General features: G+C 46.9%; 2 protein-coding genes across 3 annotated transcripts; both read right to left on the bottom strand.

Moving 5' to 3' along the window:
- Nucleotides 1-77640: 77640 nt before the first annotated feature.
- Nucleotides 77641-126955, bottom strand: LOC138266665 (peptidyl-prolyl cis-trans isomerase F, mitochondrial-like). Of its 2 annotated transcripts, XM_069215469.1 has the most exons (5): nucleotides 126862-126955; nucleotides 86851-86881; nucleotides 82569-82657; nucleotides 80554-80726; nucleotides 77641-78083 (listed from the first exon to the last, which is right to left on the bottom strand). In XM_069215469.1, the coding sequence occupies exons 1-5, from the start codon at nucleotides 126928-126930 to the stop codon at nucleotides 77948-77950; spliced, it is 498 nt and encodes a 165-aa protein (XP_069071570.1). In that variant the 5' UTR covers nucleotides 126931-126955; the 3' UTR covers nucleotides 77641-77947. The 2 variants fall into 2 exon arrangements, with proteins under 2 accessions (XP_069071570.1, XP_069071571.1); XM_069215470.1 differs by lacking the exon at nucleotides 86851-86881 and having other exon boundaries at nucleotides 126862-126952.
- A 5146-nt stretch (nucleotides 126956-132101) lies between these two features.
- On the bottom strand, nucleotides 132102-136046 carry LOC138266007 (peptidyl-prolyl cis-trans isomerase-like). The gene is made up of 5 exons (XM_069214284.1): nucleotides 135875-136046; nucleotides 134379-134409; nucleotides 134034-134122; nucleotides 133521-133693; nucleotides 132102-132443 (listed from the first exon to the last, which is right to left on the bottom strand). The coding sequence occupies exons 1-5, from the start codon at nucleotides 135938-135940 to the stop codon at nucleotides 132311-132313; spliced, it is 492 nt and encodes a 163-aa protein (XP_069070385.1). The 5' UTR covers nucleotides 135941-136046; the 3' UTR covers nucleotides 132102-132310.
- Between the last annotated feature and the right edge of the window lie 8133 nt (nucleotides 136047-144179).

Below are 144179 nucleotides of genomic sequence, written 5' to 3'. Positions count from 1 at the left end.
AATTAGGATCAGCCAATCTTGTGTACATTTCCAGGCAATCATGGACCAATCCTTTCTGAACTCCCGGTCTTCAAAGAAGATCTCGGGTTCCGTAGTGACGATCAATCCATTAGGTGCTGTGTTGTTACGCAAATATTCTGTTAGGACTGCTCCATGAAGGATTGTTTTGACCTGTGTCCTTTTTAATTCCACTAAAGTGTCCCAATCACCTAATTGGGCCATTGTTTTTGATAGTGTGGAGGCTCCTAAGAGGGAAGGTGCTGCTAAAATTGCCAGGACTTCCTCCTCGCCATAAGCAATTCTTTCTGCCATGATTCTGAACCAAGTCTTACTACAGTAGTACTTGTTCTTACTGTTAGCCGAATGTGCCTCTGTAAATAGGTTTCTTATAAAACTTACTCTCACAGCTTACTGCTGTCACACAAGAAGAGAGTACTGGGAGTATATCAACCCCACACAATCTCCCGTACCCATGAAACTATAACACAACGAGTGTGGGGGATATTTCAGGCAGGTCGATCTGGCCTGTTCCAGAAGTAAGTGGGTCACTGGTTGGGCGGTCTACTTCAAGGACATGGAAAGTGGTAGTGACAAATGAGTGTTTGAGGTGCGACTGGGAGAGTTCCGGACTAGGTGGTCTCACACACATTATAGTGCCATGCTTCATCATTTGACTACCTAGCCCCACCCAAGTAAGATGATACCACCTGGGCGGACTCAACCTTGTTGTTAAATGAACTCTGAGGGAGTGCTGAGATTTTATCTTTCTGGATAAAACGGCTGGAGGGGTAAGTTAAATTTGAAAATGTTCATATGTTTTTTCATAGTAATGAGATACTTGAGGGGTGGGGTATTGTGGGTGTGACAGTAGGGGTGGGAGTAGGACATTGGTTAGTTAATTGGATGTTTAGCGAGGTGGTTGTTTTGTAAGGCAGTTTGCCCAGGATTAAAATGCTAATGTGCACCTTTCTCAATAAAGCAGCCTTTTCCACACTTTACAGAAAGCTCAGTGATATGTCTGCTCCTCTAACTCCCAATGAACCAATAAAGATCACTCAACTTCTTTACAAGAATGGATGTTGAATTGTGTTTTTCCAGGTTATTTACCTTTGACTGGCAGATGGGTGTAGCTTGAGACACACTGGGGTCTCGCCAATGTGCAGTCAAATTTGCATCTGTTTTGTCACTTAATCCCATGCAAGTGTTTGTTGTGCATGTTTGTGTATGTGACTGTTGTAATATGTACATTGTACATGAGAGAGATCACGTTTTATAAAATAATTTGTGGCATAGACCCAGCTAATAAATCTGCAGTTTCAAAGCCTAACAGAGAAAATAATGTAGAAATGAAAATGTACAAGTTTAAATTGTGGGGGACATTTGTGTCTGTTAGTCGTATTTCTGAAACCACATTTAACATGAAAATATTTTACACTTATTTTTTAGTACATTATTAATAAATATTAAAATTAAAGCATTATTTCCAAGTAGAAACAGAAGAAATGAGATGTATTTTGAGGATTTAATGAATTCCAATTAAATTAATTTATGATGCTTAGAAAATAAATGCACACTTAAAAACTGCTTTGACACAACATGAAAAATGTTTAGTGAAATAAATTGCTTTGCATATTTGATTTGAATTAAAGGGTTCACAAGAGGTTTTATTAATGTATTGTATTAATGTACATTAGGCTTTCTTAACATGACTAGGCCTAGCAGGTTCATTCTGCAAGCAGTCATGGAACATTGTATTAATTTTCATCTTTCCCTCTAACTTAAATTATTTTCTCAAGGCAGTAAATGTACTATTGAATGTTCTATTGTAGAAGAGCATGTGTCAAGTTTAGCTAATATAACAATATTTGTATAGCTGCTGAATTGCACAGGAAGATTCATGAAGCTTATTTGGAAGAATATTAGCTTTGTTTACTGTGTGCCACGAGAAAGGAAATGCATGTTGCAGATCGTTAGAAAATTTAATAATTTAGTAGAATCATATGTAGTCACAGTAAGAAAACAATGGACATTTGCTGAGTGAATTTCAAAAGAATCAAAACTTAGTGGTGCCATCTACAATGACTGGATGCTAAAATCAATCCCCATAGTGTGCCCACTGCAAGGACCAATCTAATGGATTTCGGCTATTTTAATTAGTGAAGAACGTTGGAACAGAAGTCAGTCCCCTTTTGATCCTGCTTGAAGTCAGTTCTCTTCTTGCCTCTATGCTGTCCAGAACCATGCTTAAGTCTGCTATTTCTGTTCTGAGTTTTCTAATGAGTTTTCTCATCATAGTCTTAACTGCCCTACTCTTTTATGTGGTTCAGTCCTAATAAGGCCGACTAATTCTGACCTGCTGATTTGTCCTATGTGCAGCTCGTGTTCTGTACTGTCCTGGTGCTGCTGTCAACTGACGCTGGAAGAAGGTGATCGTTCCTATGGAATCACACTGTATGCTGTCTCATGAGGAGAGGTATAACAAAATGTGGTTCCTTGTTTCCTTTTAGCTTAGTCAATAACATCAGCATATTTTTATAGTTAGTGGCCCTAGCTAGATGCTTTCCACATTATTTTTGCCTTCTTTTATTTTTCGCTTTTGCCCACGTGTTAGCCCGTTCCCACACATGCAAGTCTCAATTCTGGTTAGTGTTAGAAATGGCCCAGCTCTGAAATTGATTATTAAAACTGTATTTTGATAAATTTTCTGATGTAATCATCATCTGCTTTGAAATCTGACAATAATGTGCATATTGTGTTGTTGCTAACATTTAGCATTCTTTTGGAGTGTCTAACAGTTTTGATGTACTCTAGGTTGAATCGCTTCAGATGTTTGGGCCAGCCTATGGTATTCATGTATGTGCATAATTTAATTTTGCGCACCATTTATGTCACATTGATTTTGGGATTGTAATAAATCTTCGAAACTTTATTCGGTTAGGAGTTTGAATTAGTGTTGAATCATTCATAGTGTTTAAACTTGTTCATGATACAATTTCATTGGTTTGTGGGTGTAAGGAAATGCCTCCTTGGCATGGTTACCCCCTGACTTTTTGCCTTTGCTGATGCCAAGTTATGATTTGAAAGTGTGCTGAGGCCTGCTAACCAGGCCCCAGCAACAGTGTTCTTTCCCTAACCTGTACCTTTGTCTCCACAATTGGCACACCCTGGCATCCAGGTAAGTCCTTTGTAACTGGTACCTCTGGTACCAAGGGCCCTGATGCCAGGGAAGGTCTCTAAGGGCTGCAGCAAGTCGTATGCCACCCTAGGGACCCCTCACTCAGCACAGACACACTGCTTGCCCGATTGTGTTTGCTGGTGGGGAGAAAATGACTAAGTCGACATGGCATTCCCCTCAGGGTGCCATGCCAACCTCCCACTGCCCAAGGCATAGATAAGTCACCCCTCTAGCAGGCCTTACAGCCCTAACGCAGGGTGCACTATACCATAGGTGAGGGCATAAGTGCATGAGCACTATGCCCCTACAGTGTCTAAGCAAAACCTTAGACATTGTAAGTGCAGGGTAGCCATAAGAGTATATGGTCTGGGAGTCTGTCATACACGAACTCCACAGCACCATAATGGCTACACTGAAAACTGGGAAGTTTGGTATCAAACTTCTCAGCACAATAAATGCACACTGATGCAAGTGTACATTTTATTGTGAAATACACCCCAGAGGGCATCTTAGAAATGCCCCCTGAAAACATGCCCGACTTCCAGCGTGGGCTGACTATTTTTGCCAGCCTGCCACACACCAGACATGTTGCTGGCCACATGGGGAGAGTGCCTTTGTCACTCTGTGACTAGTAACAAAGCCTGTACTGGGTGGAGGTGCTTCTCACCTCCCCCTGCAGGAGCTGTAACACCTGGTGGTGATCCTCAAAGGCTCACCCCCTTTGTTATAGTGCCACAGGGCATTCCAGCTAGTGGAGATGCCCGCCCCCTCCGGCCACTGCCCCATTTTTGGCGGCAAGGCCGGAGGAGATAATGAGAAAAACAAGGAGGAGTCACTGGCCAGTCAGGACAACCCCTGAGGTGCCCTGAGCTGATGTGACTCTGACTTTTAGAAATCCTCCATCTTGCATATGGAGGATACCCCCAATAGGATTAGGGATGTGCCCCCCTCCCCTCAGGGAGGAGGCACAAAGAGGGTGTAGCCACCCTCAGGGCTAGTAGCCATTGGCTACTAACCCCCCAGACCTAAACACACCCCTAAATTGAGTATTTAGGGGCCCCCAGAACCTAGGATACTAGATTCCTGCAACCTAAGACGAAGAAGGACTGCTGACCTGAAGCCCTGCAGAGAAGACGGAGACACCAACTGCTTTGGCCCCAGCCCTACCGGCCTGTCTCCCCACTTCAAGAGAAACTGCAACAGCGACGCGCTCCCCATGGTCCAGCGACCTCTGAAGCCTCAGAGGACTACCCTGCAAATAAAAGGACCAAGAACTCCAGAGGACAGTGGCCCTGTTCCAAAGAAACCAAAACTTGCAACAAAGAAACAACTTTAAAAGGACTCCACGTTTCCCACCGGAAGCATGACACTTTCCACTCTGCACCCGACGCCACTGGCTCGACCTGCGGAGAAACAACACTACTGGGAGGACTCCCCGGCGACTGCGACCCTGTGAGTAGCCAGAGTTGACCCCCCTGAGCCCCCCCCAGCGATGCCTGCAGACGGAATCCAGAGGCTCCCCCTGACCGCGACTGCTTGCTTCCATGAACCCGACGCCTGGTAAAGACACTGCACCCGCAGCCCCCAGGACCTGAAGGATCCGACCTCCAGTGCAGGAGCGACCCCCAGGTGGCCCTCTCCCTTGCCCAGGTGGTGGCTACCCCGAGGAGCCCCCCCCTTGCCTCCCTGCTTTGCTGAAGAGACCCCTGGGTCTCCCATTGAAACCTATTGCAAACCCGATGCCTATTTGCACTCTGCACCCGGCCGCCCCCGTGCCGCTGAGGGTGTATTTTTTGTGCTGACTTGTGTCCCCTCCGGTGCCCTACAAAACCCCCCTGGTCTGCCCTCCGAAGACACGGGTACTTACCTGCTGGCAGACTGGAACCGGGGCACCCCCTTCTCCATTGAAGCCTATGCGTTTTGGGCACCACTTTGACCTCTGCACCTGACCGGCCCTGAGCAGCTGGTGTGGTAACTTTGGGGTTGCCCTGAACCCCCAACGGTGGGCTACCTTGGACCCAACTTTGAACCCTGTAGGTGGTTTACTTACCTACAAAACTAACAAATACTTACCTCCCCCAGGAACTGTTGAAATTTGCACTGTCTAGTTTTAAAATAGCTTATTGCCATTTGTGCCAAAACTGTACGTGCTATTTTGCTGATTCAAAGTTCCTATGATACCTGAGTGAAATATCTTTCATTTAAAGTATTGATTGTAAATCTTGAACCTATGGTTCTTAAAATAAACTAAGAAAATATATTTTTCTATATAAAAACCTATTGGCCTGGAATTGTCTTTGAGTGAGTGTTCCTCATTTATTGCCTGTGTGTGTACAGCAAATGCTTAACACTACCCTCTGATAAGCCTACTGCTCGACCACACTACCACAAAATAGAGCATTAGAATTATCTCTTTTTGCCACTATCTTACCTCTAAGGGGAACCCTTGGACTCTGTGCATGCTACTTCTTACTTTGAAATAGTACATACAGAGCCAACTTCCTACAGTGGGTTTATACGATTCTGACTATTGACTCCGTCACCAAGTCCAAAGGTGCAAATCAACCTATGAGGGTGAGAAATTGGGATGGTGTCTCACCTGAGCGCTTGCGGTTTCTAAACCCAAGGTGGGAAGAAGACCTCCGCAAGTGCTCCTACATACATATAAGCAAAGCAGAGTGATGGTTCTATTTTGGAAGTCCCGGGCTTGTTCCTTTGCACAAGATGGGGGTGGTGTTGTGAGATGGGGTGGTGTTGTTTTCCCAGACAGTGGGAGTGTATCACAAGAGATGCAGGAGGGAAGAGACCTAGATAGTGAAATGAGGACAAAGGAGACAAAGCTTCGATAGAAATTCGATTAGGTATTTCCTGTAGCACTGCCACTTAGTAGATGGTGAGGGCAAAGGGGGCTGTAGTCTCTATTGTTCAGAGTGCGAAGGGTCTTTTAGGTAAAACCACCCTTTTGTCTCTTTCATGATCACTGTCTTTGTGGCTGTTCATGGCCAGGTGCTGATCACACTTCTTTGTCCCTCTGTTGTGAGACTACCCTGCTGTAGTGAGCATCACCCCACACAAAGACTGTGTCAGCAAAACTCCATAGAAAGGCACTAGAAAAAGGAAGCCACCCCAAGCCAGTTCTCCTCCTTGGAGAGTTCTCAAAAATACTAAGCACTTCCCAGTTTTCAGAGAGGTTTGACAGGAAAGCAGAGGAGGCACGTTTTCCTGTGTTTCCAGGCAGGACTATCTGGCAGCTCTTATCGAACGCAATTTATGTATGGTTCTGAGCCGTGGTGTTATGGGGGATTTAGCACAGTAGTTCCTTCACCGCCTTTGTCTTTGTCTTGTGTACCAGTTTGTTCAAAAGCTGATGCCTATGCAGTGCATCAGTCCATGGGTGCACTGCTAGTGCGTCTAGACAAAAATGGTCCAATTTTAGTCATTTTTACCCCATACTCATCCAAGTTTTAAACTATATTTTATTAGAAACATGATGATCCAATTTTTTACTTCACATAAGCCATAGGAAATGTTGCCCCAACGTCTAATATCCCTGAGTTGTTTGGTACAAGAGCTGCAGAGGCCAAGGAACACACCATCTACTTTCTGTCTGAAAGAGAATGCCAGCTGCTGCCTGTTTCATTTTGTCAATCATGTGGCTTTTAATTAGTCCTTCCTAAAAGGAAAAATATGTCAGCAACAAACTCGAGAAGGCACGCGGGCCCTCCAGACTTCTAGGGCATAAATAGTGCCCAGATACGTTAGACCGAGGCTGTGTTCACCTCTGCCCTGGACAGCTGATTATTTAATAATCAACAATTAAAGTCATAAAACACACGTGCCTTGGACCCTGGCCCAGGGGCACCTTGTAGAATATGTCCTCATATTTTCAATATAGCTTATAATACGCAACTTCGAGCATTATATAAACACACACACACACACACACCCAAACACACCACTCGTAGGCCCAGATTCTGGTAGGTGTCACGCAGCGCAGTGCAGAATCCAAAAAAGCTGCACTGAATGGCATGGAGAGAGCAGGAGAGAGCCATATTCACATAGAAATGGCACTCTCTTCCCCTCTCCCAAGTGCCACTGCTGATTTCTGCTGATGTGTGCCATGCACACACCTTAGGGCCATAGTGCTAGAGTGTGTGCGTGAGTCTAGCACAGCTTTTGTACAGGAAGCATATCCTTCCTGTAGGAAGCATATCCTTCCTGTACAAAATACTATGCCTAGACAAGTGCAAATGCTTTTCCCACTTTGTATGTGTGCTGTACAGTGCAGCACACATGCAAACTCGGAAAAGCAGGGAGAAATGAAAACATTTCTCAGTTTTGTGCCTGCTTTTAAAAGGTATTAATTTTCGGAGCTAAACCCTTTCTTCCGATCTTTCGAAGAGGGTTTAGTGTCAAAAAACATGGATGGTTGCACTGATACGCCCAGGTACGACCCATGTAATGCCCCCTAGACGCAAAGTAATGCAAAGCAGCATTTCGTGCTGCTTTGCATCACTTTGCCACACAAACCAATGCAAATACTTATATGCGTTGGTTTGTGAATGTCAAGAACAGTTTAGAGTCCGTTTAGCGTTAAAAATCTAAGACCTTTGAGAATCTGAGCCGTTGTGTTCAGCTGCAAGATCCAGGGAAGTTTGCGGAACAAAGCAACAGACATATATATATGTGTAAGTGACTCCTACTCATGTTGACCGCAACACAAGCAATGTTTCAGTAAATTGTGAAAACGTGTGGTGATTACATGGTTGCTTTCAAGCCCTCTGCAGACAGACAACAGAAATGTATTATGGGATCCTGAGGCTAGCAAGGTTTGGGGGGCACATACGGCGAACGTGCTCTTGGGAGAAATGCTGTCTGAACTGCAGAGTTGTGTGGCCTCCGGCAGAACCCCCGTTCCCTGCAGGCGTAGCTAAGAAGAAGGGAAAATATTTTTCCAAATGCAGATCGCAAATTTGCTAGCTGTGTTTGCGGAGGTGAGTGGGGAGGGTGACTGGAGTGTAGGGTTGAAGTGCAGGCACTGGGAGAGCTAAAAGTGCCCAAAAGAGTGCTGGTCGATCCCACCCGCACCCAATGACTCAAATCAAGTAATGAAACTAGCCCACAGTCTACAAGCAGACCCACAAATAGCCACAAAACCAGCCCATACACTGACCTGTCAGACCAGCCCGTCAGGCACTGCCATATTGCCCTATAGGCAAGTCCAACCCTAGCCACGTGGGCGAAAACCTAAGTAAGTCTCATAAATACATAAAATGCAAAACATAAAATTACCTGTTCTCATTTCCGCAGTAGTCTTTGCAGTTACCATAAAATGCCATTAAGTGGTGGAGTAACATTTGTAACATTGAAACAGACATGAAAGTATGTAAGTAAATGCTAAAGAAAAAACAATTATGCCTCCACTAAAATATTAATTGACATACATTCTTTCAACTTGAAAACAACAAAACAACAAATGCTATACAAAAGCAACATGAAAGGAGAGAATGTTCCCAGTCTGGTGAAGCACTATCTAAAAGTAAACAGTTTATGTAACACCGCTGCAGGTATTCCAAAGTCTGCTGATGAAATTAAACGACATTACTTAAAGTCTTACACAACAGCCTCTGAAAATACTTACCCACCTGATCCAAAAACGAAATGCTGGGAGCAGCACAAGCAGCACAAAGCATTCAAGGGGTGGCGGGAATGGAATGGGGGAGGAGCTGGGGGGGTTCAAAACAACATGGACACGGGAGGGAAGGGGGCTAAGGCTGCATGAAAAACATAAGTGGGGAGAAAAACAACAGGACAAGAACAACAAAGAAAAAGAAAAATTGTACCTCAATCATGGCACGATCAGCGAAAGGACAGCAATCAAGATGAACCAATCAGTACTTGGTCCATGGTCCAGCCAGAAGAAGAGGAAGTGAAGCCAGAATGCTAGCAAAATAGATGGCAGGAATTAAAAGTGACAACCTAGCCAATGAATGGTAAGCAACAGGCCGGCTTTGAGCACTTTGTTGTATACAATAACCCTTGTGAGCGTGAGAACATACAGTGCACACGCTGTTGGAAGTGAGACCTAAATTTGACTAACCAAGCTCTGTTTCCACCAAATGAATGAGGAAACAGCCCTCAGATGAGGGAAAACAGAGGTGAGGGATAGAAGGAATGAGCATCCACATACTACCAAACTCAGTGACAGCAATTTAATAAACTACGAGATGGGTGTTTAAATTATATACTATGATTTCAGAAGTTGGGGCAGGGCTAGTCGCACATCATAAGCAGGCATGGGAAGCTGATGTTGTTCCCAGAACGGTGGAAGTGATATAGAGATTTTGCGGTGCACAAACGAAAGTGATATCCCTGATTACAGACATTTACTACCGCTTTTTTAATTTTTTCACCAAGCCTACTTTACGACAGATAAGCAACATAGGATAGTCAACAAGGCCACATCATTGCCTCCGCTACTTCACGGGACACACAGGTTTCCTCCACATGGCTTGGATGTACCCTTTTATCCTGAATTAATGGCATGGGGGTTTTGAAACTATTTCAGATAAGACGGGTGAAAGAGTAGAGGTGAAGCCCGTTGTGGCCCTACTGGGCTATGTCAAATTAGTTCTGAGTGCAGTGAGACGGCTTGTAGCAATGGCACTGTTATTAGCTAAGCATAGGATTGCTATGAAATAGTGTGGAACAAATGTCCCCACAAAAGATAAATGGATAAAAGATGTGATAGCTTGTAATGGCCAGGTAGAAATGTACACTATATTGTAACACTTGACCTCCAGGCCTAGAGAAATATTTGGGACCACTTAGAGCGTTCCTAATCCAAGTCACTGTTGCGCAAACAGATGATAGAGTGAATGCCCCAGACATGGATAATGGAGCCAATGACATTAACACTGGCATTGGTATATAGTTGATGCAGGGTGGCCCTATGTTGAGATAGCTCCCTTATTTCAATGAAGCAACAGCTTTGACTGAACATATTTTATGCTTTGATAGTATGTGAACAGCGATACTGCTTGACATTGAGGTGGCTGATATACCCCATGAAGTCAACTATGTTAAACCAAGGGACCTGTTTTGTCTATACATGCAATAATGTGTACCATTCAGATATATCTTCTGCTGTTAAACACATGTATGGTGCATGACTGATAACTGATATTAATAATTTGTAATGCTTATGTTAAAACAATTTTGAAAAAAATATTATAAAATAAGGATCAAGTTAATGTCTGCACTTCTTTATATATATGTCTTGCAGGTTTCACGCAGTCACTTGCAGTAAGTGAATAATGCTATCAGTTGTTTCACTGGGTGCTTGTAAGCACCATGTTAAATAAAGATCCCTGCAACAAATGCATTAACCCACTGATCTATATTATTGTTGAATATAAGGATGATTGTTGAATGTGGTGCTCTGCAGCAGGCATCCTCTGTACTGTTTTATGATTAAATGTTGTCAACATAAATTACACACTCATCCAGGCGCGGCCCGTCCTTTCGGGGGAGGGGCCACGCTCCCCCACCTTTTGCCCCTCATGAAGAGGGTCTGTAAGGCTGAACAAAGGTCAGCCTGACAGACCCTCTTCATGTACTGGTCAGGCAGCCAGGAGCAGACATGCGCGATTTGCACAGAATCCTGGCTGCCTGAGCTGAACTTTGCTGGGCTGAGGAGGTCACAGCTCCTCTGGGCGTGACCTCCTCGGCTCAGCAAAGGTGCCCCGAGGCCCTTCCCTGGGTGACGAGAAAAGCATCACCCATTGACTTCAACCTGGGCGATTCAGGTTTAAGCCCTGAAGCGCCCAGGGCGAGTGTCAATCAGTGACACTTCGTCACAGAGTGGGGTGGGGTTAGCAGTCTCACTGACCCCATCTCACTCTGTGACGAGGCTGGGACTGCTGCCTTCCCTCATTGAGGGAAGGCAGCACTCCCAACCCTCCTGGGACGTCCGAGGTTGAAGGTAAGTGTGTGTGGAGGGGTCTGTGATGTCTTAAAATGAATGTTTGGTGCGTACGCGCATGTTTAAATGTTATGAGTGTTGTTAATGGATGTGCGTGCGTGCGTGCGTGCATGCATGTGTGAAAGATTGACTGTGTGATCTTTTAAAATGAATGTTTGGTGCATGCGTGCATGTTTGAATGTTATGAGTGTTAATGGATGTGCGTGCGTGAGTTCATGTGTGAAAGATTGAGTGTGTGTGATGGTTTAAAATTAATGTTTGGTGCATGCGTGCATGTTTGAATGTTATGAGTGTTGTTAATGTATGTGCGTGCGTGTGTGTGTGAAAGAAAGAGTGTGTGAACTTTTAAAATGAATGTTTGGCGCGTACATGCATGTTTGAATGTTATGAGTGTTGTTAATGGATATGCGTGTGTGCGTGTCTGTGTGTGAAAGAATGAGTGTGTGTGAGTGTGTGATTCCTGCCCGCCCCCGCCCTCCAAAAGCTGCCGCCCACCACTGCACTCATCTCTTTAACAAGTATATTTACCACTTGAACTATTTTACCAGTGCTATTCAAAGAGATGCTGGTTGCACGTAGACATCTAGAGAAGGTGCCTCAGACCCAGAGATATCGTAAAATGCAGGCTCTTAACAGTAAAGTAAGCCAGAGCAGCTCCACAATCACATTGCTTCTCTCTGTTTCTTTGAAAGTAGACTTTGTAAAATTCGTGCACATATACTGAAAATGTAGTAACATACCATGGGCACTCCGTCATTAAATGCTTAATATAATTAGGGCTCGCAGTTTTATGCTACTTGTATTTCTGACATTTCTGTCTGTATTTATCTATATTTATTTCTTGCTCATTTTATCTGTATTTGTCCATATTTATTTTTTGCTTAGTGTAAAAAATGAAGCTGCAATAGATATATTTCCACTCCTATTTAACCAATAAATGTTTACTCATGTTAGAATGTTTAATTAATTTTAGCAATATACAGTACCTCATAGTCATTTAAAACCACTTGATAGTAAAACAGCTTAAACAGTGGTACTGCTGCAGATATTTAAGCTTTATTAGGTAATCTGTTTAATTATCCACTCCCCTACCTAGTAATCTGTACAGCAATTGGCCTAGCTCTCTTGATTGACAGTAGTGGGAATCATGCAAAGGAAACCCTATTTTCTAATTTAAGGGTCATGCAAAGTGTACACTTAGTCTAAGTGAATGGCTGCTGTCCTCAACCCAGTCTATATGACAGTGACAGTGGTGGCAACGTGTTTTTATCCCAGGGCACAAGCCGTTTTACCTGCACCCCACTGAGTGTATTCCCATTGTCCTTCTCCCTCCCCTCTAAAAGATCAATTGTGTACCACTGGACTCCACATGTGTGTTTGACCCCGAATGGTTGTCTCCTTTGTGCTTAGCTAACAATTTCTAACTCAGACATTGTGACAAGCACATATGCATTTCCTTTGCTCCTCCCGAAAACTAGGTGTACGTAGTAGGAGGGGAGATAGCCAGCCAAGAAACTTTGTGCAGGCGACGTTTCTTTTACTACAGTGACACCCCTGTCCCAATCCCAATTATCTGTGTTGTGGCCATCTTCCCAGGCAACAGGAACCTTCAAGACAACTTAAATCACATTCCAACCTGAATTAGCCCGAAATTGCTCCAGAGTAGCCACCAAGGCAGGGGGCCCATGAAATCTGGCAGCATCTTACCTTCTGCTGTCAGATTTCATTGAAAATGACTAGAGAATGGCTTGTGCCTTTGAAAACTATTTGGCTCAAGGTATGTTGTCTTTGTTGCCAGAGAAATAAAAATATTGCCCCCCTCAGCCAGTATATTATTGAATAATTGACTCATTACCACAGAGGTCTGTGCACCAGCATCAAGAGATAAGAAGCAGATCTAAGAGTGGAACACATGAGTGGTTGCCATTCTCCCTTTGAGTAGCATCCAAGGCCAGGAAAGCACTTGGAGATACCTTGCTGTTGAGCCTAAGAAGAGAGAAAGGCCAACCTACCTGTGACAAGGAGCTGGACTTCCCCTACAAGGAAGAGTGACTCGGTTCATAAAGGAGCACCAAGGCCCAGCTGGACATACTCTGTGGAGTACTTCAGCAAAGGGCTGTTATTCCTGTGATGAACAGTGACATCTTTTTGAAAAAAACAGTCCTGTTTTAACAGGACAGTTTCAGATGTTGCCTGGAGCATGCCACTTATAGGTTTGAGTTTGTCCTCTCTCTTGAACAAGTGTGAACAAGCTCCATTTGCCAGCATCTCTGAGCAGCTATTCCTCTTGTCTTCAGCTGCTGTGACGGTGTTCTCTTGTCCTCTACTTCTGTTGTAAATTCTCCGTTGGACTGCAGAGTGAGATCTTTAATTAGGCTGATTTTTTATAAAGCACAGACTTCGCTCTAATGGACTCCAGACAGCTTTACAAGCACAGGTGAAGTGGTTAGTGAATATGCATACACGGCATGCACAAGTATATGGTGGAGGTTCATTAACAGATCAGTATGGCTGCAAGAGTAATGTTTATAGGAGATGTAAACATGGTGGAGAGGATTCGTTGATGTGTGCACGCAACAAAATTGTAATTATTAATTGCTATCTACACAATAATGCAATTTACCCCATATTTGATTGTATGCTGCATCACTCCCAAGCGCAGACGCCGCCACGTCTGTAGAGTGCCTCCCGGCCTCTACAATACTAATTATGCGAATGCCAACGAGGGCCGGGCTTGGCCCGAAGGGACAAATAAACGCTGGCGCGGCTTCTCGAGGCACTTAGGCTACACCCATACTCAGTGTAGGCGTCGTCTCTAGTATGCTGCTCACGGTGTCGCAGGCTCCCTGCACCACTGAGCCACAGCGGCTGTACACTGACGACAAGGCAGGTCATGACCACGCTGGCGCCATCAACACCAGTGCTTAAAATGGTAAAATAGAAGTGCCGGTACTCTGCGATTACAAGTATTGCATTTTTCTTGAGAAGTGCAGGTACTCTCCCTCTCAGAATAAAAAAGTTGCGGTACTTAATATCGGACAGTACCGGCCCACTTAGGCCCCTTTAAAGCACTGATCAACACTGCCCCATTCGTGGTTGGAGTAGAGCATACTGCACCGCTCGTAGCGCCACGCGGGGCGTTCCTCTTCTGTCCTGCGATTACCCCTCTCCCTCGAGTCGTTCCACCGACCCTCTTGGGTTTACAGGCGTGGCCCCTCCCCTGCTGCGGCCCTGGCGTATCCGGCGATGTCCGGGCCTCGTCTACCGCGAGAGAGGGCAGGAGGCTGGAGGCCAGCGGTGTGTGCAGTGCCACCTGCTGTTGTGTTGTGAGCACCGCGCTGCTTGGATGGTTTCAGGTTTGTGTGTTTGTGTGTGTCCTGGTGGTTCACTAAGGACTGAACCCTCGCGGGCAGTCCCTGAGTTGGGGACAGGATATATTTTGGGGTACAAGAGGAGCACTCTTGCTTGCCTTTGCCTGCCTTGGAGTATTTTCTGGCCTTCACCCCTGTCTGCCCAGAGGTCAGGGGAATAGCAGCCCGCACATCCCACATGTGGGGCAGCCAGCGACCAGCATTACACACTTCTGTCCCCATCAAGGATGCGCTCAGTTGGAGGGAACAATCACGGGAGTCACTGGTGTTTATGACTAAGTGCAGGTTCAACCAGCCCAAAAAGTGGTTGGATGCCCTGTGTCCACAGGGTGTGGCTCATGCAATATCCAAGCAGCAACAAGCTCCACCTCTGCCGCCACACACCCCTTATGCCCAGAAGTCTGCCATGACATTGCCACCGTTGAGCAAGCTAGTGAACCTAGTGTTGGCTATACACCAATGGCGCTCAAGGGCCAGGAGACTGCAGCAATACTTCTGCGCCACACATGACACGGATAGGTCGGTGAAGAGATTGTTGTTGCTTCATTTTGGAGGGCAGACTGTATGAATTGTTCAAAAACCTGCCCAACACAGGTGATGATGCGGACTTTGATACCACCGTTGCAGCTTTTACCCAGCACTTTGACAATCTGCTAAACCTAGAAAATGAGCGATTTAAGCTTCAAAAGGCGAGACAAACAGGATGTCTGTCGATGTCTTCTACGCACTCCTCAGAAAACTGGTGAGCACACGCGTCAACACAGACCAACACAAGAAGATCAAGGAGCAGCTGATGCAGGTCGGCAGTCCTACGAAGGCTCATACTATGCCAGCCGGAATCACCCTGGATGCCATTCTGGTTCTGTCAAGGTCGCATAAGCTGGCAAACAGTCGAGCTGATGACATAAAGGTGGCTCTGGCGAGAGGGGTGGCTCCCCTGAATGCACCTCATGCTATGAAAGTGAAAGCAGAGCAGGTGGATGCAATCCAGAGACGACCCGCTCATCTGCGCTCCCCCAACACTCCATGACACCCAGAAGGGAGATGCAGCTACTGCTACCTTGAGCACCAGACGCCGTATGTCTGCCCAGCTTCAAGGCACTCGCACTCTCACTGTGGGTGGCCGAACCACTTTGCCAAGGTGTGTCAAAGCAAAGGGATAGGGCAGAGTACAGTTAATAGGGGCAAGACGAGGGCAGCCCTGTGGCAGTTGTCGATCAATGAGAAGAAACCGAGGGCCAGCCATCATGGAGCAGATTGAGAGCCTGTCCTGTGCTCAATGAAGACAATAACAGTAGGTGTTCACCATCTCTTTTGCAGGCAAAGAAGGCGGAAATGCCCACTGCCCATGTGAACCATGGAGATCGGAGGCACGTTTATGAAGGCTCAAATTGACATGGGAGCCTCGGTCAACATCATGGACACCATCCGGCTCAACAGGATGGCCCGATGCCCTTAGCTGGCTCCCACCAATGCAAGGATATACACCTTCAGAGGCACAGAACCGTTGCCACTGGTAGGAGTAGTGGAAGTGGTGGTGGTAAGCGAAGGGAAGTCAACAAGGGCTGCTTCCATTTCATGGAAGGTGACACTGGCAACCTCCAGACTGCCACACGGCTGATGACCTGGGGCTTGTTTTCTTTGCATGGCAAATCCATGATCATGCAAGAGTTCCTGCAGCTGTTTGAAGGGTTGGGACAGCTCAAGAACACCTACGTACAGCTGCACATTGATGACAATGTGAGGCTCACAGCGCTTCGCCACAGGAGCGTGCCCTTCCACCTGTGACCATTAGTGGAGGAGTAACTGTGGAACCTGGAACAGCAAGGGGTGAACAAAAAGTCACAGGGCCCACACCCTTGGTCTCTCCCCTCGTAATTGCACCCAATCCAAAGCAACCTGGGGCTATTCCGCTCTGTGTGGACATGTGCCTCCCCACTAGGGCCAATCGACATTGGCAGCATATCACCCCTACGATGGATGACACTGTGGCGGACATGAATGGCGCACAGTGTTTTTCAAAACTTGACCTCAATGGCAGTTAACACAAGCGGGAGCTGGATCCAGCTAGTTGTAATATCACAACATTCTTGACACACATGGGCCTGAGGAGATACCGGTGGCTAAATTTTGGCATATCCTTGGCTGCAGAGGTGTTTCAAAACACCACCCGTGAGACAGTCTTGGGCCTTGGAGGTGATGACATCCTTATCTTGTCTTAGGCACTGGAAGAACATCACAAACTGTTCAAAGCAACCCTGGAGAGGTTGGCAGACTGTGGCCTGAAACTCGAAAGAAGAAGTATTCATTCTATGAGAACTGAATTGATTTGTTTGGGTATGTGTTCAGGAGAAAGAGGGGCTGAGGGTGGACACTAGGAAGGTAGAACCAATACAGAAGGTGTAAATTCCCCGAAACACCACATAGGTGAGGAGATTCCTTAGGATGGCCACATACTGTGCCCAGTTAATTTTTGACTGCCCATTTTGTCCAAATCCTTGAGAGTGCTGACAAAATCGGATGCCACCTGGGAGTGGACGGAATGCACGGACACAGCATTTCACCGGGTGACGGATGCACTGCTGGCAGACGCCACCATGGCCTACTTTGACCCAAGATGCAAGACGGAACGTGATATGGATGCAAGCCCTGTTAGGCTGGGGCTTTCCTGTTGCAGGAGAAGAGTCATGGGTCTCAACTGCATATGCCAGCAGAACGCAGTCGGTCACTGAGGCTTCAAATGCTCAGATCGAGCAAGAGGCGCTGGTGATCTGGTGGGCGTGTCGCCATTTCCGTCTGTACTTGAGCTGACAGCAATTCAGAGTCATCACGGATCACACGCCACTTGTCCCGTTCTTCTAACGAATGTCTCAACGTGCCTCTCCCAGATCGAGATGTGAGTATTGCAGCTGCAGCCCTATTCCTCCGAGGTAGTGTACTGCCCTGGATTGAACAACCTGGCTGACTACCTGTCTTTTCACCCCTAGGAGCAGCCTGGCAATGGCTGGAGTGAGGGAGACATAGGTGCAGAAGGTTTTGTATGGATGGTCGTGCATGAGGCATGCCCCCAAGTCCTTTCAGTCAAAGAGGTTATGGAGGTCACCATCACAGACGCAAGTTTGTCCAAAGCCAAAGAGGGGCTCCTCCAGAAGCAATGGCAGAATATCCGAGATGGTGCTGGGTCACTAACTCCCATTGAGTAAAAGACAATGACCCAGATCTAGAGGGTGAGGGATAAACTGAGCACCAGTAGTGAAAGACCGCTGTTGTAGGGTTAGATACATTGTGGTGCCCCAATGCCTGTGGCTCAGGGTCATTGACTTGCCTCACCAAGGTCACCAAGGAGTGCTGAAGACCAAGGCACAACTGCGAGCAAAAGTCTGGTTCCCAGTCATAAACACCATGATAGACGAAAAAGTTGCAGGGTTCCCGCTCCTGCACAATCACTTGTGGAAAACCATGGCCTGGCCCAGTAATCAATGAGGAACCTTGCCTAAGACCCTGGTCCTGAGTCAGCATGGACTTCGGAAGATTTCCTGATCGGTGGCTTACTGCGGTGATAGTGGATAGTTATACAAAGTATCTGATGGTAGAGCTGGCACAGTCCACCACCTTCTCAAAGGCAAAGCCAGTTCTAGAGAAAGTCTTTGTCATACTGGGGCTCCCAGATGAAGTAAAGACCAACACCGGCCCCCACGTTCCAAAGGCAGGGCTTCTAGAAGTACCTATTATCGTTTAAAATGAGGCATCAAAAGGTGACCCCACAGTGGCCCCAGGCAAAAAAGAAAGTGGAGTGCTTTATGCATACATTGAATCAAGCACTCTCCACAGGGATGGAGCAAAGTGAGGTCGCAGTGATGCCTCCACCGATTCCTGCAGGTATATCTTCAGACTCCACATAGCACCACAAACTGTGCCCCCATAGATCTGCTGCTAAGTAGATATACCAGAGACAGCATCCCAACAGGGCCCACCTGGCAGCCAGCACCCTTAATGTGCAAGCAACTCTGGAGAAAGGGAGGGACAACAACAACCATGCCAGCCAGGTCCACAGGGCGGCCGCCCCCCTGGGTGGAACTTCCATATGCCTTTTGTGAAGGAAATCTGGTAGACTGTGAACACCCAGAGGACTATAGTCACTGTCCAGCTAGGCGGTCCCACGGTAGCCAGGAATGTGCCCTGTTTCTGACCAAGGACCAGACAGTCACTGAGTGGCTCAAGTGAAGTCTGTACTTCAGGACTGTCTCACTCAGACCTCGTAGCTGAGGTCAGAACATTGGAACACATATGAAGGAACATGAAGACCCCTGTGATATTTTTAAAGAATCACAAACTATTAGGATCCAAACAGCAATGATACGTGAATAACTACCTTTGTCAAAATCATAATTTATGTCATTTGTCTAAATCCCCAGATTATTTTACACAATCACCTCACTTTTGTGTTTAATTTCTAAGACAGTCTTGTTTGATTTTTTTTTCCTTTATGTCAAACCTGTTGGCGTGGTTTTCCTGTACTTTTTGCTTCTGACCTCCTGTGTTTGGATCCTGTGCTGTAATTCGTTTTGGCTGGTTTTTATACTCTGGGCACCTTACCACTGCAAACCAGTGCTAAAGTGCAAGTGCTCTCTGTCTAAATCATATTGGTTATCCCTGATTGGCATATGTGATTTACAAGTAAGTCCCCAGTAAAGTGCACTAGAGGTGCCCAGGGCCTGTAAACCAGCACTGACGCCACCGCAGCCTCGCTGAAGTTCCACGACTCTGTGAGTCCCGAAGTGCTGTGTCACTGATGTCCGTGACACCTGACTCCGCCGTGTCACTAGCAGCCCTGTGGCATGACCCTGGGATCTTGATCCACCGGATTCATTGACTCTGACGCCACATCACCTCCCGTGCTCCGCAGTAAGGAACCGACACCGCACTAGATCAAGTGACGCCTCACCTCCACAACACTGTGCACCAGCTTGTTTCTTCGTTACCAAAGGTACTGTATGTGGGGGTCCGTGCGACTCCATGACCGGTGCCATTGGCGTCAGATTATTGGGAATGACTCTGTCACAACACCTTGATAACACCAAATTGAAGCATTTGTGTTTCTAACCACTATATTGAAGTCTAATCTTTGAAAATGTATAATAATGTATTGAGATGTTATGATCTGAAGACATAGCAAAACTTGTTTGAAGTAATATGTATGTAGAAGTTTTAACTTCCAACAGAACAATTGTAGCATTATAGTAATTACAAACCCAGGTTCTGAGGGACACCATGTCAACCCTTTTGTAATCAATGGTCTTACAAGTTGGCAAAGCACAACGTCACAGGCTGGCCAGATGGCTGGCTCAATCTGACTGGTTTGCAGAGCCGGCCATCCTGCTTTCCCCTAGATGCTGAAAAGGCGTCTGATTCAATGGTGTGGCGTAGCGCCTGAGCTGCTGCCTTTGGAGCTGGGGGAACCAGGCTTGAATCTCGGCGTCGGCTCAACATCCTGTGATTTTGGGCAAATCGCGTAATCTCCCTGTGCCCACAATTCAGCATCTTGAGATCTTCCCGGGTTATTTGCTGTGCTTTACAAATCCTGGATTTTATTTTATTGAATGGAATGGCCCTACCTAATGACGAGACTGCATTAAATGGGGATCAGCCCGGACATCACCTGGGTGAAATTGTTATACAAAGCCCCCATAGCCAGGGTCAGAGGGAACAGGACCTTCACAAGGGAGTTTAGCCTGGGCAGCGGAACCTGACAGGGATGCACACGGTACACCTTACTCTTCACAATTGTAATTGAATCACTGGCCAGCTGGCTGAGGAGAGATGCGCTGACCAGGAACTTAAGATGGAACCCAAAACGGGAGGACGTAGTCTCCTAGTATGCATATGACATACTGTTGTACCTAGTGGACCCAAACCACTCTGTTCAAAGGTTTCTGGAAATGCTAGAAGTGTTTAGTTCTGTCTCGGGTATTAAGATCAATTGGCATAAGTTAAGTGCATTCCCTTTGTTGGTGGAAGAGGAAAAAGGGTCTTGGAACTACCCCCAAAAGTGGCAACCTCAAGGCTTCCGGTATCTTGGGATTTTTATCACGAAAGATCATAACCTATTCATCAAAGAAAATCTAATGAAAAACCTTAATTGGGGAGGGCGTTGTCAGTACCCTCGGAAGTAGCCATTACAGCGGGATTCCAACTAACCCAATTGAAAACACTCCATAGCGCCTGCATCACAAAGACTAGGTTGTTTCATATGGGGAGGGCCGCTATAGACCTCTGTTAAATCCTGAGCTGTTACACCCTCCTCTTTTATAGCGCCGTCTTTATAAGAGTGAGACCAGATGTGATTAGACTATGGGAGCGGGAGGAAGTCCTGCCTGGGAGTCCAATCTGGATTGGTGCATGAGGGCTAAAAACTAGTGTATCAGGCATAGGGCTGCCCGCGGATGTTTGAGAAAATATGGGGCCGCAGGAAGAACGTCAAAGAGATTGAGTCCTAATGGAATTCTGGGGTGGGAGGCCTGGGTTGGAGGAAGAAAAAAGGGTACTATACTTTTGTCAGGAGAACTGTCTTTTGCATATGTAAAGATGTGTCAAGGGCTGAGCTATATGCCCTCTTGGGCCGATGGTCTGTGATTTTGCTAACATGAATAAAGTAACTTGGTTGGGAGGCTGACATTTTGTTAGTGGTTGGTGTGGTAGTGCCCCCAGTTTGAATTAAAAAGTAAATAAAAACTTTAAAAAAAAAAATCAACATGCACCTGCAGAGCATGTACCTTTTGTTCTACAAGGTTCATGCCCCAAAACAATCACTCTGGAAGACATAAAAGGTTAAGCAAGTAAAGTTGAGTGCTTACAAGCCACCAGTGCTGCTGCCTGACAAGACACATGTAAATCTTTCCTGGAGGGACACCATCATCATTATATCATTGCGCAAACGACTCTATAAGCTAAGTAGATAGTACGTCATGACATATGTTCCACTGCACATGGTGTGCTCTTGAGGGAAGATCATAAAATCATTCCTAGCTCGCTAGTCAACAGAACCCCACAGCTGCAATATCAAGGGCACCGGAGAAATGATGAAGATGCCCTCAATGGCCTTTAAATGACTAGGTAGACTGCTGCTGTTTGTGTCAAGCAACAGGGGTTTCCTGAGCTGCAGGTGGTTGTAATTAAGTGAAGTGAAATGCAGGACACCTTGCACAAAATTAAGCAGTGATTTTTGCTCAGCAACTAACTGGTAGTAATTCCTGGTACTGGTGATGCCTGCAACAGTCCAGCAGTGGAGATTGTGTAAGAATTGTTTTTTTAGGATGATGCTCATTATTAATTTTATTATTCCATAAACAACAACCACAGTTAAAACAATACCAATGAATATTTCAAATATTTTCATTATATGTGCCCAAATATTCTACCCAGCCATGTCCAAATGTCACTGGGATTGAAATCTAGTCTATTCCGAAGCTTGTGTAGAAGGCTGGGGAGACAGGACCCCCCTCCCACTCTTTGCTGATAAAATGTAATCTAGTTCCCTCCTAATATGCATCAGAATTTTGGCATGTACATCTAACTGAAAGCCAATGCAGTGGAGTTAACAATCTCTTCCATTATTTCAGCATTTCATCTTCCTCAATGTAAAGCAACAGGTATGCCACAGGTTGGGATTAAGACAGACAATAATCTGGTTGTACTTGAAGCAGCTTGCCTGTCCCACTTTCGCTGTAAAGGGGGTTACCACAGTGTCTCATTGCATGTATGACTTGTCCAGGATAACAGATCCCAGTCGAAAGGGAGTCATGGATAGGCTTGGGATCCAAAAATTAAATGTGCTTATCCCATGCTTACGTCAGTGAAATTTGGATGTTTATTTTAGAAAAGTGTCCTCTTTCTTGGCATGGTTACCCCCATTTTCTGCCTGTTGTCGGTGTGCTTGACTGTGTTCACTGGGATCCTGCTAACCAGGTCCCCAGTGATGATGCTGTCTCCTCTAAAGTTGGTTGCTAGTAACCTTTTCTTCCCACAATTGGCATACTGGTCCCTCCATATAAGTCCCTAATATATGGTACCTAGGTACCCAGGGCACTGGGGTTACAGGGGATCTCTGTGGGCTGCAGCAGTTATTCTGCCACCCATAGGGAGCCCATGCAAAGGGTTCTTCGGGCCTGCTATTGCAGTCTGTTTGAACCGGATGCACACACCCAGTTTTACCACAGGTCACTGCACCAGGTCACTGTAAGTCATACCTATGGTAGGCCCTCTCAGCCCAGAGGGCAGGATGCAGGTACCTGTGTATGAGGGCACTCCTGCACTAGCAGAGGAGCCCCCATGAACTCCAGCCCCATTTTACTGGACTTCGTGAGTGAAGGGACACCATTTTTTATGTGTACTGCACATAGGTCACTACCTATGCCCAGCTCCATAATGGTAACTCCGAACCTGGGGTGGTACACAGAGCTCCTCCACAGGATCCCTGGGTTCTGCCATCTTAATTCCAAGGTTGGCAGGGAACTCTGGGAGCATCTGAGTGGCCAGGTCAGGCAGTTGATGTCAGAGACACCCTCTGATAGGTAGTTACCTGGTTTGGTGACCAAGCCCCCTCTTTGGGCTATATAGGGTATTCCTCTGGGGTGGGTCCTTTAGTCGGCTTGAAAGATTCCAGAGGACTCCTCTACAACCTCTGCTTTGACTTCTGGACCCGGAACCACGACTGGACCCTCCCGGAACCTACAAGCAGCAGATCCACGAGGAAGACGCTTCTGCAACATTGTATCCAGAATTCCTGCCAGCTTTGCAACATTTCCCCGGCCGTGCATCCTCAGAAGGCTGCGACCCTTCAGCCTACACAAGAAGAAGGAATCTCCCTTGGGTTGAAGCCCTCATTCCCCTGCATCCGCAGGTACCTGGCTGCATCGACGACCGGCTGCGTGGATCATCCCCCCTCCTGAGTGGCATAGATCCTGCATCACGGGTGATGGTCCGGAGAGTTCCCCTTGGCCTTCTCTACCAGCTGTTGCACTTTGGTGGTGGTAAGTCCTTTCCACTCCAGGCAAGACAGCACCCGCATGCACCATGTCCTTTGCAGCTGCCAAGGCTTGTTTGCTTCACCTTCAAGGGGGACTTCAGGCAACGTGTAGCTCCAGCCCCCAGCACTCCGTCCTGCAACTCCTGGGCCACTGCGTGGTCCTCTGGCAATGTCGGAGCAACTTCTGCATGTTGGCTGCTTCAGCGACTTCTCTGCCCCTCTCCTGTGGGACACCTGTGGGTGGTGCCTCTGCTTCTGTGGACCTTCCGCAACACGGAGGGTCCCCTGTGACTCCCCCTCCTGGGTAGAGTCCTCCTGGACCTTGCTGGTCCCTGGAAGCACCTCTTTTCCTCCAACTCCAAATTTGCCTTTGCCAAGGCATGTTGGTGGAAATCCTTCTCCAACACCCATCTGCAATCCATCTTCCAGTGTAGGACACCTTTTGCATGCATCAGGCACTCTTCTCCAGCTTCTGTGCCTCAGTGCTGATCCGTCTTCCTTCTTCAGCGACCAACTCCAAAAGGTGCCTCTGGGTTTTAGAAGACTTACAGTCTTGAACAAACAAAGAAAAGAAAAATAATGCAATTTGCTACCATCACTTCAGCCAATCAATGCAGATGTCAATTATAGTATACACTATATCACATTACACATCAGAGGTTTGTATGAACATACAGGGTGGATGTAGCTGCCTATGTCATGGTGGCTGACAATAACAAATATGTAGTGCAGGGGCCCCATATATCTCCGGACCTCGATGTTCGTGGAAGTTCTTCCGCATAATAGTCCAGTTGATCCCTACAGTATGCCAGGTCTTTTAAGCATATATCGAATTTAGGTGAAAATCCCCCACCCCCAATAAATGGCTACTCTTCTTTTGGCTAACAATAGTGCTACTGCCATAAATGTCCGATTAGCCATTTGGAGCAACCTAACAAGGCCAAGGAGACACATTTGAGGGGTGCAAGGTACAGTTTGCACTACTGTACTAGTGATAAGGCTTGGGTCACCTATACCCAATAGTGACATACAGGGCTGCAGTTCCATGCCAAATATAGAAGGTCTGCTGTCGGTGTATGGTAGCGAACGCAGCGATCATCCGCCCGCAGTCTGAATCCACATGAGAAGGGGAGTAGTACATTTGCTTCAGATATTTAAAGTGGATAATCCACAAATTACAGTTCAATGTCAGACTGCTCATCACGGCACAGCAAAACTCCTAGGCCCATATCTATACTCTGTTTGCACTGAATTAGCATTATTTTTTTTAATGCTAATTCAGCACAAACTTAACTCCATATTTATAATTTGGCGCTAAAGTTATGGAGTTTACATCATTTTCTGGACGTCAAAACCTACCTTGCATCAATGAGATGAAAGGTAGGCGTTCCCGTCCAGAAAATGACGGTATGGCCCTTGCGCCATATTTATCCCCGTGCTAAAATCTAGCACTGGGGATGGTGGCCTTAAATAATGGCGCTAAGCTTGCTGAGCACCATTATTTAACGCCTGGGTCAGGGCAGGCGTTAGGCGACATGTGGACCTTTTTCCATGGTCATAGACCATGGAAAGAGCCCACAGGTGCCCTTCCTTGGCCCCAGGGACTCCCTTGCCCCCCCACACCAGGAAGACACCTAAGGATGGAGGGACCCCATCCCAGGTAGGTAGAGGTGAGGTTTTTTTTCTTCTTCGAAGTGCCATGGGGGGGCCTAACTTGGGCTCCCCCTACATGGCACTGTGCCCAATGGCCATGCCCAGGGGACATAGGTCCCCTGGGCATGGCAATTGTGCTGGGGACATGACTCCTGCCTTAACTGAGACAAGAGTCATGTCCATGGGGTTTTAACGTAAAAAGATTATGCTAGTATGGGCAGAGGCATTTTTTTGCCTCTGCCCGTACTAGCCTCATTCTCTGACGCTAAACCCCCTGTTACCCCTACACCTCCCCCACCCGGCTAGTGTCCTTTTCTATGATGGTAGCCGAGCCTTAACGCTGGCTAGCTTCATACCATAAATATGACGCCTGGCCGGCATCTTGTTATGGTGCTAACCAGCAGTAAACTTTCTGATGCTGAACTACATGTCTCGTGATTGTGTTGGGTGCACCCTTATGGGGTAGCAAGAGGCCGGTATTCCCCCGATGAACGGAGGTGGCCAGGAACACAGCACAGGCAATTATTGTAAGCGAGAACTCTATGTGGGGCAACATGTCAAGCTTTAGCAGTGTAATCTGGACCTTACAAGGTCAGGGATCCCAAAGGTCTTCTTCAAGTGTTCTCAGTGGCCAAATTGGATCTTGGTGAGCCCTGTCGTACTTGGGAGATCGATTTGGCAAAGTAAATGAATATTTTCTGCACCCCCTCATATTCCACCTGAAGATGGACAGGGTGGAGCATGGCATAGGGGATTTGTGCAGCCTGTAGTTTCCTTTTTACCTGGAGAAATTCACACCTCCCCGCCTGCACTGCCATTGTAAAATCCAGGTAAAGTGCAATTTCATAACCATGGTAATTTATTAATCTTTTCTCTCTGGTGAGACGCAGGACAGCATCGTGGTAATTATGCAGTCTAGCGATAATTGGTCTCAGGGCCGCCAGCGACTTGTGCGCTCTTTCCAATATTAAGACTGCTGAGAGCTGCTCGCTTCCAAAGATTTCCCTCAACATACCATCCACGTAGTGCTCTAGGCGACCAGTGTTAGTGGATTCCAGAATGTCTGTGAATGCGGTGCGCCCAGGCCTCTAAGTCCTCACTTTTAGCTTGTATCAGTGCTAAAATGTTTTATATGTTGAGGCATTTGGTTGTAACTGTCTGTAGATTGTCTTTCGCTGTTGATATTCTTTGCTTCGCAGTCATGAGCCGAGATGCTTGTTTGTTGAGTTTTATCGCCATGGAGTCCATTCTCGTGTTGAGGGTGTCTATTTTCCCACCTATGGATTGCAGGCTTTGTTGCATGGCTAGGAGCGTGGTCTCTGGAAGTGGTATACTTTGGGGCTGCAGTTCCTATTCAGTGGCAGGTGACATGTGCTTCTGGGGCCTGGTCATGCGCCTGGCATCAAAGGTGAGCTTGGGATGGTGCCTGTCCATTTCCCCATGGTGGCAAAGGCAGCACAGAAGTGCAGGTGAATGGTGGTGGTGCAGGTGGCCACTTCCCTATTGTGCAGCAGTGACTGTGGGTTTTTTAGACCGAGGAGTGGTCACACCTACTGCCTCTGCACATGTGGGAACACTGGATTTACACCCAGTTCAGGATAATTAGGTGTGCCTTAATACTGTCGCTATACAGGAGCCAGCCGTCTAGCAAAGGCGCACAGCAAGAGCAGCCCACAATAGGTCCCCTGGTTACAGGACCATGGGCCAGTCCTCCACACAGGAGTGAAGCAAAGGAAGAGCAGTCTTTGGGCAGCAGCATAGCACGCACTCACCACTCCCTATCTGGAGGAAGGCATCAGGTCTCGCCAGGTCAGGCAAGCATCCAAAGGGCCGGCACCACAGCACAAAGGTGACGTAAGGTCATAGCAGGTCTCCTCTCACTTCCCCAGTGTGCTGCTCCTCGAGCGTCCCCGTAGCAGCCCCACAGTACTGCCCTGCAGGGGCCGGCATGCAGACCAGCTCCTCAGCCAGTCACCCGTCCAGGGTAGCCACCACCAGCAGTCGACTGCTTCCACAGCCAATCACATGCCACACCATCGCAGGCCGCACCAGCAGCTCCTCTCCCCAGCAGTGCACACCGGTGACATGGCTCACAGGGGGCCAGGATAAGTAATAGCAGGGCTAGCCCCAACCCCCAAAGTCCATAGGGTCTTCCGCGACAGTCAAGGGCACTAGTCTGCACCTCCAACCGCACCACAGGACCACCGGAGCACCACCGCTCTCACTCTGCCCAAGCCAGGCAGGCAGGCCGCCATTTTTCCAGTTGAGAAGTTAGGCCACACTAGTGAGCTGCCGCAGTTCAGCTGCAATGAGAGGCTTATCACTGGAGTTGGCTGCATATAAGTAGTGTAGGGAGCAACACCAGTAACATGCCCCCGTTTTGTTCAGCAGATGGCAGATAATGAGGCGGATTAATGATGGATTTAGAGTCCCGGCCAGCAGAGCTACACTACTGTGTGGCCATCTTGCCATGGCTTTTGAAGTATGATTCTCTAAGCAGAAAAGAAGATAACAGTATATGGCATCCTAAAAGTAGTTAGGGCAGACAGTAAGCCACTATCCAAGCCTCTGAATAATATGAGTATTTCCAGCAACTGAATGTTGAAAACCAGAAAATGTATCTGTGCTGACCCCAGAACAATGAGGCAGTGATACAGTTTATGAGCACAATAAAAAACATGTGGATTTGGGCAGAGCAGCAAGAGTATCTAGAATGGGCCATCAATAACTTCATGCAAATGCACCACAACACACCACGTTCTGCAATAAATGCACCCCTGCTTTCATTTTGTTTAGTAGGGTGACCTGAAACATCTTGACTGCACTTCTGGGACACAATCTACTGCCACTTCCACTGCTACTGAAAATAGGCACAGGTTGAACAATAACTGTATGAACAGGAGACAAGGTGCCCATAACGAGGGAGAGGGCCTTTAACAACTGGTATGGCATGAGGCAAAAGGGCTATAAGGCTTTTAGAATATTCCACCCACTAAAGATAAAATATTCTTAATCATAAAGGAAGAAGCATGAGGACAAACATTGGAATGTTGGAGCTCCGTAATAATTCCAGCCTTATAAGCCTGGAGCTACTCCATTGTCTTCAATTGAGTTTTCTACATTCCAGTGTTCTAATAAATAATCATAGTGTGGAAAATACGAGCTCTTGTGTGCTTGTAAAGATTTCGAGATATTGTGCAGGGCACTATATATCATCTGATGATGAGGTTCTCTGGTAGTTTTTGACTGACTCCTAACACTCTCACCTATCTTGAGCATAACTCAGTAGAAAAGTAATGAGCGACACAAGCCTGTTTTCCTTTTCTCTGAAAAGGTAGGTCATAGTTATCCTTTGGAGCTCAAGAAATCTACCTAATAAAAGGATTGAAGTGCTCACAAGCAGGCAGACCTGGTACATGTGTCTATTATTTGTACTTGGTGGTTCGCATTTTCCTGCCAAGACCAGAACATATCTGATGGCAGAACATGGACCTATCAAAGGCGATACCATAATTACCAATGTACTCAGTTCTCATGGCTGCCTATTTCCAACTGCTTTGCTTGCACTAGTTATATTGTGCATTAGTTTTTTATAACATTATCCAAGCTTTATTTTTTTACTTGATTTTAAACGTGCCATTTACTTCCACTCTGTGTAGGATCAGAAAGCTTTGTTGCCTGGGAAACATACTTTAATAATAGCACAATGAACTCGGGTCACTCATATTTGAAGATTTGTCTTTTCAAAGTTCAAGGCTACTGGCCATGCCCCTAGATTAACAATAATATTAGATTATAGCCTGCTAAGGGGTGCCGCTCCAAAGTAACAGGTGAGGGCTTATAACTGGGGGCCAGGGTCTTTAACAACCTTTTAGCCAGATGCAGAAGGACTATATGGCTATTAGAACATTCCACAAACATCGATTAAAAGAAAGACAAGCATTGGAATGCTGAGCACAAGGTCCAAGCCAGCCATTACTGGACCAGAGCCACTTTATTGTCTTCAAAAGAGCTTTCAACATTCCAGTGTTCTATTGCTCATTGTCTAATTGTCTGACTTAACTTACTCCAATAAACATGGAATCCAGAAAAGGGGATTTTGCTTTGAATACAGAATTATAGGTTTTGCCACCTAATTCCAAATTGTGTTTTTAAATGATCAATTAGAAGAACTCAGTTTTGAAATTAGAAGTGCACAATGCATTTCATAACAAGTTAAAAAATGAGTACAGCAGAGTGATAGAACTAGTGTTGGAATGAAAGTCCTAAACAAAAGTTTATAATATATCTTTAGAATAACTAGTTGCAGTGCAGCGGAAAATTAAACTACAAAACACATACATAGAGTTTTATAGAACAGATGACTGCAAAACAGATGGCTAGTGGAGGAAAAGTACTTTGGTTAATTGATGCCTATGCAACACACAGTACACGGTAATAGGGAACAGATATACATTTTCACAATGGGGGGTGGGGGGGCAGACAATAAAGTTATTTATTTTCCCAACTAACGCCAGTTCATTTGGGTTCATCTACATAGAGCCCCATAACTCATTTTTTAGTCTTGCACCCCTGACAGTAAAAAGCATTGTGTGAGTGTGCGTGTGATACTGTTCTGTTGCATATATAAATAAATCTATTGCTGTATCATTTTGCTGCTTACAAGAGAAGCTAACACAAAATAATCTACACCCTCAGAAGCTACAGCAGCATATTCAAGCAACTTTTAAGTCCTTTCTTGATCCTCAACAAAGCTGACTCCCTATGAAGAAAGTGCAGAAGAAAGGTACAAGGTCTGACTAGTCACAGCAAATTCTTTATCCTCCATCCTGACTATTTGTAAGTCCTGTGTACACCTTGACAATACCAATACTTACAGCAAACCCTAAGTCAGTCCATTGTTTGTCATTGGTTGGCTTTCTTGTCAATTCCATTTACTTGCTTCTTATTCTATGGCTTTCCTTCCTCTTCTTGTGTTTGACCCTTCTCCGGAGCACAGTTTGTTTACCAGTCTGTTGATTGGATGACAGGTATTCTTCCACTGCTTCCATTCAGCAAACTACTGTTTTATTTTCATTGCAGCACTTCAGGGAGTGTATTTGTTTCCTTGCTCTCTCCCTCCTAAGCTGCTTCTCTCCTCAAATCCCCAACCCGCTCTTTCCATGTTGTTCCGTCCCAACTTGTCCATTACTACGCCCCTCACCAGCCAGCTTTAAAAAAATGAGTTTTAACCCTCCATCCACCCCAAGCTACTCCGTCTTCCCACACGTCTTCCATTGTCTGTTCACCCTCACCCTCCACCTGCCCCTCCATTGATTCCCTACCCCTTTTTGTTGCATTCTTTTCTTACGGTTTTAGATGGCCTAGAACAGTGGTTCCCAACCTGTGGTCCAGGGACCCCTGGGGGTCCGCAAACCCCGACTGCTTAGAAAATTAAATAATATTAACAGATTAGGTCCCCAGCGTTCAGTAATGACTAAGTAGGGGGTCCCCTATGATTTGGTGGGGGGCCGGGTTTCAGTAATGATGAAATGGGGGTCCACAGATGTCAAAAGTTTGGGAACCACTGGCCTAGAATCTGCAACTTCCTTCCAAGGAGATCCATTCTGAAAAAAACTTGTGCTTCGGCACACTTTTAAAAAATATTTTAATTTGGCACTCCAAGATCGGCAGCGCCCATCTTCTAAGGGTAAATAAACAATGTGTACTGGCACTGGGGCCTCCGTAGTGTCATGGCACATGCTTGCTTATGCGTAATCATGCTTCCTTTTTTTAATTATTTCTGTCGGTGCTTTTCAGCATTGACAATACTGCAATAATAAATTTTTGTTTTTGCCAATGATGAACAACACCAGCAAAAAACATTACCAAAGCCAATAGGTCTGCATTATGGAAAAAAGGGGAGAGCTATTGGCATTGCCAATCATTGTTCTAATGGGACTGATGCCAAGTTAACTGGTTCAAGACTTAAGACCCTATTTAAGGGTGTGCCACTTGAACGTTTCAGCGAGGAATTCCGAGGACTGTTGGTATAAGGCAAAGGTCTTCAAACTAGGAGGCGGGTCCCCCTAGGGGGTCCTCAAGTGGTCTCAGGGGGTGGGGTGGGTCGCCAGACTCTCGCCAAAAGAAGTATTCTACAGATAACAGTCCATTGTTTTAAGCAGAAGCATGTCATTGCATTTTTAAAAAGGTAGTGGTACTTTACTGCAATGTTTAAATAGGTCTAGACATATATTCAAACATTGACAACTTTATAAAATAATTGTGAAAACATTATGAAGGGGGGGCCCAATGATATTTATTTTTCAACCGGGAGGGTGCAGCATTAAAAAGTTTGGAGACCACTGGTATAAGGCCTTGTGTACTTCCATTAATGCTATAAATACAAATGTTTTGTGTATTGGCTGCAAAAGCAGGGGCAGTGCTAATTTGAGCCAGTGGGGGCACTCATGTTTGCGGCCAGGCACTTATTTTTCTTCATTAGACACTTCCTGAGAGCAAGAGAGGGAAAAAGATACAAATTGGAAAGCCAAAGAAGAGAAAGACAGGAAAACTGTCACAAAGGGAGAAAGCTGGAACTTGCAAGCGAGAGAGATAAAGGGTGCTAGAGGATTAAAAAGGCCTGAGGTAAATTTAGGGCTAAGGCGGCTTCGTATTTGGCTCGCTGATATGGAGTTGCACCAACTTCTGAGCACAGCTTTGAACACCACACTCATGTACAAATGAAGCACTCGGCAGAGGGCCTAAGCATGTTGGAAATGTGATCCCAAAAGGGACAGGGTTACATTTTGAATGAGCTGTTGCCAGTTTATAACTGAGGTACCCAGCTGCATATATGCTAACATTTGAAATCAGGAAAATGGGTGATTTTGAAGACAAAATCAGGGGCAGGGATTTTCCCTATTGATTTCTTGTGAAGCAGAGGCATTTCAGGCAGGGGACAACTAAATTAAAACCATTTTGGGATTTTAAAATCCTGAGTCTCTCGTCTGAATCGGGTTTATTGGCATGTATGAAAGGTAGATGTTATTCCAGCAGTAAAGCCTAAATTTAGTTTTGGCACTGGTTGTTGACCTGTCAGCAGTAACCTGGACACCCTCTATTCCTGCCCTGATGTTAGGTACACCTTCAGTATTTTGTGATTTCTCACCCAGTAAAATCCTTATTTATTTACACACCTCGTGACATATCCCATCATCCCTCTTTCTCCACCCCCTGTCATTAATTTAATAGTTGCACATTGTTTTTTTAGGAATTCATTATAAATAACTTGCTGCCACCTTTTTTTCTAAAGGCATGGAGAGACTGCATTCCCATTTCCCCTCCTTTATATGTTTTGAAGAGAATTGTTTGATGTACGTGAGGATGCATGATCTGAATTTGAATAAAGAAACTCTGAGGTAGTGCTGCGTTGAAGTATTATAGAGGTGTCCAATAGATTATGAGTCCAATATATTTAAATATAAAGAGAAAGGACATTTAATATGGTTCAATAATGTAATTGGGTGTTTTGGTGACATAAAGATGGGAGAGGTTAATAAATGTAATTGGGCCCAAAAATTAGATTATGGCCCTCATTATGACATTGCTGGTAAGTGCCGCTTACTGCCATGCTGACTGCCGCCAACATACTGCGACTGCAGCGGTATAGCGCTACGCATATCATGACCCACACATAGAAATCCGCCACTACACAGACACACACACAAGTCTGCCTGCACAACAGTCATTGATAAAATGGCGGTACCAAAACCTACACCGTTATTCCAACAAAAATACGCCCACAGCATTATGACCCACGAATCACCGCGGCAGACATTCAACCACGGTACAGACCGCGCGCTCAAAATACACACACACATACAAAATAACACCACATTGGACAATTCAAAATGCACACACCTGACACCCACACACCACACCCACACCAATATAAAACACACACACACACTACCCACAACCCTTTACGAAAACAAAACTTGACAACTGAGAGAGAGACAAGCCAGGAGCACCCACTAAATCAGAGCCACAAAACACCATCACCCAAACACCATCCACGCACCTCACAGCACACACCCCAACACATCCCCCACACACCCTCACTCACACCACTCACACTACACCCATGGCATCACAAAGACACCCCAGGTTCTCAGAGGAGGAGTCAAGGGTGACAGTGGAGGAAATCATCCGGGTAGAGCCACAGCTATTCGGATCACAGGTGCAGCATATGTCCATTGCTAGGAAGATGGAGCTATGGTGGAGAGTTGAGGACAGGGTCAAAGCTGTGGGACAGCACCCAAGAACTAGTGATGACATCAGGAAGAGGTGGAACGACCTACGGGAGAAGGTGCATTCCGTGGTAGCAAGACACCAGATAGCTGTACAGAGGACTGGCGGTGGACCCCTACCTCCCCCCCCACAACTAACAATATGGGAGGAGCAAGTCTTGGCGATCATGCATCCTGAGGGCCTGGCAGGAGCAGCAGGGGGACTGGACTCTGGTAAGTCAAATCCTTACTACTTTATCCCCCCTACCTGCATGCCATCACAAACTCCTACCACTGCCCTCACCCCCATCACTCCACGTCCTCACATGTACCCCACCATCACAACCCACCCATCCCAATAGCAATTCCTGCATGCAACACCAATGCATAGACCCTCATTACAGACCCGCATGGACACCCATCACCAGAGCATGCACACTAGTGACAATCACTTAGCCAACCAAATCACAACTCACACAAGCCAAAGCTGCCTTGGTAATAACAACCATAGAGGGAAACATACCCATGCATAAGATGTCACACGCAGAAACAATAACACTGCATTTACATCCCCACAGGACCCCTACACAATGTCACCCGAGAGGAGGTGCCAGCAACATCCAGTCCCCCCCCAGAAGAGGCCCACAGTGATGACATTAGCTCTGCACACGTGGATCAGGATGACAAACCTGGCCCATCAGCGACCTCTGGACAGTCGGTGACCCAGCTACAGTCCCAAACCACCACAGAGCTCCCCCCTCAGGAAACACCACCACAGCACCCACCCAGCGGGCCAATCCCTCTGTCCCCAGGACACGTCAATCAGCAGTGTGTCCACCACTACAGGGACCCCTGGCAGACCCACAAACACAGGATGATCAGGGACCTGGGGTCAGTGGCAATGGGCACACGGTTGAGGGGACAGAGGCACAGGACAACAGGGATGATGGGAGGGCTCCTGTCCGACAGGGGGAGGACAGGCCAAGGGAACCGACTCTCCACGAGGCACTCACCAACATCCTGGGAGCCTACCACCATTCCCAGGAGACCATGGGTCAGATACTGGCCAAGCTGCAGGAGACTTAGCGGCTGCAGGAGGGACAGTACCTGGGGATCAGGGAGGACCTGAGAGACATCCACACCACCCTGGTCACCATTGCAGGCATGCTGGCAGACATGGCCAACACCATGAGGGAGGCAGTGGCACACCAACGGGCCCCTGACACTAGCCACACCGATGAACAGCCCTCCACCTCTGCTGACGCTAGTGGACAGGAGGCCCCGCCACTGGAACAACAGGCCACCAGCACCTCACCCCCGGCAGAAGGAGAACGACCACGCAAACGTTCCCTGCGATCCAGGCAGAAGCCAGAGAACATTGCCAAGACCCTGCCAGGAAATAAGACTCCCCTGAATGTCATCCTTATGTCCCACTCTATCACCCTGTCCACCTTGAACTGCCATTGCTCCACTTCCTATGCCCCCTTGGACAATGCACCAGTGATACAAATAGACTGTACTCTATCCTGGACATTCCTCCACCATCAACCCAGTCCATTGCAATACCCCCTACACTTATTATCACAGAAATAAACACCCTTGGAACTAATACAAGTATGGAGTCTGTCAATTGATTGAAATATGTAATAGTTTAACAAGCCTTAAACATTGTAATTAAAATGTACAGTTACATATACATAGGTATGACCTGTAGTGGGCAGCAGTAAACACACCAGGAGCCCAGAGTGGGGCACAGATATCTGAAAATAGAGGTGCCAAAGGGTACAGTAAGTGGCCATAGAAATCAGAAATTCAGGCTGTCATGTACAATGTCCAACACACAACTGCAATGGAAGGTGAACTTACAATGTCTTACCTTCTTGGGTGAGTAGTACAGAGATCCACCTGTCAAATGAAGGCACCAGACACTGGCCTTCAGGAAGCCAAAGGAGCGCTCAATGATCCTCCTTGTTTGTCCATGTGCCTCATTGTAACGTTCCTCCGCCCTTGTCCTAGCATTCCTCACTGGGGTCAGTAGCCATGAAAGGTGGGGTTAACCAGAGTCACCTACAAATATTGAGGGATACCTGTTAGCCAGATACTCACCCTTAGGGTCAACCCCATACCCATATACCTACATCAACTGTGTGGGGACCATGGGCTCACCTATTAGCCCTACCCTGCGCTTCTGGAGACATCACATATGGATTATTGCTCAAGATAAAGGCATCATGCACAGAGCCAGGATACTTTGCATTGACATGGGAGATGTACTGGTCCGCCAAACACACCATCTGCACATTCAGAGAGTGAAAGCTCTTTCGATTTCTGAACACCTGTTCATTTCTCGAGGGAGGGAAGACAATATGTGTACCATTAATAGCACCAATGATGTTGGGGATATGTCCCATTGCATAGAAGTCAGCCTTCACTGTGGCCAAATCCTCCACCTGGGGGAATACGACGTAGCTGCACATGTGTTTCATCAGGGCAGACAACACTCTGGTCAGCACGTTTGAGAACATAGGCTGTGACATCCATGATGCCATGGCCACTGTCGCTTGGAAGGAACCACTTGCCAAGAAAAGGAGCACTGACAGGAACTGCACTAGAGGGGGGATACCTGTGGGGTGCCGGATAGCTGAAATCAGATCTGGCTTCAATTGGGCACACAGCTCTTGGATTGTGGCCTATCAAGTCGGTAGGTTAGGATAATGTGCCTGTCCTCCATTGTTGCCAGGTCCACCAGGGGTCTGTACATGGGGGGTATGTCTCCATCTCCTATTCATTCTCAGCGGTTGAACTCTAGGGTGAAAAACGGTGAGCAGATGGTCATATTCAAACATATACTCAGATTAATATGCTTTTCTTTTTTTTACAGAAACAGTATGTGAACGTGTAGGTCCGTTGATGTGCCAATGTCTGCTGTGACGCAGTTAGATGCCATGGCCTGTGCCCCCTGAAATGGCGGCCGCCTGACCTGTGAGGAGGGACAAGTGGAAATGAGGTAATTCCGCTGGCGTTGTGCGCCGTTGCGGGAGCCTACGGGTTCCAGGAGCCAATGGTGATGTACGCCGGTGGTGACGGTACGCAATGCCGCGGACGTGACTGACATTTTCTATCTGTTCACTCACTTGATACCTGACCTTTAACAAGAGAGGACCCACACTGCAAGTGCTGCTGTGACCTGCGTATGGAAGCAACCATGGCTCCAGTGTCTGGGGAAAGGGCCCCTGCCTTCACTTTGGAAGAGTTGGAGAGACTAGTGGATAGGGTTTACTTTATGGTCCTCCAGACCAACAGGTGATTACACTGTGAGCACGATGCGTGGGGCATGAATGTATGGAGTGCTGTGTGTGTAAGCTTCGTGTGGGGGGGCTGAGGAGTCCTGGGCAGAGTGATGGATGTATGGTGGTCAATGTATGTGCGTAAGTGTAGGAAGTTGGCTCTGTATGTGCTATTTCAAAGTAAGGAATAGCATGCACAGAGTCCAAGGGTTCCCCTTAGAGGTAAATAGTGGTAAAAAGAGATAATACTAATGCTCTATTTTGTGGTAGTGTGGTCGAGCAGTAGGCTTATCCAAGGAGTAGTGTTAAGCATTTGTTGTACATACACATAGACAATAAATGAGGTACACACACTCAGAGACAAATCCAGCCAATAGGTTTTGTTATAGAAAAATATCTTTTCTTAGTTTATTTTAAGAACCACAGGTTCAAATTTAACATGTAATATCTTGTTTGAAAGGTATTGCAGGTAAGTACATTAGGAACTTTGAATCATTTCAATTGCATGTATACTTTTCAAGTTATTCACAAATAGCTACTTTAAAAGTGGACACTTAGTGCAATTTTCACAGTTCCTGGGGGAGGTAAGTTTTTGTTAGTTTTACCAGGTAAGTAAGACACTTACAGGGTTCAGTTCTTGGTCCAAGGTAGCCCACCGTTGGGGGTTCAGAGCAACCCCAAAGTTACCACACCAGCAGCTCAGGGCCGGTCAGGTGCAGAGTTCAAAGTGGTGCCCAAAACGCATAGGCTATAATGGAGAGAAGGGGTGCCCCGGTTCCAGTCTGCCAGCAGGTAAGTACCCGCGTCTTCGGAGGGCAGACCAGGGGGGTTTTGTAGGGCACCGGGGGGGACACAAGCCCACACAGAAATTTCACCCTCAGCGGCGCAGGGGCGGCCGGGTGCAGTGTTAGAACAAGCGTCGGGTTCGCAATGGAAGTCAATGAGAGATCAAGGGATCTCTTCAGCGCTGCAGGCAGGCAAGGGGGGGCTTCCTCGGGGAAACCTCCACTTGGGCAAGGGAGAGGGACTCCTGGGGGTCACTTCTGCAGTGAAAGTCCGGTCCTTCAGGTCCTGGGGGCTGCGGGTGCAGGGTCTTTTCCAGGCGTCGGGACTTAGGTTTCAGAGAGTCGCGGTCAGGGGAAGCCTCGGGATTCCCTCTGCAGGCGGCGCTGTGGGGGCTGAGGGGGGACAGGTTTTGGTACTCACAGTCGTAGAGTAGTCCAGGGGTCCTCCCTGAGGTGTTGGTTCTCCACCAGCCGAGTCGGGGTCGCCGGGTGCAGTGTTGCAAGTCTCACGCTTCTTGCGGGGAGATTGCAGGGTTCTTTAAAGCTGCTTCTTGAAACAAAGTTGCAGTCTTTTTGGAGCAGGTCCGCTGTCCTCGGGAGTTTCTTGTCGTCGTCGAAGCAGGGCAGTCCTCAGAGGATTCAGAGGTCGCTGGTCCCTTTGGAAGGCGTCGCTGGAGCAGAGTTCTTTGGAAGGCAGGAGACAGGCCGGTGAGTTTCTGGAGCCAAGGCAGTTGTTGTCTTCTGGTCTTCCTCTGCAGGGGTTTTCAGCTAGGCAGTCCTTCTTCTTGTTGTTGCAGGAATCTAATTTTCTAGGGTTCAGGGTAGCCCTTAAATACTAAATTTAAGGGCGTGTTTAGGTCTGGGGGGTTAGTAGCCAATGGCTACTAGCCCTGAGGGTGGGTACACCCTCTTTGTGCCTCCTCCCAAGGGGAGGGGGTCACAATCCTAACCCTATTGGGGGAATCCTCCATCTGCAAGATGGAGGATTTCTAAAAGTTAGAGTCACCTCAGCTCAGGACACCTTAGGGGCTGTCCTGACTGGCCAGTGACTCCTCCTTGTTATTCTCATTATTTCCTCCGGCCTTGCTGCCAAAAGTGGGGGCCGGGGCCGGAGGGGGCGGGCAACTCCACTAGCTGGAGTGTCCTGCGGTGCTGTGACAAAGGGGTGAGCCTTTGAGGCTCACCGCCAGGTGTTACAGCTCCTGCCTGGGGGAGGTGTTAGCATCTCCACCCAGTGCAGGCTTTGTTACTGGCCTCAGAGTGACAAAGGCACTCTCCCCATGGGGCCAGCAACATGTCTCTAGTGTGGCAGGCTGCTGGAACTAGTCAGCCTACACAGACAGTCGGTTAAGTTTCAGGGGGCACCTCTAAGGTGCCCTCTGGGGTGTATTTTGCAATAAAATGTACATTGGCATCAGTGTGCATTTATTGTGCTGAGAAGTTTGATACCAAACTTCCCAGTTTTCAGTGTAGCCATTATGGTGCTGTGGAGTTCGTGTAAAACAGACTCCCAGACCATATACTCTTATGGCTACCCTGCACTTACAATGTCTAAGGTTTTGCTTAGACACTGTAGGGGTACAGTGCTCATGCACTGGTACCCTCACCTATGGTATAGTGCACCCTGCCTTAGGGCTGTAAGGCCTGCTAGAGGGGTGTCTTACCTATACTGCATAGGCAGTGAGAGGCTGGCATGGCACCCTGAGGGGAGTGCCATGTCGACTTACTCGTTTTGTCCTCACTAGCACACACAAGCTGGCAAGCAGTGTGTCTGTGCTGCGTGAGAGGTCTCCAGGGTGGCATAAGACATGCTGCAGCCCTTAGAGACCTTCCTTGGCATCAGGGCCCTTGGTACTAGAAGTACCAGTTACAAGGGACTTATCTGGATGCCAGGGTCTGCCAATTGTGGATACAAAAGTACAGTTTAGGGAAAGAACACTGGTGCTGGGGCCTGGTTAGCAGGCCTCAGCACACTTTCAATTGTAAACATAGCATCAGCAAAGGCAAAAAGTCAGGGGGCAACCATGCCAAGGAGGCATTTCCTTACACAACCCCCCCCCAAACGAAAGAGGATGAGACTAACCTTTCCCAAGAGAGTCTTCATTTTCTAAGTGGAAGAACCTGGAAAGGCCATCTGCATTGGCATGGGCAGTCCCAGGTCTGTGTTCCACTATAAAGTCCATTCCCTGTAGGGAGATGGACCACCTCAACAGTTTAGGATTTTCACCTTTCATTTGCATCAGCCATTTGAGAGGTCTGTGGTCAGTTTGAACTAGGAAGTGAGTCCCAAAGAGGTATGGTCTCAGCTTCTTCAGGGACCAAACCACAGCAAAGGCCTCCCTCTCAATGGCACTCCAACGCTGCTCCCTGGGGAGTAACCTCCTGCTAATGAAAGCAACAGGCTGGTCAAGGCCATCATCATTTGTCTGGGACAAAACTGCCCCTATCCCATGTTCAGAGGCATCTGTCTGCACAATGAACTGCTTAGAATAATCTGGAGCTTTTAGAACTGGTGCTGAGCACATTGTTTGTTTCAGGGTGTCAAAGGCCTGTTGGCATTCCACAGTCCAGTTCACTTTCTTGGGCATTTTCTTGGAGGTGAGTTCAGTGAGGGCTGTCACAATGGATCCATATCCCTTCACAAACCTCCTGTAGTACCCAGTCAAGCCAAGGAATGCCCTGACTTGGGTCTGGGTTTTTGGAGCTACGCAGTCCAGAATAGTCTGGATCTTGGGTTGGAGTGGCTGAACTTGGCCTCCACCTACAAGGTGGCCCAAGTAAACCACAGTTCCCTGCCCTATCTGGCATTTGGATGCCTTGATAGAGAGGCCTGCAGATTGCAGAGCCTTCAAAACCTTCTTCAGGTGGACCAGGTGATCCTGCCAGGTGGAGCTAAAGACAGCAATATCATCAAGATAAGCTGTGCTAAAGGACTCCAAGCCAGCAAGGACTTGATTCACCAACCTTTGGAAGGTGGCAGGGGCATTCTTTAAACCAAAGGGCATAACAGTAAACTGATAATGCCCATCAGGTGTGGAGAATGCTGTTTTCTCTTTTGCTCCAGGTGCCATTTTTATTTGCCAGTACCCTGCTGTCAAGTCAAAGGTACTTAAGAATTTGGCAGCACCTAATTTGTCTATCAGCTCATCAGCTCTAGGAATTGGATGGGCGTCTGTCTTGGTGACAGAGTTGAGCCCTCTGTAGTCCACACAAAACCTCATCTCTTTCTTTCCATCTTTGGTGTGAGGTTTGGGGACTAAGACCACTGGGCTAGCCCAGGGGCTGTCAGAGCGCTCAATTACTCCCAATTCCAGCATCTTGTGGACTTCCACCTTGATGCTTTCCTTAACATGGTCAGACTGTCTAAAAATTTTGTTTTTGACAGGCATGCTGTCTCCTGTGTCCACATCATGGGTACACAGGTGTGTCTGACCAGGGGTTAGGGAGAAGAGTTCAGGAAACTGTTGTAGGACTCTCCTACAATCAGCTTGCTGTTGGCCAGAGAGGGTGTCTGAGTAGATCACTCCATCTACTGAGCCATCTTTTGGGTCTGATGACAGAAGATCAGGGAGAGGTTCACTCTCTGCCTCCTGATCCTCATCTGTTACCATCAACAGATTTACATCAGCCCTGTCATGGAAGAGCTTAAGGCGGTTCACATGGATCACCCTCTTGGGGCTCCTGCTTGTGCCCAGGTCCACCAGGTAGGTGACCTGACTCTTCCTTTCTAGCACTGGGTAAGGGCCACTCCATTTGTCCTGGAGTGCCCTGGGAGCCACAGGCTCCAGAACCCAGACTTTCTGCCCTGGTTGGAACTCAACCATTGCAGCCTTTTGGTCATACCAAAACTTCTGGAGCTGGTGGCTGGCCTCAAGGTTTTTGGTTGCCTTTTCCATGTACTCTGCCATTCTAGAGCGAAGGCCAAGTACATAGTCCACTATGTCTTGTTTAGGCTCATGAAGAGGTCTCTCCCAGCCTTCTTTAACAAGAGCAAGTGGTCCCCTTACAGGGTGACCAAACAGAAGTTCAAAGGGTGAGAATCCTACTCCCTTCTGTGGCACCTCTCTGTAAGCAAAAAGCAGACATGGCAAGAGGACATCCCATCTCCTTTTGAGTTTTTCTGGGAGCCCCATGATCATGCCTTTTAATGTCTTGTTGAATCTCTCAACTAAGCCATTAGTTTGTGGATGGTATGGTGTAGTGAATTTGTAAGTCACTCCACACTCATTCCACATGTGTTTTAGGTATGCTGACATGAAGTTGGTACCTCTGTCAGACACCACCTCCTTAGGGAAACCCACTCTGGTAAAGATACCAATGAGGGCCTTGGCTACTGCAGGGGCAGTAGTCGACCTAAGGGGAATAGCTTCAGGATACCTAGTAGCATGATCCACTACTACTAGGATGTACATATTTCCTGAGGCTGTGGGAGGTTCCAGTGGACCAACTATGTCCACACCCACTCTTTCAAAGGGGACCCCCACCACTGGAAGTGGAATGAGGGGGGCCTTTGGGTGCCCACCTGTCTTACCACTGGATTGACAGGTGGGGCAGGAGAGGCAAAACTCCTTAACCTTCTGGGACATATTGGGCCAGTAGAAGTGGTTGACTAACCTCTCCCACGTCTTGGTTTGTCCCAAATGCCCAGCAAGGGGAATATCATGGGCTAAGGTCAGAATAAACTCTCTGAACCACTGAGGCACTACCACTCTCCTAGTGGCACCAGGTTTGGGGTCTCTGGCCTCAGTGTACAGGAGTCCATCCTCCCAATAGACCCTATGTGTTCCATTTTTCTTGCCCTTGGACTCTTCGGCAGCTTGCTGCCTAAGGCCTTCAAGAGAGGGACAGGTTTCTTGTCCCTTACACAGCTCTTCCCTTGAGGGTCCCCCTGGGCCTAAGAGCTCAACCTGATAAGGTTCAAGCTCCAAAGGCTCAGTTCCCTCAGAGGGCAGAACTTCTTCCTGAGAAGAGAGGTTCTCTTTTTCTGACTGTGTTGCAGTTGGTTTCCCAACTGACTTTCCTTTCCTCTTGGTAGGCTGGGCCATTTTTCCAGACTCCAGCTCTACTTTTTCACCCTGTGCCTTGCATTGTGCTCTTGTTTTTACACACACCAGTTCAGGGATACCCAGCATGGCTGCATGGGTTTTTAGTTCTACCTCAGCCCATGCTGAGGACTCCAGGTCATTTCCAAGCAGACAGTCTACTGGGATGTTTGAGGAGACCACCACCTGTTTCAGGCCATTGACCCCTCCCCATTCTAAAGTTACCATTGCCATGGGATGTGCTTTAGTCTGATTGTCAGCATTGGTGACTGTATAGGTTTTTCCAGTCAGGTATTGGCCAGGGGAAACCAGTTTCTCTGTCACCATGGTGACACTGGCACCTGTATCCCTCAGGCCCTCTACACTTGTCCCATTAATAAAGAGCTGCTGCCTGTATTTTTGCATGTTAGGCGGCCAGGCAGCTAGTGTGGCTAAATCCACCCCACCCTCAGAGACTAGAGTAGCTTCAGTGTGGACCCTGATTTGCTCTGGGCACACTGTTGATCCCACTTGGAGACTAGCCATTCCAGTGTTACCTGGATTGGAGTTTGGAGTGGAACTTTTCTTGGGACAGGCCTTGTCTCCAGTTTGGTGTCCAGACTGACTACAGTTTCGACACCAGGCCTTTTTGGGATCAAAGTTTTTACCCTTGTACCCAGGATTGTTTTGTGAAGAGGCTCTGGGCCCACCCTCCTGTGCAGGTTTTTGGGGGCCTGTAGAAGACTCTTTACTATTTTTATTTTTGGCTGTCTCACCACCTTTCCCCTGGGGAGGTTTTGTGACCCCTTTCTTTTGGTCACCCCCTGTGGAAGTTTTGGACACCCTTGTCTTGACCCAATGGTCCGCCTTCTTTCCCAATTCTTGGGGAGAAATTGGTCCTAGGTCTACCAGATGCTGATGCAGTTTATCACTGAAACAATTACTTAACAGGTGTTCTTTCACAAATAAATTGTACAGCCCATCATAATTACTTACACCACTGCCTTGAATCCAACCATCTAGTGTTTTTACTGAGTAGTCTACAAAGTCAACCCAGGTCTGGCTCGAGGTTTTTTGAGCCCCCCTGAATCTAATCCTATACTCCTCAGTGGAGAATCCAAAGCCCTCAATCAGGGTACCCTTCATGAGGTCATAAGATTCTGCATCTTTTCCAGAGAGTGTGAGGAGTCTATCCCTACACTTTCCTGTGAACATTTCCCAAAGGAGAGCACCCCAGTGAGATCTGTTCACTTTTCTGGTTACACAAGCCCTCTCAAAAGCTGTGAACCATTTGGTGATGTCATCACCATCTTCATATTTAGTTACAATCCCTTTAGGGATTTTCAACATGTCAGGAGAATCTCTGACCCTATTTATGTTGCTGCCACCATTGATGGGTCCTAGGCCCATCTCTTGTCTTTCCCTCTCTATGGCTAGGATCTGTCTTTCCAAAGCCAATCTTTTGGCCATCCTGGCTAACTGGATGTCCTCTTCACTGGGGTTATCCTCAGTGATTTCAGAGTTGTTGGTCCCTCCTGTGAGGGAACCAGCATCTCTGACTATTATTTGTGGAGTCAGGGCTTGAGAAGCCCTGCTCTCCCTAAGTAGGACTGGAGGGGGGGAATTTCCCTCCAAGTCACTATCTTCATCCTCTGAGTTGCCATCCTCAGAGGGGTTGGCCTTTTCAAACTCTGCCAAAAGCTCCTGGAGCTGTACTTTGGTAGGTTTGGGGCCCATTGCTATTTTCTTTAGTTTACAGAGTGACCTTAGCTCTCTCATCTGTAGATGGAGGTAAGGTGTGGTGTCGAGTTCCACCACAGTCACATCTGTGCTAGACATTTTGCTTCTAAAAGTTGGAATACTTTTTAAGAATCTACAACTAGTTCTAGGTTCTAATTCAAACTTTTACAAACTTTTAAACTCTAAAAGAAATGCTAACAGGGACTAACACAAGGCCCTAGCAGGACTTTTAAGAATTTAGAAAACTTTTCAAATTGCAAAAATCAATTTCTAATGACAATTTTGGAAATTGTCTTGTGATCAGGTATTGGCTGAGTAGTCCAGCAAATGCAAAGTCTTGTACCCCACCGCTGATCCACCAATGTAGGAAGTTGGCTCTGTATGTGCTATTTCAAAGTAAGGAATAGCATGCACAGAGTCCAAGGGTTCCCCTTAGAGGTAAATAGTGGTAAAAAGAGATAATACTAATGCTCTATTTTGTGGTAGTGTGGTCGAGCAGTAGGCTTATCCAAGGAGTAGTGTTAAGCATTTGTTGTACATACACATAGACAATAAATGAGGTACACACACTCAGAGACAAATCCAGCCAATAGGTTTTGTTATAGAAAAATATCTTTTCTTAGTTTATTTTAAGAACCACAGGTTCAAATTTAACATGTAATATCTTGTTTGAAAGGTATTGCAGGTAAGTACATTAGGAACTTTGAATCATTTCAATTGCATGTATACTTTTCAAGTTATTCACAAATAGCTACTTTAAAAGTGGACACTTAGTGCAATTTTCACAGTTCCTGGGGGAGGTAAGTTTTTGTTAGTTTTACCAGGTAAGTAAGACACTTACAGGGTTCAGTTCTTGGTCCAAGGTAGCCCACCGTTGGGGGTTCAGAGCAACCCCAAAGTTACCACACCAGCAGCTCAGGGCCGGTCAGGTGCAGAGTTCAAAGTGGTGCCCAAAACGCATAGGCTATAATGGAGAGAAGGGGGTGCCCCGGTTCCAGTCTGCCAGCAGGTAAGTACCCGCGTCTTCGGAGGGCAGACCAGGGGGGTTTTGTAGGGCACCGGGGGGGACACAAGCCCACACAGAAATTTCACCCTCAGCGGCGCGGGGGCGGCCGGGTGCAGTGTTAGAACAAGCGTCGGGTTTGCAATGGAAGTCAATGAGAGATCAAGGGATCTCTTCAGCGCTGCAGGCAGGCAAGAGGGGGCTTCCTCGGGGAAACCTCCACTTGGGCAAGGGAGAGGGACTCCTGGGGGTCACTTCTGCAGTGAAAGTCCGGTCCTTCAGGTCCTGGGGGCTGCGGGTGCAGGGTCTTTTCCAGGCGTCGGGACTTAGGTTTCAGAGAGTCGCGGTCAGGGGAAGCCTCGGGATTCCCTCTGCAGGCGGCGCTGTGGGGGCTCAGGGGGGACAGGTTTTGGTACTCACAGTCGTAGAGTAGTCCGGGGGTCCTCCCTGAGGTGTTGGTTCTCCACCAGCCGAGTCGGGGTCGCCGGGTGCAGTGTTGCAAGTCTCACGCTTCTTGCGGGGAGATTGCAGGGTTCTTTAAAGCTGCTTCTTGAAACAAAGTTGCAGTCTTTTTGGAGCAGGTCCGCTGTCCTCGGGAGTTTCTTGTCGTCGTCGAAGCAGGGCAGTCCTCAGAGGATTCAGAGGTCGCTGGTCCCTTTGGAAGGCGTCGCTGGAGCAGAGTTCTTTGGAAGGCAGGAGACAGGCCGGTGAGTTTCTGGAGCCAAGGCAGTTGTTGTCTTCTGGTCTTCCTCTGCAGGGGTTTTCAGCTAGGCAGTCCTTCTTCTTGTTGTTGCAGGAATCTAATTTTCTAGGGTTCAGGGTAGCCCTTAAATACTAAATTTAAGGGCGTGTTTAGGTCTGGGGGGTTAGTAGCCAATGGCTACTAGCCCTGAGGGTGGGTACACCCTCTTTGTGCCTCCTCCCAAGGGGAGGGGGTCACAATCCTAACCCTATTGGGGGAATCCTCCATCTGCAAGATGGAGGATTTCTAAAAGTTAGAGTCCCCTCAGCTCAGGACACCTTAGGGGCTGTCCTGACTGGCCAGTGACTCCTCCTTGTTATTCTCATTATTTCCTCCGGCCTTGCTGCCAAAAGTGGGGGCCGGGGCCGGAGGGGGCGGGCAACTCCACTAGCTGGAGTGTCCTGCGGTGCTGTGACAAAGGGGTGAGCCTTTGAGGCTCACCGCCAGGTGTTACAGCTCCTGCCTGGGGGAGGTGTTAGCATCTCCACCCAGTGCAGGCTTTGTTACTGGCCTCAGAGTGACAAAGGCACTCTCCCCATGGGGCCAGCAACATGTCTCTAGTGTGGCAGGCTGCTGGAACTAGTCAGCCTACACAGACAGTCGGTTAAGTTTCAGGGGGCACCTCTAAGGTGCCCTCTGGGGTGTATTTTGCAATAAAATGTACACTGGCATCAGTGTGCATTTATTGTGCTGAGAAGTTTGATACCAAACTTCCCAGTTTTCAGTGTAGCCATTATGGTGCTGTGGAGTTCGTGTAAAACAGACTCCCAGACCATATACTCTTATGGCTACCCTGCACTTACAATGTCTAAGGTTTTGCTTAGACACTGTAGGGGTACAGTGCTCATGCACTGGTACCCTCACCTATGGTATAGTGCACCCTGCCTTAGGGCTGTAAGGCCTGCTAGAGGGGTGTCTTACCTATACTGCATAGGCAGTGAGAGGCTGGCATGGCACCCTGAGGGGAGTGCCATGTCGACTTACTCGTTTTGTCCTCACTAGCACACACAAGCTGGCAAGCAGTGTGTCTGTGCTGCGTGAGAGGTCTCCAGGGTGGCATAAGACATGCTGCAGCCCTTAGAGACCTTCCTTGGCATCAGGGCCCTTGGTACTAGAAGTACCAGTTACAAGGGACTTATCTGGATGCCAGGGTCTGCCAATTGTGGATACAAAAGTACAGTTTAGGGAAAGAACACTGGTGCTGGGGCCTGGTTAGCAGGCCTCAGCACACTTTCAATTGTAAACATAGCATCAGCAAAGGCAAAAAGTCAGGGGGCAACCATGCCAAGGAGGCATTTCCTTACAGTAAGGGAATGGGTGGGATGTGTTGGGCCATGAGTATAACAGTCCAGATGGTATGAGTAATACCTATTCTGCTGTATCTTTTTCTGCAGTTCAGTGCCCATCAGAAAAAAGGGAATTTGGTGTGCCATCACCAAGGAGGTGCGGACACTGGTGGTCTTTGACAGGCAGAGCACCCACTGCCGCAAATGGTGGAAGTACCTGCGCCGCTGGGCAAGTAAGACGGTGGAGGCCCAGCTGGGGCTGGCCTCCCAACGAGGAAGGGGTGCCCCTCGTACCTTGCCCCCCCTGATGTTCCGCATCCTGGTGGTGGCCTATCCGGAGTTGGAGGGATGCTTGAAGGCATCACAGCAGCCACAAGAGTGTGAGTACAGATTCAGAATCATGACTTTGCGCACGTTAATGTGTTACCTGGGTGGGGGATGTGGGTGCCCCTAGGCCAGGGCGAACATGGCAGGGTAGGTTCCATGATGGGCAAGCTCAGATGCACTCCAACCCCAATAATGCTTTTTTTTCAGAAAATCTGTTTATTATTATTTTCAATGTACTATAACATTATGATTTACATCAGCATTAGGATAACAAACTTGTGCAGTTATTAGTTAATTATGTGCGCACATCAAAGAACGGTAGGTGGTAAACCAGCTGATAACCAGTCCCTCAAGTAGAATGTTTAGCCTCAGTGTGCCCAAACTCACGTAGCTTAGGATTAACAGACATATCAATTCCAAAGAGAGGTTCCATATAATACAGTCTTGAATCTTACACACAACCCGAAGGAGGACAAATATCTTCATATCTCTTCAAACCGTACCCGAGGATCAATGTGTGCGTACAAGGTTTTGCTGGTAGGTATATATTTTAACCATATCACAGATAACAATAAAAACATGAACAATCGTTGCAGAGCTATTTATACAGTCAATATGTTGTATGTTAAGCATGCCACCATGGGTGCGGCGTCTCCCTGCGCCATCCATTCATACCAGTATAGGACGGGGTTACATACAAGCCACAGACATCTGACACCCTAGCAACATCCAGCCCCCTTCCCATAACCAAAACCGGACTGGCTTCTCATGTACCAGCCTCCCTTCCCTCACGCTCCCATTCCGAGAGCAGGCGCGCGCCCACCCAGCAGTTAGGTTGATTCCTCCGCATCTGAGCCTTGTCTCATGCCCCACAAACTGGACACCATCTCCTCCCAGCTGTCTGACAACGGATATTTGCGTAGCCCCAGTGCATCTTCTCGCCTCAACGCCACTCCCTCCGTGGCTGCCCACACCTCAAATTAATATTTCCAGGCCCGCTCAACCGGTGGATCAGCTGACTTCTACCTGCGGGTTATCAGCCGCTCAGCCGTTATCAGGCCCAGATTGAGGAATCGCGCCTCAGCTCTGCCCCTAGGAAAGAGGCCCAGCACACAGGCCTCCCTGGTAAGTGGAGCCCTCCAAAAGCGATGCAAGAACGGGCAGGAACATAGCTTGTGTATCATGTCGGCATCCATGGAAGAACAGCGGGGGCAGGCCGCATCTTGACGCATCTTGATGAGCAAAATATCTGTTCATTCAAGCCGGAGTAAGATAGGCCCTGTGGATAATATAGAACTGGATCAAGCGAAATCTAGAGTTGCGAGGCACTTTAACATATCCAGAGAGAGCTGACTTCCACTGCGCATCTGTCATTGAAGCGGACGCATCACTGTCCCATGCCGCACGCAGTGCATCGCACTCCAGAGCTGTATGTATGCGCAACACGTCAGTAAACCATCTAATCAGGTGCCGCCCTTGCACCATCACCTGTATGTACTGTACCAACAAATACGTGGAAGGGGCTGCTGACATGTCACCCCACCTAGATGTTAAAGACCTCAACAGTGAATTGTATAACAGGAACTGTCCTGCAGGCAACCCCGACTCCTGGACCAGTGTAGGAAACAGAATAGGCCTGCCATCATCATAGAGGTCACCCAGCGTACATAACTCAGCTGCATGCCACGCATGTAGCTCGGGACCCAACGTAATCCTAGGCCCACGAGGGGTACCCAGCAGCGCTAGAGCTGGCGAAAATGGGACCACCCTCCCGGTAAGATGCAGGGACCTGCGATAACAGCTATAATCCACTTTGAGGAATATTTGTCTCGGCGGTGCTACACGCGCAAGTGGGTGGAATAAATGGGACACCTGCATGAGGGTCACTGTGTCTGTGAGATGAAGACCTGTCAACCACTTGGATACCCACTGGAGCTGAGAGGCCAGATAGTAGTGCTCTAGGTTAGGGACCACCAGGCCGCCTCTCTCTAACGGCAAATACAGCTTTTTCAGCGCAACCCTACACCGACCCCCATTCCAAATGAATTCCCGCAACGTAGACTCCAGATTCCTAAAAAAGCTGGGGGGGACAAAGTGTGGGAGGTTAGAAAAGTAATATAATAGGCGCAGTAAGACTATCATTTTCAGCAACGCTATCCTGCCTGCCACCGACAGCGGCAGCGTCTGCCAAAAAGCCATCTGGGATTTGATCGAAGTTACCGTTCTTTTAAGTTTCCATCAACTAGGTCTCCCTCGTGGTGATAAATACGGATGCCTAGGTACCTTAATGCGTGTGGCTGCCATGGGACCGTGCTCCCAGCAAGACAAAGCTCTGGATTCGACAGCGTAGAATCAAAAGGGAAGAGGCATGTTTTGGACCAATTGACCTTGAGGCCAGATAGCGAGGCAAACTGCTGCAGCAGGGTTCCAACCTCCGAAGGGATTCGCATACTATCCCTAAAATACAACAAAAGGTCATTGGCGTACAGCGATACCACGTGCAGGCCGTCCCACAGGGTAATACCCCAATCAGAGCCCCTATCGCGCAAAACCACCGCCAGTGGCTCCATGGCAATGGAAAACAACACCGGGGAAAGGGGGCAACCTTGCCTCGTACCTCTGCACACCTTGACTGACTCTGATATAATGCCACCTATCTTGACCCGGTCCTGAGGATTAGTATATAGCAGCTTAACCATCCAAGTAAAGTGGGGCCCGATGCCAAACCGCCGCAAGACCCTGAAAAGATAGGGCCACTCTAGGGAATCAAAGGCCTTCTCCAAGTCGAGGACAAGGCATCCCGCTCGTGGCCAGTCCCGTCTTGCATAGTGCATGATGCGAAACAGTCGCCTGATGTTATGCTACGTATCCATCACCGGCACAAACCCGTTTTGATCCGGGTGTACCAGGCCCGGCGTTATAGGCGCAAGCCGCATTGCTAGCGTTTTGGCCAGTATTTTATAGTCCGTATTGAGCATTGCTAGCGGCCGGTACGATCCCATCTCCACCGGATCCTTGCCAGGTTTGGGAAGAGATACAAGCAGCGCCTCTCCCTGAGATGGCGTCAAACATCCCCCGCACTGCCTCCTCATAAACACAGAGTAGCTTGGGCGCAAGAAGTGAAGTAAATGCCTTGTAAAAGTCAGCCGGCAGACCATCCGGGCCCGGCGTCTTACCAGACGCCAGTTCACGAATACTGGCCTGTATCTCAGCAAGATCTAGAGGCTCCTCCAGCGCAGTCCCCTGATCCGCCGTCAGATGTGGGAGTTCCACATTAGCAAAGAACTCAGTACAAGACCGTTCAGAGGAAATCACCATTGAGGCGTACAGCTCCTGGTAATGCTGCTTAAACGCAGATTTTTTTCCCCCAGGCGTATGCAACAGACGCCCAGACTCCGAGCGGACCTCCATAATCGGGCCATGGTCTCGGTCCTCTCTGACCAGCCAGGCCAGATGTTTGCCCGACTTATCTGCTGAGGCGTGCGATCTTGCTGAGTGCGCAGCATAATTCAAACGACGCAGCCATTCAAGTAGCAACAAACGCTCAGCACGAGCCTTGGCTAACCAGGCCTCCTCCGCAGGACTCCGAGCAGCTTCCCTCTCTGGGCGCATCGAATCTCGCTCTATACGGACTAGGTCATGCTCAATCGAGCGACGCAAATTCCACTGAGTCCCCATATAGTGACCTCGAATAAAGACCTTAGAAGCATCCCACTCCAGCAGGCCCATAGTGGCAGTACCATCGTTATGCTAAAAGAATTCAGGGATCGCCGCGTCCAGCGATGCTTTAAAAACAGTGTCCTCCAAGAGCTCAGGCCTGAGCTTCCAGGTAGGAACAGCCGAGGGGGAGAAATCCCAACTCAGTCGCACAATCTGTGGGTTGTGGTCCGAGTGCGTGCGTCCTAAGTAATCTGCGCCTACGACCACGGAGGTCAGATTCCGCGTACACAGTATTCTGTCTAGTCTTACATGGAGTGAGTGCGGAGCAGAATAAAACAAGTAAATTCTGTCTGCAGCATTCCGCTGCCTCCAAATATCTATCAGGTGCCATTGTTGTGTCCAATTTACCAACCCGCGTGCGGCTGCCACAGCAGGGGATGTAGGCAATGGGGGGAAGGAACGATCCAAGTCAATATCAAGCACACTGGTAAAGTCTCCTCCCAGTAACCAGGGGTAGTCGCTCCAACCACCTAAGTGGTGGGATAGATTGAGCAGGAAAAAAGTCTAATCTACATTTGGTGCGTATATAGAGCCCAACACTATGGCCCGACCCGCAAGCCGTCCACGGACCAGGGCAAATCTCCCCTGCGAATCTGTGATCCTCTCCTCCGCTACAAAAGGGACACCTGCTCTAATCCAAATCAGGGCGCCCCTGGCATAAGTGGAGTGCCCTGTTGCATATATCTGCCCACTCCAACGCCGCTGCAAGCGAGGGAGCTCTGAGAGCGCCAGATGGGTCTCCTGCAAAAAAGCAAGGTGGGCGGAATGCCTCTTGAGATATGAGTATATGGAGTACCAGCGCCTAGGCGTGTGTATGCCACGCATATTCCAAGTGACCACATTATATGGATTCATGGCAGCATCAGTTTAGTACACCCACCGACCGCGCATCCCGCCCTTAAGGGTGGCGCTTTGCGCGCTGCAGCAGACTCCCAGCACCTGGTCAGATGTCCTGCATATAGCCTCCAACAGAACCAGAACAAAACCAATACCATTAGAGCAGATAAACAACCGGTCTCCGCCCAAACCCGGCAACTTGAACATGCAACAACATAATCACACATGCCAACTCTCCGTTAGCAGGAGAGTGGGGTAGGCCAACTCATGCAATGAAGCGAGCACTCACTAGACCAGTCAACCCGGCTTTAGTGAATAACAGAGGGGGAGGCCAGCGACTAACTGCAGTTTTTAAACAACAATCGGAAACAGCCACAGCGCCAGTGGCAGCTTGCACGATCTACCCAGGGGAGTTTCGCAAGCCTGGCAGCCGGGCCAACTGGCGGCACATATTAAAGAACATATCATCTCTGTTGTCCGGGCGTCTCACGGATTCCAAGCAGGAGGTTGCAGCATTTCCGAGTCCTCCAAGTAGGCCTCTGCAGGGCCTAGAAAAGTTCATCCGCTGTGGCAGGCGTCACAGATGGGCAGTCCTGGAAGCCCAACTCAGAGAGATGATCCGGTGTGGGAGGCCAGTCACTGGGAGGCTGTGAAATTTCAGTTTCGGATTCCGACGCCGCCGGAGAGGCTCTGATGGCAGCAGCCGATTGGATCGCCTCACGCCGCTCCTGTATGAGCTGTTCAAAGTCAGGAGCATGTGTCGCTACCTCCGTGGTCGCACCACCTTCCTTACGGCCGCGCCTCATCCGACTGCGCCTGCTCCTTGATGCGGGCAGGTTCCTCTCCATCCCCCGGCCCGAGACGCGTCCCGTCGACTCTAGCCACTCCCAAGCCGCTTCTGGCGTGGTGAAGAAATTAGATTTATTCTCAGCCACGATGCGGAGTTTGGCGGGGAATAGTAGAGAGTATTCCAGGCTCAGAGCACGGAGTCTGCGTTTCACGGGCAAGTAGGAAGCCCTGTCCTTTTGCACCGCCAGAATGTAGTCCAGAAACAACATTATTTGTGCATCATCCACTGGAGGTGGCGGGGAGGATCGCACAGTCTTGAGTATGATGTCACGATCCGCATAGTGGATCAGGTGAATTATAAAGGGACGAGGGCCACTTCCCGGAGGCCTGGGCCACGTGGGGATTCGATGAGCTCGCTCCACTGAAAAAAAGGGGGTTAGTGTACCAGCTGGCACCAGTCCTCAAAGCCAGCTCTCAGAGTAGGCCACTGCATCCCAGCCATCCACTCCTTCCGGTAATCCCACCACACGTATATTATTTCTTCTGGTGCGGCCCTCCCTGTCTTCCACACGACGCTCCAGCTCCGCCACTCGTGTTAAACATCCCCCATCGTAGATTCCAAGCGAGACATCACCGGTGTCAACTCACCCACTCGCGCCTCTATCATACCTGTTTTATTTGCCAGATTGCAGTGGTCAGCGTGCAGCAAGACAAGGTCACTGGCTACCTTGTCGATCTGAGCTTCCAAGGATGTACGAGCCCGCTCCAGCGAGTCACCAATCCGTCCCACCACCGCCAGCACAGCATCTAACTTCTGGCTGTCCTGTGCCGCAGCATCTTGCGACCTCTCAGCGCCAGTGCCCGAGCGAAGGCGGCCCGTCCCGCCATGATCAGGGCTAACGTAAGCTCCAGCCAGCTCCACTCTGCTCACCACCCAACACACCACTATCTCCGTCAGCCCAGAGCTCCCCGGCGCACCCTGTTTGCGCGGGAAGACCAGGCCAGGAGACCGCCGCAGTCAAGGTGGCAAGCATGTGGCAGATTGGGCCCTCCAGGGTTGCCTCAAGCTCCTCACAGTCCGCCACCACACTAGTTGATGTCCCCAGCACCGGGCACCAGGAGGGATCCACTCTTCGTCCCCAACGTCGTAGCTGGCAGTAACTTCGCCACTCTGCCGCTTCCGATGGCAATCGGAACAGCACCTCACCAGGACTTCAAACAGGGCTGGGCCCGCTTGCCTGCACCTCCGGTACAGCACTGCGCAGCAGCACGAGCAGCCCAGCCCACGGCAGCTCCACTGCCCTCCTGGTGCCCCACACCTCCAGGCCACTGTGCACTAACCTGAGGCCATTGAGGCCTTAGGTAATCAATCCAGTCAGGGGCAGGCCAGCAGTCAAACCACGCGGCCAGCAGGCCCGGCTCTTTCCCTCTGCATGTAAGCGCTCCTTACAGGAGGCCGGTGCCCCCCACCTCGCGCCTTCAGGGTCCTCCCGCTCCTCTTCGCCCCCGATGGGGCACCGTCTCTCCAGGGGGCCTCCCCCAGGCCGATCTCCGTTGGGGGGCCTCACCGCACCCCACAAGCGCAACTCAGCGAGTCTGCGCCCGCCGCCCACTCGAACCAGCGGGCCGCGGATCCACGTGGGCTCGGCCCGATTTCACTCGGCGCCGCTCTGGGGGAGCCGGCACCGAGCTCCTCCACTGTCCGAGCCCCACCGCTGTCCAGCACCTTGATGAATCGGGTTCCGCCGGCCTTCAAACCCCCGTGCAGCGTCGGATAAGCTGGGCGGGACGCGGAGCTCTCTTAGCTCGCGTCCGTCATGAACGTCGGCTTGGCCACGCCCCCCCAACCCCAATAATGTTAGTGGGCATCTACTACTGGGCAGGGTCCTGTGGGTTTCAGATGTGCAGCTAAAGGCATGAGGAATTGTACTCCATGGCCTGGTGACTAGCATTGTAACTGGTAGTGCATGGCCTAGTGCATAGGGCTGTTCCCTGTGAGTTGTGTATGCCAACGGTAGTGTTGTTGCTGGCACTGACCCAGTGTATCCTCTGTCGCTCCCCCACACTTTTTGTTTTGTCACCCTGTCCTTGTGTGCATCAGCATCATCTGGCGGAGGAGCAGAGGCACCGGCGACGGAGGGAGCTGCATCCCACATGGGCCTGGAGGCCGAATCCACCGATGGTGAGGGCATAAGCGGGACAGAGGGCGAGGGGAGCACCACGACGGAGACAGGAGGGGACAGTACCGACAGCGACACCTCCTCTGTTGGAAGCTCCCTGGCGGTGGCGGACACCTCTGTGCCCACCCCAACTACAGGCACAGCCGCCACCCCGTTCCAGCACCGCCCTCCCAGCAGCCCCTCAGCGAGTTTTTCCGTGCCCGCTCACCCAGGAGGGTGGGCATCTCCTTCGCCCCAGGCACCTCAGGCCCTGTCCCAGTCAGCCCTGCTGCCCTCAGTGAGGAAGCTATTGACCTCCTGAGATCCATCTCTGTTGGGCAGTCAACCATACTGAATGCCATCAAGGGTCTAGCATGGCATTTGCAACAAACAAATTCATACCTGGAGGGCATTCACTCTGGCGTGGCGGCCCAACAGAGAGCATTCCAGGATCTGGCCAACTCACTGATGGCTGTCATTGTCCCTGTCTCCAGCCTCCCCCTCCAACTTCCTCTATCCAGTCCCAATCCCCTCAACCCCAGCCTATCTCAAGCACACCTTCAGACCTGCATGGACCCAAATCAACACAGAAATGGCTCAGGCAAACACAAGCACCACACTTCATCCCACAGGCACTCATACAAGTACCATCCAGATGCAGACACACCTACATCCACTGCCTCCACTGTGTCCCCCTCCTCCTCATCATCCACCTCCCTCCCATTAGCGTCTCCACTCACACCTGCATGCACTACATCCTCATCCACTACCTTCATCACCAACACACCTATCACAACACGCCCCTCACTGGCAGTCACCACCCGACATCCATGCACATGTCCCCTGTGTCCTCTCCCACTGTGTCTGTGCCCCCTCCTCCCAAAGTACACAAACGCAAGCACTCAGACACCCAACAGCCATCCACCTCACAACAGCATCCACCCAAACACAGCAGACAGACACCTCCTACAACCACTCCCTCTTCCTCCACTCCCAAACCTTCACCCTCCCGCCCAAGTGTCTCTAAGAAGCTTTTCCTCGCCACCCTTGACTTATTCCCTGCCCCCCCGTCCTTCACTTCAGGCCAGCGTGGCCAGAACCCAGCCCAGCACCTCAGCCACCCAGTCCACGTCCACTGTAATTTTTGCAACTACTGCAGGTGTGAGAGGCTCCAAGGAGGCACCCGTCAGCACAGCCAGTGTGCCTGCACCACCTGCCAAGGGCAAGAAGGGGCAGCCAGCTTCAAGGGCAAGAAAGGGACACCATCCAGCAAGGGGAAGGAGGCACCACCGGCCAGCAAGGGGAAGGAGGCACCACCAGCCAGCAAGGGGAGGAAGGAAACACCAGCTGGCAGAAGCAAGGAGGCACCACCATCTGCCTAGGGCAGGAAGGGGACAACAGCTGCCAAGGCCAATGTGAAAGGAACTGACGCAGCGGACAAGATGGATCTGGTGCCTGGTGCTGGAGCGGCATCTGGGCAAACAACACCAGCCATGGCACTTCAGCCGCCCAAGGCTGTAGAGGAAGGGCTGGAGCCTCCCCCACCACTGACAGCACCGCCACCTGCACCGCCGCCAGCACCGCCACCTGCACCGCCAACAGCACCACTGCCAGCAGCAGCAGCCCCAGTGGGCAGACGTCCGAGGCTGCAGGGGAAGGGCTGAAGCCTCCCCCCACCACTGACAACACCGCCACCAGCCCTGCAACTGCCATCCACTGAGCAGATGTCACCGCCGGTGAGCAGTGTGTAGTTGTGACTTCATGGGCTGTAGTGCATCCTGGCCCCTGCAACACCTGTAGGTGTGACACCCAGGTGAGAGACTGTGACCTTGCACCATCCATGATGAAGCACACTGGGCACAATGCCTCCTCCAGAACCAGTGGAAGTAGTCACCCACTTGAGAGACTGTGGCCTTGCACTCCCCAGGACCAAGCAGTGGGCAAACCACCCACTTGAGACACTGTGGCCTTGCACTCCCCAGGACCAATCAGTGGGCAAACCACCCACTTGAGAGACTGTGGCTTTGCACTCCCTAGGACCAAGCAGTGGGCAAACCACCCACTTGAGAGATGGCTTTGCACTCCCCAGGACCAAGCAGTGGGCAAACCACCCACTTGAGAGACTGTGGCTTTGCACTCCCCAGGACAAAGGAGTGGGCAAACCATCCACTTGAGAGCTGTGGCCTTACACTCCCCAGGACTAAGCAGTGGGCAAACCACCCATTTGAGAGACTGTGGGCTTGCACTCCCCAGGACATCGCAGACAGCATGTAGCCCCCTCCATGAGCAGTGGCGTTGTACCATCTTCCGGCTGAGGTGCCTGTGTGTTTTCGACCTGATCCCCTGCAGTGTTCTCTCTGTATAGGCCTTGGCCTATGTGTTATGGCCCCATGGGCCACAGACTTTTTGGAGTGGGCATTGTCCCTCCATTTGTATATATTGTACATACTGTTTATTGCTTTGAGGATGTATTTATCTAAATTTGTAATATCACACTCAATTTAATCAATTCCTTTTGTCCTTACATTATTCCTGAAGGGTACGGGGTGTATATGTGATGTTGTTGCATCTGTTTGTGTGTATGGTGTTGGGGGTGTTGCATGTTGCGCATGTGTGTCCCTCTCTTTTTTCTCCCCCCTCCCTTGTGTGCTAGGTGCGGTACTCACCCTGGTCGTCTTTGCCAGCGTTCGTGTTCCTGGTGTAGGAGGAGGTATACCAGCATGAGGAAGATCTGCAGTTCGGGCTCCATGGCGTCGTGGTTCTTCTTTGAGTGCCGAGAGGTGAGTCGTTTCCCTTCTGTGTACTGTTTCCACTGTGCTTTTGATGGCATTGGTAATGCCCCAGAAAAGCTGGCGGATTGGCTTGTTGTAATACTGTGGGTGGTACATTGTCTTCTGCCTGGCTGTTGGCAGTTACCGCTGCAGTGTTTTTGCTACCACCGTGGCGTGCAGAGTGTTAAAGTGACTGTATGTGCTGGCGGTTTCTGCTGTGGTCATAATTCCATTTTTCTTACTGCCGGCCTGTTGGCGGTATTACCGCTGCTTTACCACCGACCGCCAGGGTTGTAATGAGGGCCTATATAACCATATTGAACGTATCTGTTATTAACTTTTTATATAATGGCCCATATTTATAGTTTTTTAGCGCCGTATTTGCTCAGTTTTTGCGTCAAAAAGCGGCGCAAATACGGCGCTATAAAAGTATAAATATGGGCCTATATATATTTTTTTTTTTTTAAAAGAGGGACATGTAGGCTTCCAATTGTTTAGCTTCCAAGCTGCAAGGAAATACACTCATTCCCATGAACTACAGAAATTAACACTCATTAATTGTGGATTTTTAATTCGATCATGTTTCTGACATATTGTAACTAATGCTAATGCTTCACATTGCTTTCCAGGAGAAATTAAAAATTCAGCAAGATTTATCTGAAACTTCCCACTACTCTTGAGGTGAGTGCACCTCTGCAAACCAAATCTCTGAGAGGTTTACATGACGTGTGAATGACAACAGAAGTGTGCGAGGGCCAGTAAAAGCACCAGCCCCATGGTCAGGTGGTGATGCGAAGCAGACTGTAGAGTGATAAAAGAACACCACTTCTTGTTTGCCCCTAAATACTGTGTTGGTACAATGCATCTGAAAATCTGCCGAGTCATATAGCCACTCACACACTGAAAGGGACGACCCCTGCAGCAGAGAGTCTCTGTGGTGATGCCAAGGCAGGGTCCATGTGGTGATGCATTTGAAAGATGAGAGACTGGTGCACTGGTGAATCGTGACGCATTAAAGTTGCTAAAGAAGATTTCTTCATTTTACAAAAAGAGCGCATTTTAAGCTATAAGTGGAGATGCTTATGCTAATTAACTCACATATTGTGAATGAATTTGTAGTAGGTAATCATAATTAGATAACATAAGCATATGAAAAAAGAAATAATAATGTGCTGATTTAAGTTAGCTTAACTGTTGATGCCATATTGACCATAATTCAAATATTGTAGCTTTGAAAGGCCTGTTTTTTACATTGAATTCATTGTCAGGACTGGAAGCTCAGATTATGCTCTTTCTTTACTGACCCAAACAGCAGCCAATCAAATAACATCAAACAAAAAACTACATTTCCCATGATGCTTAAATCCCAGCATCACATGCTCCAATCACCGAGCGTGACCTTAGTCCATAACAGCCATAGCCTTAAACGTCACATCCTCTTTCTTTGCTGCTTCTCAGCAGATAAGTGCCTTTTCTATTTACTCTGATTCAGTTTTAGTATGTTGCATTGTTTTGTGGTTTAAAATATAGCAACGTGATTCCGCTCGCTTTGTTTACTTGTTATATCCCGTTTTTCTGTGGCTTGCCGACTTCTTATGCCCTTTAATCCCCTGTTCTGTGGAGCGGGAGTTCTATACGCGCGTAGTCTGTTTTCAGTGGCAACACGCTCTGCCGGGCGCGCATGATTTTACGAGCTGATCTCCTTCCCCGAGTTCCTTGTGGAGATCGGCTCGTATTTTCAAACGCGCTTTGACATTTGCAGGTGGCCAAGTTTGCAGGCTTCAAAAGAGACTCCCAGACGCCCAGATTCATTGGTATCTGGGTTGTATAATTATATTAAGGCAGTGCCTAGAGTGTATAACAGGCGGCTCCCTCCACATACTATTAAAGGCTTCTTTGACCCATTTTGTGCCTATAAGGGGTTCTTACACTCCCCCCTTTTTTCTTGATCTGCTGATTTACATAGAGTATTGAATATTATGGCTCAATGGAGTGACCAAGATACAGGATATTATCCTGAGGATGCAGATAACCAATTGGAGGTTAATCTAGTGGAAGCACTCGACTCTAGAGTTCAGCAGTCGGTAAATGATGCCTTGGTGAGAGCGCTAGGCCCTTCTTCTGGACAATTATTAGAATATGCTCACTCTCAAGGCTGGATGTCTGATAATACATCTTCTGTCCCAGATGGGAATAGTCCTAAAGTATCCTCAAAGAATCTTGTAAGTGATGACCCCTCAGGGGACTTGCATGCGGATGTGTTTGAGAAACTGCGCAAGAAACGAGTTTCTGAGCATAATTATAGCACATTGAATAATTCCTCCTCTTCAGATAGAGACTCGTCTGATCAGGATTCAGACGACTTAAATAATCCAGCTCCCAGTAAGAAAGCGAAAAAACAACCCACTCTCCTTCAGTTGTTAGATTTTGATCCTTCGGAGATCATGCATCCTAGGTCCTCAAATTGGCTTCCATTTCCAGAAGCTGCGCAATATGTCCATGCTAATTTAAGAAGAGGTTTTGATAAAGAGGTTCGCTCACGCCTCAGGGCGGAATGCCCTATACCAGACTTGGATAATAACGTTGCAGACACTCCGGAAATTGACCCTACTATGGTTACATTCCTGAAGAAATTTGCAAAGGATCCTAAAAAAGGTCTGGATAGATCATGCCGCCTTTGTCAGGACAAACTTCTCGATCTGTCAGGCCCATTATCAAAAATTCTAGATTTGGCTGTTGTTTCTAAGGAATCGGGCATCCCTGTAGACACGGATGTCTTAATGGGCTGGGCTCAGAGAGCCGTGTGCCAGTTAGGTAACACCAACTGTGCAATTTCAGCTGAGCGCAGGAAGTCCATACTAATTCGTATGGATCCTAAACTAGTCGATTTAGCTTCTTCGGAAGCGGACCAGCTGCAGAAGGTCTGCTTTTTGGCTCATCTTTCATTAAAGAGTTAGCAAAATTTTGTTCCACTTTTTCCACCCTGGACAAAGCACAAATGTCCCTTAAAACAGTGTTTAAGCGAGGCTTTTTTGTCAGGGCCAGGCGTTATGTTGAACGAATGCCCGGCCGGGGCTCTTTTAGTAGTCCCCAAAACTATTACCCTAGAGGAAGAGGTAACTGGCAGGGAGACCAAGCCGATGCCACATTCTATCCCACTCGCTCCAGAGGAGGTAGACCCAGATTCCGCAGGGGACATTGCAGAGGTCAACAAGGAGCAATACAGGAATCAGCCTATACTGGTAAGAATCATTCACCATTCTCAAGTTATTCTCGGGGGAAGAGTGGGATTGTTTGTAGGCAACTGGAGAAAGATCTATGGGGATCCCTGGATTCTTCAGACAGTGTCAGGCTTTCATCTGGAGTTTATGAGTACTCCGATTCAACTGTCTCCACCTGTACAAATTTTTTTTTCCCACACAAATCAGAGGTTTATAGATGTAGAGGTGCAAGCCTTAGACAAAGGAGCAGTAGTTTTCCTCAACTCCTCACCCCTCCGGTTTTTGCAACCCGATTTTTGTGGTAGACAAGAAAGGAGGAGGATATCGTCTAGTCCTAAATCTAAAAGATTTCAATTCTTGGATTGTGTACAGACACTTCAAGATGGAGGGGATTCACATGTTGATAGATATCCTTTTAGAAAGAGACTGTATGGTACGCCTGGATCTAAAGGATGCGTACCTTTCAATTCCAATCTTTCGCCCGCACAGGAGATTTCTCCAATTTCATTGGAACGGTCATTGTCTGGAATTCACAGCCCTACCATTCGGCCTGTCCTCGGCCCCTTGGTGCTTCACGAAATTGTTGAGACCAGTGGTGGAATGGTTGAGAACCAAGGGGGTGCGTCTAATCATTTATTTGGACGACATCTTAGTGATGGTGCAGGATCCCCAGTCTTTGTTGATGCATCTGAACTGGACAATTAGGGGGTTATTCTAACTTTGGAGGAGGTGTTAATCCGTCCCAAAAGTGACGGAAAAGTGACGGATTTACCACCAGCCGTATTACGAGTCCATTATATCCTATGGAACTCGTAAGACGGCTGGTGGTATATCCGTCACTTTACCGTCACTTTTGGGACGGATTAACACTCCTCCAAAGTTAGAATAACCCCCTTAGTCTTTTACAGGATTTGGGTTTCCTTATCAATGTGCAGAAGTCATTGTTGAATCCAACTCAAGTGATCGAGTTTTTGGGTTTCAAGATCGACTCAATTCAGTCTCAGCTGATTCTTCCCTTGTTAAAGATTCGCAATATCAAGAGGGAATTAAGATCAGCTTTAGCCAGTCCGACTATTTCTCTAAGGAACATTGCCCGAATGATGGATCCATTGGCCTCTTCCATTCAGGCAATCTTCCCTGCCCCCCTGCACTATCGAGCTCTACAGAGTTTGAAGATCAAATACTTAAGACAGGGTCGGCTTTGATTCCTTTAACCACAGAAGTCAAGGAAGAGATTCAGTGGTGGCTTCAACACATGGAAGCATGGAATGGCAGAGCCATATTTGGGTCTTACCCAGAAGTGGTGATAGAATCAGATGCAAGTCAGTGGGGATGGGGAGCCCGCTGCGGGTCTGTAGTGACCGGGGGTCGCTGTTCAATGACGGAGCAAAATCTCCACATCAATTGCTTAGAACTCCTGGCGGGATCTTTTGCTATAAAGAGGTTGTCCCCCCTCAAGACAGACTGCTGTATTCCTCTGAGAATGGACAACATCTCAGCAGTGCGTTATGTCAACAAGCTTGGGGGTACGAAGTCCAGGGTCTTAGCGGAGATAGCCAAGAGGTTTTGGCATTATTGTTTGAACCACCGCTTGGTGGTTCCAGCGGAATACTTACCGGGAGTCCAGAGCACCTTTGCAGACTGGAACTCCAGATACCTGACGGACCCCAGCGATTGGAGACTGGATCCAGTTATTTTCCAACAGATAGTTCGGGAATGGGGTCCTTGCGAGATAGATCTCTTTGCGTCTCGCCTCAATGCTCAGATTCTGAAATTCTTTAGCTCTCAACCGGATCCACTGGCTTTAGGGACAGATGCATTTCTGCAGAATTGGTCCCCATTTCAGGGTTATGCATTCCCTCCTTTTCTGCTGATTCCCAGGGTCCTGTCTCAGGTTCACAGACAGAAATCAGACCTGGTTTTGGTGACACCATTGGGGAGGTCTCAACCTTGGTTCCCTATTGCACTTCAATTAGCTTGTGCTGTAATGCTGCTCATTCCTCCTCGTCAGAATCTTTTGTTGAGTCCGGAGGGCCTTCAACATCCACTGATTTCATCAAGGACTCTGACGTTGATGGCATGGATGGTTTCAGGGCAAGATGGAAAACCCAAGGTCTTTTGCAACAAGCTGAGAACTTTATCAAACAAGCCTGGGCCTCTGGCACTCACAAGAGATATGCATCTGCATGGCGCAGATGGGATAATTGGTGCAATAGACGGGGTAGCAATCCCTTGGAGTCAGGTATTGATCTGATTCTCAATTTGTTGGCTGAACTAGCATCTTCAGGTCTGGCTTATAGGACTATTAATAATTTTAGATCAGCTATTTCTGCAGGTCATACGCATATTGATGGTAAACCAGTGGGTGAACATTTCCTTGTTTGTAAGTTATTGAGAGGTATTCGGTTCTCTAATCCTCCTCAGGCCAAATATTCGGTGTTATGGGACGTGAACATTGTTTTAAAATTTATAGATTCCTGGCCTAGTAACAAGTATCTATCCCGCAAACAACTTTCAGCAAAATTAGCTATGTTGTTATACCTAATTTCCTGTAAGAGAGTTTTGGACGTTAAGGCTTTGGATCTGTCTGGTAGAGTTTACTCTCCTAATGGAGTTACTTTCAATATATCCAGAAGAACTAAAACTAATTGCAGGTCAGTAACTTATCCCTTGTATCCGGATAACCCAAATTTATGTGTTGTGCAATGCTTGAAAGATAATGAACTGGTTACTGAGGAGTTTAGACAGGCCATGGAAGGACAATTATTAATTTCCTTGCAGAAACCCTTTAAACCAGTTTCATCAGCCACGCTGTCGAGATGGATAAAATGGTTAATGAATGAAGCAGGTATTGATACCAGTCAATTTGGAGCCCATTCTGTTAGAGGGGCTATGGCTTCAAATTCTTATGTATTAGGGTCAAAACTAGAGGATGTTATGAAGGCTGCAGACTGGTCTTCTGAATTTACTTTTCGTAAGTTTTATTATAAACCTGTGGTAGATGTTGCCTCTGTTGTTATTGATCAGCTTTGAACTAGCATAATCTGAGCCTCCGGTCTTGACATAGAATAAAAAAAATCTAGTTTACGCGTCAAGAATTTTCAATTCTATTAAGGACACGGAGGCGAGGATTATCCCCCCCTTAAATGAATAATGAGGATCTATTCAAATGTGTATACGTTTATGAATTTGATTCATTTATGCCCTCCCTTTGTTATCTTTTGGAGAGTGTTTTGGAAAAGAATTTTTGCTGGATAGTCTAGCAATATGAGATATTATCATTTTATTGTTGTGTATCCTAGGCTCCGATCGGAAGAATTCCTGATTCTATATACTGGTGGCTTTGGTGGAAGTCGGTCTTTTACCTCAGCTCGTAAGAAGTTTGATTCGATGTTCAGCTCCGGTTGAGTTATCCAAGGACGACTGGTTCGGATGAGAAGAGTTTTGGACCAGCATCTGCAGAAGAAGTTCGTAGAAGAAGTTTAAAGATTATCTGTTTGGACAAAGAAAGAGGATGTGACATTTAAGGTTATGGCTATTATGGACTAAGGTCACGCATGGAGCATGTGATGCTGGGATTTAAGCATCATGGGAAATGTAGTTTTTTGTTTGCTGTTATTTGATTGGCTGCTGTATGGGTCAGTAAAGAAGAGATAGCATAATCCTCGCCTCCGTGTCCTTAATAGAATTGAAAATTCTTGACGCGTAAGCTAGAAATGTTTTTTTATTGTTTTGCATGAGATGTTTTTCTTTCCACTGCAGATACTGTAACTATCCAGAAGCATTCTGTCTGTGAGTGAACAGACTTTTTTTTATGGATTAGACAACTGATAGTGATCTTCTCAACGGGAGGAGATGTGACAGCAGGAAGGAGGATTAATGGGGAGAACTGTCTGAACCGCAAAATGTGGATGAAGTGTCTTTTTAAGGACTTGTGTCTGTAGCTCACTGTGAAGATGTGAGACATTGGGGAGGTTACGTATTCACAGGAGTTTACTGAATTTTTATTGGATGTTGTCAACGAAGAACATGTTACTTGTTGCAATTCATAGTGTTTATATTAGGGTATGTTCTTAGAGTGGGAGAGGCTTCTCTCGCTCACATTTCTGGAGATCCTTCCCTGGTTTTCTTGATGAGAGATTACTTTTGAGCATATTCTCTGCATTATTGGATGTCTGCTGATATATAGCTGAGAATACTTTTCAGTTTAAAACTTTCTTTTATGAGGAGTGCAAGAGTCTCATCAGAACTCTTTATTGGGTTTCTTTTTTTTCACAACTTATTTTATTGACACTTAATAGGAAAACAAGGCCGAATCAGTTGCATTAATGTATAGGATAATGATATGGAGTGCCTGCATAACTGGTTAACAAAACATAGTAACTGACATAGTTTATCACACTCCACCCACCCACCAGTGCAACAATCTCATAACAGTAATCAGTTATCCTGGACACTGTTTCTAGTGTATGGTTACTCTCATATAGGTCTGTAGTTCTGCATCTCCACCTCTAGTAGGGAGGTAGAGATACAAACCAGTTGTAGGACAATGCCCTGGTACTTGGACCAGCATTGCGAAACCTTAGGGGGCTTCTGGGTGCAACTTCTAGCCCAGAATACTGCAACTTCCAGGCCCATACAATGATCCACGCCCCTCCGCCAAACAGCTTGAGGGGATGTATCTTTCCATAATCTGGCAATATCCCTTTTGGGTACAAGGAAAAGGAAAAATTAGCTACAGGCATTATTAAATACTATCCAAAACAATAAGCAAAACAAAGAAACGATAACATAAATTCAAACAATGATATTGATTACATATGTATGTACATCCAAAAGCAAACACAAAATATCTAAGTTGTACAAATATACAAATATTTACACGGGAAAGCAAACAAATACTAATCCAAAGACTCTATAAATACATACACATATACAAAAATTGATTAACAAAAACAGAGTGCCACACGAGACAAGACAGTGAGAATAATATGTATATGTATATATTCAGTTTCCACTCAGATGTACTTATGAAATTTAGAGTTATATTTTTGTTTATTGTTATGGTTTTATTATTCTCACTGTCTTGTCTCGTGTGGCACTCTGTTTTTGTTAATCAATTTTTGTATATGTGTATGTATTTATAGAGTCTTTGGATTAGTATTTGTTTGCTTTCCCGTGTAAATATTTGTATATTTGTACAACTTACATATTTGTGTTTGCTTTTGGATGTACATACATATGTAATAAATATCATTGTTTGAATTTATGTTATTGTTTCTTTGTTTTGCTTATTGTTTTGGATAGTATTTAATATTGGCTGTAGCTCATTTTTCCTTTTCCTTGTACTCAAGTATTTCTTCCTGGATGGGCTACTTATCATACCAGGGACCCTCGATAGTTCATTTCCTACGGAATATCCCTTTTAGGCACTGTGAGGCCCAGGTATAACAAGTTTCCCCCGCCGTCCCACCCACTCTGTGCTATGAAGGAGAATTACTTTGAGGTCTAGAGGATTGTTCCAGGAAAACACTGTTCCGAGGCAGGATGTCACCACCCGTCAAAAGCATGTGAGGATGGCGCAGCTCCATACATTGTGGCGGAAAGTACCCACGTCTGCTCCACATCGCAGGCACATCGGAGAAGCTATCATGCTAATGTGCCACAAGCGTTGCCTTGTATAGTATGTCCTATGTAAATATTTGAACTGTATGGACCTAAGGCGAGAGGAGATTGCTGCTGTGCATGGCGCTTCTACGGCCTCAGACTAGTCATTGTTGTCTAAATTGGTTAGATCTGTCTCCCTGGCTGCACACAATGTCTGAATGGTGGAAGGACTGTGTATAATCAAGGATCGATAGATTTTAGTGATCTTATTTGCACCCAGGTTCCCCAAGAGAAGTCTCCCTTCTAATGGGCTGAAGTCTGATAAGTCTTATAGATTTTGCTGTTATGGGGTTAGGGCGTGACAGAATTATATATATTGGTCAAATTGGTTACAATGCATCTAGAATTCACTTTGGAGTTCTTGGAACAATTTCAGAACCAAACCTGGATTATGTCGCCTAGTGTGGAGATGCCAGTGTTGTCACATCCCGTAAGCCTTTAAAGAGGGCAACCTGATGTAGAATAGAGCACTGCCACAGGGCAGTCAAGTGTGTCAGTCTGCCCCACCAGCCAAAATGATGAAGGGAGCGTCTCCATATGTCTATGACCACTTGTGTAGCTGGAGGTAAGAACTCTGTCTTTTTGCTACAGTATAAGTAAGCTAATATGGAGGTGTCTCCCATGGCCCATAGTTCTGATGTGCAAGATGGGTCTGATTGGGAGCAATACCACCAGTCATTGACAACCTGTAGTTGCGAGGTGGCATACTAAGAGTGTACATCTGGGGCTGAAATCCCCCTGCAATATGTGGATTGAAAGCAGCTGTGGAGTGCCACCCATACAGCATCGCCCTCCCATAGAAAACTGTTCAGGACTACGTTGAGTTATTGAAACCAAGACTGGGGGATTATGTAGGGGTAGTTTTGAAGCTGACACAATAGTTGTGGCAGAGAAATCATTTTAAAATCGATGACCGACCAAGTGGAAACAGCAGCCGGGGGGTCCATCTATTCACCTCCCTCCGTAGTTGTGTAAGGACTGGGGCCAGATTATCCATCCATGCCATAGCTGGGGTCGGGGAGATATATACCTGCAGGTATTGAAATCCTTCTGCAGCCATGGTGAGGCCTGTTGCCCACTGCAGAGCATCCACACCACCCCTGACAGGGAACATAATTGATTTGGCTGGGTTGACGTATAGACCTGAGGTCTCGCCAAAGATCTGCAGGATTTGTAAGATGCAGAGTCCCGATGTTGCATGGTCAGTGAGGAAGAAGAGGATGTCATATAGAGCTATCCTGTCGGACAATGATACAGACCACTCAAAGCCCCTTAATTGGGCATTCACCCTGACCCACGCAGCCAAGGGTTCTATAGCCAGGTCAAATAATAACAGGGACAGCGGGCAACCCTGGCATGTCACCCTACTAAGGGGAATGGGTCAGACAAGCAACGCACATCGTGGATGTTAAATCCATATATAACAGGCACGTGTAGCCAAGGAATGTAGAACCAAGATTGAGACGCTTGAGGAGGGTGAAGAGGTATTCCCAGCTGACCGAATCAAAGGATTTATCAATATCAGCCAGGAGCTTTACCGCTGGTCCTTTATTGGATTTCTGAACGGACACTTTATTCTGTTCCATTCTGATTTAATTTAGATTATGGAAATTCCTTTATGGAACAAGCTTGATGTAGTATTTTACTTTTAACTTTCATGCTTACTACTTCTGCATTCTTCCTTATACTGAAATATTGATTACTTTAGTATATTAATTTCTAATGATGATGCCTAACAGAAGAACATTTATTAAATAAATATTGAAACTTAAGAAGTGATTAATAAAACCCTTTAACTCACAAAAAAATATTTTTATTGGCTGTACTAAAGGCAATCATTTTATCGTTTTCTCCATCCTAATATAGATGATTACTCCTTCAAACGTCTCCTTGTCGATGACATACGACCAATGGTGGGGTTATTTAATTATTACACCCAAAGATTCAGATATAGAAAGCCACAATCCTTCAATACAGTGCAAAGTGCTGGGGACAAGCTGCTTCCTCTAGGTGTAATTCCATTCTTCCTAGCATCATGATGAGCGCTTAGATGAGGATAGAAGACACCAAATTTGAGTCTAGCAGTGAAAAGGACATCAAACCAGGAGGATGTAGCTATAGTGATAGGACTTTGTAAAAGTAATTAAAGTAAAAGCAATGCAGCAAAAGGGAGAGGTATCACATAATCCAGCCTAGGCTTGACCATATGATAAGAGTATCTTTTTGAAGCTATTGTGGTCTAGCTTGTGTCGAGCTCTGCAAATTGACAGAATGCCACTATAATGCTGGCAATGTGAAAGACTGCAGGAAACAGAGACAAAGAGAAAATGCTAGTTTCTCACAGAAGAAGGTATAAAGATGATAATGCAGTGTGTGTGCAGCCCTACACAAAAGATGCAAATCAAAGCACCCTTTCTTGGAGATACTAGAGGAAATTCTGAAATAAACCTCTTGAAGAGATACTCTCTGCATAACTTGGCCAAGTCTGAACTGAAGCTGGATGTGAGGAAATAGGCAGTGAATGATTTATACTCTGAGCTACTAGGAGGTCAGGAAATCAGAGCTAAAATTATTACTTGGCAAAGTTTTGGGGGTGAAGCCCAACAGTATTAGTTAAAGGATACGGGTGGGAAGTTTCTTCAGTTTGAGTCATCTTTAGGTCTAGCCTGAGCAGGGCTTTAAGTGGGATGAAGAAAAGTAGGGGGGTCTCTGAAGAGCCGTGGCTTAAAATGTAAATAATGTCTATGTTCCCGATTGAGTACCACTCAACCGGTATTTTGGTGCCTCACTGAGTTTTCTGTTATTGCAACGAGATATATAACACAACAACTAATGCCAACCAGAACTATTGGCTTTGTAAATGGTTGTTAGCTGATAAATGAGTAACAACAATTTCCTTGTAAATATTCTGTGAGTTAAACATTACTGAGGCCCATGGAAGGTGTAGTGGTCTTGAGCAAGTCTAAATCACTCCAGGTATGTTCACTCTGTGATAGTAATTGTGGCCCGTTATAAACAAGTAGAGGCAACCTAGTTCATGGTATCCACTGTACAAGACTAATATGCCACACTAGGAAATATAGAAAGGCATCATCTTTGAAATACCTTACTTATTCTGGCATTCCCTAACAGTATTGAAAATGTGAAATGTAATCAGAAACTAAATTGCTGACATGGATTACCCTAACATAATTTACATTCATTGTTTAGATATCTATCAACATTTTTGCCAGTAAGGTTAAGGACATGAATATAGGACCCAATTGGGACCTGTTTCAATATATGTTTTCAATTACTACTGGGTCTTGGACCCAACCCACTTAAAGCCCCAAGACAGCACATGTGCTATCGCTTGTGACAATCTTTTGTTTATACAGAAAAACGTATTAAAAATGGCTTTTAGACGGGCCATTACTTTCATGGTCACTCATTTTGCCTCCTGTCTCATTGGCCAGCATATTGGTTTCACTTTCTTCTTCATTGAGATTTTGTCCATTCAATGGAGTACGGACCAAGTATGGATTAATTGCCTTATTATTGTCTTTCCACTACTTGAGGTACTTTTTTTTATTTTCCTCATTTCTTTTCCTGGAGCATTCCATGCGAATGCATGTTTTATTCAGCTGTCTCCATATTTTTTCCATCCCTGTCTTCCACTAAGTCATAATCTTGTTGATGTGGCCCATGCCCCTATTGTTCTCTCAGTGTCCTTTTGTTTTATGTTTATTATATGTACAGTGAGAACTCAGCCAATGTTATAAATGATGTGCCTTGTATCACAGGGTGTTGAGGCGGTGCTGGTACTCAAACCTGATTTCCTAGTCCCAAAACCCCTGCATGCAGCCTACTCCCAAACAATGATACACATAAATCTTTGAGTAGGTTGAAAATATTGTCTGCAGTTTATTAACATTGATTTACAGTGCATGTCCCTTCTGATATTTATTAGAGGCCATAAATCATTCCTGACAGGCTTATCTTAAATCACATTGATATTTTTATGACCCATCAGGCGCCATGAATTATATGTGACCGACTTTCATAAATCAATTTTAAATTTTTATGATGCACTAACTCTGAAAGACCATAATCACTTTCTGCATCATTGCTTTGTCAGCACCTGTCAATCAGAAATTAACTTGCTATAAATCAACCCAATGTTTTCTGAGGAACTAGAGTCTTTGCACTCACTACTTTTAATGGTTCATTGCATCCTGCCCTCTTGCGGACCTGGGCTCGGAGTGCCGTGTTTCATGCACCCCTTCCAATGGCTGTCTCCCCCTGTCGTGAGGCATCACAAGGTAAGTAGTTCTGCCACCCGCCATGTCAGATGTAGCCTCCCCATCGTCCTTGAGTTCTTTTCTGCCATGCCGCCAGCGGGTTACTTCCTGATGGCAGCTCCCCAAAGCTTTCAGGACATTAATTTGCAGTCTGCTAGCCTCATGGCTGCCCATAAATTGGACCAGAAAACCTCTGTTACCTTAGGGGACGAGTGTACCCTGTCACTGTGAAAGTATTCCCGCCTCTGTAAATTGATGAGGTCATGTCGCATGCTCTCCCATCTGTTTTCGATGCAACATTTTTTCACTGCCACGTTCAATTTCTTTTGTGATTTATCTAGGGCTCCTGTTGACCAAGCGCTCCTCCATTTCTGCCTTGGTATGATCTCTAGCCAGACCAGGACAGTGTTGTCAAATAACTTTGATGCCTCTGTTAAATCAATCTAATGTGAGCCAGGTACTCCCACCTGCCCAGTTGGGCCAGTTGGTTGACCTCCAAGTGCATAATCAGAACATCTGTCTTCCTTTGCCGGCTGGCATGTAATCTTTTGAGGGTTGCCCCTAATTGCTCCCAACGCATTCCGGGTAGCCCAAACCATTTGATGTCTGTCTGTTGTGGGAGATTGCCCCTCTTTGGCCCACCCTGTTTCCACCAGGCTTGAATCCTTCACACGAATGACTGCCCGACCACCTACATGGCTTTGTGCTCTGTACCTGTTATGATGTAAGCGCAAAACAGTCAGATCCATGCCTCCTCCTTGGTCCTCCTAGAAGTATACCGTGAGATGGATGTGTTTTCTTGTGGATTGAGGAGGGGCTGTGCCCATGATTTTGACTTATTTTGGTTAAAAGACCATTTGTATGAATAACTCTGTTACCCTGCTTGTTGCTTTGTGATTGTCAAATGCTGCTAGCCCTGTCACCTTTTGGATAATTTCTGTGTATGTTGCATAGCTTTTGGTCGGCTTTGGGACCAATGCATGTTCTATTAGCTATAGGTCACATCCACTATAGTCCACAAGCTGTCTGGGGATGGTGCCATCTGCTGCTCTACTTCTAGTGGCAGCCTCCTGAATTTGCCCATTTGGAAACGAGAGAGTGCATTGCTTAAGCAGGGACATACCACACTTTTATGTCTAGATTGCTTGCTAACAGTATTTTTACCAAATACCGAAGTAATTTTAACCAGTGGCGGCCAGTAATTTTAGGAGCGAGCGAGGCGGGCGGGAAGCACACTCACACTCATTCATTCACATTAGCACGCACATCCATTCACAACACTCATCAACATTCAAACATACATGCACACACCAGACATCCATTTTAAAAACACATACACTTATCATACGCCTCGGAGGTCCCAGGAAGGTTGGGACTGCTGCCTTCCCTCACTGGCTAACCTTAGGTCAGCCTATGAGGGAAGGCAGCAGTCCCATCTTTGTCACAGAGTAGGATAGGGTCAGTGAGACTTCTGACCCCACCCCACTCTATGACGAGGTGTCACTGATTGACACTCGCCCTGGGCGCTTCAGGGCGTAAACCTGAAGTGCCCAGGTCGGAGTCAATGGGCGACACTTCCCCTCATCACCGAGGGGGAGGGCCTCAAGGCACCTTTGCTGAGCTAAGGAGATCAAGCCCATAGGAGCTGATTTTGCCTTATTGTTACAGCCTCCAGTATGGGGAACAATTCCAAGAGTAATATTTCTGGTGATGCCTGCACTTGCCCACTCTTGGGGCCATTTCCTCACGCACCACCTGTTTTGAGGATAGCCTGGAAACGCAGACTGCCTGATGAGTCTGCGTACAGCTCTATTTGCATGCATGATACCCAGCCCTCTCTCCAGATGGGGATCCCATTAAAACGTTCCAGGAATGTTAGCCACATTTTGAGGCCCTCTTTTACCCCTGACCTTAGCCTTGTGTGGTGGTGCGTTTTCTGCACCCCCTCGTCAAGTGCATCAGTCTCCATCCGAACACCTTGCAAACCCCCTTGGTGGAAATTGAAATGTGCATCAGGCCTCCCACTGGTCACTGGCGTTTCGCACGCTTATTCCCCGACCCGTAGTTAGGCACTTCGTTCACCTCTGCCCCCATCTCGGGCGAGGGGGCAGAGGTACCATTTCCTGTGCCCATTGTCAGTTTTTCGCAAGCTTACAACTCCCAGGAGTGCTCTTCCCCGGGCCTTGGCAGGGTTTTTGCTCCAGCCTTCTAGCCCCCTGCCGGTGCGATCCTTCACCATAAGTCAGCAGTGCTGGCCGTAAGGCTGCTTCAGCTGTTTCCCCAACTTAACCACCACTCTCTGTATTGCTCACCTCGTCTGTGTGCTTCAGGTAGCCCTCGGAATAGCATACGATCACTCCCCGGCTGTTTTCCAGTTAATTTTCATTAGAAAAGTTAGCAGGTTCTTAAGCCGAGACCGGTTGACTTTGCCAGTGTTTGTTGCTAAAGTTGCTGTTTGTGCATGCACTCCGTGTAGGCTGATTTTAATATTTTGGGTCATTTAAGGATACAATGGTGGGTGTGGTTTTCACGTGTGGTCTGGCACCAAATACTTGTAGGTCGAAAGCAGCGCAGATTGCAATACTGAAGTGGAGAATTACATTTATATCGTGTGGTGTATTCGTTGAATAAGGTGATAATTTCATCACGAAACTGATTTGTTACAAGATGGTGACAGCTTGCCTTCAAAGATATGCAAAGTCCATTTGTTTACAGGTTGTACAAACAATTACATGCAGATGTTTGACAGCTGCTGCCCCACTTATGACCCTGAGCATGCATTTTGTGCTCCTGCAGAGTCAGGGCTTAATTTGTGCTTGTTGTTTCCGGTGCTGAGCACCGGCACTTATTTGTGAGGGACGGGATTTAGTCTTATGCCTCAAGCATTTGCTGCGAGCAAAAGACACATATGTGAAAGACGGAAGAAGGAAAAACTAAAAAGCGTCATAAAGGGAGAGAGTAAAAAGTTGCAGAATGAGCTGAAGGGGAAGGGGTGGCCGTAAATGGATTGAAGAGGCCCAAAATGGCTTCAGGATTACGCTGACTCAGTATTCAGTGCTGACAGATTTAATTACAGCAGCCTCGTGTTTAAGAGAAGGGCTTTGAGCACTGGCACCTCTTAATTTACAAATGAAGCACTGTGCAGAGTCCACCTTTGTTAATACTCTTTAGGGGTGCCGGCAGCAAGCACTGGCAGAATGAGTTAAGAAGTACCAGGGGACTGGTGTCAGTTGCTGCTCGTTTGCACGTTTTAATTTAACAGAGCAAGGGCCAGTGCGCCCGCGTTTACATTTTTTTTAACAGAATAAAAAGATAAGCGCAAACCTACAGACCTGGACGTGAAAAAACTAAACAAATCAGACTGAAACCCGGTCTTGTTGGCCTGCCACGCTCTAGCGACGGTCACTGGAGCGTGTTGGATTGATTGGCAAACAGCACAGCCACATCTGCTGAATTCACTGATTGATGGCGTGAAATAGGGCTTGACGGATGAATATTCTTGGGGTTCCTGAAACCCACCCTCGAAGAAGCCATTCACGTTTGGCCCTGACACGGGTTTTCTAGTATTACTCAGACTGCCCTGTGGCATCGTCTACTTTTGGAACGTGAGGTGATAGTGCCCCTTTCCTAGGGGGTCAGGAACAGGCACGAGAGGACGGGACATTTTATTTTAAATAAAAAAAAAAAAAAATAATCACTTTGCCGAATGTCTTTCATTTTCAGTTTGGGACTGACACGTTTAATGACAGTATAGGGCGCAGAGGAACAGATTGATGTTTAAAGCACATCAGCTTGCTGGTGCAGAGCGAGGTGTTTCCGAGCTCAACCTTGGCTCATAGAAGTACTCCCCCAAGCACTCCTCTTTAGCATTTGACACAGTATAAGGTGCAGAGAGAGTAATAAATTGTATTGTAATATACAATGACAGACCACACCATGCCTTACCATAATATGACAAGCCAATAAATACCATACCATACAATACTATACAACGACCGGTCATATCATACTATACAATGAAAGGCCATATCCATGGGATACCATATTATACAATGATAGGCCATACCATACCTTAATATACAATGACAGGCGATGCCATACCATACTACAGTGACACTGACAGGCCATATCATACCATAACACAGCATGCAACAGGCTATACCCAGGGCCACTGGAATTATATGATTCGGCTCTGCAGCGATATTTGCATAATTAAAGATTTGCCACATAATCCATCATCTGCCACATAATCTGCAGATTTCATCAAAAAGAATTGTTTCTCGCTCAAACGATTCAAAAGTTACTAAAAATGTCAAAACAGGTGTTGCCGTGCAGTAGAAGGACTTTTGGAAATCTCGACTGTTGCTTTTCTGTTGCTTATTACTATATTTGGGTGTTACGTTGGTACTAATGTAATGCAACCAATGCCCAGAGACTATTACCAAGTTTAAAAGTGCTGAAATAATGAAGACATACTATTACAAAATATGGCACATTATGCTGCATAATTAGTCTTTTCTTGCTAAATAATTTACTCAACCCTGCCGCATAATTTGGCTCTCTCCCGATGCATGATTCTAGTGGCCTTGGCCATACCATATGAATTAAGTAAAAAATAACAAAATCAATGGATCTGTCATAAGCGAGGCCTCTCAGCTTTGACAATGCTTGTTATATCTTTCCTTTTTTATTTTTTCCCCTTCTCCTTTCTCTATCCCACTGCTTCCCGCATCTTCCCTGGCTTATCTCAGAGGGTGGGTTTGGAGCTACTTTCTTAGCTTGGATCCAGAGTCAACATACATTTTTGAACTGAAGATGCAAGTCATGTCTGGTATTTCATGGCTGCTCTGTTTGAGCTGTTGGTGGGCATACTTGTCAGATGTTCAATGCAGTAAGAAAGTAAAAAAAAGAGTTTTAATGTTGAGGTGAGAGTTGGACGTAGAAATCAACTGGGTAACTGATGAGCCATCTGGATCACCCATTGAGCGACATTAACTGAAGCAATAGTTCCAAAGTGTGTGACAAGAACAGCCAGCAGGGAGTAATGAATGGCTGTGGGTCTGAATGTGCCTGATCAAAGAGTTGCCAGTATGATTCACTCTTCATTTGCCTGCGAGAGATCTTTGAATTAGAAATGTCAATCTTAAAGTAAACACTTTTTAGTTCTGCGGGCCTCAGCTCTATAGCATAAAGTACAGTTAGAACATTTTAGTTCCTCGTGCAAAATTTCTAGGAAAAACATTTTGAATACCCTTTAAAGGCTGGAACAGACAGATAAAAACTGAAGGGCGCTAGTAATATATTTGACCCTAACAGATTATTTTATGCCTTTGTCCACGAGTAGAGTGCTTCTCTACAACAGAGTATGTTTTAAAGCACTTTGTTGCCAAACCCAATCTGAGTGATCATCTTTACCAGGATAAGATATCATTTTGGGCAGAATCCTCTGACGTCTGGCATGTAGAGGGTCTCATTCTTATGTCACGACTACTATGTGCATATAATGTAGTTCTTAAATAAACAGAAAGTGTTGCAACCTATAACTGAATGAGGGAATCTGAGTGCATAGTAGTCCCTTGACTGACTATGAGAACCATTTTCAGCTCTGGAATTCAGGTGGTACATCGGTCAACCATCTGTACAGTGTTAAGTATAGGGGGCTTAGCTTCAATTGGTGCAGCAGGTGCAGTGCACCGAGGCCCAGAGGCCCGAGGGGCCCACTGAACCCTAATTATTGCTATACTTTATATTTCAAACATCAGGCATGAGGTTTCGTTGAATTAGGGCGCATGACACACTGGCTACGCTAGTAGTTTAGTAAAGGGTCTGAGAAGAGTCCCCTGCAGTGAATTACAGCTGATAGTGACATAGAGACGTCTAAAAACGATAGGTGCTTATTCTGTGTTCTATCACTACCACACCCCTGTTTACATCAGCGCATAAGGGACGCCTGTAAATGAACCCTCCAACCCCCCCCCCCCCCCCCTCCTCGGTGGCCACATGAGTGGGGGCTCATTGAAAACAGTACAGTGACCGTTCCGATACTTAAAGCAGAAAAGTGGTGAAGTAAAATATACCGAGGGTTTCTGAAACCCACGTTGTGTGGTTATGACTGAACAACCATAAGGGAGAGAGGCAGCGGACCACAGCTCAAATGGAAGTGCGTTAAAATAGCGCGCTGACTGTAACAGGGTAGATTAGGAACCCATTGCGCATGCGCAAACACAGACAGACGCAAGTCACAGTGAAAGTGATCCTGTAATCAGAACATGTCACAGGAAACAGCATCGATTTATGTCCCCAGCTTACCCTCCTACATGCAAGGTATCCCTGCTTCAGAACAACTCTCTGCAGTCTGGGTTTACCCCACCGTCTGGAAATAATTTCTGGAACGCCAACATACCCCTGACAAGGACAACTCTTCATAGACCCGGCGTGTCACTTCCTCAGGGTATCAGTTTTAGAAGCCATTTTATAACTGTCTCAAAACTTAGGAAGTGCTAGAGTGAAGTAAAAAAAAACATAGCTTGGTTCAGTGAAACCTTTATTTAATGTTATCTTTTCTGTATAATTGTCTAAGAGGAGCTTTGGGAGCGGATTATACTGAGAGGAAAGGGGTGGGCGGGCAAAGGTGTGTGATGTAGTGAGTGGGTCAGGAAGGAAGAGAGATTTCAGAGAAGAGATTGGAGGGTTAAAGTTGGAGAGGAGGGTGTAGATACACAGCAGCAAGCTGGGTGGATGATGAGGGTGAGCTTGTCTTGAAGAGCTCTGCAAGCACCGAGGGACCCGCCAGCAGCGCATGGAATGGTCGCGTTGGTTAAGACGAAGGCGAGGTCAGTCCAGAAGGCCTGAGTCCGCGATGATGATCTTCTTGCTAGTTTTACCACTGTTGGAGCCGTAGGATTCCATCTTCCTCACCACGTCCATCCCTTCCACCACGTGGCCGAAGACAACGTGCTTCCCATTCAACCTGGTTCAGAGTAGACCAGAGATTAACCACATGGTCAGGCCAAGGGTGGCAGAGTCAGAGAAAACAAATGACACACATTAGCAAAAAAAGCACCATAAAGTGCGTCCAAAAAGGTGGAAGGCCTCTAGCAATGACTCAGGACTATACTGTTTGGAGGACAGAGGAATCTGTAACATCACCAAGGAAAAGTTTTTTTTATACAGAAATAAAATATTTAAGGTATAGAGAAAATTCTTCTCATACAGCAGACCTCCCCCTTGTATCCCAACCACAGAACTTCTTTCCTTGCCCTTATACATCAGAACCCTCTCACAGACTTAAGGAGTACGCTCAGAGACCACAGAAGCAGGGTGCTCCTGTATAAATACTACAGCATGCCCCCTGCAGTACTTTCTGCATCTCTACAGAGCATCCCCTGGCTTCTCTTACAAAATGATGTCACCCGCCATAGGTGGTGTTCCCTGAAAGGCCCATTTGAGGGATCACGGAAAGGTACCCCTTTACATAATCCTAAAGGGCATTCTCAGTGTGGTGGGGCCACCTACCATGTAAACAAAGGCACATAATAGTAGGTTGAACCCACTTTTGTGCTGCAGTGGTACTTCTGTACTAAGTAAGGGGCCTCAAACATGGGTGCACCCCTTATGTAATATCAATAGCATGGGGATAAAGACAGTGACCACACATGGTAAAGTGAGAACCCCCCTTCTTAGCATGACGACATGGCCTACCTCAACCCATCCTCCGAGCTCATAAAAATAGAAGCTTGCCCTGCTCTAGATGCTGTAGACACCCAGCTCTCAAAGTATTCTGTGATCGCGATTACTGGTGTAGACTGTGTTGGCTGAAAGTACCACACTACAAACATTATTCCAGCACCACAGTCCAATATAATCACAACTAACTTCCCAAGAGACTCATAGCCTTCACCAGACGCTAGGCTGGCCCGACTGTCACACACTTTCACATGTGCCTCAACAGACTCCATCAATCTGTCACGCAGCCCCTCACGGACTCTACACAGCTCTAAATAATATGTCAAAGATCACTAAAAAAGTGCCACAGCCATAAAAACCTTTACCTATCCCCTCAACTACATGTTAATGCTCCCAACAGGCCATCACTCACATATTCTCCATCAAGCCTCGACATACCTTCCCATAGTCCCAACAAACCTTTACACATACCCAACAGACTTTCACTTAAGCCCCAACAGAACTACCCAGTCCCAACACGTCTTCATGTAGATCCATTCCCACCATGTTGTAGTGCCCAATGTACTGTGCATACCCTCACACGGCCTCCCAGCATCAGGGCCTAGCTTCACAGGTGCGTGGGGTGTTACATCCCCCTAATAAATGTATTTTGTGATAAATAGTTGGGTCAGGTGCTTTCAGTTGGGTATGGTGAGGTGTCTGTCAGCTTTCTCCAGGAATTTGTACACACACACACACTCTTTTCCTCTCTCTCTTTGGAAAGACTTAAAAAAAGAGTTGGTCATTCCACAAAATAATGCACTTCTTCTCACTTAGTACACCCACCAATACGCATTCCTCTTTCCACTGCCTCTTAAGCCCCTCTTATGCTCCTTGCTAGTTGTATAGTGTACTTTAACATCCTGTGCTAGCATTATTGTTGGGAAATCTGAAGCTAACACCCCCCCAATCATACCGACCAAGCTATGCCCCTGCCCAACATACCTCCATGAGGCACCCAAAAAACCCTTGGTTTCCCCCTGCAGATGCCCACATAGCCTTAGCAACTCTCAGAGAGCCTTGCTAAGCTTTCATAAACAGCCCAGTAGACCCACACATAACCCTAAGCCTCAAATAGCCCCCAACAGACCCCCAGAGAGCACTCAAAAGATACCCAGACAACTGCAATAGTCCTCACGTAGCCATCAATAGAAGACCCGAACATACTGAAAGACCCTTACGTATGCCCAACACATCCTTAAACATCATGCATTACTTAGCATTGCTCACTTTCACATTGCATCCAAAACACTCACACAGCCTCATCAGATCCTCCAATAGCTGCAAACCCATCCTCACATCACCCACTAAAGACCGCAGGAGTGTTGTCAACTGATCTACCATTAACCCTCAAACTACTCTCATATAACCACCAAAGGCCCCGCCATAGCCTCAAAATGAAACCTCACACATTCTCCAACAGACCCTCACACACAGTGTCCACCAAACCCTCGCATAGGTACCAGCAGACCTTGACAAAACTTCCAGCAGAGCACAATAAAAGCTCCACGAAGACCTTTATAAAGTGTCCAGCCGCCATTCAGATTACTCACATCTGACTCTAGGATCCTGCAAGGCATCATGACATGCCAGACTGCTGAAAACTCTAGCATCCTATAGGTGCTGGTCCTCTTTCATCTGCTTGGCAGGACAGTCCAACTAAGATCTTACTGAACTCCCGCCCTGCCCAAATATTTGTGAAGGCCCACACTCACCAGTCAGTTTTGTGGGTGCAGATGAAGAACTGGGAGCCGTTGGAGTTGGGGCCAGCATTGGCCATCGACAGTACTCCGGGAGCGCTGTGCTTCAGAGTGAAGTTCTCATCTGCAAACCTATTTCCGTAAATGGATCTACCTCCTGTCCCATTGTGGTTCGTGAAATCACCGCCCTGCAGGGAAGGAATGATAGGTCAACTCACTGCTCACCTCACAATACCCTACGGGAACCACCTGTGATACATGCCACACAATTCCCTAAGAAACCAAATCAGAAACCTGCCACAAAGTACCTTAGAGAAGCCTAAAAACAAACATTTGCAATGCAACGGGTCTCGCATTACGTCGAGTTAGAGCTATTGGCGTTCTAAACTCCTAACCAGACTTTTCTTGCCACAGTAAATGGAGAAAAAAAACACAGTGTGATCGCGCTGCGAAATAAAGATAAAAAGTAGTCCAGAAACTGTGCGGAAAACATGGAGCCTCGTATGTTTCCAGTAGTTTACCAGTGCCCTCGAGGAGGGTTAAACATCAAAAAAGGCATGATGTATGCATGCCTTTCACAAATTAAAACAAGCGGATTTTAAAAGCCAAGCCTATGAACCAATAAAACTGACTGCCGTAACATGGGCGTGGTTAAAATCCCCCTAAAGAGAGATTAGAAGAGGGATGGTGCGCTTTGCGGTCGCCCCTAAAAAGCAGCTGCACTAGACCCTACAGGTCCAACTTGAAAACTGATCTAAAATGACCCTCAAACACTTGAAACTTGCCTCAAAGTACCATACAGGAAATGGAACCGTGACTCACCTCCGAAACCTAAACAATAAAATCCCCTTGAACGGGTAACTTGACCCACACTATAAATCAAACCCCAATACCCTAGGCCTAGAGGAATTTGAAACTTGTTTTAGCTCTAAAATTAGCCCATCCTTGGCCCAGGTTACCACATATATAAGACCCCACCCGAACGTAATATACTTGAAGAATCTGTCAGAAACCCTGAATACCCCAGAGGAGCTCTCTGCAAGATCCACCCGGTGGGAGCGGTGGAATTGTCTCGTGAGGAAGTTGGGAACAATTCCAAGCACCAGGGTGCCATTGAATGTACAGGAAGCCTGAGTCATGCATCCAACTGATACGCCACTAGCCTTTTCGAGTTCCAGAAACACCGGCCTGTGTGGAATTTTCCCAACTTCCACATAGGCCAAGCCTCCTTTGGCAAGAATAGGCGGGCGGTGTTTTCCTTTGTACTGCTGATGTTATCTTGAACAATTCATTACGTGTGCTTCTTTTTGATTTATGTTTTTGTGGATTAATATTTAGGAGCCCCTTGAATTAGGGGCACAGCCAGACCAAATTATGTGGGAAGGGTGGATAAATTATGCAGCAAGAAAAGGTAAATCATGCGGCATAATAAAGCACATTTCCTCATAATCTTATCACATTATTTTGTCAGTTTTAATACACATCAATACAGTGTGTGCAAAGGTTTCACATCATTAGTACCAGTTTACTATCCATATACAGCAAAAAGCAACAGAAGTCAACCTTAGCAAAGGGCCTTCCACTGTGTTGCAACACGTTGCATCATTTTTAGTAACTTTTAACTCATTTGAGCTGCAAACATTTTTTGTCAAAATCTGCAAATTAGGAAGCAGATGGTGGATTATGTGGTAAAATCATAATTATGTGTAAATCCCGCAGCCGCAGAATCACATAATTTCAGTGGCCTTGATTATATTGTGGCATTGAGCTCTTGCATCTCTTTTGAGAGACATGTTTGCATGCTAATAAAATTGTGAGGAACCCAAGGACCATAACCCTTATAATAAACCAACGTCTTTTGACGCAAATGTCTCTTGTAAATACACATCCAATGAACCTAAAGACCACTATTTCTAGGAACTCATGGCTGATCCCCAAATGACCCATACCCACGCCCAATTTTTCCTCCGTAAGATTTGCAATATCATAATGGGGCCCTAAGCGAGACTACAAAGTAGTACCATACTCACCTGGCACATGAAACTTGGGATAATCCGATGGAAAATGGAACCCTTGTACCCAAAACCAAAATCTCCTGTGCATAGCTTCAGGAAGTTCTCTGTTGAAAAAAAAAAAAAAAAAAAATCATTATTGAATACTGGGGGGGGGGTGATGATGGGACCTTCGTGGCATCCGCTAGCTTAGGTGACAAAGGTCAGCAAAGGTGCCATGGTGTTGAATAGGCCATATAAGAACCAGGCTTCATGATGCATACAACTTACGTTGGGAAATCCCCAACTTCTTAAATGGTCCTTTCATCTTGATACAGCAAACCTATGGGCACCCAAAAATATATAACAATGGCAGTCGCAGCTCGTGGGGAGGGGGTGAGGGGTGTCGTGTTGCGGGGGAAGGAGAAACAAACAAAAAAAATTATTTAAAAAAAAATTACCTTCCTCGCCGCCTCCACCACGCTGCTCCTCGGTCCTCATCGCAGGCACAGGCTCCATGCTGGCAGTATGAAAACAGCATTAGGATTGAGCAGAGCGCCCTGGCTTGGCGCTCTGAGGTAGAGTGGGAGCCTCTGCCAGCTGTCTCCAAACCAGCAACACAGTGCCAGGTTAGAGAGAGCCCAGTACGCATGAGTGTTTGGCCGGTCCAAGAGGACCAGCCAAACATACATGCTCACTGAGCTCTGTCCCTGTCACGTCCCATGGCCCAGCCTCTTTTACAATAAAACAATAATAAACATAATTTATTACCATTTTATTGTAAAAGGTTTGCAGCTGCTGCTGCTGGAGGGGGGTGGCACCCTTCCGACACAGCAGAGGAGATACTGCTGATCAATATCCAGACTGATTTGCATATGGCTGGGTTCAAACAGGGTGGCATGTTGGGCAAAAAAAGATGGATTAAACCCAGATCTTTGTGACTTGGAGTGAATGTTTGCATTGTTCAGCAATCCATCCATCATCTGTTCTTTTTGCTTTTTGGGGTAGAGCAGAAAGTACACGAGAATTCCCATGTGACATTTCAGCCTTATTCTCCACCAGGAAGTCCAATCCTTGCACCGAAAAGGTCTCCTGCAAAAGCATGGGGTGTTCACTCTTCATGAAACTAAGCCATCTCAGGGGTTTGTGGTCTTTCTGGACATTGAAGGAGGTAACAAACAAGTATGGACAAAAGCACTTCATAGTCTTAATGAAAGTAAGGTACTTTTTTCAATCTCTGCCTACTTTGGCTGTCTGGCAGGTGAAATCAGATGCTCTCTTCCTTTCTCAGTGAGTTGATATTGGATAGTACCAACATCCTTACATGAGACATTCATGAAGGACTAAATTAAGTCTTGAGCCTTCTGAACAGGGCATTTCTGACACTCAGATTTCACCTTCTTTGGCTGCTTCTTAAAGGTTAGGATAGTCATGGGGAAGGATAGTCATTGGGCAGCTCTTGTCTTACAGCAGTCTACAAAGTGCTTGCAATTCCTAGTGAGATTAAGCTGAACATTGGAACACCATCTATGTATTTGGAATGGAAGCTGTAAAGTCTAGCTAGAACCCTGCTCACCAAACTTTAGAAGCTGGAGGGGACATTCTATAGTCCAAAGGGAATTACGCCGAACTGGCTAATGCCCTTAAACAGGAACACTGTCTTCTTCCTGGCACCAAATGTAAGAGTAATGTCAGATCATTTTCACTGATTATCTTTATAGCACCCACTTCATCCACTGGCTTGTCCATTCATGAAACTCAACATTGTTCTTCATCCCAACAACATAGTCTCTTTGGGCTCTATGTTGGAATTTTGTTTCTTCAACTCTTGCTTTTGAACCAGCACCACCAGGTTTGCTCATGGACCCTCTGAAAGCTCAAACAGATCCAGCACCTGGGGCACCTCTGCCCTGAAACACTCCTGGGCTGTATATCACATCCTGAATGTCTTGTTTTTGACAATAAGATGGTTTCCATTATCACATTTTCCATGGAGTGACTGTAAGCAGCTAACACAGGGCAGGTTGCCACTCTCCCTCAAGGGCACAAACCAGACTGGAAGCAAGGTTAACTTCTTCCTCCAAGCAATTCTTCTTAGGTTATCACAGCAGTCTAGAAGATGCTCATTGTCCTATTCACCTTACTCTGGAGCAACAAGGGATGCTACACTTGTAGGGATTTAAACAGCTTTAGCTGTTTTACGTGGAACATCCCCTGAGGTTACCAAGCAGCACCAATATGTACTACACATTTACCCCGTTAGTCTCCCCCATGTGAACTGAGCACTAAACTCCATGATCATCCTCAATGGGAACTGAGCATTTACTTCTTGGGAATGTCAAGCATATGTAATAACATTAAAAGGAGCAACTCCACTGGAAACAGGTAACATCTTCTCAGCTATGCTCTTGTCGTTTTGAAGACATGGTTGAATGCATAAATTTGCTTCCCTGAAATACTGCAAGAAAATCTGGTTCAAAGTCCTCACTGTTGGGCGGTGGAGTGGAAAACTCCTCATCGTGCACTGAGCACTAGAATCAAAGACTCTCTCTCTTTCTCTTGAAAGGCATGAAGCCACGAGAACTCGCCTCTGCGATCAGTGAGCCTTGTTCAGAGACATAACAGTGGTTCGGAATGGGAGAAAAGGGTGGAAAGCCTCAGCACTTAAAATTCTGCTAAAACCGCAGAATTTCACATTGCGGGTGGGTAGCCCGGGTGGAGAACAAGGGGTCAGGAATGAACGGGGGAACTCCCTGGCCTTCAAGGAGCCCTCTGTCACCTCTCCTAAACACTCCTCTGATTGACCTACTTAACTGCCTTTTGGAATGCCTGAGAAGAGTCCAGTAATTTACATCCGCTGTTTAAACTCTCCCCAAGCCTAAACCTTAGGCACCACTTGTATTTTGCATAACGTATAAAATAATGGCAAAAACAAACAAGCACTGATGAAGCCAACCGATCTGCACTCAGGACTGAATGGCTTTGGCAGTGCCATTTCCCATTTTGCTTCCACCCACAACACAGCTTACATCATGGGGCACTAGTTTAGACAATTCAGCAACTGAAACTTTTTTGTAATATGAGTGAGGACAATTATCCTTATCACGTGTAAATCCGCCTACAAATAAATGCATTTCAGTGCAAGGGATAGTGGGACAATATTTAACTTTTCCAGTGTTTTTTTTTCTTTCCACCCTTACACTTTTTAATTTTTTTATCATCCTATTCTGTTTACACTATGTGTTCAGGTTACAGTAATTAATGGCCAAATGTACGATTTTATTATACCAAGTAAAATCATGTTTCCATGCAATGTGCATTATACCTAAAGTACACCTCTGTGGCTGGAAGCACCCTTACGTTATATTATTAAAAAATATATAAATTGTACGTATACAGCCTCCATGTTTAGGTGGCAGCATGTTTCATTTTTTCGTCTTCTTTTTATTTTGGTGGCATATGCCTGCAATAAGATTTTTTTAAAGTTAAGCTGCGCCCCAACTTGCCAGACATGTTGGCTTTGTCAATGCTTGTTTTAACGGAGATGTGGTGATAGCTTGAGCCCAAGGCGGCTTTGATGACAGAAGGGATACAAGGTGCAAAAAATGTCTTTGAAAAGAAGCCGAAAGCCAGTGCTAATAGAAGACGTATTTTTTGAGGAAGTTGAAAGGTTTCTTCTACAGAAACAGGAAGAAACATATTTAATTGGGTGGTGTTTAGCAATTAGACGCTAAAAAGGTGAACGAAGCAGAACAAGTCTTAGCAGTCAGCGCCATCTTGATTCTTATGCCAACTTTATCAGAGCAAAATGTAAAAAGCTTATTGCAACGATATTCAGAGGCTGTGAATAATTGCTCCATCGCAGTATGATGTACGAATCCTCAGAAATTAAACAGAACTTTCTCTAGATAAGGAGCATGACGAGAAACAATGGCGTACTCGAGTTTGAAAAGGGCGATGGGTTTTAGTAAGGAAAACGGAGAGGAAAAAACGAACACGGACCATGCTCCTATTTTTATGAATATGACTTTTTTTTATATGTTAGTCGGAGAGCCGCGCCCTGGCCTCACCCGAAATTTAGTCACGCAGCATTCCTGTAGTAAATGTAATTCACACCAAGCTCAAAAGATTACAGAGATCTCAAGCTGTCCCAGTCAGCTGTGTGGATTTTATCTTCTCGTGTTTCTTTGTTTACATTCTAGCTGCTTGCAGTATTGCTTACTCTCAGCATCCGTGTTGGTGTCGAATGAGGTACTCGATCTGACACGGGACAGCCTGAGACCCCTGAAAAGAGGGTAAGCACACGCACGCGCACACCCACCTGCGGTCTTCGGCACCACGTCAAACCTCAGCTGTGTGGAGAGAGAACAGGGCTGTGTTAGAGGGCGCTGGGAAACAACCCAACCTTGAAGACACTAAATGATCGACAACTGTCCCACGGCTCTGAGCTAGTCCTTGCTTCTTAACCAAAAGTAGCTAAGAGCATTTTGCAGGCTGGTCTGGACCTTACAGGTCCGTATCATTAACGGGAAAGGTAACGCTACAATGCTTTTATTATCAGTGGCTCAAATGTGATCAAGTTAATGCAGACCACCCCTGGCCATGTGTTACCAATAGGGATTTAGTGCGCTCTCCAGGGCGAGTAGGGTAAGATAATGAGCATTGTTTTTCAGCAGAGGGGCAAAGAGTTCGGAGATGAGTAGTCAAAGGTTTCAAACTTTTATGGTCTGGAAGAGATTCACAAATACTGTTTCTCTCCTATTCACAAACCCAGGCAACTCTGCCAGAGTGCATTAATAGTTATGGACATACAAAACTATTCCAGTGTACCTGAATTCTGCATCACCCCCGCAATTCAAGTAGTCACTCGCCACTAGCTCTCCCAATGTACCTAAGTCATCACCTGCCAGCACGCCTCAACACTGCCTTACAGACCTCACTGTGACCCTGATCTGTCCATCTGGCAGGGCTCCAGTACTGTGGCCTGGATGCCCTGCCAATGCATCTCAGTCCAACAGTACGCCTTGCTACTCCAGTGTTTGGTCCCACACACACATTTTTCAATAAGTCTCACTGTTTGAGCTCTCCTCTTATTCCAGTTCCCATCCACAGTCGAAGAAGTGGAAAGCATGCACATTTCAGGGCAGTATATCCTGGCCTAAACCCCGTGCTGCATTAAAACATATTCATACAAGGTCTACATTGAGAGAGTCCACCTGACTTCACTTCCACCTCCACAGTGCTATTTCAGACTAGCAGAGTCCTGATCAAAAACAGAGCAGAGTAACAAACCTATGATATTGTACCAGATAAGAAGTAATTCTCTTTGGCCAGTCGCATTCTTGAACGCTTCAGGCTTGCAAGGTATCCTTGAAAATAACTACTAATCCTCCATCCCCAGTGTTCTTGGAGGACAGTTCGTATGGTCTTGTGGGTGATTCCAGATGCATAATCACTGAGCCAGGTTTCAGTAAAGTACAGGAAATACAGCGTTAAGTCATAAATCAGAACACTTATGTTTCTGCAGTCTTTGTTGATTGATCATGTGTTGTTGAGAAGATAGTCACACTGGGGAGAAATAGAGTGGTGGAAGTGCTAGGGGTATGGAATAGTTGGGGTTGAGAAGAGAGAGGAAGGCGAGAAAGAGTAATCTCTGAGGTAGAGGTAGAAGACTCTCTGCTTGGCTCCAGGAGGTGAATACAGACCTTGATGGGATATGGGTGGTGTTTCTAATATTACTACATATTTCTACAGGAGTAGTTACCATCCTACTCTCGGCTCTGGTCTAATATTGCCCACACCTGCTTCTGTGAGCTGCGTCAACTCATTCACAGGTGACTTCTTCAGAGCATATGTTATGACTGGTTGTATAATGCCCGTCACTATGGTCAAGTGGTGGCCCATCATTATAGGCACCAGGGATCTGCCTCCATCCCTTTTCCAAAGCATGATAAGTGACCTTTTCAGCAAAGGTCAGCCTGACAAACACGCACCTGTTGGAATAGCCAGCCAGAGCCAAGGTTGCTGAGGGCAGTGACCTCATCAGCCCAGCAAAGCCCAGTGCAGTGCACCCCCTCATGACGTGGACTAGTGTCACCAATTGAGTCAGCCCTGGCCGTGTCCAGTTTAAGTCCTAAAGTGACCAGGGCTTCCGGTCTATCAATGACACTTTACAGACAGCACCGTGTGCCAACTTGTCACGTGTGGGGGTGGAATCAGCCAGTCTCACTGTTTCCACTCCTCTCTGTGACACATTAGGGAAGGTCCTTTTCTCATTGGCTGACCCATGACAAGGGTAGCCAATGAGAGGAGGCAGAAGGATCTTCAGTTATTTTCTTTTCCTCCCTGAAACATAAAGCTTTTTCCTGAGCTTTCATGCTTCTCTCTTCCATCACCTGTTGGCCCCACATTCTCCGACGTGGCCAGGTAAGTGCTTGTGAATGTATGGGTATTTGGGTATTTGGATGTGACTGGGTGTGCTTGTGATGGGTGGCTGTGAGTATGTGTACGCTTATGAATGGATGGCTGTGAGTATGGGTGGCTGTGAGTATGCTTGTGGATGGGTGGGTGGGAGTATTTTTACATGCTTGTCGGTGGCTGGGTGGAACTGAGTGTGTGCAAGTGTGTATCTGCCCAACTACAACTCCAAATTACAATATATCTCTATTATGGGCTACTGTCTTCTGTTGCTGGGTGACTCCTCAAGCCCACTGTAGGAAGTTGGCTCTGTATGTGCTATTTCAAAGTAAGGAATAGCATGCACAGAGTCCAAGGGTTCCCCTTAGAGGTAAAATAGTGGTAAAAAGAGATAATACTAATGCTCTATTTTGTGGTAGTGTGGTCGAGCAGTAGGCTTATCCAAGGAGTAGTGTTAAGCATTTGTTGTACATACACATAGACAATAAATGAGGTACACACACTCAGAGACAAATCCAGCCAATAGGTTTTGTTATAGAAAAATATCTTTTCTTAGTTTATTTTAAGAACCACAGGTTCAAATTTAACATGTAATATCTTGTTTGAAAGGTATTGCAGGTAAGTACATTAGGAACTTGGAATCATTTCAATTGCATGTATACTTTTCAAGTTATTCACAAATAGCTATTTCAAAAGTGGACACAGTGCAATTTTCACAGTTCCTGGGGGAGGTAAGTTTATGTTAGTTTTACCAGGTAAGTAAGACACTTACAGGGTTCAGTTCTTGGTCCAAGGTAGCCCACCGTTGGGGGTTCAGAGCAACCCCAAAGTCACCACACCAGCAGCTCAGGGCCGGTCAGGTGCAGAGTTCAAAGTGGTGCCCAAAACGCATAGGCTGCAATGGAGAGAAGGGGGTGCCCCGGTTCCGGTCTGCTTGCAGGTAAGTACCCGCGTCTTCGGAGGGCAGACCAGGGGGGTTTTGTAGGGCACCGGGGGTAACACAAGCCCACACAGAAATTTCACCCTCAGCGGCGCGGGGGCGGCCGGGTGCAGTGTTAGAACAAGCGTCGGGTTCGCAATGTAAGTCAATGAGAGATCACGGGATCTCTTCAGCGCTGCAGGCAGGCAAGGGGGGGCTTCCTCGGGGAAACCTCCACTTGGGCAAGGGAGAGGGACTCCTGGGGGTCACTTCTGCAGTGAAAGTCCGGTCCTTCAGGTCCTGGGAGCTGCGGGTGCAGGGTCTTTTCCAGGCGTCGGGACTTAGGTTTCAGAGAGTCGCGGTCAGGGGAAGCCTCGGGATTCCCTCTGCAGGCGGCGCTGTGGGGGCTCAGGGGGGACAGGTTTTGGTACTCACAGTCGTAGAGTAGTCCGGGGGTCCTCCCTGAGGTGTTGGTTCTCCACCAGCCGAGTCGGGGTCGCCGGGTGCAGTGTTGCAAGTCTCACGCTTCTTGCGGGGAGTTGCAGGGTTCTTTAAAGCTGCTTCTTGAAACAAAGTTGCAGTCTTTTTGGAGCAGGTCCGCTGTCCTCGGGAGTTTCTTGTCGTCGTCGAAGCAGGGCAGTCCTCAGAGGATTCAGAGGTCGCTGGTCCCTTTGGAAGGCGTCGCTGGAGCAGAGTTCTTTGGAAGGCAGGAGACAGGCCGGTGAGTTTCTGGAGCCAAGGCAGTTGTTGTCTTCTGGTCTTCCTCTGCAGGGGTTTTCAGCTAGGCAGTCCTTCTTGTTGTTGCAGGAATCTAATTTTCTAGGGTTCAGGGTAGCCCTTAAATACTAAATTTAAGGGCGTGTTTAGGTCTGGGGGGTTAGTAGCCAATGGCTACTAGCCCTGAGGGTGGGTACACCCTCTTTGTGCCTCCTCCCAAGGGGAGGGGGTCACAATCCTAACCCTATTGGGGGAATCCTCCATCTGCAAGATGGAGGATTTCTAAAAGTTAGAGTCACCTCAGCTCAGGACACCTTAGGGGCTGTCCTGACTGGCCAGTGACTCCTCCTTGTTATTCTCATTATTTTCTCCGGCCTTGCCGCCAAAAGTGGGGGCCGGGGCCGGAGGGGGCGGGCAACTCCACTAGCTGGAGTGTCCTGCGGTGCTGTGACAAAGGGGTGAGCCTTTGAGGCTCACCGCCAGGTGTTACAGCTCCTGCCTGGGGGAGGTGTTAGCATCTCCACCCAGTGCAGGCTTTGTTACTGGCCTCCGAGTGACAAAGGCACTCTCCCCATGGGGCCAGCAACATGTCTCTAGTGTGGCAGGCTGCTGGAACTAGTCAGCCTACACAGATAGTCGGTTAAGTTTCAGGGGGCACCTCTAAGGTGCCCTCTGGGGTGTATTTTGCAATAAAATGTACACTGGCATCAGTGTGCATTTATTGTGCTGAGAAGTTTGATACCAAACTTCCCAGTTTTCAGTGTAGCCATTATGGTGCTGTGGAGTTCGTGTAAAACAGACTCCCAGACCATATACTCTTATGGCTACCCTGCACTTACAATGTCTAAGGTTTTGCTTAGACACTGTAGGGGTACAGTGCTCATGCACTGGTACCCTCACCTATGGTATAGTGCACCCTGCCTTAGGGCTGTAAGGCCTGCTAGAGGGGTGTCTTACCTATACTGCATAGGCAGTGAGAAGCTGGCATGGCACCCTGAGGGGAGTGCCATGTCGACTTACTCGTTTTGTCCTCACTAGCACACACAAGCTGGCAAGCAGTGTGTCTGTGCTGAGTGAGAGGTCTCCAGGGTGGCATAAGACATGCTGCAGCCCTTAGAGACCTTCCTTGGCATCAGGGCCCTTGGTACTAGAAGTACCAGTTACAAGGGACTTATCTGGATGCCAGGGTCTGCCAATTGTGGATACAAAAGTACAGTTTAGGGAAAGAACACTGGTGCTGGGGCCTGGTTAGCAGGCCTCAGCACACTTTCAATTGTAAACATAGCATCAGCAAAGGCAAAAAGTCAGGGGGCAACCATGCCAAGGAGGCATTTCCTTACACAACCCCCCCCAAACGAAAGAGGATGAGACTAACCTTTCCCAAGAGAGTCTTCATTTTCTAAGTGGAAGAACCTGGAAAGGCCATCTGCATTGGCATGGGCAGTCCCAGGTCTGTGTTCCACTATAAAGTCCATTCCCTGTAGGGAGATGGACCACCTCAACAGTTTAGGATTTTCACCTTTCATTTGCATCAGCCATTTGAGAGGTCTGTGGTCAGTTTGAACTAGGAAGTGAGTCCCAAAGAGGTATGGTCTCAGCTTCTTCAGGGACCAAACCACAGCAAAGGCCTCCCTCTCAATGGCACTCCAACGCTGCTCCCTGGGGAGTAACCTCCTGCTAATGAAAGCAACAGGCTGGTCAAGGCCATCATCATTTGTTTGGGACAAAACTGCCCCTATCCCATGTTCAGAGGCATCTGTCTGCACAATGAACTGCTTAGAATAATCTGGAGCTTTTAGAACTGGTGCTGAGCACATTGCTTGTTTCAGGGTGTCAAAGGCCTGTTGGCATTCCACAGTCCAGTTCACTTTCTTGGGCATTTTCTTGGAGGTGAGTTCAGTGAGGGCTGTCACAATGGATCCATATCCCTTCACAAACCTCCTGTAATACCCAGTCAAGCCAAGGAATGCCCTGACTTGAGTCTGGGTTTTTGGAGCTACCCAGTCCAGAATAGTCTGGATCTTGGGTTGGAGTGGCTGAACTTGGCCTCCACCTACAAGGTGGCCCAAGTAAACCACAGTTCCCTGCCCTATCTGGCATTTGGATGCCTTGATAGAGAGGCCTGCAGATTGCAGAGCCTTCAAAACCTTCTTCAGTTGGACCAGGTGATCCTGCCAGGTGGAGCTAAAGACAGCAATATCATCAAGATAAGCTGTGCTAAAGGACTCCAAGCCAGCAAGGACTTGATTCACCAACCTTTGGAAGGTGGCAGGGGCATTCTTTAAACCAAAGGGCATAACAGTAAACTGATAATGCCCATCGGGTGTGGAGAATGCTGTTTTCTCTTTTGCTCCAGGTGCCATTTTTATTTGCCAGTACCCTGCTGTCAAGTCAAAGGTACTTAAGAATTTGGCAGCACCTAATTTATCTATGAGCTCATCAGCTCTAGGAATTGGATGAGCATCTGTCTTGGTGACAGAGTTGAGCCCTCTGTAGTCCACACAAAACCTCATCTCTTTCTTTCCATCTTTGGTGTGAGGTTTGGGGACTAAGACCACTGGGCTAGCCCAGGGGCTGTCAGAGCGCTCAATTACTCCCAATTCCAGCATCTTGTGGACTTCCACCTTGATGCTTTCCTTAACATGGTCAGACTGTCTAAAGATTTTGTTTTTGACAGGCATGCTGTCTCCTGTGTCCACATCATGGGTACACAGGTGTGTCTGACCAGGGGTTAAGGAGAAGAGTTCAGGAAACTGTTGTAGGACTCTCCTACAATCAGCTTGCTGTTGGCCAGAGAGGGTGTCTGAGTAGATCACTCCATCTACTGAGCCATCTTTTGGGTCTGATGATAGAAGATCAGGGAGAGGTTCACTCTCTGCCTCCTGATCCTCATCTGTTACCATCAACAGATTTACATCAGCCCTGTCATGGAAGAGCTTAAGGCGGTTCACATGGATCACCCTCTTGGGGCTCCTGCTTGTGCCCAGGTCCACCAGGTAGGTGACCTGACTCTTCCTTTCTAGCACTGGGTAAGGGCCACTCCATTTGTCCTGGAGTGCCCTGGGAGCCACAGGCTCCAGAACCCAGACTTTCTGCCCTGGTTGGAACTCAACCATTGCAGCCTTTTGGTCATACCAAAACTTCTGGAGCTGTTGGCTGGCCTCAAGGTTTTTGGTTGCCTTTTCCATGTACTCTGCCATTCTAGAGCGAAGGCCAAGTACATAGTCCACTATGTCTTGTTTAGGCTCATGAAGAGGTCTCTCCCAGCCTTCTTTAACAAGAGCAAGTGGTCCCCTTACAGGGTGACCAAACAGAAGTTCAAAGGGTGAGAACCCTACTCCCTTCTGTGGCACCTCTCTGTAAGCGAAAAGCAGACATGGCAAGAGGACATCCCACCTCCTTTTGAGTTTTTCTGGGAGCCCCATGATCATGCCTTTTAATGTCTTGTTGAATCTCTCAACTAAGCCATTAGTTTGTGGATGGTATGGTGTAGTGAATTTGTAAGTCACTCCACACTCATTCCACATGTGTTTTAGGTATGCTGACATGAAGTTGGTACCTCTGTCAGACACCACCTCCTTAGGGAAACCCACTCTGGTAAAGATACCAATGAGGGCCTTGGCTACTGCAGGGGCAGTAGTCGACCTAAGGGGAATAGCTTCAGGATACCTAGTAGCATGATCCACTACTACTAGGATGTACATATTTCCTGAGGCTGTGGGAGGTTCCAGTGGACCAACTATGTCCACACCCACTCTTTCAAAGGGGACCCCCACCACTGGAAGTGGAATGAGGGGGGCCTTTGGGTGCCCACCTGTCTTACCACTGGATTGACAGGTGGGGCAGGAGAGGCAAAACTCCTTAACCTTCTGGGACATATTGGGCCAGTAGAAGTGGTTGACTAACCTCTCCCACGTCTTGGTTTGTCCCAAATGCCCAGCAAGGGGAATATCATGGGCTAAGGTCAGAATAAACTCTCTGAACGACTGAGGCACTACCACTCTCCTAGTGGCACCAGGTTTGGGGTCTCTGGCCTCAGTGTACAGGAGTCCATCTTCCCAATAGACCCTATGTGTTCCATTTTTCTTGCCCTTGGACTCTTCAGCAGCTTGCTGCCTAAGGCCTTCAAGAGAGGGACAGGTTTCTTGTCCCTTACACAGCTCCTCCCTTGAGGGTCCCCCTGGGCCTAAGAGCTCAACCTGATAAGGTTCAAGCTCCAAAGGCTCAGTTCCCTCAGAGGGCAGAACTTCTTCCTGAGAAGAGAGGTTCTCTTTTTCTGACTGTGTTGCAGTTGGTTTCCCAACTGACTTTCCTTTTCTCTTGGTAGGCTGGGTCATTTTTCCAGACTCCAGCTCTACTTTTTCACCCTGTGCCTTGCATTGTGCTCTTGTTTTTACACACACCAGTTCAGGGATACCCAGCATGGCTGCATGGGTTTTTAGTTCTACCTCAGCCCATGCTGAGGACTCCAGGTCATTTCCAAGCAGACAGTCTACTGGGATGTTTGAGGAGACCACCACCTGTTTCAGGCCATTGACCCCTCCCCATTCTAAAGTTACCATTGCCATGGGATGTGCTTTAGTCTGATTGTCAGCGTTGGTGACTGTATAAGTTTTTCCAGTCAGGTATTGGCCAGGGGAAACCAGTTTTTCTGTCACCATGGTGACACTGCCACCTGTATCCCTCAGGCCCTCTACACTTGTCCCATTAATAAAGAGCTGCTGCCTGTATTTTTGCATGTTAGGAGGCCAGGCAGCTAGTGTGGCTAAATCCACCCCACCCTCAGAGACTAGAGTAGCTTCAGTGTGGACCCTGATTTGCTCTGGGCACACTGTTGATCCCACTTGGAGACTAGCCATTCCAGTGTTACCTGGATTGGAGTTTGGAGTGGAACTTTTCTTGGGACAGGCCTTGTCTCCAGTTTGGTGTCCAGGCTGACTACAGTTTCGACACCAGGCCTTTTGGGGATCAAAGTTTTTACCCTTGTACCCAGGATTGTTTTGTGAAGAGGCTCTGGGCCCACCCTCCTGTGCAGGTTTTTGGGGGCCTGTAGAAGACTCTTGACTATTTTTATTTTTGGCTGTCTCACCACCTTTCCCCTGGGGAGGTTTTGTGACCCCTTTCTTTTGGTCACCCCCTGTGGAAGTTTTGGACACCCTAGTCTTGACCCAATGGTCCGCCTTCTTTCCCAATTCTTGGGGAGAAATTGGTCCTAGGTCTACCAGATGCTGATGCAGTTTATCATTGAAACAATTACTTAACAGGTGTTCTTTCACAAATAAATTGTACAGCCCATCATAATTACTTACACCACTGCCTTGAATCCAACCATCTAGTGTTTTTACTGAGTAGTCTACAAAGTCAACCCAGGTCTGGCTCGAGGATTTTTGAGCCCCCCTGAATCTAATCCTATACTCCTCAGTGGAGAATCCAAAGCCCTCAATCAGGGTATCCTTCATGAGGTCATAAGATTCTGCATCTTTTCCAGAGAGTGTGAGGAGTCTATCCCTACACTTTCCTGTGAACATTTCCCAAAGGAGAGCACCCCAGTGAGATCTGTTCACTTTTCTGGTTACACAAGCCCTCTCAAAAGCTGTGAACCATTTGGTGATGTCATCACCATCTTCATATTTAGTTACAATCCCTTTAGGGATTTTCAACATGTCAGGAGAATCTCTGACCCTATTTATGTTGCTGCCACCATTGATGGGTCCTAGGCCCATCTCTTGTCTTTCCCTCTCTATGGCTAGGATCTGTCTTTCCAAAGCCAATCTTTTGGCCATCCTGGCTAACTGGATGTCCTCTTCACTGGGGTTATCCTCAGTGATTTGAGAGTTGTTGGTCCCTCCTGTGAGGGAACCTGCATCTCTGACTATTATTTGTGGAGTCAGGGCTTGAGAAGCCCTGCTCTCCCTAAGTAGGACATGAGGGGGGGAATTTCCCTCCAAGTCACTATCTTCCTCCTCTGAGTTGCCATCCTCAGAGGGGTTGGCCTTTTCAAACTCTGCCAAAAGCTCCTGGAGCTGTACTTTGGTAGGTTTGGGGCCCATTGCTATTTTCTTTAGTTTACAGAGTGACCTTAGCTCTCTCATCTGTAGATGGAGGTAAGGTGTGGTGTCGAGTTCCACCACAGTCACATCTGTGCTAGACATTTTGCTTCTAAAAGTTGGAATACTTTTTAAGAATCTAAAACTGGTTCTAGAATCTAATTCAAACTTTTACAAACTTTTAAACTCTATAAGAAATGCTAAACAGGATCTAACACAAGGCCCTAGCAGGTCTTTTAAGAATTTAGAAAACTTTTCAAATTGCAAAAATCAATTTCTAATGACAATTTTGGAATTTGTCGTGTGATCAGGTATTGGCTGAGTAGTCCAGCAAATGCAAAGTCTTGTACCCCACCGCTGATCCACCAATGTAGGAAGTTGGCTCTGTATGTGCTATTTCAAAGTAAGGAATAGCATGCACAGAGTCCAAGGGTTCCCCTTAGAGGTAAAATAGTGGTAAAAAGAGATAATACTAATGCTCTATTTTGTGGTAGTGTGGTCGAGCAGTAGGCTTATCCAAGGAGTAGTGTTAAGCATTTGTTGTACATACACATAGACAATAAATGAGGTACACACACTCAGAGACAAATCCAGCCAATAGGTTTTGTTATAGAAAAATATCTTTTCTTAGTTTATTTTAAGAACCACAGGTTCAAATTTAACATGTAATATCTTGTTTGAAAGGTATTGCAGGTAAGTACATTAGGAACTTGCAATCATTTCAATTGCATGTATACTTTTCAAGTTATTCACAAATAGCTATTTCAAAAGTGGACACTTAGTGCAATTTTCACAGTTCCTGGGGGAGGTAAGTTTTTGTTAGTTTTACCAGGTAAGTAAGACACTTACAGGGTTCAGTTCTTGGTCCAAGGTAGCCCACCGTTGGGGGTTCAGAGCAACCCCAAAGTCACCACACCAGCAGCTCAGGGCCGGTCAGGTGCAGAGTTCAAAGTGGTGCCCAAAACGCATAGGCTGCAATGGTTCCGGTCTGCTTGCAGGTAAGTACCCGCGTCTTCGGAGGGCAGACCAGGGGGGTTTTGTAGGGCACCGGGGGGGACACAAGCCCACACAGAAATTTCACCCTCAGCGGCGCGGGGGCGGCCGGGTGCAGTGTTAGAACAAGCGTCGGGTTCGCAATGTAAGTCAATGAGAGATCACGGGATCACTTCAGCGCTGCAGGCAGGCAAGGGGGGGCTTCCTCGGGGAAACCTCCACTTGGGCAAGGGAGAGGGACTCCTGGGGGTCACTTCTGCAGTGAAAGTCCGGTCCTTCAGGTCCTGGGAGCTGCGGGTGCAGGGTCTTTTCCAGGCGTCGGGACTTAGGTTTCAGAGAGTCGCGGTCAGGGGAAGCCTCGGGATTCCCTCTGCAGGCGGCGCTGTGGGGGCTCAGGGGGGACAGGTTTTGGTACTCACAGTCGTAGAGTAGTCCGGGGGTCCTCCCTGAGGTGTTGGTTCTCCACCAGCCGAGTCGGGGTCGCCGGGTGCAGTGTTGCAAGTCTCACGCTTCTTGCGGGGAGTTGCAGGGTTCTTTAAAGCTGCTTCTTGAAACAAAGTTGCAGTCTTTTTGGAGCAGGTCCGCTGTCCTCGGGAGTTTCTTGTCGTCGTCGAAGCAGGGCAGTCCTCAGAGGATTCAGAGGTCGCTGGTCCCTTTGGAAGGCGTCGCTGGAGCAGAGTTCTTTGGAAGGCAGGAGACAGGCCGGTGAGTTTCTGGAGCCAAGGCAGTTGTTGTCTTCTGGTCTTCCTCTGCAGGGGTTTTCAGCTAGGCAGTCCTTCTTCTTGTTGTTGCAGGAATCTAATTTTCTAGGGTTCAGGGTAGCCCTTAAATACTAAATTTAAGGGCGTGTTTAGGTCTGGGGGGTTAGTAGCCAATGGCTACTAGCCCTGAGGGTGGGTACACCCTCTTTGTGCCTCCTCCCAAGGGGAGGGGGTCACAATCCTAACCCTATTGGGGGAATCCTCCATCTGCAAGATGGAGGATTTCTAAAAGTTAGAGTCACCTCAGCTCAGGACACCTTAGGGGCTGTCCTGACTGGCCAGTGACTCCTCCTTGTTATTCTCATTATTTTCTCCGGCCTTGCCGCCAAAAGTGGGGGCTGGGGCCGGAGGGGGCGGGCAACTCCACTAGCTGGAGTGTCCTGCGGTGCTGTGACAAAGGGGTGAGCCTTTGAGGCTCACCGCCAGGTGTTACAGCTCCTGCCTGGGGGAGGTGTTAGCATCTCCACCCAGTGCAGGCTTTGTTACTGGCCTCCGAGTGACAAAGGCACTCTCCCCATGGGGCCAGCAACATGTCTCTAGTGTGGCAGGCTGCTGGAACTAGTCAGCCTACACAGATAGTCGGTTAAGTTTCAGGGGGCACCTCTAAGGTGCCCTCTGGGGTGTATTTTGCAATAAAATGTACACTGGCATCAGTGTGCATTTATTGTGCTGAGAAGTTTGATACCAAACTTCCCAGTTTTCAGTGTAGCCATTATGGTGCTGTGGAGTTCGTGTAAAACAGACTCCCAGACCATATACTCTTATGGCTACCCTGCACTTACAATGTCTAAGGTTTTGCTTAGACACTGTAGGGGTACAGTGCTCATGCACTGGTACCCTCACCTATGGTATAGTGCACCCTGCCTTAGGGCTGTAAGGCCTGCTAGAGGGGTGTCTTACCTATACTGCATAGGCAGTGAGAGGCTGGCATGGCACCCTGAGGGGAGTGCCATGTCGACTTACTCGTTTTGTCCTCACTAGCACACACAAGCTGGCAAGCAGTGTGTCTGTGCTGAGTGAGAGGTCTCCAGGGTGGCATAAGACATGCTGCAGCCCTTAGAGACCTTCCTTGGCATCAGGGCCCTTGGTACTAGAAGTACCAGTTACAAGGGACTTATCTGGATGCCAGGGTCTGGATACAAAAGTACAGGTTAGGGAAAGAACACTGGTGCTGGGGGCTGGTTAGCAGGCCTCAGCACACTTTCAATTGTAAACATAGCATCAGCAAAAAGTCAGGGGGCAACCATGCCAAGGAGGCATTTCCTTACACCCACTCTGTGCTTGGATTGTTTGTTTCTTGGCCCTGAGTGAATGTCTCGATCATTCACTATGATTGGTTGCACACAGTCCTACAGCTGCTTGCATAATACTTATTTCACAACTAGTTGTATTATGGCTCTTCCTAAATGTGACTCCCCTGCTGTTCCTGAGTGCAGCTTTCCGAGCATATCCTACAGCTGACTGTATAATTTTCCATCCTATGGGTTGTCCCCTGCTAAACATGGGATGACTCCCAGGCCTGCTCTATGGCTAGCTGTAGAATGGGTGCATACTGCATTAGAGCCTATTATGGCTGATTGTAGACTGTATGTCTCACTGAAAATGTTTACCGCCATCTGAGCCAATCATCAAGTGTATACAGTTGTGACTCGCTGGGAGTTAAAGGGGGAGGGGGCGCGTGGCGGGGGTGCAAGGGTAATAATACCATTTTTAAACATATAGTAAAAATAAAAACATACCTGCCTTGCTGCTACTGCGCTGCCGCTCCTTCTTCCTGGTCATAGGAGGCGCAGGCTCCAAGCCTGCCCTGCGGCCGATCCCAGCGCTGCATGTAAGCAGGCAGAATGGGAGCCTATGCCTGCTCTCTCTAGCCTGGCAACACAGTGCTGGGCTGGAGAGAGCACAGTGCAAATGTGTGTTTGGCCGGCCTAAGACAATGCACTCCCCTCGTCCCGTTTTCCCACATGACCCTGCCCCTTTAACAACAAAACAATACTAAACATAGTTTGTTGGTTATTTCTCTCTTTATTGCACTTGGCCAGAGACGTTTTAAGGAAATGGCAAAGGGGCTTTAGCCCCGGCCTTTAAGGCCTCCCTGAGATCCAGCTCTGTTCTGCAGAGTCTTGTCCTGATGCCATTGAATAATTCTTCAACAGATTGTTTCAAATACCGTTTTCTTCTAATATATTTTTTAATGTGATTGAAGAGTGAGAGACTATTACATCTTGCAGACAAATGTTGTAATTCTGATTCATGCAACATCCATATAAAAGTTTCTTTAGATCAAAAAAAGGATCTCACATATGAGAATTGGGAGGGAGTCATGGAGCTTATTTGCAATAATATCAGTCACCTGCTGCGTTACAATATTAAAAAACAAACACTATCTGTAAAGACATTTAGTGCTTGATTTACAAAGGTAAGCATGTGTTTTTGTGTACTTTGAACATTTTTTACAATTCACAAAGCAATTTTATGAGTAGTATCTTTACGACTGCTTATCGTTGTGTGTGGAGGCTCCGCCAGGAGTGCAGGGACTCAACAGTTGTAAAAATGCTACTCATTATATTTCTTTGTGAATTGAAAAAAAGCATAAACTTACACAAAAGTGTAAGTTTACCCTGGTGCATCAAGCCCTTAGAATTTGGACGAGTGTGCCTGTGAACTGTCAGTGAGGTTTTGCCCAGGGCCCTCAAAAACCTTAAGATGTCCCTGCACTTGACATGCTGTAACCAGCACATTCAAAAAAAGCTCAGTAAAAAAAACTGTCTTAACGGCTGGTTGTAGACAGCCCATTCCTAGTGTTGCTCCTTGCTACTCCCTGAAGACTGCTTAAACCTTATTACTTGGATCATTGTATAATTCCCATTCATACGGCTTACGTCTGCCAATTCTGTGTGGGATGCTTCAGAACATTTGCAATGGCGGGTGGATATTGCTCCCCCGCGGGTGGTAGGCTTCACCTTCAGGCACTTCCAATGCTCCATAGCCAATGTGATACAATCTGTAGGATACACACCCCTCCAACTGCTGCAAATCTAAAGTGGTGGGGAAGTGGGGGGGTGTTAACAGCTGCCTTCGGAGTCACTAAGGCACAAAGCACAGGCTCCCCCACCCAATCCAGACATTGCTCTCATGCTATACCAAGCATGAGAGAAGCGCCTGGATTGGCCTGAGCGGCTGATCCAACGCTCACTTAGCACATGAAGCCTGTGCCATTTTTCCACCCGGCTGTGCAACACAGCTAGATTGGAGAAACGTAAGTGCGCGTGTCGCTTTGGCCTAACATTCCTCCTCCCTGCCGTGGCCCGGCCCCACCCTTCCCTAGATTCCATGGCTGTGTCAGTCAGTGGAAAATAAAATGATAATATTGTTTTATTATCATTTTATTTTTTGCTGACTGACTCTGAGCTATCGGGCGCTGCCCCTCTGCCATTACTGCGGAGCCACCCTTGATTATGCACAGCTACAAGCTTGCTGCAACATAGCTTGAGCAGTCTCTGCCATACATCCACAGCATCAAAGTACTTCACACATAGGCCACATTGGACTCCAACAGTTTCGATCAATACATACTCTAGCATCTGTTGGTATCTCCTTTTAATTTCAGTTCATGCCAAGGCTCAGCACAACTCTGTTCCTCACACACATTGAAATATTACCCATATAGGACACATACCATTCTTCTACACACACTAATCCAAAGGAGCAGCGCACAGCGTGTCCGCAAGCGCACTTTGTCGCATGATCACAAGGCTGAAGAATTTATAAAATCAAATACAATAGCTCATACAGGCTGGCACACAGCTCTGTCAATGCACCTCAGTTCTGCAGCATTCCTGGTGCAATGCCAATTTTGCTCACACTCAGTCTCACACACACCAATACAACACGCAACACTCACCCACCCACAGATAGACTCACAATTCTGCAATTTATTTAAATCCTGACCAGCATGCAAAGGGCCCTATTCCAACAGTACTGGGAGTCACTCAGAGCTCAGTCAAAGCATTGCTTTCTTGGCCTGCCGCGCAAACTGTGATACGGAGATGGGACACATATTCTGTTGCGCTCTTTTCGTTTGCAGCAGCAAGCACACACATAGCTCTGCCAGTGTGCATCAGTTCTGATGTAGATCAGAGGGTTTGTTCGGTTGCACCTATGTAGGGTGACCAGGGGTCTCGGATTTGCCGGGACAGTCCCAGTTTTTCACCAGCTGTCCTGGCAGATTTCGGAAAATGTAGTTCATGTCCTAGTTTTCAGAGGGTTGCCTGAAAACGATGGAAGGTGATTTTTTGTTTTCCAAAGTAGAGATAGTTACCAGACATCAGAAAGCAATTTAACTAACAGAAATTATACTGGCTTTAAAACATGCATTTTATATATGTTCTTAGTGCCTGTTATGTGATGCTATGCTGATGAGCGCTGTCATTATGTAAATTGAAGTAAATTTGGTTGAAGTAAATTTGTAGTCCTGCTTCTATTTTTGTGAAAAGGCCCGGTTTTTGGCTTTAATATTCTGGTCACCCTACACTTAGGTCATCCTGGATGTTGACTGCAGTCCTTATTCCACTATAGCTCGGAAGGCCTGGGGGCTAACCTGACGCTCCCACAATAGAAGTTTATTCCCTTAGCTAGATATGAAAGCGCTTGCCGCAGGTTTAAGGTAGAGAGCAGCTGGTTGCGGCCCAGTGTCGCGCATTAGGCACGTGGTACCCAAAGAGAACCACTTAAAACCGCCAAGATCCCGCCTCGTTGCCTGTGTTGCATTCCTGGGAGGCACCGCCAGTAGGTCACCGACGGCGCGCGGCCTTGGAGGCTTTGAGGAGGTTGGTATGTGCCGGCGCATAGATGAGCGCGAATGTGAGGATTAGGACATTAAAAGCGAGAACTGGCAGCCGAAGCACGTGGATAAATTGTTGTTTCAACTGCATGAGGAAATCTCTGAAATAGGGCCTGACGTCGGCTATAGTTATCCTGGTGGTAATCCGGCAGAATGGCGGAAAGGACAGTGGGGTCTTTTCCAGGCACTAGGCCGCGCACGAGCGGACCCGGGAGCGGCAGGCACTAAAGGGATCTGTCAAGGGCTGGCATACGCCGCCTATTAGCAGCGTTTGGGATCTGTTAATCCGTGTCATGTTTTGGGGCCTGCGCCAAGAATTACTGTCGAATTCTGAACGCCAGCCCAGCTTGTTCTGACAAACAGGGCCTACTGCGATAGTCCGGCCCTGGGTTCAGCAGTGTGGGCACCGAATGGGAGCACTGGCATCTAATAGGAAAACTGTAGCTGTTATCCGTCCGGCGCGCGCACACACGCACTCTCAAAACAAAAACAGCAAGGCAGTAGCCTTGAGGGGGTGTCACACCCCCTCCCTAAAAATGTATTCTGTACTAAATCGTTGGGTACACGAGCTTTCAATGTGAAGTGTCTGTCGGGTTTCACCTGTGATTTTTACATGCTCTTTCCTCTGTTTTAAAGACCTTAAAAATGTAGATTAGTTTGAAAAATTATTGCCGTCTAAGTGCCCCTGGCAATCCGCACTCCTCGCTGTTTCCACTGCCCCTTAAACCTCCTTCATGTCCTGCTTCTCATATAATGTGTTTTAACAATAAGACCCAGCGTAATTGTTGGGAATTCTTAACTCAAAATCATACTGACCAAACTACGCCCCTGACTGGAAACCTGGGGGTCTCATTCTCAAAAACCAGTCACACACATGAACCAGGAGGTTTTATTCTCACAGACTGGCTGCACATATGCACCAGAGAGTTTCATCCTCACATACCAGCCGCATGTGGCGAACGCCTCTGCACGCCTCATCCTGGACATATCCCGCCACTGCCACATCACAGGCCATCTGAGAGACCTGCACTGGCTCCCAGTCAACAAGAGACTCACCTTCAAAACTCCTCACCCACGCTCACAAAGTACTGCACAACACCGGACCAGAATACCTGAACTGACGGCTCTCCTTCTACACCCTGACCTGGCATCTCCACTCCGTCGACCTCGCCCTCGCAACTGTCCCACGCGTCCGTAGAACTACAACCGGCGGCAGATCATTCTTGCACCTCGCTGCCAAGACGAGGAACACTCTTCCCATCCACCTGCGCCAGACCAAGGACCTCCTTACCTTCAGGAAACTTCTCAAGACCTGGCTCTTCGAACAGTAGTAGCACCTCCCACCCTCCTCAGCGCTTTGAGACCCTCACAGATGAGTAGTGTGCTTTACAAGTTTCTGACTGATTGATACATAGTGGGGAAAGCCGCACATATAACTAGTAAAAAATAGCTTTTGCACCCTTGACCAAAGAATGTGCAGATACATTGGTCCTTGCCCTTACTCGACTTACCAGTGCATCCACATCTTAAACTTGAGGATTTAACTCTTTCAAACATTTCATTGTTGTCCCTTTTCCTACTAAGTAAGGCCCATCTGCCTATCCATCTCTATTGGCAACAGTGGTTGTCCACGAAAAGTAATAATTCTATCTGGAATCCGACTACATGCTTCACTCCTTCCACTCACGACCGTCAGTCTTGCCACAGGGCTGAGTGGGCGATCCTTGCAGTCTGGGATAACATTGTTGCAATGGCCACCAAGGACTTTCCATCGCCAGCCACAGGCCTCTGCTGCAGTGGCAAGGTGCAGCGCAGTCTGGTCTGATGTCTTATTGGACTCAAATCATTTCTCTTCCGTAGGAAACAAAGCATAGGAATTGGCCGCCTCTCTCTGATTCTGTCAGCATTCCGCCAGAGGCCTAGACGAGATCCTTCTTTCAGAGGTCCTCTAAGCCTGGCTTTTATGAAGCAAAAGGTAAACAACACTGGACTTAAAATAAAGTACTCAAAATGGAGTCTAGGCCCCCCAAAAACTCTATGCAGACACTAAGCCCCATACCAAGTCTAGAAAAAGACGTGTCTCTTTATCTGGATGTGGAATTAAGTTTACATTTCAGGCCAGTTTATTGACCAAAAGTGGATTGTTCCTGGTCTTCTGGGTCAAACACATCATTTTATTCATACCCTCAAAATTGCATCGAATACATTTTTTCACCTTGGCCTACACAGAGCCTGGTACTGCCAATGCTCTTGTGGTTTGCCTACATAAATGCCAAGTCATCTGCATCCAAAAGTTCAAAATGCCACAGGATGGGGACTTACAAGGGTCTTTGTCTCTCCTGATTTTAAAGGCCTCAGACTTCCTGGTCATGCCAGCGTGAGGTTCAAGTATGTTTAGTCTGGGCTATAATTTCCCGACTTGCCTGGCACTCCTCGAGCTCTGCAGCAAAATAGTCCCTCCCATCCCTAAAAGAGACTACACTCTTTCCACCATCACCTCCCTGCAAGAAGAGGAGACCTTCTTTCCCAGAGGTCGCCACTGAACTGTGAAATCAGCTCCTGCGCAAATCCATCCTAGCCCTCCCGCCAAAGCATTCTCAAAGGTTTCCTTTCGTGCTGCGGTAATAGCTGTTTTTTTTGCCAGTCAATACCCCTGTGCTTGCAGGCAATTTGTTTTGTGGTGTGAATGTTATAATTTGCATCAACGAATAAAATAAGCACTCACTGAGATATTCATATAAAGCGTGAGTGGCTCTCCGAGCTTGCAGATCTTACTTTGTGCTAAGTGGGGCATGAATACATGACATTTAGGGCCGTGGAGTGGGAGTAGTTTAGCAAATGCGCACACCTTTTGTTATTTGATGTCAGCTGCGAGTAACTCACCCTGTCTAGACATTGTGACGTGCGAACAACTCACTCATTTAGCGTCTTTCACACCATCCCATGTCAGGTGTTAGTACCTCACCCAGTCCAAAGAGCTCACACGTCCCATGTCAGGTGTGAGTATCTCACCTATTCCAGAGAGCCCACACATCCCATGTCAGGTGTTAGTACCTCACCCAGACCACAGAGCTCACACGTCCCGTGTCAGGTTGTCAGTACCTCGCCCAGACCACAGAGCTCACAGTCCCATGTCAGGTTGTGAGTATTGTGAGTACCTCGCCCAGACCACAGAGCTCACAGTCCCATGTCAGGTTGTGAGTACCTCGCCCAGTCCACAGAGCTCACACATCCTAGGCCAGCTGTGAGTTCCTCACCCAGTCCACAGAGCTCACATACCAATGTCAGGTTGCGAGTACTTCACCCAGTCCACAGAGATCACACCATCCCATGCCAGTTGTTAGTGACTTACCAGCCATAGACCTCACATTGACCCACTTTAGCTGTGACTTACACAGTCCATAGATCTAACGTTATCCCATGTTAGGTAAGCGTAAAGTCAGTCACTCACCCGTTACATTTCAAGTTGTCCAATATAGAGTGTGAATGAAATGCAAGTATCAAAATCCAACAAATACAGGACTACCCATTTCTAATGTATGGCATTTGGGATTACAAATGGGCAAGCTACGGACACCTGACGTCTGACATCTCTGGGCAGGTCAGGTTTTGGCACATGCTCTATCTGACCTTGGACAGCTTGATACTCATTGCTGTGCCAGTTGTTCCTGTGAAAAATGCGACAGATTGAGATCTTTGGAGTATGATGCGGTACTCGTGTCTGACATGTGACAGCTTGAGGCCCCTTGAACGGATACGCTCCTCACGTTTGACCAGGGACAGTTTGAGCTCCATGTGTGGAGAGGTGAAAGTCTGCTCAGTCTGCAGCATGCGCATGCGCAGGACTCTTTTCCTCATTCCAGAACTCTAGTGATTTGTTTGTACAGGTCTGGCCTGGCACAGAAACAACGAGGTACTCTGATGTTGGTAAGAGATGTCTGCATCTGTTGGAAGGTGGAGGTGGAAAGTGGCCAACGGCCTAGAATGAACTCCACACAAGCGTGGGGGAGGGTGGATGGAGTCGATACAGACCTCCCGCACACATGTGCACAAAACAAATTAGTGCACTGAAGCACAGGTGGCACGTGTTGTGCAGTGGAAGGGCGGCATCGAGGCGCCCTTCTATCTCCAATAAGGGCTGTCTGAAATGAGAGGGCTATTGTTTAATCTTGATATTTTACACGCTGGGAAAACTGTGAACGCTGTACAGTTTATATGTGCACATTATGGTGTCTTTTTTATCTAATAAAAGTAATAAAGCGTGGTATTAAATAAAAGAGGGCAGTCGATCTGGTTGTTGTCTGGGCGCCTGAGTCCTGAGTGCAGTCGTGCACACTCTGCTGCTAGTGTCTGTTTTTATGCATTCTGCTGGCTTTCCCGCATTCCAGTATTTTTGCTATGTGCTCTGCGTGAATGCTATTGCTATATTTAAATAAGGACAAAATAATACTAGGCGGGAGTATAGAAGCCAATGTGGGCAGGGGCGTAGTTCCACGTGGGTGTCTGGGATGTTACAACCCCCTAAAAAATGTATTCTGTAGTTAATAGTTACGTACAAGTACTTTTGTTCGGGTAATGTGAAGCGTCTGTCGGGGTTCACCTGTGATTTTTACATGCCCACACTGACAAAACCACATACACTCTCTTATCTATGTTCTGAAGGCCTTAAACATGTTGATTAGTTTGAAAAATATTGTGTTTTAATATACCTAACAATCCGCCCTCCTCTCTATTTCCACTGTCCCATAAGCCCCATTTATGCCTTTTGTTTTAGCAAGACGCCCCAGGTGATTGTTTGATAGATCTTAAGCTCACACCGCGCCTCCTAGTCATACGCCCCTGCCTCTGGGGCGTGTTTAGATTTCTTCGACTAGTGCGATGTGGTGGCTTAATTTAAAAAAGAAAACAAATAACTAAGGGCCAGAAGTAGCAAAGGTTTTTCCCCATTCTGTGTCTATGGGAAAAAGTGTTCGTACATATGGCCCTAAGTGCATGTTAACAGGACGAAGAGTGCTGCAGAACAGCCATTGAACCGTTAAAGCTGAACAGATTCTGGGGGGGGGAGAGTGGGGGTCGAGGCAATGTATGGTCCAGCGAGTGCAGCAAAATTGAATCCTACTGCTTGAAAGGTGAAACACTGAAATCCTGCTCTTGCACTCTGTCACTCCTGCTTCCATTCCATCTATTTTGGCCTGAGGAACTGGGGATGCCCCCCATCCTAATGGATCATGTTTACAACCTAAGACTGCTCTTTGACAGGGGATTTGTCACACACCCACTATAAATGTTGTCTCCAAAGTAGGGTTGGACGGGCAATTCTGGCACTCCAGCATTTGTCTGATAGACTGCAGGCTAGGGGGCTGCTTTCACTGCAGTATGGGCTACGTCTGTTTAAAGTCTCAGAAAACTGAAACAGTTTTGCTGTGGTGCGGTCCTAACCTGACTTAATGGGACAGCCTCTACAGTGCTGTCCCCAACAAACAGCTCTCAAAACTCTTAAGAGTTCAGAACGGCGCAACTCACATGTTTTTTGGCTTGAAACAAAATGATCATATTATACCAATACTAAAGTTCCTCCGGTTGCTCCAAATAAAGAAAAAATCCAACTTTTAAAATGTATAGGGCCTGATTTAGGGCTTGGCAGATAAGAACTCCATCACAAATGTGACAGATATCCCATCCACCTTATTACAACTGCCATAGGATACAATGCACTTGTAATACGTCAGACACGAGATCTATTACTTTTGTGACAGAGTAATCTGTTCGCCAAACTGTAAATCAGAATCTTAGACTCTACTACTAGGTGCCTCCTAACTACTCGGCTAACTCAATAGAAGAGATCTGAATGCTGATCCCTTTATGCACAAGAGTCTTCCTCAGGCAATGTCCTACTATTGCCACTTAGATAGGATAATAATTTCAGAGATCCTTCCAAATCCACCTCTTCACCTGGCTTTTGATCAGTCCCATCATTTCAATACAGAACTCCCACTTCATTTTGATCTTGCCGAGCTGCCTGATCTAAAGTCTAAGACTGAACATACCTTCAACATCCAGTCTTTTTCACTACTTTTGCTCTTTTTCATGGCTTTGTCACCACTGTGGTCATATTTGGGACCAGGTATCAGCACACTCCACCCTTCCCGAATAATAATCTAGTTCTTCCACCATCAGGTTTTTGTATATGTAATTACATTGCAACATACTAATCCCACCACTGTAGCTATAATTAAAAGTGCTTTAAAGTCACCTTAACGTAAAATGTAGTGCTTTTCTCCCCCTCCCCCCACAATAAAAATCATAAGGGATGTTAAACTATGTCCTGCCATGCATCCACAATTTATTGATACTTTAGCCGCCACAATTTCAACATTTGCCACTGGATACTATAGAAACGTTGCATGAGGCCTGTGAGTAGAGCTGATATGAAATATCAAAAATCAAAACATCCTATTTCTTGAGCGCGCGAATACCCGAAGGCTTCTTGGTACTAAGGACCTTCGACAACTGACCAGAGGCATATAAAGACTTATAGCGGGAGAGAAAACAGCCAAGATTTAAGCTTTTTAAGGAGAACAAGCAAGTTAGAATTACTTTTGATAAGTAATTGGACCAGGACCTTTTTAAAGGGTCATCCCCAGACTTTTTGCCTCTCTCCTCCTGTTTTTCTGGCCCTCTTTTGTTTGCTTTAGGACTCTGGGCACTTTATCACTGCTGATCAGTGCTAAAGTGCATGTGCTCTTGCCTGTAAACTAGCTATGATTGACTTACACCTTATTGGCAAATTTAATTTACTTGTAAGTCCCTTGTACAGTGATAATCCTTATACTCATGGCCTGTAAATTAAATGCAACTAGTGGACCTGCAGTGCAGCTTGCACCACCCACAGAAGTAGCCTTTCAAACCTGTCTCAGACCTGCCACTGCAGGGCCTGCGTGCGCAGTTTACTGCCACATTGGCTTGTCATCTAAAATTACCTGCCAGGCCTGGGCCTCTCCTTTTACTATATATAGGTCACCTCTAAGGTGGGACCTAGGTAGCCCTATGGCCAAGGTGCAGTGTAGGTAAAAGGTAGGACATGTGCCCTCATTGTGTGTAATGTCCTGGTAGTGACAGCCTATTTTGTTTCTTACTTCTGTGAGTGCTGCCCCTCTCATGGGTTTGCATTGGGAATACCCTTATACATGTCTGAGCGGTAATTTCTGATCTATGAGGAGTAGCACAGGCATGTTTAGTATGTTTGAATGGTAATGAGAAATCCAGCTTATTGGTGTAGGTGGATTTTTTATTACTATTTTAGAAATGTCACTTTTAGAAAGTGGGCATTTCACTGTGCTTATGCCTCTTGTGCTTTGCAGCCTGACTTCAATCCACTTCTGGGGTAGAGTGACAGCTGGGCTTTGTGCATACTTTTCAGACAGCCACCACACAGGGAGGGTGGAGGTGTAGCAGGATTACATCTGCATACTGAGTGATCTTCCTGGGCTGGGAGATTGGGAGGCGGGGCACACTAACATTTGTATAGGCTGTGTCCTCCCCTCACACAAAGGGCTTGTTTACCCCCTACTCATGTCTAGGGCCAGGGCTGGGATTGAAAAGGGGTTGTGTGCACTTCTGAAGGTCTTTTGAAGATCCCCCTTAGATCAAAGACTTTTTAAATATAAGTACAGGGGTTGTACCCCATGTTTTTAGACACTATATGGACTTGGAACCAGATGCCGCTGGTTCAGCACACTACCAGAGGGACCTGTTTTGCTGCTGGGAGGAACCGCCAATGGACTGACTTGTTGTTGTGCTGACCTGTGGCTTGCTGGGACACAAGAAGGGCTGACAATTTGCCTACATGGACCCTGATGTGCTGGCCTGCTACTTGTCCTCTGCCTTGTGCTCCTAAGTGTTTCCAGGGGCTGGGTGGTGTGACCACCTCCCTGTTTTATCCTGAGTCTTTCACCTAGCATATGGTGAGTGCTATATTCCTTTGCTGGAGCTCAACTACTAGCCTGCAGGTAGCATGTGGTGAGCGCCCCTCCTGTCCCTTCAGCGCTGCACCCTTGAGTGCCGCACTGCCCCCTCACCCAGAGTCAAGGGACCGCTGGTAGAGTTTGTAGGGAGTGCGGACGAAGCGTGCACTCCCTTGGCGCCCCCGGGCACAAGCAGGCCTCCACCTTGAAGGCCCTTCACCGCTGCGGCCCCAGCCACAGCAAGAGTCCAGGAGGCTTCCCCCAGTAAGGCAGCCTTGTGGAAGGCTCTGGAGGTCCCAGGAAGCGGTGCTCCTTGGAGGAGTGCCGAAGATGGCAGCTGCACCACATGGATGTGGCACCTGCCTCAGAGGAGGTACATTCCCTTTCTACTGACTCTTCCCTCCTCCGTCTCTCCTTTACTCATCTCAAGCCTCATACTATTACTATAAACTCCCAATGACCACTTCTGGATTCTTTCCTCCTCTGTCTCTCCATTACTCTATTCAATCCAACTGACAAACTCACATATCCTATGCTCAAATTAACTCATACTAATACTGTACTAACAAACTTGCATATCCTCTGTTCAAATTAACTCATACCAATACTAATATTGTACTCATATTCCATTATACTAATCCACCACTAATCCTTTTGGGTTTCAGAGTCGTGTGCTACTCGCCGAAAAGCGCTTCAACGCCTCATCAGGGGTAGGAAGCGCTATATAAATACAATTACAACAACAAAATGCGGGGGACGCGAGGTCTCCCACAGATATGGGCATTGTGTGTGCCCCTCCCCCGGCTTTCACATACTTTTGGGGGCATTTTCCCTTTCAGCCATTTGTGGGACGGAAACCTTGAGGGAGGCCCCATTCCAGCTAAGGAATAGTCATGTAATTAGAGTGGTAGGAGCACAGGAGCTCCTGTACCTGATATGGTGGATTTTGTTGTACTGCCATATATTTGCTAAAAAGAGCGCAGAAGCGCTGTAACCTTCGTGGGGAAGGTGTTGGAAGAATGACTGAATGTTCTACATTTCCCTATTATGTTTATGCCCTCATATTCTTTTATGCTAAATTGTATAGTCTGAGGTTATTTATTAGGTCGTTATTGGCTTGCTAGCATAACTGAGATATTTCAGGATCTTCATTCTATGCATTAGGAGGGTAGGCTTTGTTATAAGATGTGCAAGACAGAAATATGTATTTTTAATTGCACTATGATGGTTTGATAATTGCTTGTTTGACAAAGTATTACTGATTTATGTTGTTTTGGTCTATATTTTTTTATGCAAAACAATTAATTTTTATATAATTTCTTATGAAGTTTGTTTGTAGTGTATTTATTGGGTCACTGGGTTGTGCGTGTTGTGCAAATGCTCTACACATTGCCTCTGGGATAAGCTTGACTGCTCGTGCCAAGCTACCAAGGGTGGTAAACAGGGGTTATCTTAGGTGTGTAGCTCCTTTGTCCTGACTAGAGTGGTGATTAGTGCCTGGCTTAGGTGCCTAATCCTAGCTAATCAGGAACCCCATTTCTACCAGTATTCCATAGCTGACAGGTGGGAAAAACGAAAACAAAGCTACAGCCACCCCAGGAAGCCTTCTTCATCCTGGGAACAGAGACCAAATACAAGGAGGCAAATCTTACTCTTCTCTCGGGGTGAAACCACTTCAATTTTTTCTACGATAGTCAGGCCCTACTCCATTCAAAGCTCTATGAGCCAAAGTTCCTTAAAGGCGACCTTCTTCCTGACAGGAAGCTGATGAAGCTCCACCAAGGTATTTTTGTTACCGACTTGCATTTAAGGAGTTTTTATAGAAGGTGGGCAGCTGCATTCTGCAGCGTCTGACACTTTTTCAAAGCACCCTATGTAGCATCCATATAAAAGATGTTACAGTAACCGATCCTTGATAGAACCAGGGTGATGACTACTGTTTTTTGCAGCTGGATGGGAATTAATGGCAATACTTTCATCAAGGTTCTGAACATCAAAAAACAGGAAGAGGTCAATTTATGTATCTGCCCCCTAAAAGACAGATCCAAGTCAAAGAGCACTCCGAGGTTCTGTACCTTGGCTTAGGGAGAGAGAGTCCAGGGCAATCATGAGTCACCCCAAAACTGGTCTCCTCCCAAAAATAAGAACCTCAGTTTTGTCTTAACTTTAGACAACTGGCAGACATCCAATAGACAATTACACTCATACACTTGTCAAATCTGTCAGCAACTTCATCCAGGTTACCTGCACTAGAGACCACAACCTGTGTGCCCTCAGCATACACAACTATGGTAAACCCAAAGGGGCCACATATATGTTAAAAAACATAGGGCTGAGAGAAGACCCGTAAGCATTTTTACCTTGCCTATATCTTTGCCACCTTTTGACAAATCTTCACAAAATGTTCCTAGAAAGTGTTCCAGTGATTCTTGTTGCGCTCAGAAAGTTTCGGGGTAATCCATCAAGCGGGGCCGAGTAAAAGGGGGTGTACAAAACTTGCAGTTCCATGTTAATTCCCATAGGACATTTGAACAGGACTACAGACCAAACCACTGGACGGATTTACACCAAATTTGGCAGAAAGCTAACTTCCTGTGCGCAGATTGTGCTTTTGCTTATTTGGTGTAAATCTGTTCAGTAGTTTTTGAGAAATTAAAGAAAAAAATCATTTGTATATCTCTGGCCACAGCGACTTCACAATTATTTCGCAAATAAATTGTGAAACTTTGTGAACTTTCATGAGTGCACATGCGCAAAGAAGCAATGCAATTGGTTGACCGCAACCTGACTAGAAAGTTGCTGCTGACATTATTTTTTCCAGGGCACAGTCACCTGGGGTGAAAATCCTCATTGAAAGTGGCCTAAGGGGTCAGGGTGAAGCTACCCTGACCTGAGGGTTGTAATACAGGTGTGTATTAGGGGCAAATTATGGTTTTAAAATAATTTTGCACCACCATGTGTGATATTCGTGAAAATTTGCGAATGTTTCTGAATTATATACAGAATATTCACAAATTAAAAAAAATGTTAAAGAAAAAATGGACTCATTCATACAATAATTAATTCACTCATACATGCACTCAGAGACTCATGCGCCCGCTCATACACCCACTCATACACTCACACACCCACTATCACACCCACTCAGACACTCCCACTGACAGAGACAGGCCCTGTGGCCAACCTGCGCTGCGCATGGCCAAAAGCCATGTGTGGCGCTAGGTTAGGTGGTTATAAGGGCTTGGCTGCAAGGTCTGGCTGATGGCCAGGCCTTGCAACCAACCCCTAAAATTACTTTACGCTAAAAAAACATAGAAATTCACTGAAAAATCCAAAGGTTACAGGAACATTATGTATAGGTTCTGAATTTACTCGTATAAAACCATGGAAATTCAGCCATTATAGTTAGAGTTCTTTAAAGTAACTATAACATGTGCCCTAGCGTAACTATAACTCGTACCCTTGCCCATGCACAGTTTTCTTATCAATAATATTATTGCAAATGTTGCAGTGATAATATCTAAGATGCCATACAAGATCTCATCTGCGATATAATATGTGGAGTAATTAGCTGTGCATGGAGAAGGCATGAGTTATGGTTACCTCAGGGCGCAAGTTATAGGTACTTAAAAGAACTCTAACTATAACTGCTGAATTTCTATGGTTTTGTACGAGTAAATTCAGAGCCTAACTATAACGTTTCTGTAACTTGTTTTTTCAGTGACTATATATATATATATATGTATATGTATATATATATATATATATATATATATATACATATATATAGATGAATGACATGTTAACATTTAGGGCCTGATTCCATTGTTTCCTGAGAAAATGGTAATAATGCGGACAGGATATCCATCACATTTGTGGCAGAGTAACCCATCCGCCACGCTCTAAATCAGGACTTAATCCTATTTCTATGTTTGTGCCCATCCCAGTTTTTGGTTCTGAAAATCTGATCACCGTAATCATACTATGGCATGGTTCACTGATTGTGACTCTTTCCAAATCCCTCTAGAAAGGCCCAGAGATGAGCAGAGACTGAGTAGAGTACGAGTCTTAAGAAGAAAAAGGGGAGGCAAAGGGTGCAGTTTGGCAGGTGGTGGGGATTGGTGTAAGGAAATGTGATTTGGAGTGTGGCAATGCTGCTTTGTGCTGTATTAGGGTGAGCTAGTTAGGCTAGGAGTGTTTTGATAAGAGGTTGCTCGGGTAGGGTTTAGGAGAATAGAGGTGGCACATAAGGTTGCAGACACATTTGGGACCTTGACGAGAGGGTGTGTGACTGTGAGGGAGTATGGACAGTGTATGAGGGTGTTGACACAGATATGCTAATTAGAAATTATTAATAAATGCTTAAATGTTATGGTTTATAAAAGTTCATAGAGAAATTAATTGTAGAGAAAAATTAATGTGCACCTTTTTGAGGATGTGCCCACGGGGAATGGCAGCCACTTATACGAACTTGTACTAAAAGGACAAAAAAATTGTGAAGTAATGAAAATGTATAATAATAATAATGTAGTATGTCATATTAAGATGTATAACCTATGTTTTGCATTATATTGTAGAGTTAACTTAGCCGAAGTTGTGGCCTAGTTTTTCCAGGTCTCATACAGAAGCTGAATTTCTAGTGCACTGCAGAGAAGTTGGTGCGCTGAATTGTCCCTGAACTGCATGCGTTAATAAAATCTGCTTAGCTAGAATTTTCTGCAATGTACGGACGAACAGGAGATGAGGGACTAGGATATGTAACAAGGTTGGTGTAAGGCAGACTCAATGTAATTTCCCATCACTCTAACAATAGAAGCACTGACTGGAGAAAAAGATGCAACATTTTCGATAACGGATGATGAGGACATCGTATAGTAAACCAATCAACGAATTGGGGATGGGGAAATATTAGAATCCATGGATTTGTAAAATTAATATTAAAGGTTTGAGTCAGAACTGGCGACTGACTGGCCAATTAGGAATTAGGGTGATTGACTGAAAAACTCTAATAAAAAGTCATGACAAGGGGCTAAAACTTCAGATGTGAGGGGTGAAATGCTGATGCCAGAAGACACAATTTGAGATTTTGTCACTGGGTTAATGCTCTTGAGAGCCTGATGCGTTGCTGATCGATCGATGACCTGAAGACGAAGACTGACTTTGTTGCTGATCCATTTCGTGGATAGGTAGCTATGACAATGTGACTGATTAACTTTTGTGCCTTTCCTTTCTAGGTACCAACTGCGCTGTTAATAGTTTTCCTCTTAGCTAGATATTTTCCAAATTCATGTTCTAAATTGTTTTTGCATGAAGTCCCACATGCTAAATGCTAATCTGGGTTAGGTAGGATTTTTTGGGTGATGTTGACAGTGACAAATGGTTGACAAACTGATTGCTGAACTCTGCTATTAATGCTGTTATATTCACGTTTGTTGGCTTATGCTGAAGCATTCGAGCATATGTTTTCTCAAGTTCTGATTAGATTATGTTATTGGTGGTCATTAATTAACTAATTCTGAGCTGATTGAATAAAGTTTGAATTAACCTCATGACTTAGTATTGTAACTAATAGGTAAATAAAACTGATAAAACGCATAATTGATTTGTGGTTATTCATGAAATGTTGATATATTGTCTCATGCTTAATGATTCTCTTAGTGGTTGTTGACTGATTACATTGATAATTGATGTTCATCGATTACTACATAGCTAGGATACTCCATGTGATCCAAAAGGTTCATCGGCCTATATGCATCCCCTTGTAAGTTTACTTACTAAGGACCAGGCGCGCTAGCAAGGGAATTAGGCTTTGGTGGAAGTATAGGTGAGAGGACTTCCAGCTGTGTGAGGTGTAAGATTGTAAAGGGTCCTGTGGCAGAGCATGGTGTGTGTGTGGGTAAAGATCTGTGTCACAGATAAGGGAATTGGGTACCTGGTAAGGGCACAAATGAAAATACCAGGAGCCGGTTTGCAAGGTTGTGAAGAAACTTGTTGGTAGTGTGAGACATAATTTGGAGCGTTTCTGATGAGTAATTGCATGTGGAGAAATGGACAGAGCTTCTGCCTGAGCCCTGATGCCCCATCAAGAGTTGAGTGATGTTCTGCTGTGTTCAGATTTTAACAGGAGATCGGTTTTTCACTGCGCAGGACAGAGCGAGGTTTCCAACTTTTATTACTCTCCACAACTAACGGTTTTCAAACCAAGCTCAAGTCTCCAGCAACGCGCTGTATACGGATTTCTTTCTACATAGACATCACTGAAAGATGTTCCGCAATACAAAGAAGATATCTTTGTTTAGGGATCTTCCTTATGTTGTTGGTGTGCACTGATACGTTACATGAAATGCGGCGGGATAACTGATTGCAAAGAATTTCAATAATATGTCAGCATCCTCTATATAGTACATTCCCTCCATGTGAACAGCACTTTAGACCAGTGGTTCCTAACTTTTTGACTTCTGTGGACCCCCCACTACATCATTACTGGAACCCGGAGACCACCACTAAATCATTAGTGGAATCCGGGGACCCCTCCACTGAGTCATTACTGAAAGTTGGGGACCTAATCTGTTAATATTATTTAATTTTCTAATAAATCTGGGACCCCCTGAGGAGGCTTCGCGAACCCACAGACCACAGGTTGGGAACCGCTGCCATAGACCCTTTGGCGTTTCGGGAAATTCCATTAGGTGCTCGATTCTCGTTGATTGGCGCCAAGGTGATTTGTTGTGACTGGAACTGGTCAGGGAAATTATCAGATGTGCAGTTTATTAAACGCTTATGTTGGATCCGTTTGGGGTGCGCCTGAGCACGATTAATGTCTTACAAAGAGCAAGGAGGAAGAAAACGGAGTGAGGGAATGTAGGTTATCAGATATTCATTACAGATCGCTGGTGCCAGCTGTCTCCCACCCACGCACACACACACTGGCCGAGAAAGTTCAGTCAACGCCCGCCAAGGAGATCAACAGAGCATGCGCACCAACGGGTAGCATGCGAGCCCTAATAATGGAGCCCAGCAGCTCGCTGCACAGGCGTGGTCCTGTTATCTCAAGAGTCTCTGCAACAAAGTAGGAACACCATCCCGTGGGTTTCTGGAAGTTGTAATCGTGGTTCGTTAAAATCGATTTGTAAAAGGAAAGCTAGTAAATGGAACACGGTGACCTTGATGACATGGAGTCACTGGCCACCTTATCTGCAACAGGGTTTAGCTTCTTAGTCATCTTAATTGGTTTGTAACCAGCGATCTGCGGTGTACTACGTATGTGAGGAGCAGGCACAGCAACCAACTGGTCTATCTTACTTGGCCTGGAAGGTGTACAGACAGTTAACACGCATCTGTGCGGCAAGTACATTCTTCCACTAGGCTGTTCTGCTGAGACTGGAAACTGAAACCCCAAGGCTGCAGCAGACCCAACGACCCACTGAGATATTACTAGAACATTCCGCAGACGAGTAGTTGTAGCCCATGGTTTACTCGCGAGGGATATATCCACGTGATTCCTTTGTTCAGCCGATCAACTGCTCTTGGATTACCCGAGTCTTGCATTTCTGCAGAAAAATGTTGCAGCCGTGCTCGACGAGGGCGAATGAATGCCAAGCAGGCACCTCCCACGTTCTGCGCAGCGGTTTCCACTGCAGTAAAAGGAAACAGAAAAAAAATGACAGCAATGGGCGGACGCGACGACGTCTGCCTCAGAGGACGACACCAGGCAAGACTGAGAGGAAAACTGCAGGAAAAAACCCAGCCTCCGCCTCCTTCCGGGGAGGGAAGCATCCGACAGCAAAAACAGAACATAAATGTTCCAGAACCATGTAGGGATATCAGGCTGCAGGGGGTATGCAGAGTGTGCAGGCTCGGGGAGGGTGGCGGGGACGCACTGGTTTCAAGAACAGCGGCGTGTGTGCCCGCCATGTCTGATTATAATATAACCCCAAACTAAACGTCCTCAAAAATAAAGAGGAAGGCGCGGAAGCTTCCAGGCTCGTTATAGACTTGACATTGTGGACATGGGCTCACAAAAAGTAGGGTTGATGCCGTGAGCACCGCGAACTGTCATGGCTTCCCGCCAAAAGTACACACCCAGGTGAATGTTCAAACCCCGCGGTACCTGCTGTGCACCAGCCCCAGCAACGCCCTGTGGCTTTCACACATCATAACACCATTCCAGTGCAAAGCAGCCTTGTAATCAGCCATTCATTCAGCACAGCGTGGGGTGGAACAGTAGGTTGATTTAGCGCAGATTCAATAACGGCTCAACGCGTGCCTGTCAGCCCTGACTGTCCCATTAGCACGAATAGGAGGGTCAGCACCAGGAAGGTATAGGAGAGTTTAAAGGCCAGCAGCAGCTCGCAGGCAGATACAGAGGCAGCACAGCAGTAGGACTCGGGGTACGCATCTCCACATCCTGCAAATGGCGTCCTTCTCCTCCTTAACAAAGATAATTATTCCTAATCCTTATCAAAGAGGCCAGTCTGCATCTAACGTTGGTTCCGATAAGATTTGCCTGTTGTGGAGGCTGAAAAAATCCCCAAAAGACTACATGTGATCACACAAGTTGATTTTTCCCCTCTGAGGTGTGGTTAAAAAAAAAAAAAAGAAGACTGCTTCATACACCACATGTTATATTCCCAGGGCATCTCGCAAATTAAGTGTGATCCGGATGCTTGCTCGTTTTCTTATGCCTCATTCCATAAAGCTTTGGAGCTAGGATAAGCAGCAGGAAAGGTGTTCTTTTTCCTCATTTTCATGGGTCATTTTACTGTGACAAGTGCATGCCTATTGGGTGCTGGACGTACTGTGCCATATTTGAAAAAATCAGCTCTTTTTTGGAGTGGCCCATGGAGCAGGCCAAGCTAGCCAGAGGGAAAGTCCACTACTTGCATGATTTTCTTTCCATGGGTAAAAATGGTACCACTGTTCTTGGCCCTTTCTCTGCCTTGACAGTGACACTATGAGGACCCACTCTCAAATTACATTCCTAGGAATAGAACTGGACACCGAAGTATTCCTGTCCCACCTCTGATATGACGAAGTGGAGACCTTCTCAAAGGCGCTTGGGTAGTGCTTTCAAAAGACAGGGCCACCCTGAAGGCAGTTCAGGAACTGATAGCTCAACTTTGTGGCCTTCATCATCCCAGTAGACAAAGTGTTTCCAAGGCACGTGTCATGTGCAGCTGTGGGCACAATGCATAAGCACAACTTCATCAGGCTAGGACGAGCCTGAAAAAGGACCAGCATATGTGACTGACATTCTTAAAAAGATTTCAGTGGGTCCCGTTTGCAGCAGTCCAGCCACCACACTGCAGCTCTTCACGCATCCAGAAGCCAAAGCTTTGGAACCTGCTGGGATCTATGTACTGCACTGAAAGTAGCTTACATCACAACATTAACACAACAGAGCTAAGAGCGTACTAGCCCTAGAGCTTTTTCTCATCCTAGCTGCCCTGTTCATTTGGCCTGATTGTTCAGCTGGAGGCTCATCCTTTGATCAAACAGCATGATGGCAGTGTAAGCAATAATCTTGCAATATGCATCATGTCACACTGTCCTAGGCTTCCTGAGGAAGCTAACATTACACATCTTGTAGCAGGACACTGACATCATGTCTTAACATTTGAAAGGGGTTAAAAATAGGGCAGCTGACATTCAATCTCTCGTTCCCACTCGGACAGGCTTGGAGCAGAGAAACCCGTGGCAGACATTTAAATGACATCTTTTGACCCAGAGTTGTGGAAGCTGGTGCACTGGAGGAGCGACTCAAGGATATAGCTGAGGCGGGTTTGGCCCCAAATGCACATCGTGGCTACCAACATTGCTATAGGAGGCTTTTTACACAGGTATCTGAAATAACACCCAAACGGTAGAGCTCTTCTGAGAGAAGGGTATATTTGTTCACCCTTTTGCGATTTGGGAAAATCCGTGTCTTTGGTCATCGTAACACAGCAGCTATAGTTTACTGCCCAAGGCTCCAAAGGTTAGTAGATACCACAAATAGTGAATATTGCATTAGACAGTGAAAGCTTGAGTAAGGGCAGAGAACAAGGGTTGAGATAACAGAGCCCCCATAGAATTTACCACACTTCAACACAGCTTATACCAGAAATCGGTGATGTGCAATCCCCATTACAAACCAATCCTTCTCAGTGATGCATTTTCTCTGTTGTTATTGTGTGCTTCCCTGAGGTTATAAGCAGAAAATAGTGTCACGAAAACAAGAAGTTATAAGAATGATGACATGGGAAAAATCCCAAGAAAGAGCTGAAGAGTCTCGGAGGAAGTTAAATGGCACCATTTTAAAATTCTTAAACAGTATAGCCCTGGGCTACATGAGGCACATCCCAGTTAACCTATGGGCCCGTTCCAACTGTAAGCATCTCCAAGGTGGGCATCAATCGATTTATCTGCATCACACTTACTGTTCTAACCTCAACGTGTTGTAAATAGAGTTTGGAAGAGTAGATGGCCAGCATGGGGTCCTTGATGGAGATGGAAGCCACCAGCAAGACTTGGTGCAGCTTAAAGTGGATCTGCTGCAGCCACAAGGTTAGCAGCTAGTCCTGGTGGAACAAGCAGCACCTAGCAGCCCAGGCCAAACATTATGGCCATAGGGTGAACACAGAAATGATGGGTGGGGACATCAATTTTGGGAATGATCTTTCAGTTGCATGGGCAAGTACAGATAAGGTTATGGCCATATGGGAGGCCTGGTCGAAGTGAAGGCAAGTGAAGCCTGCCCCTGGAAGGCTTCACTCGCTAGAGCGTCTAGTTGACAAAGGCATGGCTACCAGAAATGGGAGCATAACCGGCATACCCGATTGTCTGACGTTGAATGAAACATGGCTGCCATGAGTGTAACTGCTGAAACATAGCCACTGGAAGTGAAAGGTCACCTAGTGGATAAAACTATCACTTTGAATGTTGTGGACACAGTGAATCTAAGATGGACCGCTCACAAGTGAAAGCAGCTAATAAACTGTAACCTTTACTTCTTTCTGACAAAGAAGTGTGGTCTCCATTATCGAAACTCAGATGGGCGTAACGCCGCTAAGGCCCTTTAGTAGGCTTCACATTGAGAACATAGACATATTAAAAAGAGGACTGGAAGAAAGTATAAACTGAAAAAGGAAACACCAAGAGTTTTCAACATAGCCATATCATTTGTTGCACCAGCTCCAGTTTCTGGCAGCCAAACAGAAACACTTATTTTTTTTCTGAGTAAGCTTATGTTATGTTATCTAGCGTTTGTATAGAGCAATTTGCTACTGATGTGGCATCATGGCACTCACTACTAATTTAGGAGTCACACCGAGGCCATGTTTCAACGGAAGGTGGCAACTGCAGCGCAGCTAGAGGGAGAGATGGGCCAGGGCTGGACTGGCTAAAAAACGACATGGGGTTAAAAAAAAAAAAAAAAACTGTAGACTGAGAACTAGGGGGGCTGAGTTTAGGGCTCAATGAGAGAGATCATCAATCTTGTAGCATGCTAAAAAAAAAAAAACCACTCAGATGGTAGACACAATTTACCCCCTGTCCGCCAAATGTCCTGGACGGGCTTGGACTCACTTGTCAGAGTCACTCAGCAGAATATGGAGCTGGTATTAACTCAATATCCAGGGATGGATTTATTTCCAATTCATCCCTGGCTGGCTCGTGTAAATAACTGTTAAGAGCCCAACTCCTGTTTGAAATCATCCTAGACACCTTTATTCCCCACGGGACGTCCCATAGGCTGCTTGCAGCACTCATGCAGTGGCCAGACTTCTGGTCACCGTGTTTGCACTTTGAGGTCCCTCAAACCGAATCTCACCCCGCATTTGTCTTTTGCCCCCACGCAGCTGACTTACATACAGACCCGGCCATTGAAGGCCTTTTGGATGGTCTCCAGGAGAGATTCTGAATCCACCAAATAGAACGACTAACCTCCCAGTTGCACCCCTCTGATCACTGTGACTAACTGAACTACTCGGCTACGCACTGGTCAGACAGATCGTCATGGTGACACCAGACCACCTGAACCCTGGGGAGAGGATGTGGGGTCACAGCCAAAACTGCTAACTTTGTTAATTCGGAAACCGGGTTCGAGCCTCAGCTTAACATCCTATGATTCTGGGCAAATCACGTAATTTCCCTCTGCCTTAAAAACAGAGAATGTGACCTTGTGTAAAGCGCGGCATTACCTTAGGGCCCAGTCAGCGCTATATAAAACTGCAAAACAGAAAAAATAAGTACTGCGCAACCCTTAAGGAAACAAACATTGTTTGATGAGCGCTATAGAAATGGTGTTGACAAACAAGAACAGAAGAAGGTAACCAAACTTCGTTTTAGTACTGGAACAAACACTCTGCGTGACAACGCAGTCCATTCCCGACTGGCAGCAACGGCTCCTATGACAGTTCCAGGACTAGGGCCAAACCAGCTCACACATGCAGCTATTACAATGCACAGAAATGCTGACCTGCTGCACCACTTGTTATTCAAGCAGAGAAACTAAGGGGCAGATTTATGGAAAGTGGAGTTGCATAAGCATTAGAAGTGCAGTAAAAAAATGGCGCAAGGAAATGTCATAGATTTCATGATGCCATTTTTCCGGCTCCCCTAACAGGGGAACGCTCCCCTCTGCATACATTATGCCTAGCGCAGGCATAATGTAGTGCAAAGGGTTACAGAGTGGCGCAATTCATGCATTGCGGCACCCTGTAAATACGGCGCTGGGATTTTGGCCTCGGTGGGCCACATTAACGTGAAAAATAATTACATTAATGTGGCGCAAGGTGGCACTAGGGCATTATAAATATGCCCATCAGCGCCCCGTTTATGAGGCCCTAGCTGCACGCTGCTCCACTGGAGTGTAATTTAAAAAAAAATATCAGGTGGCGCACAGAGTGCCAGCCCATATTTACAAGATCACGCAAAGCCACCTTGCATGGCTTTTCATGGCCTTGTAAATATGCACCCCTATCAAGCATAAAACTGCATGAAAGAGGAATTCCATGGGTGTTGCTTGGAGTGTTCCCAGGCAACACCGCTGAAACCAGAAGGAATCTGACGCATTCTTACGCTCACAAAACAGGAGAGTAAATCACATTTTGGGGAGAATATGAGTAATCTACCTAGTTTTAAATTAAACTAAGCAAAGACTTTTGCAGTTCGAGTCATAATGTTGACAGTGTGTGCGTAAAATGTGATATTCATAATGTCCTCGTGCTTCAAGGATATCGAAGTGCAGCTATGATTGAGAGAACGTATTGGAGTCACAAAAAAATATATTATATATCATAGGAGGCGAACGTGGGTTCCAATCACCACGAACACCAACGCTTTTCAAAATTCAATTGAAAAAAAACGAGCAAAAATTGAGTTAAAGAGCGCACTGCAAATTGAAAATTTGCCTTCAAAGGTCTTTTCAAGTACTCAATTTGCAATGTCCTTTGCTACAACTGAGATGGCTCGCGCTATGATGAATAGTTCTTAATTTTACTCCTTCCGGCTTTTCTGTGATAGGATGTCACATAACTATGTATTTTTAAAATAACATTGTCGGGGTGGTATTCGCTATAAATAACGAGAGGCACTACCACACACAAGAAGTGGTACTTCTAGTTAACCTAAGATGGAAAACATTGAGCTGGTCCGGTTGATATTTCAACTAGAAACCTATGCAACTTTATCAGTGGTGATCTGCAAAATATGCACACACCTCACAAGTACATTAACATACTGAGCCTGAGCTGTCTTATTGGGCTTGGAACCTGTCACCTACAACGGGTTACTTGACATTTGTATATCGCGCTCCTGCCTTTTTTGTGGACTCGAGGCGCTCTAACGAGTGTGTTGCTAACTGACACCCGCAAAGAGGACTAGAAGAGTGGATACAGGCTGGCCCGGGGGGAACACTTTGGTGCCATGCTTGAATTCCTGGCCTGTGACGCCAATCGTGTACTTATGATATGCGCTTGAGTTTTCCTATTTGCTTTGGAAGAGGGCACAGGGATAAAGTAGTGCATTCCTCTGTACCTTCATCCCAATACGTCAATGCACCAGCTGCGCCGAGGTAATTTAAAGGCCAGTTTTCAATCCAATACAAACTCAGAGGGTTAAAGCACCAGCTGAAATTAGCTCTCAGTGGGATTTAAATCTGTTGCCTGCGGGTACATAAACCCACATAGCTTCCTTACTGAGCTTACAAGCTTTAACTTGCAGTTTACAGAGATCTCTGCAGCTGGTGTATTAACTCACTGATGGAAATAGAATCCCCTCAAAAAGGTGCTGAATAACCACAAGCAATAGCGCAAATATTCACATCCTTGGAAAACATTACCTATAACTCCAATAACATTTACTCCAAACGTTAAACAAAACCAGACTTCTCTCATGTCCAACCTTGAATGACCTTGTCTTTCCGTCCATAAACGCATCGTTTTTATAGCTGTACGCATGGGTGGGAGCTTTGTCTCAGCACAGACAGCTAAGCTCTGGTTGACCCTCCAGCAGAAACCAGGATAATCAGAAACCATGTCGGTTAAAAGATGTCCAGGTATGTATACACAAACTAAGGGACGGTCTCCTGTTCTTTCGAAATTCACACATAAAGTCACTATGACAGGCTTGGAGCGTGCCATCAACTTCATGCACAACAGCAATCGTACCACCCACGGGTCACACCGCAAGGCAACATTAACAACCATGTATACAGCACTCAGTAGCGTCTTCCCCACTATTTAGACACAGCCCTACTAAGGTTAGTAGATGCGTGCGTGACTAGATGCTCCTTTCCCGTTTTCTATTCTGTGTATTCTGGGACTTGCAAATTTGTGGTAGTCCATTATAAAATCAGGAGAAGCAGCCCCGGATTCTTAAGTAAAATACAGACCATTAAGCCATGTATAGATCTGGGAAACTTACCGATATGCAGACCGCTTTTTATTAGAGGTGGGAAGCCCTACTCCAGTGCACTTGCCATAACGTTGTGTTCCATCATTGCCCTGCCTCTTTGGCTATCCAGCTACCGTTTGACATTTCTATGCACGTTCTCAGATCGTCTAATATTTTAGAGCTGGTGTTTTATCATTTATGATCCTAAAACTTCTAGTGTGACCTACGTGTCCCCTTCCGCACTGAATCCAACTTACACATTTCATCTAAGCATCTGAAAACCTGGTTCTTCCAGCCTCAGAAGTGGAACCCCTTTTTCTTCCTTTGATTTTGCCGAGTGCTTAGAAGCCCATATGGGCCACAGAGAGCTATAATGTATATTATATTAATTCCTAAACTAGGATATCCACTGCGCCCCGCATTAAATAGGTCAATAGCTCTACCTAGATGGATCATTCCAAGTGGCACCAGATATCCCAACCATGTCAAACATTAAACCTCACCAATACTCATCTACTGAACAGTATAGCCCTCTTAACTTAAAATACCCACTGCCCTTCCCAGATAGCCCTGGTGGATGGGTGCGAGACACCCCAGACCCTATCATTGGGAAGCCTCACTTTCAACAAATAGTTTGTATACTGAAGGAGCAAACTGTATAACCTTTCACCAACTACAATAAAAATAAACCCATTACCTCTCCTATACTTAAAATGATGAAACCCCACACACAATTCCAGTGGAACAGTTGAATATGATACAAAAAGCTGCAATAATCCCATTGTTCTGCCAAGTACCTCCATCACGATCCGGCCAAGGGGGATGCCGTCAGCAGTGATGTCAAAGAACACGCGTGGGTTGACCATTCTAGCAACTGTTGGTACCACTGCTCCAGGACAAGAGAGTACTAGAACAACCAGAAACACCCTTTATATAGGCCATCCCATGGCTAAGCCCGCCCACGAGGAAGGTGTGGCTAGGGCTCAGGACCAATATGAGTCACAACCTTGGTTAAGGGAGGTGGGATGGGAACACTCATGAACTGAAGCGGACTGCCAGAGGCTCCAATTTCACTGTTTGGGGGCCCTCCGATCCATTCCATAACATTGGCCCTTACATCACCACGAGAGGATTGCTTCCTTTTCCTCATGTTGTATCCATGAAAGGGACGGGAATGAAAATATCCCAGGGCATTCGAGGTGAACAACCCCCAGCTTGGAAAACGCTCTCAAAGAGTGTGGCATCCCACTCTCCCAATGCACAAGATCCTGACCTGGCGAAACACCTACAGTACCGGAGGCCACACAGCATTCCACTGCACAAACCTGGACCTGCTCTTTGTCTCCCATTCCTGGCCTGAGGACAGCCCGCTCAGATACTGGGTACTGAAGCCAGCCTAGTGCATACACTAGCAAGAAAAATGGCCAGCACTTTGTATGGCAACATGTATATAGCACTAACTAGGTGGAGTGCTGAATCCCCTGCATACCTGGGTAGCACACTGTACAATATGCACAATCTAGCATGTTTGGTCAGAAATGTATTTTAGATCCTAGATGGAAGTGCTTTGCAGTGCAGATCAATTTTTTGACATCTCATGGTCAGTTTAGCTGGTTACCATACTGTGTTCATTCTATGATACGTTTAAGCTTATGGCCATGAGCAGCCAGATTAAAGGGTGAAGTGGTGATATCTGCTGGGATGGACTTTAATATGCTAAATCTGACTGTGATAAGCCAAGAAGCCTTATGTTTCTAGACCGGTCCTACAGTGTTGGACTACACTGGGCCATCAATTGGCCAGTGGTTATATGGCAGAACTTGTTATTCTGTACCTATTCAATTGATGGGTGGCTTATTGCAGGTGGCTAGTGTGGTGATGAATATGACCCATAGTTGTCTTGTGTCAAACCGTGAAAGGGAAATTGAGCATTCTGTATGAACTACAATCAATTGACAGCTGGTCATTATGGAATTAGTTTTAATAGGGGTTAGATACTGTATTGTAATTGCTTTATATAGCACTTACTACCCAAGACACTTGTGATTTTTATGCAGGACAGCACGCTGTTCCAGCTCCTAGTGTTATTGGGAGGTTTTCTGCTAGTTATTAGGAATAGCCTTGTGCTCTACAGAAAACATTCTGTATTTACTCCAGTTTCGATGTGGTAAATTACATTAGTGTAAGTTAGGTTTGAGCTTTACCGGGAAAGGGGGGGGGGGGGATGCAGAGTAATTAATTGGACGGCAGTACCAAGTGAGGAGCTTAGGTATCGTTAAGGTATTGACAAATACACGGGCAACTTGCAGCAGATGAAGGGTTAAACATGGAAGCGATTTAGAGTATGCTCTGCTCAAAGGGGAGGCCTACAGGTGACAGGAAAATGAGTAATAAAAAAAAAAGTAGTGAATTAGACGTTTAACTCATTTTTCATGCTGTGTTTTTACGTCAGGCTTGACAGCACAGTTGTCGCCAGACAACCACCACTAGAGGGACTTTGGCTACACGCAAATGCCAGAATTAAGTTGTGACTGGGCAGGTGTCTTCTGCCACAAAATAGTGCTTTCCCTCCAAGCAGCTGCGATCGTTTTCTTTACAGAAAAAAAAATAATTATCAGGGCTTGGAATGTTTTTTGTATTACTAGATCATTTATGTTGCTTCTCCAGTAGCAGATGGGAGGGCAGTCATTAACCTACATGGATTTTTACATCTCTCTTAACAGTGCAACTATCTCCTGACCTTTCACACTACACCAATATTATACAGTTCTTTGATCCCACACATTCATATCAATTGCCATGATACCTACTTGCAATAAGTCACTAGCATACAATTTCAAGTCAGAACCAATGCTTCTTGGGAATGTTGGAGGCTTTGAGACATGTAAAACCGTAGACATATCTGCATTGTTGCAATATCACTAGACAATGAGAGCACCACTGTCCACGCCATCAGCCATGCATAAATATTAAAGGCAATGTTTTATTCAATTAAAATCTGATTAAAGTAAAATCCTATTGAGTTTGGACTCAAGTCTGTGCTACAGATGTGCCCACCTCCTTTCTACTCTGATAAGAGGCCAGGATGAAAAGTAATGCTTTGTCAGACATCACTTGGGCTGTAATCTTTGGGATCCCCAGAGTCCAGGTATTTATGTGGAGACCAGAGTGCAAAGCTTTACTTAGGCACCAGAGCACGGTTTTTGCTTCTTGTCCCAAACCAAAGTTGCACTCAACTTTGATAACCAAGACACTGCATTTAGTAACTATCAAAATTAGTTAAGGATCTTCTAGGAGGTGGAAGGAGATTGAAACGGGACATATTTATATGCCATCGGATTTTTTTTTTTATACACCAACCCGGCACAAAACTTAACTCCATATTTGTATTTTGGCGCTAGACATGTCTGGCACCAAAATATTGGAGTTAGTCATTTTTTGCCTGCGGAAAACTGTCAATGAGATGCAATGCAGGCATTCCTGGGCAGAAAATGACTTTCAGCCCTAGTGCCTTATTTATCCTCCCATGCAAAAATCATGCACGGAGGAGGGCCTTAAATAATGGTGCAAAACCTGCTTACCACCATTATTCAACACCTGGGTATGGGCAGGCGTTAAGGGACCTATGGGTGTTTTTCCCATGGTCTGAGACCATGGAAACAGCCCACAGGTGCCCTTCCTTGCCCCCAGGGACACCCCCATCCACCCATGGGTGATACCTAAGGATGGGGGACCCATCCCACGTAAGTATTTTTATTTGGCAAAGTACCATAGGGGGGGGCTAACTTGGGCTCCCCTACATGGCACTATGCCCGATGGCCATGCCCAGGGGACTTAAATCCCCTGGGCATGGCCATAACTTCTGTCTTTAGACAGGAGTCATGTCCATGGGGGTTGACAGTGGAGAAAACGATACCAAGTCATTTTTTTTTTTACTCCAACCTGACTAGCACCATTCTTTCATGCACAACCTCCAGTTTCCCCTTATAGCTCCCCCACCCAGTTAGCATCAATAATTTTGCCACTAACGGGCCTTACTGCCAGCGTGCATCCCAGCATAAATGACACTGGGCTGGCATCCAGGAATGGCACTAGCCAGCAGTATACTGTGAGGCAAACCTGCGCTAATGCAGGTTTGCAGCAAAAAGTATAAATATGGGCTCCAATACTAAAAGCCCAGCCAGTGCTTCAAGTGCAAGTGTTAAACAGGTACATAGAAATACACCATGAATAGAAGGTGTTAACATCTGAAGTTTTAGGGCGCAGATTGTGTTTCCAGATTAGCAACACTGCACTATGTAGCCTGTTTGGCCAGCAGTGTTGTATTTGTTTAGATCCTAGCTGGGAAGTTTTTTGAAGTACAGATCATTTGGTTTTACTTATGTTGATGCCCCATTTAGTTGGTTTCTGTACTGGGTTGTCCATTCTGAGAGGGCACTTTTCAAAGAACCAGATAGAAAGCTGGCTACGGTGTCAATAGCTGCGGATCCAGCAGTGGTGAGCACATACTAGGACATCTCAAAAATAGTTGGGGGAAGGTTTTCAGGAGTGGCACGGGCAACTACCGCAGAGCAAGGCATCACCAGCGCCAACTAAAAATCTGACTTCAAGGTTGCAAGAAATAGGTCTTTAAAACAGAGTTCATGAACCTTCAGCACTTGAAGACAAAGTGATATTGGAAAGAAACCTCAAAGTTCCCTGGGAAATGGCACAGCTGGATCTAAAGTACAGCCCCACAAAACTGTCACTCTGTCTGCTCCCCCATGGGTGGCCTGCATGGCTCTAGTTTGCTTCCGAGTGGCATATACCGTCATGACAACCCCAACATTGAACTACCAAACCCCCCCCCCCCAATTCATCCCGTCACAGCCCTGCTCCAACAAATAAATCCCAGTTTGCGGCACTATCTCGAGCCTGAAGCAAGTCAGACTGAACACTGCTTTGCTGTCTCGAGATGACCACAAGCTTCAGAATTGGGGTGGAAGGGTCTCGCATGGTCACCTCTAGTCAGTTTCCACCCAGCGCACTGGAATAACGCATGTAGCATCAGAACTGCGATACATGAACGCCGAATCATTAATGGTCAACATTTGAGGCGGACTGCTGCCCCACGTTGGCGATCCAGGAATAGGCGCCAAGACTACTGTACCATCAATAAAGCAGTGTTCGACGTGGAGACTTCATCTCTTCCACGCAAGAAAGGGAACCCCCACCCCAAAACTAGGGTGCTCTACGCCCTTTTCCTACTCTGCTACAGATGAACGTTCAAGCCCGTTCCACACATGAAGCTCAATTCAACAGAATGCCGGGGCTTACACTCAGGAATGTTTACATATACGCCAGCTCTCACTTCTAACACTCGCCAACAACCTACATTTAAAGTCATTACTAGTTTCAGCTCCCAGGGAGAGCCATTCCGGCAAATTGGAATTCATTCTTACACTAAAGTGAATCCAATATTTTAGCGCAAAAAAAAAGTTAACTAAAGTGGCGTTGCCCTTGTGCCCGTGGCACTGATTTTGCCACCTCCGAGGCGCGGGGGGTCGCAAGCCTGGGGTCTCAACGGCGACCCCTAAATGACGTTAATGGTACCACAGCAACCCGCATGCAAGACTGCAGCGCTATAACAGAACGGGTCAGAAAATGAGTCACGCTAATGTCCAGTCCGCCCCCCTCCGTTCCATCTTCGAGTGGTGGAATGTTGAACTACGTTTTTCCCTATATAACGGTTAGTGCCACAGTGCACCATCTTATATTGCACAATTTGCGAGATTGACAGATTGTTACTTGAAATGCCACATGAAGGAGCAGCCAGGCTCACCATAATAGTGAACTTGCCACTTTGTATTCAGCGCTAGTAGTGCTGGGATGGGTGGTCTAGAGCTCCATAGCTTTTTAAAAGCTAAACACTGACAAGAGTTTGAACCACCTCTTCAACCAGTCCCCACCCCAAAAGTTATTTACAGATTGTGCGGAAACTCTGCAATACTTGTCTGAAAGACATTTGAACTAACATGAATCATGCAAAACTACCAAGTTCCGAGTCAAACTGTTAAATCTTTATTTTCATGTAATTCTGCAAGTTACATAGACGTTCGGAAAGGGCTGACTGAGGAAAAGCCAGAGAAATCCAACAGATGCAGTTCATTGGAGAGCACGAGTAAGACTGAAAACTAAACCCAAGTGGCGTGGGTGGTCTTTTCACCAGCTACACAAGGAATGATCGTAGGTAAGACAGGAAATAAACTATAGCATCCCGCAATTAGAAATCACTAATTTTTTCGACGGCTTCCCGGACGATGAACCACATTTCTCCATTGCCTTTACAACGTCCATGCCTTTAACAACGGAGCCAAATACTACGTGCTTGCCATCCAACCTGCAAAGAAAAAAGTGCATTAGCCATCAGGTAGATAAAGAAAGAAATGACAGTAAGAAACCATCAGCACCCATCATGACACAACAGGGAGATTGGCTACTAGTCACAACTACCTCTCAACTGCCTTACACTTCCACATTTGTCCCCCATGCCTGCTTCTGACCGAAAGTTACGGCTGTAATTGCCAAGCCATGCAACTAAGTAACAGCTAAGAAAACATGGGCGACACAATGGCTGTGTTCGCACCTGCTTTTAGTACTCGCGGTGCCTTTGAGTTATCTGTATACCGGCTGTCTTCTACTGAGACTCAATGGAGAGGTAACCCTACGCATGGGCCTTTTCTACTTTTACAAACTGACCACGTTTACCACCAATTCATAGTCGCACAACCGGTGTGAATGGTGAGTTGACATATGACAAGTGTTTCTCCAACGGTGGGTCCCTTCGCCCACAGCATGACATTCAGTTTAAGTGTCAGGTTAAAAACGTGAAGTACGGTGGGGAATGGTAATGTGTGACCATATGATAGGACAGAGTGGAATGTAATGGGAGTGCCCTCTTGGTGACCGCCACCCAGTGTTCCGCATTACAAGTCGCGAAGGTAGGCACTGCAAGCTGAAGAGCTGCAGTTGACAACTCAAACTGAGGTCCTTAATAAGCTCACACTGCATCTTTAATCTGGTCAGCGCACAATTGCGACAAATAAGTTTGAGTGGAGGCCCCACCTTTGGGTCGAGGCCTTTACAAAAGCATTATGTTTCATAGGGCAGTGCACCAAAACGTGACCCATAGCAGTAATGCGCAAGGGGAACGCTAGGCTCCTGTTTCGAATAGCCATGCAACGACAGGATCTGGTCCCGAAGGGAAGGCGGGTCTGCACGGCGTTTTAACAGTGTTGGGGAATGTGTGGCAACTGGCTTAGGTGTCTAGATGGCGCAAAAAGTGGCATAGGAAGAGTAGAATCTGAGCGAGTCTACAGAGGACGACAAAAGTTAATTAAAACTTGACACGGCTTAAGGTGGAGGGGGGCTGGGGACTCTAAAGGTAGTGACCGAGCATCATTGTAGTCCTACTCACCACGCAGTCTTGGCAGTGCAGACGAAGAACTGAGAACCGTTTGTGTTGGGCCCTGCATTAGCCATAGACAGAATTCCAGGGCCAGTGTGCTTGAGTGTGAAGTTCTCGTCAGCAAACTTGGCACCATAGATTGATTTTCCACCGGTTCCATTGTGGTTCGTGAAGTCACCGCCCTAAAATGAAAGACAAGTCACAATTCAGTAGGTATGGATTAGTTATTAGCCAGCAGACGAACCGCCAGTTAACCAAACGCAAGACTATTAGGAAAAGGTTAAAGTTAAATAGAATTATGCAATCCACGATAACGAACTGCACAGAAAGCCGCGGGTGTGGGCACTACTACATTTCTCGCAACACTGGAAAACACGCAGTCCTAACCCACTGCGAGAAGTGGCGGGTGTGTTGGAGAGGTAGTAAAGATTTGCTAGCCACAATCCTGCTCGGGCCAAGTTTAAAATCGATATAGGTCAAAAGTAACGTGTGCATTTGTTGATGATGGGTGGCCTAACTCACCTGACACATGAACTCGGGAATGACTCTGTGGAAGCATGATCCCTTGAAACCAAACCCTTTTTCCATTGTGCACAGGGCTCTGAAGTTCTCTGGAGGAAAATTGAAACATAAGTTATGGGTAAAGACAGACATTAAGATTGTTGCTCGATTGACTAATGACAGAACACGAGGTTTGGTTAAAACCCACGAGCTTTTCATACTATTATAAAACCAGTAAATGAAACCAGCTTGACCTCCCTGTTCAGAGTTTTGCGTCTTACAGATCTAGGAGCGAGTGATGTAACGGAATATGAAGGAAACCAGGCGGGTAAGCAACGCGAATAAAAAAAATATATATGTACTTACCGACTGTATTTGGCACGACATCATCCCGGAGCTGCAGACAAAAAAAAATAAAATAGATGTTAAAACACATGTTGAAATAGATTGTCACTAGCAAGCACGTGGTATTGAATGGCATTAAAATGCAACCCATGGGCCACAAGGAAGCATCAAGGGATACGTTATGAAGGAAGCTCGGCTAACGCAATAACCCGTGTAAACAGCTAAACTCGTGTACGGATACATCACTGCAGCATACTCTGCATTAGCTGCTAATCCAGTACACTTTACTGCTGCTCACCGACAATTAAAAGCTCAGACATTATTGAAGGGGCCAAAAAACACACGTACTTGCCAGGATAACGCGAGCTGCTGATAAAATTACCGGTGCATTTATTGTAGGCATGCATCGAAAATGCTCGACAAGTGATTCTCAGATAACATACTGAAGTGGTAAACGACTGGACAGCAACCGAAGGACCACCATTGCTACCGAAAGACCTGAGTGCCAACTTGATTAAAAGTGTCGCACACTCCAGTCTATGCAAGCAGACGTTTGCGCCGTCATGCAACACCCAGGAAATACTCAAAACCTCGCAACCCATTCAACTGTGGAATGGCCCAATTTCAACCATCGGCCCACTACCAGCCTTAAAAAAATACGTAGAATTTAGAGTACACTTTTTTTTACTTACACACAACGAATGTGGCAGACTAAGGCATCACAATACGAGAGCAGTACATTCGAGATGCTTACAGTGTGTGCTAGTACTCAAATGCACTGATAAGACAATATAGAATTTCCTGCAGACTAAACACAGCTGGCGGGTACTGGGCAACATTTTATCTGGGCTCTTTAGTTTTATATTCAGGAACTATCGTCAGTAAACTAAGCTTAAACGGTTACACCACTCCCAGGGTGGGGACAGGTCGCCGCCCTGCGAAACGTTTCCACGAGGCTCTGTTGCACAGGCAGAGCAAGCCTGCCCAACACAAGGCTAACAAAATATCGGGGCCGTAAGACAGTATCCAAAAGGTACAACCACAGCCGTTTAGTGTTTAAGACACGTAAGGGGAATAGATCACACAGCGAAATTGATGTTTGAAATGAGCCTAAAATGGCGCCCATTAGGGTGTACACAAAAGCAAACGCCGAGTACAAGGCTTAAAAGAGATCTTTAAAGAAGTCATAGGACTAATAACGCTTACTAACTAGAAGCTTTGATACTATTCACCATGAGAGTGCGTGCATCAAGGACGACGTACCAGCAACAAGCCAACACTGGAAAATAAAACTAATACTCAGTTGGCGCGATTTACAATCGAGGAACTGAACGATAAACTTACCGCGCTAGTATTACAGACACTAGAACGGTCACTGCAGTCAACCCTCCACGCTGTCTAACGTTCACACTAAAGAACCCCAAAATTCGCAACCATAAGAACAAGATTTACTGTCAAGCACATTTAGCAGCCCACCATCGCAGTACCGAAAAATTCCGTACTGGTTTCACACTCACCTCCATTTCGATGCGTCCCATGTTGGCGCCATCAGCCGTGATATCAAAAAATACTCTAACAACCATGGCGATTCCGTTGGTCGGATAAGCGTTTAGGAGGGTGATTGGTGGTCTGTTTCCAAGCTGCTGTCCAGCTGAGAACACGAACAGAAAGAACCCCAGAACGGAAGTGCTACCCCTCTAATAGTGAGCGCGAGAGGACAAGACTCCGCCTCATTTTAATTGGAAACCCGATAGACGCTTAATGAAGCTGTGGGAGAAAAAGATTGACGGTTTTCATTGACTAATCAGCGTAGAAGACAGACGATGTAGGGGCGGCGCACATGACGGTGGGGTGATGTCCGCTGTAGTTCATTCTGCATGTAGGGGAGGGTTTTGGGCGCTAGTCCCACCTTCTGCCTGATCCCGACATGGCAGTCATTGTGAGTCGCTCGCAGGCTCGGATAAGCGTTCGTTACATTTACAAATTGTATCCGGGTGAACAGTACCCGCCAGTCATTTCCAAAGAACTACCCTCTAAGAACGGCGCCCACGTGCCGATCACTTTCTAGAGGCTACACGCCTTGGTCCATTGAATGACAGGCATGGCCGCCATTTTAGATACTTAAAAGAGGCTATGATGCCTCGAAGAAAATGGACTTTACGCAGGCGTTTCTGGCATACCAACCCTGCGGTGTTATAATTCCATAAAATAGATAGGGAAATGGCTTTCAGGACGCTCTCTCACTTTGGGTATTGAGCAAAAGCGTCCAACGCTCATTGCACGACGGCGTAAGTGATTGTGCCTCTAGGCAGCTACAATAATGCACAGTGTTTGTTTTAGAGAACGAATAGAAGTGTTTTAGATATACGCAAACCCGCATTGTGAGAAGAGGGGCATTTTAAATTACTGGAATTTTCACCTAAAACATGCCTCCTAACTCCCTCTTTAAGTAAATGCCCCCAAATGTATTTGAATGGGACCACCCTCCCAAGAAACTTTCCTCACCATAAAAACCTTCCTCACATGCCCGGGTCCAAGATTTTTGATCTAGAAGGGCAGTGACCAAATAATACACCAAATCATTTAGGTGATCTGATATTTTAGGTGTCAACTCCTGTCAAATTTTGACATTTTCAATACAATCACCACCACAAATGAGCTTAATCAATCAATCAAGAATTTGTAAAGCGCTCTACTCACTTGTGAGGGACTCAAGGTGCTGAAAGCGTGGGAGGGCTTGGTGGCGGTGGAGGTGCTGCTACAGCTGAAGTTTCCTGAAGGTGAGAAGGTCTCTGGTCTGATGCAGGTGGGTGGGAAAAGTGTTCCACGTCTTGGCGGCGAGGTGCGAGAATGATCTGCCGCCAGTTGTTGTTCTACAGACGCGTGGGACGGTTGCAAAGTCGGCGGAGCAGAGATGCCAGGTCGGGGTGTAGAAGGAGAGCCATCTGTTGAGGTATTCTGGTCCGGTGTTGTGCAGTGCTTTTGTGAGCGTGGGTGAGGAGTTTGAAGGTAATTCTCTGGTCAACTGGAAGCCAATGCAGGTCTCTCAGATGGCCTGTGATGTGGCAGTGGCGGGGGATGTCCAGGATGAGGCGTGCAGAAGCATTCTGGATGCGTTGCAGCCTCTTCTGGAGTTTGGCAGTGGTTCCTGTGTAGAGGACATTGCCGTAGTCCAGTTTTCTGCTTACAAGGGCTTGGGTGACTGTTCTTGTTTCTGTGGAGATCCATATGTAGATCTTTTGGAGCATGCAGGGGGTGTTGAAGCAGGAGGAGGAGGAGATCGTGTTGACTTGCTGGGTCATGGATAATAAGGAATCCAAGATGAATCCTATGTTGCATGCGTGGTCGGTGGGAGTCGGAGTGGCTCTGAGAGTGGCAGGCCACCAAGAGTCATCCCATGTGGAGGGGGTGGAGCCAAAAGATGAGGACTTCGGTCTTGTCAGAATTAAGTTTGAGGCAGCTGTTTTTCATCCATTTTGGAGATGGCCTTCATTCCTTCGTGGAGGTTGGTCTTGGCAGAGTCCTTGGTGAGGGAGAGGATCAGCTGGGTGTCGTCGGCGTATAAGATTATGTTGAGGTTATGGGATCGGGCGGTGTTAGCGAGCGTGGCCATGAAGACGTTAAAGAGCGTCGGGCTGAGGGACGAACCCTGTGGTACGCCCCAGATGATTTTGGTGGCTTCCGAGCAGAATGGGGGGAGGCGGACTCTCTGGGTTTTGCCGGTGAGAAAGGAGGTGACCCAGTCCAGGGCTCTGTCGTGGATTCCTGCATTGCTGAGGCGTGAGCGTAGGGTGTGGTGGCAGACGGTGTCGAACGCGGCCAAGAGGTCCAGGAGGATGAGGGCCACGGTTTTGCCGTTGTCCAGTATGGTTCTGATGTCATCGGTGGCGGCTATAAGGGCAGTTTCGGCACTGTGGTTGCTGCGGAATCCAGATTGGAAAGGGTCCAGGGTGCAGTTCTCCTCGAGGAAGTGGGTTAGTTGTCCGTTGACAGCCTTATCAATGACTTTTGCTGGGAAGGGGAGCAGGGAGATAGGTCGAACGTTCTTGAGGTCCTTTGGGTCCGCCTTGGGTTTTTTGAGGAGGGCGTTGATCTCAGCGTGTTTCCAGCTCTCCGGGAAGGTGGCGGACTCGAAGGAGCTGTTAATGATTTTCCGTATATGGGGTGCAATGACGGAGCTTGCTTTGTTGAGGATGTGGCGAGGGCAGGGGGTCAGATGGTGAGCCGGAGTGGATGGTGTTCATGATTTCTATGGTGTTGTTGTCATTGCTGGGGGTCAGGAGAGCAGGAGGTTGGTCGGAGCTGAATCTGGGGTGTTGGTGGTTGCCGGGGGGTCTGTGTGCTGAAGCTGTTGTGGATGTCTGCAGTCTTGCAGTGGAAGTAGGAGGCTAGGGAGTCACAGAGGTCTTAAGATGGTGGGATGTCGTTGGCATTGGAGCTGGGGTTGGAGAGTTCCTTCACGATATTGAAGAGCTCCTTGTGGCTGTGTGCATTGTTGATTCGGTCTTTGAAGGCGCTTCTCTTGGCGGTTCGGATGAGTTGGTGGTGTATGCGGATGGCGTTTTTGAAGGCTGTGTGGTTGTCCAGAGTCTGATCTTGGCACCACTTTCTTTGAAGTCTACGGTAGGTTTGCTTAGATTCGATGAGGTCGGCGGTAAACCAGAAGGCCCTTCTGTCAGTGCGTCTGTTGGAGGTATTCTTGATTGGGGCGAGAGTATTGGCACAGGTGTTGATCCATTGCCTTAAGTTGCGGGCAGCTGCTTCAGTGGTGTCGATGGGTGGATTCCAGGAGAAGGTCGCGATGAGTTGGTCTTTGGTGACCTTGTTCCAACTGCGGTGGGGGATCCGTTGTGGGTGGTGGTGTGTTGTGGGTTTTTTGAAGGAGAAGTGGATGCAGTGGTGATCTGTCCAGTGGAGTTAGGTGGTGTGGCAGAAGGAGACGGGATTTCTGGTGGAAAAAATAGAGCCGAGTGTGTGTCCTGCGGAGTGGGTTTGTGTCGTGACAAGCTGTTTGTGGCTGAGGTTAGAGAGGTTGTCGAGCAGGGTGGCAGTGTTGTTAGTCATTGGTGTTCTCGAGGTGGAAGTTTAAGTCCCAGAGGAATATGTATTCAGAAGATACGAGAGCATGCACGCTGATGACGACGGTGATGGAGTCACTGAACTGCTGTCGGAGGTCAGGGGGCCTGTAGACGAGGGTCCCTCGGAGGGTGGTGTTTGGGTCGGTGTGGATCTGGAAGTGCAGGTGTTGAACGGCGATAAGGGTATCTTCGATGCTGGTCGTGATCCTGAAGGTGTTCTTGTGGATGATGGCAATGGTTTGTTGGAGCGGTCCCTGCGGGTGATCTTGTAGCCGTCAAGGATGGCTGTGGCGATTTCAGATACTGAGGAGCGGTTCATCCAGTTCTCGGTCAGAAAGGCGACGTCTGGGGAGGCTGAGTCGAGTAGATTCCATAGCTCTACTGCATGCTTGTGGACGGAGCGGGTGTTAAGGAGGATATAACTGAGATGGTTGCGTCCTGCCTTGGTGAGTGGGTCTTTGGGGTGGAGGCTGCTGAAGGTGCAGTTCCGGCAGGAGAAGGGTCCGTGGGCGGTCTGCAGGGAAGCTTAAAGGCAGGCGTGAGAGCGGCCAGTGTTGAGGCCGCAGAGGGTGGCGTCATCGTAGTGAAGACGTGCATGTTGATGGTGGGGGGACGAGAGCCTAGGGTTCTGGCGCTGGGCGCAGACGGGCTTGCCTTTGGCTCGCCAGCAGAGCGCCTGCTGCACGCAGCCGCCATTTAGTAGGGAGGTGGGGGCAGGAGAGGAGAGCTGGGAAACTGAGATGAAAAACGGCACAAAAAAGGGGAGGCCGAGGGGACAGCAGCAGCAGGAGTGCAGCGCGAGAAAGAGAGGAGGGGGCGGGGCTGCAGGGGCAGCAGTGGCAGGGGAGAGAGACAGGAGGAGAGCGAAGTGAGAGAGAGAGCGGAGTGAAAGAAAAACGGGGAAGAGTGAAGGTGAAGCAAAAGGAGGACAAAAAGAGACAGACAGAGGTGAAAGCAGACCGGAGAGCAAAGCAGAAAATAGGAGGAGAGAGGCAGAGGGCAAAAGGAGCACAACAAGGGACTGACACAGAAGTGAAAGCAGAACGGAGGGCAAAGCTCAAAACAGAAGGAGAGAGGCAGAGGGTAAAAGGAGCACAACAAGGGACAGACACAGAATTGAAAGCAGAACGAAGGGCAAATCAGAAAATAGGAGGAGAGAGGCAGAGGGCAGCCTAAAAGGAAAGCAGAGCTCTCCCACTAGACACCAGGGATGAGGCGCAGGCAGAAGCCTACAGGTGGAGGACAGCCTCGAACTCCTGACAGGGGTCAGGAGTTCAGAGGAGCGAGGGATGAGGAGCTCTACTTACCAGGTGGAGCCACGGGAGGCAGAGCAGTGCACTGACCAGGTCATTGGTATTGCTCGACCTACCACGCAGTGGCCGCCATTAAGTAGGGAGGTGGGAGGGGAAGAGAACAGCTGGGAGGGGGGAGCGGGGTGAAAAATGGCACAAAAAAGGGGACGTGGCTGTGGGGGCAGCAGCGGTGGGAGTGCAGTGTGAGAGAGAGAGAGAGGAGGGGTGTGGAGACACAGGGGCAGCAGCAGCGGCGGAGAGAGAGAGGGCCAGAGAGTGAAGTGAGAGATAGAGCGGAGTGAGAGAAAAATCGGGAAGAGTGAACACGCAGCAAAAGGAGCACAAAAAAGGACAGACGCAGGTGAAAGCAGAATGGAGAGCAAAGCAGAAAATAGGAGGAGAGAGGCAGAGGGCAAAAGGAGCACAACAAGGGACAGACACAGAAGTGAACGCAGAACGGACTGCAAAGCAGAAAATAGGAGGAGAGAGGCAGAGGGAAAAAGGAGCACAACAAGGAACAGACACAGAAGTGAAAGCAGAACGGAGGGCAAAGCAGAAAATAGGAGGAGAGAGGCAGGGGGCAGCCTAGTAGGAAAGCAGAGCTCTCCCACTAGACAAAAGGGATGAGGCGCAGGCAGAAGCCTGCAGGTGGAGGCGGGGCTCAAACTCCTGACAGGGGTCAGGAGTTCAGAGGAGCGAGGGATGAGGGGCTCTACTTACCTGGTGGAGCCACGGGAGGCAGAGCAGTGCACTGACCAGTGGAAGAATACAAAAGATTCTATCTAACACGTCCGAAAATTTAGATTCTATTAAAGACAGGGAGGCAAAAATTATGCTTTCTCTTTACTTTCAACACAGCAGCCTATAAAATGACACAAACCTTTAAACTACGTATCTATGAAGTATAGTCACATACAATCATAACCTTTACCCAAGGCTATATACATTCCCTGCACAAAAGTCTGTGCTGTTTCTTTGCAATATCCTCATAACAAGAAGCTATCAACTTGAATATCTTGAAAACAATTATGCCGACAGCCCTTCGATCCTTGAAGATGCCAGCAATTGACAAAGTAAATTCCCAGGGACTGCATCCACTAGTGTTAGAACTCTTGAACTGTAGTACTCTCCTTCATTTATCAAACCTCAAGTTCAAGCATAAGAATTGGAAGCCCCTGACGGAGATAACAAAAATAAGAGCTAATATCCACACTCATAAAGGGATGGGTAATTTCACAATCAATTAACACATCTGTTAATAAGCATTAATCATATGAGATTACATGTAGAACACAGTTTAGTAAGGCAGGATAATCATCACCTCCGTGTCCTTAATAGAATCTAAAATTCTTGACGCGTTAGCTAGAAATTGTTTTATTCAATGGCAGGATCAGAGGTTACGGATTATGCTAGTTTAAAGTTGATTCACCACCCCAGAGACCACACCCACAATAAGCTTATGATAGAACACCTTAAAAGTAGAATCAGAAGACCAGTCCGCCGTGGCCTTGATATCTTCCAAGCCAGTGGAAAAAGCTTTAGAGGCAATATCTCCTCTAACAGAATGATCCCTAAATAGAGAGACATCTATACCTTCCATAGGCAAAAACCATTTGACCCAGCGGGCCAAAGTCTTTGATGTAACCAGGCGGATAGGTTTCTGTAAAAAAACAAGCAATTGTTCAGAAGCATTCTGCCTGAATTTACTAGTACATAAGCTTTGATACATTAAACCACACACAACATTTTATCATGAGGAAAAGACGGGTATGCAATACAACGTGAAGCAGTTTTAGTGCATCTTGAAATAGAGAATGACACTCCAGAGGGAGTAAATACTCTATCTGCTATATCCAAGGCTCGAATATCCAGAACTCATCTAAAGGAGAGTAGACATAACAACATCGTTAGCTTTGCAGAAAGCTGTTTACTTGAAAGATGTTTGTTACAAGGCCAAATCTTAGGAAATCGGAGGACCACATTGACATCTATAAGGTGGAATACTTTGGTTGGGGAGGCTTAACCATTGAAATGCCTTGAAGAAGCTTACAAATAACAGATGTTCTCCCCTGGTTTTCTCTGAATATGGGGATGACCCACAGAAATAGCCAACTGAACATCAATTTTAATGCATCATTAATTGTTCTGTAGGCTAAGCTTTGAGAGGCTAAATCAGAAAGAAAATTAGCTATGATGTAAATTTCCGATCCCAAGGGATCCAAACTCCGTTCATTGCACCAACATACTCACTTTTGCCAGGCTTGCTCATATCTTTTATGAGTAGAGGGGGTCCAGGATTGTGATAAGAAAAACAATGCTGATTCCGAAACTCCTGGCAGTTGCCAGCATCTTCTGAAAGCCTCCACGCCTTTACTGACAGCTGGCCTTGCAGGATCAGAAGATGCAGAAGTCCCAACGGATCCAACAGAAGATCTTGGCATGACGGCAGCATCATTGAAGGATCGCACGATAGAGCCATCACTGATGGGAACCAAGGCTGTGCCTTCCAATATCGTGTCACCAAGATTACTTCCGCTACTCGTTGATGTAACTGTGAAAGAACACACAGAATCATGGCGAATGGAGGAAAGGCATGCAGAAGACCCTCCAACCAGAAGTGCAGAAAGGCATCCATCCCCGCTGCATGAAAGGGACGGTCTCCAACTGAAGTAGTTCCGAAGTTGGGTGCTGAGACGCAAATAAGTCTAGAAGACATCGTCCCCACCGTTGCTGTAACACTTGGAAAGCTTGTGGTTGAGCTTCCAATTGCTGTAATCCTGGAGGAAGTGTGAATTTCCATCCGCTGTCACATTGGAGCACCCGGAATATATTCTACAATCACCGAAATGTGATGCTGCAGGCAATAATGCCAAAAATCCTTTGCAATCCCCGCAAACAGTTGAGACCTGGTGCGCCCAGGCGATTTATATACCTGACTACGGACACATTGTCCATTCGGAGAAGAATACAACATTGCACTTTGAGAGGGGATAGAGATCTGATCACAAACACTCCTGCCAAATGTTCCAGGCAATTGATGTAGTAATTCGATTCGCCTGGGGACCAACGATCCCAATCTCCATAGAGCTGCAACAAGCTCCCCAGCCCCACCAGCTGGCATCTGACTCTATTACCACTTCCGGTATAGAGGTAAATATTGCTCTTCCGTTCCACAAGTCCATGTGGTTGAGCCACCAGCAGATCTTGGTCTTGGATTCGTCCGACAGCAATACTTCTTCCGAGTATTACAGGCCCTTCCGAAGGTGTAAGATTTTTGAATGCTGAAGGGCACTGAAATGCAGAGGTCCCAGAAATATAGCCTGAATCAAGGGCACAAGTAGATCCACTAGCCTGGCTAATGTCCTCAATGATATTGTTGGAGAGGCAAGGGCTCTTCTCTACTCTTTCTTGATCGAAGAACGTTTGGATAGAGGGAGTTACAACCGGGCCTT

This window comes from Pleurodeles waltl, chromosome 11, assembly GCF_031143425.1.
Source record: "Pleurodeles waltl isolate 20211129_DDA chromosome 11, aPleWal1.hap1.20221129, whole genome shotgun sequence".
Lineage (NCBI taxonomy): Eukaryota > Metazoa > Chordata > Amphibia > Caudata > Salamandridae > Pleurodeles > Pleurodeles waltl.
This window is presented reverse-complemented; position numbering and strand designations above follow the sequence as displayed.

What these genes read in the sequence shown, in the direction of transcription:
- LOC138266665 (XM_069215469.1), bottom strand. Translation starts at nt 126,930, where the DNA reads ATGGTCAACCCACGCGTGTTCTTTGACATCACTGCTGACGGCATCCCC. An exon ending in CGTGGTGCCGAAGACCGCAG is followed by an intron (nt 82,658 to 86,850) that starts GTGGGTGTGCGC and finishes TTTTTTCAACAG; the next exon opens with AGAACTTCCTGAAGCTATGC. An exon ending in TGCACCCACAAAACTGACTG is followed by an intron (nt 78,084 to 80,553) that starts GTGAGTGTGGGC and finishes ACTCTGAACCAG; the next exon opens with GTTGAATGGGAAGCACGTTG.
- LOC138266007 (XM_069214284.1), bottom strand. Translation starts at nt 135,940, where the DNA reads ATGGTTGTTAGAGTATTTTTTGATATCACGGCTGATGGCGCCAACATG. An exon ending in TGGGACGCATCGAAATGGAG is followed by an intron (nt 134,410 to 135,874) that starts GTGAGTGTGAAA and finishes TTTTGTCTGCAG; the next exon opens with CTCCGGGATGATGTCGTGCC. An exon ending in TGCACTGCCAAGACTGCGTG is followed by an intron (nt 132,444 to 133,520) that starts GTGAGTAGGACT and finishes TTTTCTTTGCAG; the next exon opens with GTTGGATGGCAAGCACGTAG.